This window comes from Macaca nemestrina, chromosome 12 (genome assembly GCF_043159975.1).
Source record: "Macaca nemestrina isolate mMacNem1 chromosome 12, mMacNem.hap1, whole genome shotgun sequence".
Lineage (NCBI taxonomy): Eukaryota > Metazoa > Chordata > Mammalia > Primates > Cercopithecidae > Macaca > Macaca nemestrina.
In genome coordinates, this window is record NC_092136.1 from 105,991,066 (window position 1) to 106,135,244 (window position 144,179).

The following is a 144,179-nucleotide window of genomic DNA, read 5'->3' on the forward strand; positions in this document are numbered from 1 at the left end:
GGATAGAGGTGACAAAGCATGAAGAAGTAGAAAAATGAACAGAGAAGCAGCAAAGTAATATAAAATGGACAAATTAGGCAGAAAATGAAAGAAGTGAAGCAGAAATTCCCTTCAATTACAAAGACTAAAGTGTTTAATTTAGAAGAAAAAGCCTGAGAGAACACTATATATTTCTTTTCTGCAAATTTATGGTCCCTTCCTTCTCCTAAACCAGCCATTTCTACAAAATAGATGGGAAGGTGCTCCTTACAATAAGGATGCCCATATAATTCAAAGTCCTTATCAGGGCACTTTTGTCTAGAACTAACCAGATAGAATATCAGAACCAGGCAAACCAGAGTGAAGATGTGGTAGACTGATTGCAAAAATGGCCACAATTCCTCAGCCCTCCCTGTATCCCTTTTTTTTTTCTTTTTTTTTTTTTTTTGAGACAGAGTCTCACTCTGTCGCCCAGGCTGGAGTGCAGTGACGCAATCTTGGCTCACTGCAAGCTCTGCCTCCCAGGTTCATGCCATTCTCCTACCTCAGCCTCCAGAGTAGCTGGGACTACACACACACACCACCACACCCGGCAATTTTTTTTTTTTTTTTTGTATTTCTAGTAGAGATGGGGTTTCACCATGTTAACCAGGATGGTCTCCAACTCCTGACCTCATGATCTGCCCACCTCAGCCTCCCAAAGTGCTGGGATTACAGGCGTGAGCCACCGTGCCCAGCCCCTGTATCCCATTTTTACCCAATTTCACAGCTCCTCTTATCAGTAGGTGGATTCCATTTCCCACCCCTTGACTTTGGTCTGGCTCTGTGATTAGTTCTGGCCAATCTGGTGTGGCAGAAGCATAACGAAGTGCTAGTTCCGAGACTTGGCCTTGCCACCTTGAACACCTCTGCTTTCTCTCCTCTACACTTGCCATCTCCATTAGAACAAGCCCAAGCTACCATGGCTATAGGATCAAATACCATAGGGAGAGCTTAGCTCCACCATTTACCACCCCTGCCCTTCTGTTATTTAGCTAACCCCAGAAGTTGAACCTCATAGCCAACCTGTAGCTGACACTGAGAACCCAGCCAAGAGCAAAACCACTCAGTTAAGCTGCGCCTCATTTCCTCTAAAATTTTGAGCAAAATAAATGGTTGGGGTTTCCAGCCATCAAATTTTTGATCAGTTACACCGCAGTAGCTAACAGATGCACTCACTATGAGTGTGCCTGACACCTCAGAAGTACAGCAACAGTGTTTCCTACTGGAATGAACCAATCCAACCCATCTGCACCTAAAGCAGGATTAAGAAATCCAAAGCTCTTCAACCAAAGCCCTAGAAGATATGCTTCTTTTTAGTTTCTTACTTCCAGGCATTTAAGAGTGCTGTATCCAAAAATAATTATTAGCTATTTTCATGCTTTGCCTAAGAAATTAAAAGCTGACCAGACATGGTGGCTCACACCTGTTATCCCAGAAGTTTGGGAGGCAGAGGCGGGTGAATCACTTGAGGTCAGGAGTTCAAGACCAGCCTGGTCAAAACAGTGAAATCCCATCTCTACAAAAAATACAAAAATTCACCTGGCATGGTGGTGGTGGTGATGCTTGCCTGTAGTCCCAGCTACTCAGGAGGCTGAGCCAGGAGAATTGCTTGAATTTGGGAGTTGGAGGGGCAGTGAGCCAAGACTGCTCCACTGCACTCTAGCCTTGGTGACAAAGTGAAATTCTGTCTCAAAAAATCTTGGATCTCAAATCCAACATTAATACCATCTTTCACTTAGGTAGTATTTTATGGTTTATATATTTAACAGATACCATTTTCTTTAAAAAACAAAACAAAACAAAAACAAAAACAAAAATCTATGTAGCACAGGCAGAGTACGTATCATGCCCAGGTTACAGAAGAAACCAAAGTGAAGAGCAAGTTAAATGACTTTTGCAAATAGCAAATGGCAAAGCTACAATACTTATAACTATACCTACAAACTTTCACTACTTTTCCTTAGAGCTCTTATGCTAAAATCTTGGGTCAATATTGGTATGTAATTTTTAAGAAAGATGGTTAATTAAATCAATGAGGCTTTTTGTTGTTGTTGCTGTTATACGAGTGGAAATAACATGATGTATTAGTCTGCTTTCATGCTGCTGATAAAGGTATACCCAAGACTGGGTAATTTATAAAGAAAAAGATTTAATGGACTCACAGTTCCACGCGGCTGGGGTGGCCTCATAACCACGGCAGAAGGTGAAAGGCATGTCTTACATGGAAGCAGGCAAGAGAGAAAATGAGAACCAAGAGAAAGGGGTTTCCTCTCATAAAACCATCAGATCTTGTGAGACTTACTTATTCACTACCATGAGAACAGTATGGGGGAACTGCTCCCATGATTCAATTATCTTCCACTAGGTCCCTCCCACAACACATGGGAATTATGGGAGCTACAATTCAAGACGAGATTTGGGTGGGGACACAGCTAAACCGTATCACATGAGTTAGATCTCAAGGGTTCTTTTGAGGAGCAAATAACGTATGCAGCATACATGACTCAATGTCCAGCCAAAATGTTAGGCCTCTGTCCTCATTGACCACGATAGGGCTCTCTTCTAAGTTTGATAACCTCTACCCTTAGAGCCCTAAGTATCATTTGCAATTACAAATTCTCAGATGGTATAGGCAAATTTATTTCTACGGTAGAAGCATTTATTTCAGATATAGAAAAATAACACTATTTCAAAGTCAGAGTAAGTAAACAGAAGTATATTTTTTCCTTGCATACCCATCCTCAAATGTCAACATACAGTTTCCAGCCATTCTTACAAGGAACAAATGCAGAAGCAAGGTAGTAACTGTCAACAGAAGAGCTGTGTTAAAGCTACGTATCAACCTTGAAAATCAGAAAACACAAAGTGATCTAGTGCAGAGATTCTCAACTTTAGTGTGCATCAGAATCACTTGGATTGTGGAAAACGCACCTTCAGAGAGCTGAAGGAAAATCATCAGGTCAAGCAAGCCCTTGGTCTCAGAATAAATATCCAAGAGACTAAAGATACATACTTTGTTCCTCAGGGAAGGGGGAAGGACAGAATACACTACAATATAAAAGATCAGCCATTTACTCTGTGTGACTTCTCTGGGCTTCAGATTCAGGAATAACGACAGATACAACTCTCAAGAATTGTTCTACATACTGGGTTAGATAGTGTAATAAGTGCTTCTCCAATCCATAATACATAGCTACTATCATTACTTCAACATCATCATAATTATTTGATACAGAGTACATCTTCCCCCACCCGCCGCCCACTCCCAAATGGCTGCTATTACTTATTTTAAAAGTCAAACAATCAGTTATTGGGTTCAAGCTCATGGACTACAAATACCATTTTTATACTGGTATCATTTTTACTAGCTTCAACTATTCACTTATAAGATCTCAGTACATTACTGAAATGACAATTTTCGTACCCAAACTAAGACAATGACTGAAAGAAAAGGAACTAAAGCTTTAAAATTGTGTCTTGCTTCTAAAGGATTAATAGTGAGATAAAGAATTCTTTTCAGAGTGACCCACTTTAGATAATCTCTGATGTTCCCTGTATTGTTTTCTGAATCTGAGAAGGCTATTTATAGATGGAAACATGGGAATAAAATACCTATAATCTTTATCACTTCCTATATTCAATATACTACACAGTAACATTTCATAGTTAAAGTTTTTGGCCATTTAAGTACCTACCCACATAAATATCTGAGGTTTTAATATTCTAAAACTATAAAACATAGCTATAGAGGTACACAGGCTAGGACAGGGTTTCTCAACCTCAGGACTAATGATATTTTGGGTCGGAAAATTCTTTACTGAGTGTGTGTAGGGGTTGAGGAGGTATGCACTGCACAGTAGCAACCTTCTCCCCACCCCAGTTTTGACAACCAAACATGTCTCCGGACATCACCAAATTGGTCTTCTGAAGGCCAAAATCTACCCCAATTGAGAACTTCTGGGCTAGAATTTTATATAGACATAATTGTAAACTCTGGGTACACAGACAATACAAGACTCTATGTAATATTATAAGGTAAAGAATCCAGCACAGTACATTTCTGCTATACTGTTTAGGCTAGGGCACAGTTTTTATATACTACTTAGGCATACAGTTATCTACATATAACTTTTTCCTACTGAACACTGATATTAGACGAGAAAAGAAACCACAGCTAATCCAGCAACCATCATTATATCACCTGATATGAGAAAAATCTACAATTTTCAAACATTTGCTAAATGGAAGCCTGGAAAAATCACTGCAAGTGTCCTTCTTTCTGAATTCGAAGTCTGTCTTTCTCTACTTGTAAGCGTTCCTTTTCAATCTGCAGTTTCTCAGATTCAAATTTCAAAAACTGCAGTCTATCCTTTTCTAGTTGCAAGCGTTCTCGCTCAAGTTTTAACTTCTCTGTTTCTATGTCCTGTGGTTGAAGCATGGATTTTTCTCCTTGACCAAGTTCATTTTCCAAGGATGGTTTCTCTGAATTGACTATCTGTAACCTCAACTTCTCTCTTTCAATCTGCAGCCGCTCCTTCTCCAGCTGAAGTCGCTCATGCTCCATGTCTAAATGCCGCAGCCTCTCTTTCTCAATTTGTAGGCGTTCCTTTTCTACCTGCAGTCTTTCAGCCTCAATATCCAGTCGTCGTTTTTCTAACTCTAGTTTCTGTTTCTCAATATTTACAAGCAAATGAGGCTCATCATATGCAGATCTAGATGGTGTTGAGTTAAGGGTAAAAAACTCATCAATGTGGGGGAAATCGGGAAGTTCATTTTCTCTCCTGGAATCTGGTATGACGGATGACAACATTTCTTCCTCCTCCTCAATTTCAAACTAAGAGCAAAGAGAAAAGCAATTTTCAGTATTGACTGCTACTTTGTGGCAATTTATCTAAATATTTCTTAAAAGCTTTCTGCATTGTTTGGGGAAAATAATTTGAATTTTGAATACCATTTACACTGAATTACTTGATGTTTGTAATACACATAACTTAGGTAATTATATTTGGGTGGGAAGAAAAGTATTAATGATGTAAAGAGAAAAGCAGAATGACTTGTTATGTACTATTTTTAAATAAGCTTGAAAATCTGGGAAGGACTTAAAAGTTCCTGAACAATAATCTCCCACATCAGAATTGAAAAGATTAAAAGAGGGTACAGAGGCTAATACTTACTTCAGGACTCTGCGGATCCCTTTCTTCCTCTTCCACCTTGACCTCGGTTAAGGATCCACCTGCGTCCCTGAAATCTGCCACATTTTGCCAGTCAAAATTTGCATCATTTCGGAATCCAATCTTTTCATCTATCTCTTCAGTGAGAGAGTCATCTAAATCAGAGGAGGGAAGGGGAAATCCCGAACCGACCAGCTTAATGTTGGCCTTCATCCTCTTTCTCTTCATAAGTGCTCGCCAGTCAAGGTACCTTCTTTTCACCTCTGTCCCTGTCCTCTGTTCTCCTTCTCCTACAGCATTCACACACTGTGCAATCTCTTCCCAAGCCATTCGCTTCATCACGTTAATTGTTGTATTGAGCTGTTTGGAAAAAATGACTTCTTTCCTTTTTGTAATTTCTTTCAAAAGGGTCTGAGTTTCTTGAACACTAAAATTGCTTTTCCTTTTTCTTTTCAACTGCTTCATTTTTAACTTCAATGCAGTTTTTATAATAAGAGAAGATGTGAAAACAATTTGAGGAATGCTGCAAAGCACAAAAACCAAGGATAATTCTTTGCTGGCACTTAATTCAAATCATTGTCTTTCATTCATCTAGTGGCAGAGGCAGTCTGGATAACTCCTAAAAGGAAAAAAGTACAAGCAATCAATCAATCTGCAACTTCTACAACATACTTCAAACTAATGAACTATATAATTTTTAAGAGAAACAAAAAACAACCCTCTAAATACAGCTTAAAATTGTGTACTTTATCTTTGCCAGTACCAACATAGTCCAAATTGCCACCTTCTCCCCACTGGAGTGCTGCAAAGGTTCCTAACCAGTTGCCAGTATTCACTCCCGACTCCCCTCCTACTGCTTCAGCTCCTTCTCCCACAAATTCTCCCTCTCTCCTCCAATTGCACTGGCCATCTTTCAACCACCTATTCCTGTCAAGCTCTTTCTTGGTTCAGGGCCTTTGTCCACACTGTTCCTACTGCCTAGAAAATGGATTGCTCCCTTCTTGGTCTACTTAATTCGTCCTCATCCTTTAGCTTGCAGATTAAGTATTCATTTCTCAGGGAAGCCTTTCCTGACAAATCAAATTACTTCAGCATAAAATTTGCAGTACTTTTCCTAGACTGAATTTTATACTTGTGCTAACATACAGCTCAGAGTCTGTCCCTTTCCCCAGTTCACTGCAAAGTTTCACAAGGGCAGGGATGTTTCCACTGGCCATCACCTCCCCAGAGACTAGCAGAGATTCTGGCACATGGCAAGCACACCATGAATATGTTTTGAATGAATGAAAGAGTCAATTTGCCAAAATAATCATTAGCTCAAGATATCTAAAAGAAAAAGTACACTTTGCAGAATAATTTTAGAGGAAATTGAAAGGCTGAGCTGCAAAATCAATAAAACTCAGACACCAATTTGAGACAATGTAATCTGATCAAATAAATGCCAACTACCTACATTTTACTACTTCACAAATTCAAACTCATTTTAAGGTTAATAAACCAACATAGAAACCCTAAATTCAGAATATAATTTACTGAAACAATGAAAGTATTGTAAGAATATGACAAAATTAAAGGGGTAACCAAAAAATGGCAAGGATTTTACCCAGCCATCCCACCTAATTAATCATGTAAGTAAAAAATCACCAAAAAAGATCAACAAAAGAAAATGATCGCCCAAAAATAAAAAGGAAAAAATCACCAAAAAATTTTTTTAGATTCCTAAACCTTTCAATGACTGGTGCACATTGCATGATTTGCCCTTGTAATTCCGTTCCTCACCCCATCCTCCCCTCCCTTAAACCACCTAAACAAAAGCCCCTGACGTCAAACAAAACCAGGCCTGGACTATATTTTTGTTTCTAATTAAGGCTCTTAATTATGTGCCTTTCTTTGGAGAATTTCTCAGCAGTACTTTGTACTTTTCTGGGCCACTTTAATTGTAGAGTTGAAGATCACAATATAGGAAAGTATCTATACTTGGAGTCTCTATTAAATAAATTTTAAAATATCCATGTGGCAATATCTGTATACAGATTTTGAGTGGAAAAGATCTTCTCTTGTAAGCGCTTCTTCTAGAAACGAGACCGTGTTTCTCCAATTTCCAGACTCTCAGGTTGTCAGACTGTCAAAGAAGGTATACCTGAAACTTGTCAGACGTGTAAACTTTTTTAGGCTCCTCTCCAGACCGGGAACTCTGGAAGTGGGAACTAGCAATCTGTGTTTCAATAAACCCTCCAGATAACTCTAACTCAAAGATAACTCTTTGAAACCCTCTGTGCTACCCACACTAGTAGAACAGATGCTTCACATGCCTGACTCTCTTACCTACCTTGAATTCAGGCCTTACATAAGTGCATATGGTGGAATCTAAAGCATATCCACAATCCTCACCGCAATGGGTTGGGGAAGTGTAGTTTTTTGTGCTAGCTAGCCTTTGCATTACTGGAAAGCATACTAGGAGGCTGGAACAGATGCTGAGTGAGTCAGGGACTCGATTTTCTCATAGCGACAGAAAATGAGGTCATCTACCAAAAAGGTCCCAGTGTCTCACACAGTATAGTACATATTGCTTTATTAATATTGATTTAACTGAGGAGAAGTGGGATAGATGTCAAAAAAGCATTTTTACTTGGAAAAGAGATTTTAAAAGATGTAAGGGGAAACAGGGCTCAGAAAGAGTAAAGGGTACCTTACACAGACCATGCTGTCTGACTTCAAATTCACTCACTGATAACTGCTACAGAGCTGACTTTTCCTCCCTTATAAAATGTGAAATGGGATGACATTACCAAGATTCCTTCCAGCCCTATCACTGTTTGACCTTAAACTTTTCCTGTCAATATGAAAAAAAGTATCAAAATATCCATGAAGTTCCAAGTCCTGTCATTTAAATCCCACCATGTCATTATATGGGAGATACCAGCCTTTCTATTTATAAAACAAGACCCAGAGAGGTTAATTTGCCCTCAACACAGCTAGTTAAATGGCAAGACTTATTACAACCAGGTTCCCTCATGTCACGTCTATTTCGACTTTATTAGCAGCTTGTGGTAGCTAAGCCTTAAAAATGTGTTGCTGGCCAGGTGCAGTGGCTCATGCCTGTAATACTAGCACTTTGGGAGGCCGAGGCGGGCGGACTGCCTGAGCTCTCAGAAGTTCAAGACCAGCCTGGGCAACATGGTGAAACCCCGTCTCTACTAAATATACAAAAAATTAGCTGGGCATTGTGGTGCACACCTATAATCCCAGCTACTCGGGAGGCTGAGGCACGAGAATCACTTGAACCCAGGAGGCAGAGGCTGCAGTGAGCCGAGATCGTGCCACTGCACTCCAGCCTGGGCGAAAGAGCAAGACTTTGTTTCAAAAAACAACAACAAAGTGTTGCTAAGGTAAGTTTTGAGATGTCATTTAGTAAAAGATTTTCAAAAGGAGATTCTTATCTATGTGGAAGGTCCAGATAAAATTCTTTATATTGGCAGAAAAGTTCCTCAAAGCTTCAATCGGTTATATTTCCTCTACCTCCTGTTAAAGTAAATTAGAACAGAGACCTGGCCTGAAGAATACCTGAGCAGACAAAACCAGTTAGGCCTCATAAGTGACTTTAATTTTGCTTGATTTGCAAACATATGCAACACTTAACTTGGGCTACGTTTTTGGTAAATTCCTATATTTTTTTAAAAAAGAAACTTAAGACTAAGCAATCAGAAACCATCAACTAACTTATGTAACTAGGGGCCTTCCAGCAGGATAGATCAAATTAGACAACCTTATAACTGTAACCAATCAACTATTTTCTTTGCTTTACTTCTGTCAGTCCTATAAAGATTTCCTGCCTTGCATTTCCACTGCAGAGCTCCCAGACCACTTCTGGTTTGGAGCTGCCTGATTCAAGAATCACTATTTGCTCAAATAAACTTGTTAAAAGTTGTCATGTCTCAGTTTACCTTTTAATACATGGTTTCTTTTCTCTTACTCTGTCTGCCAATTTAAACTTTCCATTAGTGTGAAAAATAGTTCTACTGTAATTCACAATACAAACAGCATCTTCTACTGAAGCAAAAATATAGCAATTAAGCACGGCTAAATTGAATAAGAAAACGCACATCTTTTCTATCATCTTTTCTCTTTTAGACTGAAAAGTGGATGCTAATACCTTATTTTTAAACTTTAATAACAACATATTTCTTATCATCATTGCATTAAACCTTTATGCATTTTTCTTTTTCAAGCTCTCGGTATTCTTTGTTCAGCTGACTTTGTACGTGTCTAGTAATATCACCAAAAATATGCCCATCACCACATTTTTGTTTCCAATCACTCATGTGGAATAACCATCTCCTGAACTGCCACTTGCTGCTGAAATAGAGGTCAGAGAACTAAAAATTCAAAACAGCTGAAACGAACTCTCAAGAAATCGCTGTCAATTTCATATACCCATATAAAATGGCAAAGTATGCAAAAACAAAAAAAAAGAAGACTGCAAGCCAACTATTTCTAAAGTAGACTTATAGACTTTCAAAATTTCTCAAGAGAATTTTAATGATAAAATTGAAATCCACAAAACTGGAATGTATAATCAACAGCAGCACTCTTGATACTGCCCTAGAGACATACTCCCCCCCTTACAGTCAAATGTAAACCTTTTATCCTCTAGAATATAAGCAAATAATATAAGCAAAGGTTATCTATAAATGGACACATCAAAAGAGGTAGTGTGTGTAGTAGTTATGAGCACAGATTCTGGAGTCAGACCACCCGGGTTAGAGTCCTGGCTCTGGCAATTCCTCGCTGTGTGGCCTCAGTTACTTAACTTCCCTATGCGTAATTTTATTTGTAAAATGACAATAACATTACTTCATAGAAATACTATAAGGATTAAAGGACTTAGTCAAATAAAGAGAACAGTTCCTGGTGCACATTAAGCACTATTACGTATTTGCCACATCAAAGGCAAAACATTTAAATAACTTTGACAAAAGGAAACAGAAAGGTCACAATAATATTGTAATTGTTCTAGTTCCTAAGTTGAGGGATAGGTCCATGGGTCTTTATTATTATGCTTCATAACATATACACTTACATTAAGAGTGTGGTGGAGCCTACCCATGAGAGCTTTCAAGAATCAACCGGGGACATCACTTTCCGCCTCCACATTCAGCCATGTCATGTTAGGAGCTAAAAATTGGCCAAGACAGCACTTACTAATACTACAGAATTGTCAAATTAGAACTTTTTTTTTGAGTGGGCAGGGAGCTTTTCATTAGAACACTCCAGCTATATTATTTTTGCGTGTATCAAATACTATCTAATAAATAAAAGAAAGTGAAATGTTTTAACATCTGATCCCAAGTCAAATTAGAACTTTTTTTTTGAGTGGGCAGGGAGCTTTTCATTAGAACACTCCAGCTATATTATTTTTGCGTGTATCAAATACTATCTAATAAATAAAAGAAAGTGAAATGTTTTAACATCTGATCCCAAGGCAATTTAGTGAACACTGTAGAATGCTTATACTTTTATTTTTAGAGATAGGGTCTCACTCTGTTCCCCAGACTGGAGTACAGTGGCTCAATCATAATTCACTGTATCCTCAAACTCCTGAGACCCAGTGATCTTCCCGCCTCAGCTTCCTGAGTAGCAAGGCAGGTGCACCACCATGTACAACTAATTTTTAAAATTTTTATATAGACAAGGTCTTGCTATGTTGTCCAGGCTGGTCTTGAACTCTTTGACTCAGGTGATCCTCCTGCCTTAGCCTCCTAAAGTGCTAGGATTACAGGTGTGAGCCACCATGCTCAGCCTAGAACGCTTATAATTTTAGAAGATCACATTTAATTAATACTCTGGCCTAACATTCCTATGTAATTCAAATTATCCAATAGGGTGGGCAAGCATTTAGCTTTCCTCTAGAGGTGACGGAAAATATTCATGAGGTACCATGTTTATAAGCCACAATATAAAAAACTGAAGCAAACTGATTTATACACATCATTAAACCAGCCCCAATATGCTGCTTCTTAGTAGCCTATGTTGCAGGACAAGTGAAAGAATTATTGGTCAAAACTTGGCTGTTTCCTTCTACAATTTGCCCCACCTCTAAGGACCTAGGAGATAGTAGCCCATCTGCTCTAAAAACAGTATCTTCAATACCTGGCACTGTGCATAACAAATAGGAGGAGGTAAAAATATGAACCCAAAACAAGAAAATGATAAAGGGATGGGAAAGGGTATAGAAAGAGAAACAGAAACTAATTCAAGGAAAGTAAGCCAGGAAAACTGAAGTTTCCGTAGGCACACAAAACATATGCTTGTAAGAAAACAGAAGCAAGTCAACATAGGCAAGAAGTAGTTAGCTTGTAAGTGAAGAACAGATGTCCACCCTGTAACTACACTAAAGAAGGAAACAGTTAACAGGTTATTCAAAATTCTGAAGAAAAATCTTCAGTTAACAGGCTGTACTGCTAGTCAGGCATATTGACCAACCGTAAAAAGGTTATCAAGGACATTTAAAAAAATAACATCAGCACATTTGATGTCCTCAAAAACAGAACAGAGAGCCAAAGATAAATTCCACCAAATCAAATGCCTACATGTGATAAAGATACAAACTACACAGAATGTTTCAGGGCATTTACATAGCCTTTTGAGTAATTTAAAAATCACTATCACATTTTTAAGGTAAAAGCATGGTAAAAATAGAAATGTTTATCAAAAGGGGACTGAATGAATCAACCATTAAGTCACATAATGGAATATATGCAATAAATGTCATATAGAGTATGGATGTCTTAGCCCATAAACCCCATGTAGATGCTATAGTTGACACAAGCCAACAAAATTGGCAAAGGAAATGCATCTGTCTGTGCGTGTGCATACATGTTCACAGATCAACTTAGGAACATTCGCAGACACAGAACATCCTATGCTCTACAACAGGTTCATTAACTCTGTCTACCACCAATCTGGGGATCATGTGCACGGTCATTTCTGTCTCAGCCATATGGCTGTTTCTTAGCCCACAGCACATTTATTTTATTTTACTTTGAGGTCGTCAACATTATATTAAAAATCTGCTTATGAGAAATTTTTATTATAGAGAACTATATTATTTAAAGTCCCATATTTTTTTTTTTTTTTTTGAGACAGAGTCTCGCTCTGTCGCCCAGGCTGGAGTGCAGTGGCCAGATCTCAGCTCACTGCAAGCTCCGCCTCCCGGGTTTACACCATTCTCCTGCCTCAGCCTCCGAGTAGTAGCTGGGATTACAGGCGCCCGCCACCTCGCCCGGCTAGTTTTTTGTATTTTTTAGTAGAGACGGGGTTTCACTGTGTTAGCCAGGATGGTCTCGATCTCCTGACCTTGTGATCCACCCGTCTCGGCCTCCCAAAGTGCTGGGATTACAGGCTTGAGCCACCGCGCCCGGCCTAAAGTCCCATATTTTTTTAAAACAGCAAAATATACACACAAAAAATCTAAATAAGAATGTAAATTCACAATGAAGTGAAAAATTTCTACCACCAATGTAACTACTATCAGCAATTTCTTGAAATTCGTTCCAGAAAAATCATGTTTATAATAGCATGTAAACATTTATGGACAAATTATATTTATTACATGAATATATACTAATTCCATCACATATGTTAAAAAGCTATATCTGTTGAAAATGTTAAGTGATAAAAAAAATTAAAGAGAATTTATTGAAAAGAGAGAAATGACCTGCATATGAATGATTCTAAAGGACAAATGAAGAGCCAAAGTTGGAATCCACAGTGAAAAATAATAAGAAACGAAGAAAAATTATACAATTGAAAAAAATTATTTAGATGTTGCTAGAGCTGTGTCTCTCAAACTATACCATGTATATGAATCACCTGGGAACTCTGTTAAAATGCAGATTTTGATTCAGGTCTGCAGTGGGGCCTGGGAGTCTACATTTTTGACAAATGATGTCCTCAGACCGCATCTTGAGTAGCAACAGCCTAGGCTGGAGCGGCACTGTTCAGTAAAAATACAATGTAATCTACACATGTGATTTAAAATTTTCTATGATCCCAGTTAAGTAAATATGAAATGAAATGGTGATTAATATTAACAGCTTTTATTTCACTCCATATGCTGTATAGTCAATATATTATTTCAATATGCAATAATATAAAAATAATCAATGAGAAATTTTCCATTGTTTTCTTTTGCTGTCATTAGAATACAATGTGTACTTTACAGTTACATCTCCTTTTGTATTAGCCACACTTCAAGAACTCAATAGAACACGTATTCAGTAGCTAATCTACTGAAAAGTGTAGGTCTATAGCACATCAAAATAACCTAAAGAGCTTTTAAAAATACCTATAACCAGTTTCCATCTCTGACCAATTAAAACAATCTTTGGAATAGGGCCAAGAATTCAGAGTTTAAAAGCTCTCCAAGTGCTTCTCATTTGCAGCCGGGATTGAGAACCACCCAACTACAGAATCAATGTTAAGAGTTTACTTGCTCCAATATGTACAGAAAGGCAAGACAGAGAGCAAATGGTGTAGCTGCTAAGAAATTTCCTTTCAGAGATTATTAAGAAAAGACCTCATCTGCCACAAAAGACTTATAATACAGACGAAGCTGGTTTATTTATGAAAAAATATGCCTAAGAGAATGTTATGTCAAATGCAAGAAGAATATGCTAGTTGTAAGGACCAATTCACACTTCTATTTGTTGGAAACACATCAAAGGAATGAATACAAGCTTAGGTGATTTAGACTTAAGAAGAAAAGGATGGCTGTCTTGAGAACCAAATTTTCTTCTAAGTAGAATGTCTTTAGACACCTATCCGTAACTTCATTAGGAAAAAGTATGACTGAATTAGGAGTATAAATCAGGAACATGCATTATTAGATGAAACAATTAGGATACTATCTCATTTAACAGATATATACTGAGTGTTTAAAACCTTTCAAGGCTTTCCATTGCACTTAAGAGGTAAGTTTACTCCCCTTGCTCTTCCTCTCTTCCTATTGTAAACCCTATCTGAACCCTACCTTTACACTTTCCTATCTACCTTTTCTGGTCTTTTTTTTTTTTTTTTTTTTTTTTTTTTTGAGACGGAGTCTCGCTGTGTCGCCCAGGCTGGAGTGCAGTGGCCGGATCTCAGCTCACTGCAAGCTCTGCCTCCCGGGTTTTTACGCCATTCTCCTGCCTCAGCCTCCCGAGTAGCCGGGACTACAGGCGCCCGCCACCTCGCCCGGCTAGTTTTTTGTATTTTTTAGTAGAGACGGGGTTTCACCGTGTTAGCCAGGATGGTCTCGAACTCCTGACCTCGTGATCCGCCCGTCTCGGCCTCCCAAAGTGCTGGGATTACAGGCTTGAGCCACCGCGCCCGGCCCTACCTTTTCTGGTCTTATCCATCACCTCCAATACTGACTCCCAACCTACTTTCCCAATCCACCTTCCCCATCAAACGTATACTCACAAGTAGGTGGCACACAAACATAATACCGGTCATTTTGAAATCCCTCTAAATTCTACATCAGTGCAGTCCAAAAGAAATATAAGAGCCCTACATGTAATTTTAAATCCCCAAGTAGCCACATTAAAGCAGTAAAAAGAAACAGGTAAAACTGAGTATTTTATTTAACCAAATATATCCAAAATGTTATTTTGAAACGTAATCAATATAAACAATTATTGAGATATTTTACATTCAGTAATGTAAGGCTACTGGCTACCATACTGGACAGCACAGCTCAAGCCATCATGGTCCCTGACCTTGGACTATCACACATATATTTCCCCAGGTCATCTTCCCAAATTCCATGGTGCCTGCCTTTTCGTCAGGCCAATGCCTACTTATCCTTCAGCACTCGGTTTAAATGTCTTCTGTTCCAGGATCTCTTCACTGTTCCCATTCATCTAAGTCTGATGTCCTCCCTATGTGCTTCCACTATCAGCTTTATTACACCACTGATTTACATTAGGAACAATAAGGGATCAGATACGAATATATTATTCCTGCTATCAAATAATTTACAACTTAGTAAAACCTGTAAAATATAGATGCATAAAAAGTACATAAACAAATTGTAATGAAGTCTGTAACCTGAAGGTTGTAAATAGACTACCTAAGGTTGTATGCCAATTCCACCACTTAACTAGCTCTGTGATCTCCAGCAAATTACTTAACCTCTTAAACTTGTTTCTTCATCTATAAATGGGAAAAATAATAGACTAATACTAGTGATGCTTTGAAGATTAAAAGAGATAATCCGATTAAGAAGCTTATGATGCCTACGATATAGTAAGCCCACAAATGTCAGCTATTATCCATTGCCCAGTACAGTATCTGAACGTAATTAACAAATATTTCTTCACTGGATGAATAATGCAAATATACAAAAACTACAATAAAGAAATACTAACAAAATACTCTGGATATTCATAAGAAAGACAAATCTTTGACGGGATCAAGGAAGGTTTTGAGTCGGAATCAGCACTTGATTTGGGTCTTATAAAACAGACTAATGAAGGATAGAAATAAAAGAAAGAAGTATCAGGAATTAAAACGAGAAAATTAGGATGGTGCGAGAGAGAAATCGTACTAAGCAAATTCTGGCTTAGTAAGACCTATTCTTTGCTAAAAAATGAACTGAAAGAGACAAATATACCTGTGAAATTTTTTTTGAAATTCAAGCAGGCTACCATTAATATGGAACAACTGTCACTGTAGTAACATATAAATATATAACCAATATAAGTATATAATAAAAACGACTGAAGTTGTCAAGAGAATCCAAATTTATGCAGATATCCACCATAAGATTTTGCTCTTAGAATCTGAGATCAATTTAGAAATTGCATTGTTGTAAATGTATTGGTACACGGTAGAAATAGCAGTCCTTTTGAAGTACCACTGAGTCAATATATTTTTAAAATTTGGCAGCAGCTGTTGCTATTGGCAGGGCCTATTTTTTACCAACAGTTCCTAACTCCATACCTCTAACTTACAAAGTGGTATCCTGTTGTCCCTAACTGACCTATTCTGAACTGATGAACTATTTCATTTAATAAAATGGGCTTTAATACCTTTTTAACCTGACTGAAATTGATATTGGGATGCACCTTAGATATCCAGTTTTGGCTTAATTGTGTGAAAATCTTCTTCTAAAACCTTGATATTTTCTGATTAAGTGCAAGAAAGTGCCAGCACTGATGCATCTGGAGTTGCTGAAGTTCTCTAGATATGCTTACCTGGATAAAAGCCATTTCTAGAAATGTTTGTCTATCTGTCCTCTCCTTTATATGTTGGTATCCAAGTAACAGAAGCTTGGGGTTTCTACCATCCATTCATTCCCCAGTAATTTCCTCAAAAAATACTTATTGAGCTCCTACTGCGTGGCAGGCACTATTTTTGGTGCTGGGGATATAACACCTCAAAAAATGTGAAAATATGTCATTTTAGATGTCAAACACTATCCCTTTTGTATTGGCTGTCATCACTCTCATAGCAGAAAGGATTCAACAGCTGCAGTCTCTAAAACTTACAAACCTTCCATGCCCAATCACAGAGAACAGCCATTTTCTAAAATCCCATTTCACAATCGTTCTTTACTGGTTGGAAATAGGAATGAGATGTAAGTTCACTTAACCCGTAATCTTTGTGAAGATGACGTACCGCCAATGGCGTAATATAACCAGGCAACTTTTTACAAGCACTAAAACTTGAGAATGAAGTTCCTAGATACTTCATGATAAGACAGAATTAAGAAGTCTGAGAAAAACCAGACGGTAAGTTACGGATCAAAAAAAATTGAGGGTAAATTAGCTAAGCAGTTCAAGAAGAAAAGCATCACAAATCTACATATCAACCCTACCCCAATTCTCTTTAAAGTGTGACTTTCCCCTCCCCTATATTCTTATAGGGGATTCACTCCTCTGCCAAAAAAGATGTTCTTCTCTAAAACTCGTGGTAGGTACATAACAAGTTTACTCCAGGGTCGACGGTTATCAAAGTATCTTTCACCTCCTTCCCGCTGCCTCCTTTGGGACCGTCCAAAAACAGCCTCTGGGAAGAATCGAGTTAGACTGGGCTCCCGGAAAGCCACCCAGGGGAGCAGGGGCGCGCACCTGCCTCGGCCACAACGATGCGGTTGCTGCTGGTAGGAGTCCGGGTAGGAGTCGGGGCAACCTGGAAGATTTCCTCTCTGGATATTAAATGAGAGTCCCGACTGAGTGCCCAGAAACTTCTGTAATCTTGTTTCCGTGGCCTGGGCCCTCCCTAGCCTCCCCGGTCAGGCGACAGACGCGCGTGGCACTTCTCCCGAGCGTGCAGTCCCGCTACGCCGCAGCCCTCGGACCAAACCCGGCAGCAAGCGTTGCGGCCACTTGCCGCTGACCCCTCCGGGCCCCTCCCCACTGCTAGGGCACCCACTGGTCAAGGAGCCACCGCTTCCCTGGCCCCCTCCTCAGGCACAGATCCGCTCACCTGCGACCCCGGCGGCACCTCCCCACCGTCGCCCCAAGGGGGGGTTGGAAAAAAGATGCTTCATTGATACCCCGCCCACTGACTGCGCCCGCCCATCTCCTGCCACCCATTGGCTGATTTGGCTGCCGCTCATTTGGTAAGGCTCATCCATTGGCTAGAAGAATGTTGCCATTCTGGCTGAGAGCCCGCCCCAGGCCTGGCCTCACAATGGGAATCAAGTCCCAAACCGGTTCCGGGTTAGTGCCCTGGAATTCCGCCCCCTCGTGATTCACCTCCCTCTCTGCGCTCCGTCTGTGGTGCGCGGCTCTGTCAGTCAAGTGGACTCTAGGAAGGGATTGGCTCCTAGTGATCCGCTTGCTGCGCTGTTCCAACTGATTGGGGCACTGGCCGCTGCATCTGCAACTAGTCTCTTGTCCTTGACCCTCACCTGTTAAAAGGGCAAAGAAGAAGTGGGAACCGCGTGCTGCTCCAGTCGGGTTCCTAGACCAGCATCACCTCCTCGACCAGGCTGCGACCTAATTGGCCTCAGCCATTCCTCTAAGACTGCCCGTGCCAAAGGTCTCTGATGACTTCCATATGGCTAAATCTAGGAGTCACTTCTCAGTCCTTATCATGCTATACTTCTCAGAAGACATTTGATTTATTTTTCTTTTTTTTCTTTTTTTCTTTTTTTTTTTTTTTTTTACCATTCTTCACTGTTTCCCCAAATACGTGCTTCTGCTTTCGTCTCTCCCAGTCCTCCTCTATATTCAAGTTTGCAGTTGCTTATTTTCTGCCGTCTCACGTTCAGGTGTTCGTGACTAGTGCACCTTTCTTTCCGCTGACTCTGTCCAGGCCTCTGTGGACTCACCTGAATTCCATCAATAGCCTCCTAACTGGTCTCGCAACATCTTGTCTGCCGGACTGTAGTTCATTCTTCACCTTGTAGCCAAAATGAGCTGCTTAAAGTTTTTTAGTGGAATCTCACCACTGGTGATACAGTACAAACTCCTTATCGAACCTGAAAAATAAGGCACTTACTTTTCCCTCAAGCTTCATCTCTCAACATCATACCCACTTTTCTTCTTCCTTACCCCATTCCCTTTGCTTCTTTCAGTTCCTAAACTCTACAGTGGCCTAGGAAGGCAGTTGGCATTATTGTGTTTTCTCCCTGTTTCTCCGCTATGCCTAGCATTCATTTTAGAAATTCCTTTCTAAAGGAAGGCTTCCAGAATTATCTCCATTCATCCTCCCTCCACTTCCAAGCTTTCCCTTCCATGTAGGTTTGCCAGATAAAAATAGGACGCTCAGTTAAATTTGAAGTTCAGATTAAAAGCAAATAATTTTTAATCTGTCCAGTGGAATATTTGGTATCCATATGTTTATTTGCTAAATTTTTAAAAATAAAAATTTTTATTTACTAAATCTGCAAGCCTACTTCAGCGAGCTCTCATCACGGCCTTTTCTCTGACAGCTCTTATCACATATTTTATGTGGGTGGGGCTTTTCTTGTTCACCGTTATGAATAACGCAGTGCCTAGAATGTAACAGACACTCAAAAAAAAGATTTGGTAAATAAATGGTGGAATATTGTGGACGAATGGTGAATCCTTGCTGGATATTCTTGGAGGAACTCTCTCATAAAATAGGAAGTAATTATGAAATATGCTCTTTAAAATGTAATGATCGGTTTAACCTTACAGATTATTACTTACGACTTTGTCAGTAAGCATAGACATGCTTGTCAAAGAAGCATGTCTATAGTTTTGCCTATGTAGATCAAAAGAAACTTTTGTAATTTTGGGAAAAATACAAGTTGTATTTTATAATTTTGGATTTTGTTTGTGGTGGGTGGTTTTTGTTTTTTTTGTTTGTTTGTTTGTTTTTGATGGGTACAGTGAAAAAGTAAGAGAACTAGCTATCCCCATCTTAACCAGACACTTATCAGTTCTGTTCAGAGCCTGTCCACCACTTGAATCTGTTTATTTACCTCAGTAACGGGGACAAGAATGGTAAATCAGTATTAACAAACTTTTGCTTTCATATCATGAACTCTAAGCTTTCCCCAATTAACTTCAGTCTCTTTGCTAATTGAAATATCTTTTTCAAATACCCTCACTATTTCCTCTGAGCTACATCTTGTCTGAGTGGATATGGACCAACAAGGAAGAGTTTGAAAGTAATCCATAATGTTTACTATTAGTACTACATGACCAACCTGTTTGCTGATTTAATTTTTCTTAATATTAAGTCCAGGCTAGAGATTTGACCCAGAGGTACTTACACACTTATTTTACAACTATGCTGTCCAACCGTGATAGCCAGATGAGTCATTAGAATGTGACTAGTACAACCAAAAAACTGAATTTTAATTGTGTTAATTTTAATTAACTTTAATTTAAAAACTGATATTTGATTCAAGTTACTAGATACTTCTAAGTGTATTTGGAAAATATGGGTTATGTGTATACTTTTTCAATTGTAAACTTTTTGAAATCTAAATATAGATCAAGTATTTCTGATTTAAAAATAGTGTCTGAATTGGGATGTGCTATAAGTGTAAAATATATGCAGGATTCCAAGATTTAGTATGAAAAAAATTAATATTTCACTAATAATTTTTGTGTTGACTATAAGTTGAAATTACAATATTTTGCATAATTGCATTAAGAAAAATATATTATTAAAATTAATTTTACCTGTTTTTAAATTGTTTCCAGCTTTATTGAGGTATGATTGACAAAAATTATATATATTAATGATTATTTGATATACATATACATTGTTAAATGATTACCACAATCAATACATCCACCACCACACATAGTTGCCATTGTGTGGGCGGGGAGCGGGGTGGGGGCTGAGAGCACTCAAGATATACTTTCTTACAAAATTTCAAGTAAACAATATAATATTAACTGTAGTCACCATGCCGTATGGCAGATTCCCAGAACTTACTCATTTTAAAACTGGAGGTTTCTTCCCAACCCCCAGCCCTGGCAATACCATTCTGCTCTCTACTTCTTTGAGTTCTAATTTTTTTTCTTTTCTTTTAGAGACAGAGTCTTACTCTATTGACTCTGTTGTCTAGGCTGAAGTGCAATGGAATGTTCACAGCTCACTGCAGCTTAGAACTCCTTGGCAAATGTGATTTTCCCACCTTGCCTAGGACCCCAGGCATCGCTGTCACATCTGGCAATTTTTTTTTTTATTAAAACAGGGTCTTGCTGTGTTGCCCAGGCAGACTAGAACTTCCAGCCTCAAGCAGTCCTTCCACCTCGGCCTCGCAAAGTGCTTACAGGTGTGAGCCACCGCATCTGCGTAGAATTCAAGTTTTTGTGATTCCACATATAGGTGAGATCATACAGTATTTGTCTTTCTGTATGTGGCTTATTTCACTTAGTATAACGTCCTCTTGATGCAAATGGCAGAATTTCCTTCATTTTTATGGCTGAGTAATATTCTATTATGTATATGTATATGTATGTGTATATGTATATGTATACACATATACACACCACAGGTTCTTTATGAACTCATCCATAGATGGACACTTAGGTTATTTCCATATCTTGGCTATTATGAATAATACTGCAATAAAATGGAAATGTAGATATGTCTTTGACATACTAATTTCATTTCCTTATTAATATATACCCAGTAGTGGGGTTGCTGAATTGCTGAATTGTATGGTTACTGTATTTTTAATTTTTTGAGGAACCTCCATGCTGGTTTTCATAGTAGTTGAAAACCACTATGGGAGGTGATTGAAGTATGGGGGTGGGTCTTTCTTGTGCTGTACTCGTGATAGTGAATGTAACAGGCACTCAAAAAAGATGTGGTAAATAAATGATGGAATATTCTGAATGAATAGTAAATCCTTGCTGGATATTCTTGGAGGTACTCTCCCATAAAGTAGTAGTTGTACCAATTTCCATTCCCATCAACAGTGTACAAGGGTTCTCCTTTCGCCACGTCCTCACCAACACTTGTTGTCTTTTTAAAAACTAATAGTCATTCTAACAGCTATGAGGTGACATGTCATGGTGGGTTTGATTTGTATTTCCTTGATGGTTAACGATGTTGATCATCTTTTCATGTACTTATGGGCCATTTGTATGTCTATTTTGTAGAAATGTCTATTTAGATTTTTTTGTCCATTTTTCAATCAGGTTGTTTTTTTGCTATTGAGTTATATGAATTCCTTATATATTTTGCATATTGATCTCTCATCAGATGTATGGTTTACAAGTATTTTTATTCCATAGGTTTCTTTTCCATTTTGTTTTCCACTTTGTTTCCTTTGCTGTACAGAAGTCTTTAAGTTTGATGTAGTACCACTTATTTTTGCTTTCCTTTGTGCTTCAGTGTCTTATCCAAAAAATCATTGCCAAGACCAATGCCAAGGAGATTTTCCTGTATGGTTTCATTTAGGAGTTTTAGAGTGTCAAGCCTTACATTTACATCTTTAATCCATTTCAAGTTAATTATTGTATGTGTTGTAAGATGAGGGTCCAATTTTATTATTTTTCTATATGGATATCCAACATAACAAAAGTTTTCCAACACCATTTATTGAAGAGACTATCCTTTTCACATTGCATATTGTATGTATTCATTGACACCCATATCAAAGATTAGTTGACTGTATGCGAGTGGATTTATTTCTGGCTTCTCCATTCTGTTCCATTGGTATGTGTGTATGGTTTTATGCTAGTACCATACATTTTGATACTGTATCATTGTAATACAGTTTGAAATGAGGAAGTGTGGTGCCTCCAACTTATTTCTTTAGCTAATTGTGGTTTTTTTATTTTTTTAAATGTGGCTAATAGAAAATTTGAACTTATATGTTGATGTGGTTTGTCTGTGTCCCCACCCACATCTCATCTTGAATTGTAATTCTCACAATTCCCACATGTTGTGGGAGGAACCCAGTGGGAGGTGATTGAAGTATGGGGGTGGGTCTTTCTTGTGCTGTACTCGTGATAGTGAATGTAACAGACACTCAAAAAAGATGTGGTAAATAAATGATGGAATATTCTGAATGAATGGTAAATCCTTGCTGGATATTCTTGGAGGTACTCTCCCATAAAATAGGAAGTAATTATGAAATATATGCTTTAAAATGTAATGATCGGTTTAATCTTACAGATTGTTACTTATGGCTTTGTCAGTGAGTGGAGACATGCTTGTCTATGCTTACTCATGAGAGTCTCATGAGATCTAATGGTTTTAAAAATGGGAGTTTCCCTGCACAAGCTCTCTCTTCTCTTGTCTGCCACCATGTGAGACATGCCTTTCACCATCTGCCGTGATTGTGAGGCCTCCCAAGCCACATGGAACCATAAGTCCATTAAGCCTCTTTCTTTTGGAAATTGCCCAGTCTCAGGTATATCTTTATCAGCAGTATGAAAATGGGCTAATACATATGTCTTTCATTTTATTTCTATCAAATGCTGTTCTAAACTGCCTGGCCACAGGCAGGCAGGAATATAATTAACTAAAATATTCTTATTTCATTGCTTATTATGTAACAAAAGAGAAGGGAAAATATCACTTTACTTCTGCTGTCTCCAAATGCAGTTTACTTAAGAAAAAAAAATAACTCAGTGAATATATTATAACCCCTGTTGTACAATAACTATGCTTATCGGGTTTTGCTATTGACTTTTTTCATTTTTGCCTTTGCAAATGCTGTTTTGTCTTCCTGCAATGCCCTGCTCCCTCCTTTTCTTGTCCTTATGACATATTCTTATTTTCTTCAAAACTCACTCTTCCTTGACAATCTTAGAACAGATCAAATTTTCAATTTTCATAACAGTTTTAGACATATATATATTCTATTTAGATATCATACTGTACTTCTAACCGTTTTGTTTTTTTTTTTTTTTTTGAGATGGTGTCTTGCCTTGTCACCCAGGCTGGAGTACAATGGCGTGATCTCAGTTCACTGCAACCTCTGCCTTCCGGGTTCAAGCAATTCTCCTGCCTCAGCCTCCCAAGTAGTTGAGATTAAAGGCATGTGCCACCATGCCTGGCTAATGTTTGTATTTTTAGTAAATACGGGGTTTCACTATGTTGGCCAGGCTGGTCTCAAGCTCCTGACCTTATGATCTGCCTGCTTCATATTCCCAAAGTTCTGGGATTACAGGCATGAGCCACTGCACTTGGTCCTTTTTACCGTTTTATTGCCAGCACCTAGCATATTACCTGGCACCTAGTCTGACAAATATATATTTGCTGAATTTAACAGAATACTAGACAAAGTAAAACTCACTCTGTTTTGTTTTCTGTAGTGTTCCATCAAAGCGCTTACAATTTTTGTTACCCATCAGGTAAATTACAGTGGTTTGTAAATAACATTGAAAGCTTTCAACAGCAAATTGTGTGTTTCTAAAAAATTTATGTTGAGTGGAAAACCAGTATGGTACCTCTAGAAATTGTTGCAATTATTTTCCTTTAGGTTTTTTGCCCCATATAAATGGTAAAAATAGGAAATGTTGGGACACTAGTTATGTTTGTATGGTAATCATTATAGCAAGAAGTAGGGATGACAGATTGAAGTTTCAAAGACCAATCTGCTATCTTGAGAAGTCAAATGGGTCCTGACACTCCAACTAGCATAAAGTGTAGTTAGGTTGCCATTTTTGTTTATAGTGGGAGATTGGCCAAACTTTGGTTTCTACTGGAACAGCCTATGTAATGAGATGGGCCAGTCATGATTAGGAGAATTATTAACAATTCTTTTTAGAAAATCATGTTATCTTCATTATGGTGTACGTATACAGGCAATGTCCTATGGAAGAAACAAATCAAGTACAAACCTGTGCTTGCAATTTAGAACCTGTGTCTTAGTGACTTTCTATTTGGAGCTCATTTTGAAAAATCACTTTTTGTATATCTCTCCTGTTTGGTAGTCAAAAAGGCTTCTTTGTAGAACAGTAATTTTAGTATTTCTGTAGTATGATCACCTGTTTCTTTGAGTCTCCTAAGGAATGAATTTTATTTATGCAAAATAGCCTATGTTTTACATCACCCCATGCCAAATGCACTCTGAATATTTAGTGAAAGTGGATCCAGCTGTTTTTGTACGATGATGTATCAACAGAAAAACAGATGCACACATTGTTAGTAGTAAAGACTATGCATGTTGTTGTCTCTATTTGAGAAATTACTGTCTTTTTGTAACTTTGTTTGTGTTTATTTGCATGTATTCTTGATTTCCTTTTTATAAGAATTTCACAGATTTTTTTAATTGGAAGCTTTTCATTCACTGGCCATATCTCTTAACTCATTTAATAAATATTGAATATTATTCTGTGACAAGCACTGATATATGGCCTTCTTATGTATTAATCTATTTAACTATTATAACAGTCCTATGTGGGAAGACTACTAGCATTCTTCACATTTTTTTCCATGAGGAAACTGAGTCTAAGAGATATTAAGTATCTTTCCAATGTTGCACAGTTAGTAAGTGGCAGAGCTGGAGTTTAAACCCCAATGGTCTGTGCACTTAAAACCTTATACTGTACCATCACTTAAAATGGATGTGATTGATACCCTCAAGAAGATTACATTAGAGGTGACCAAAAGGCATGAAAGGTTTTAGTGGAGTAAGAGGACAACAGAACTCCCTTCACAATCCACAATCTTTTTTCTAAAATTTGTTGACTGTGTTGTAAGCTGTCAAAGGAAGGGATCTTGTTGTTAATCTTTGTTTTATCTCCAGCACCTAGCATTGACCTTGCATTTACTATCTATTACAAAAAAATAGAATTCAGGTTATGGAATGGATAATGATTATATAATTACTTAGAATAGTAGCCTCACTCGGTTAATCCATCATTGTTTAGCAGCTGACTGAGAGCTCTTTCATCCCACATTGTTCATTGCTTTTAGTTCACTTCTTTATCAATTTTCATGGAACACCTAGCCCTAAATACCAAAGACTGTGTTGTCTATAAGCAATGTTCTTGATTTTTCTATTTAGTTGATTTGTGGAGAGTAAAAGAGTCTGTGATCAATACACAATAACAGCAATGAAATGTAAATGGAATCCTAAGATTGCTAAGAAAAGTTGCCTTTCATTTAACTTATGTTGAACTCATTTAAATTTTTTAAATGCAAGAGCTATGATTCCTGGCAAGGCTTTTTGGGTTGTTCAGCAATAGAAACAATATGTATAAATGTTTTGCTGAAGAGGAAAAGGCAAAAGAAACAACAATCCCAATGCCTTGTGAGGCTGAGGCGGGAGGATCATTTGAGGCCAGGAATTTGAGACCAACCTGGGCAACATAGTAAAACCTCCTCTCTACAAAACATTTCAAAAGTAGCTGGGTGTGATGGCATGTACCTGTAGTCCTAACTATTCAGGAGACTGAGGTGAGGGCAAGGGGGTAGGATCACTTAAGCCCAGGAATTTGAAGCTACAGTGAGTTATGATCAAGTCATTGTACTCCAGCCTGAATGACAGGGCAAGACCCTGTCTCTTAAAAAATAAAAGTAATATAATAATATTCTGGTTCCTGATTATAAGTTTAAAAGTAGGTGAGAATATAATGTATTTAATGTAATATATGAAAGCCTCTCAAAACCCCAAGAGATATTTTTACTCCTTTTGGTGGCCCTTAATTGCCAATTATTCTACTATATTTTGTTCTAAAAAGAAACAAAAAAGATTCTGCTCTTCCTTCTGCAATAATATTGGATGTTAAATTTTAACAGGTCATAAATGAAAGCTGTTTTTATATGTATTTAAGATAAAAGCCTGATTTTTAATAACAAAAATAACTTTTGTTCTACTTTGTGTATTTTTCCTCTTTATTTTTCTACTTTTTAGGCATGTTTTCCAGTTTAAAATGCAGCAAAGTGTGTCTCATGTCATCTGTGTCTTAGTGCTAGAGACGTTCTAATATATTTTACATATTGATAGTACTGGCTCTCCCTCCTTCCTGGGGGATGAACAGGGCTTTATTTTAATACAATTTGGAAATGGTGTCAGAATTCAAGGTTTTATTACTATAGCAACAGAGAATAATGGAAAGACTAACTGTCAAACGTTCAATGTTGCCATAGTGACAATCAGTTGCTTTACAGATATGTTTACTATTCCATTATGGTCAGTTTTTCAAATATGCTCATCTATATGAATGCTCAAAAAGGAGAGAAAAAGTTCAGAATCATTTAAGAAAGAAGGAAGCTCCTCAAGAGATGAAAGTAATTTGTTTCACTGCCCATTATTTAATAAGAAACTCACAGAATCCACAAAAAAGGATATAAAAGAAATAGAAATTCACATTTCTGTCCTAATAAGTATTCTTCCTATTTGCAATCAGGGAAATTGAAGCATGGAGTTTAAGGCATGTCTGTATTGTCACTTCATGCTATTTCAAATCATTTTCTCAAAGCTTCTGAAAATAAGGGATTCTGCCATATTGAAATGGAAAAAAATTTCCCTTCTTAAGCAATACCATTGAGGGCACATGCCTGCCAAACAATTGTACTGACCCTAGAGAAAATCCTTAAAGCAAGCAATAGTTTATTCTTGTCTATCTGATTGTCTTCCTTTTCCTTTCAGAAGCCTCCTTCCCTTGCTGACAAAACATTCTCATTATAGTAACTCATCAAGACTGTTAGTGCTATACAACTTCCTAGTGACCTTGTTTCATACCTGTCTCTTCCTCTTCCCATAATTATTTTCACTAGACTAAACCCAGGGAGGACATGGGTGATGCTCATTTTCACCATTGAAAATGTAGTTTTTAGCACAATGCCCACCACATTATTATGTAGGACATAATAAATATTAGTTGAATGAATAAACTTCCATTAAAGGATATCCTTTGTTTCAGTCTCTCTAAGGCTCTACCAGATGACCAAAACACTAAACTCAAGGTGTTGTGTAAATAAGCGGCAATGGCCTAATGAGTCACTTTTTTCAAAGTACAAACTACTTTAGAAATGACTGGTGTTTTCTGATTCATCTGGGAGGTGGTTGTTGAGAAGTCAAGATGCACTTATTCTGTGGATGTAATTTGCTAAATGGTAGTTAAGTTTCTGGATTGACCAGCCAAACTATATGTAATGCAAACTGTGCCTGGGCTATAAATACAATAGTACCACTTTAATAATTTCTAATTCCTTTCATAAAATTATTTCAGTTCTTCAAAATGAACTGCCATCTCCAATTCAGGATTTCAGGAGCTTATCTCTACCAGCCAAGAATGGTATTTCTGGCAACAGGAAACATTCCCAGGTGCCACTAGTTTGTGGCTAATTATACTTCTGTGGTAGGAAGGATAACACCCCCTGAAAGGTGTCTAAGTCTCAATTCCCAAAACACGTAAATATGTTACCTTACATGGCATAATGGACTTTTCACATGTGATTAAGGATCACATGATGGACAAATTATCCTAGATTATGTTGTTGGGCCAATTTAATTGCAAGGTTCTTGTAGGTAAAAGAAGGAGGAGGAAAGTGAGTGTCAGAGCAATGGCTGTGTGAGAAGACTCCACCAACCAGTGCTGGTACGGAAAAGGCAGTAAGGGGCCCATGAGCCAAGAATAGGGGGAAGCCTTTCGAAGCTGAAAAAGTAAGGAAGTTGATTTTAACCCAGTGGCTCCAAGTTTGGACTTCTGACCTCCAGAACTGTAAGATGATACATTTGTGTTGTTTTAAGCCACTATGTTTGTGTTGTTTGTTACAGCAGCAATAAGAAACTAATACAACTTACAGATCTATTTAAGGGAAATGAGTTTTCAAAGAGCAAAATTCTGAGATGCTTTGGATTTAGCCTACTTAACACTCAGTTACAAACCCCTAGCTCACCCACTACAGCTATCTTTATTTTCTAGTGGGCAAAAGAACTCCAATCATATCGAGGAGGAAAAAACTAAAAATAATAATGAGAAACAGCAATAATAAAAAGACAAAAAAAAAAGTAAAAATTTCACAAATACATTAATTAATAAGAATCAAAAACCCCAACTAGGTTAAATCAACACAGATGATTCAGTAATAATTATTTTTTCTCTGGAAAATTTTGGGGATTCTAATGATCTGCATATCCATGAACACAGAGGGACTTTGACGTGTTGTCAAGCATTTTATGCAGTCTGATTCTAAGTGAACTTATGATGTGTTAGTTTTAGTTTATGAGCATCAAATTTTATTATTCCTTAAAGGACTCCCTTGGAAGGTAACTCAGAATTAGCCCTCATCCATACAAAAAATTAAAGTCTTTGAAATGAACTTGCAAGAACTAAAAAAATAGCCCTTGGTTTGGAACACCTCCAGTGCAAACAGTAGGAAACCAAACTTTGAGAAACTGTGTAATCATTCTTCCTGCAAGTCTTGTATAATGAGTTGGAGACAAAATCCCATTGTGGCATAAGATAAAGAGTGGTTGAAGGGAGGTAGAAAAAAAAGTGTTTAACATGTTTATTCTCAAGAGATGATCACACTCATTAGGTAGATCACTGTAAAATGATTCTTTTTCTTGGGACACTTGAGTTTGAGCTTTTATTTTTTATTTCATCTGTAATGTTTCCAAGTGTATATAAGATAAGGAATACTATACCATTATTGCACCTTACACAAATGACAATTGTTACAATTGAATCTAGGTATTAGTTACCTTACCAGATAAATATGTGGCTGTGATGTGCTTACATGCCATTTTTTCCAAAAGCTTTATAGATAACTGACAACAGATATTCCAAAGATTAAGATGGGAATCACTGGACACACAGGAGTAGAAGCGTCTTCATAGGTGATCTAGTTCAAATAGCTGAATATTCAAATCCCATTACGCCAGCAGCACTAAACTTTTCTAGCAAAATTTATTTGGATCCTTTAATTAATTCTCATAAGATTTCAAGCCTGTTTACACTTTGGTCCTTTAGAATACTTCTAGTGTTCTACATCTTTTCAAATGTAATACACAGTATTCTAGACATAAAAGCTGTATTCTAAATGGAAACTCCTGTGGCAGAGTAATCAAGTGATCATTTTTCTTATTCTGGATATTAGACTTCTATTAATGAAACCTAAGATTACATCAGTCTCTTGATTATCTCTTTTGATTGTCACATTTATTTATTCAACAAAAATGTATTGGAGGCCTACTGTGTAAACAAACAAAAATCCCTGTTCTTACAGAGTTTACTCTCTATGACCTATATCATTGACTTATAAATGTATAAATTCTAAATTTGCTCTGAACTTATTTTGAAATGTACTTCTAAGGTTCTGCCAGCTTCACTCCTGCTATAAGTCACTGCTTTTCCAAATGGTGTCTACTTCTGCTCTGTTCTGAAAACAGTTTTGAAGATTTTATAGCTTACCATGTGTAAGAGTCACCATTTTTTCATGATCAACAGATCTCTAAATAGAAATATTTATACACTTTTTATACTTGCCATTTAACTAAAAATTATTTATGAAAACCATAACAATTGAAAATGAGCAGGACTACAGTGAAAAACCCAGAAAACAAGGCAACAATAACAAGAAACTAAATGATACAACTTCAGCACTTTTAGAAGAATATGCACAAATACAGGAAGCCAAGCATTGCCTTGTAGTTAATTGCTAAAATGAGAGCAGTGCACTACTGAGGACAATTATTAAGAAGCACATCACTTGGCATTTTCTGTGTTGGCCATTTGATTATACTTGTTTCCATTCGTGCATGTGGACTTTGGACATTTTTAAAAATTATGCTGCAAAGAAAGCCAAGCATGTTTTTCTGTTTTATGTGGTGAACAAAATTGTTTTGCAGCATCACTGACTAAAGTAATAACTGTTATTTCAAGACACTTGTCAAAAGCATGAGGCACTACTTTTGCTGGCAAGCAAAGGTACCTAAGGTCATTTGACAGACTGATCCATAGGGAATTTCTCACTGCCAACAAAAGAAAGGGTCTGTTCAACATTCTAATACGACTGGTTGTGTTCTCCCTCACCCCTAACTCTAAGCAGTTTTTAAAACTTTCCTTCAGTGCTTTTAAAAACTGCTCTATCCTATCTCCCCTGTGCTCAGGTGCTCAACATCTTTTGCCTGTATAAAGGAATGATCCCCCAAATGAATCTCCACTCCAATCTATCCCCATTTGCTCTTCTCCAGATTCTCATATTAAAGCATAGATCCCATCTTGTTTCCCTCTTCCTCAAGAATCTCTTATCCTGCTTCCTGATGTTCTTTTCCATACTAACACCTCAACTTCTGAGTCTTTTTTTTTTTTTTTTAAATTTATTTATTATTATTATACTTTAAGTTGTAGGGTACATGTGCATAACGTGCAGGTTTGTTACATATGTATACTTGTGCCATGTTGGTGTGCTGCACCCATCAACTTGTCATTTACATCAGGTATAACTCCCAATGCAATCCCTCCCCCCTCCCCCCTCCCCATGACAGGCCCCTGTGTGTGATGTTCCCCTTCCTGAGTCCAAGTGATCTCATTGTTCAGTTCCCACCTATGAGTGAGAACATGCGGTGTTTGGTTTTCTGTTCTTGTGATAGTTTGCTAAGAATGATGGTTTCCAGCTGCATCCATGTCCCTACAAAGGACACAAACTCATCCTTTTTGATGGCTGCATAGTATTCCATGGTGTATATGTGCCACATTTTCTTAATCCAATCTGTCACTGATGGACATTTGGGTTGATTCCAAGTCTTTGCTATTGTGAATAGTGCTGCAATAAACATACGAGTGCATGTGTCTTTATAGCAGCATAATTTATAATCCTTTGGGTATATACCCAGTAATGGGATGGCTGGGTCATATGGTACATCTAGTTCTAGATCCTTGAGGAATCGCCATACTGTTTTCCATAATGGTTGAACTAGTTTACAATCCCACCAACAGTGTAAAAGTGTTCCTTTTTCTCCACATCCTCTCCAGCACCTGTTGTTTCCTGACTTTTTAATGATCGCCATTCTAATTGGTGTGAGATGGTATCTCATTGTGGTTTTGATTTGCATTTCTCTGATGGCCAGTGATGATGAGCATTTTTTCATGTGTCTGTTGGCTGTCTGAATGTCTTCTTTTGAGAAATGTCTGTTCATATCCTTTGCCCACTTTTTGATGGGGTTGTTTGTTTTTTTCTTGTAAATTGGTTTGAGTTCTTTGTAGGTTCTGGATATTAGCCCTTTGTCAGATGAGTAGATTGCAAAAATTTTCTCCCATTCTGTAGGTTGCCTGTTCACTCTGATGGTAGTTTCTTTTGCTGTGCAGAAGCTCTTTAGTTTAATGAGATCCCATTTGTCAATTTTGGCTTTTGCTGCCGTTGCTTTTGGTGTTTTAGACATGAAGTCTTTGCCCATGCCTATGTCCTGAATGGTACTACCTAGGTTTTCCTCTAGGATTTTTATGGTATTAGGTCTAACATTTAAGTCTCTAATCCATCTTGAATTAATTTTCGTATAAGGAGTAAGGAAAGGATCCAGTTTCAGCTTTCTACTTATGGCTAGCCAATTTTCCCAGCACCATTTATTAAATAGGGAATCCTTTCCCCATTTCTTGTTTCTCTCAGGTTTGTCAAAGATCAGATGGCTGTAGATGTGTGGTATTATTTCTGAGGACTCTGTTCTGTTCCATTGGTCTATATCTCTGTTTTGGTACCAGTACCATGCTGTTTTGGTTACTGTAGCCTTGTAGTATAGTTTGAAGTCAGGTAGCGTGATGCCTCCAGCTTTGTTCTTTTGACTTAGGATTGTCTTGGAGATGCGGGCTCTTTTTTGGTTCCATATGAACTTTAAAGCAGTTTTTTCCAATTCTGTGAAGAAACTCATTGGTAGCTTGATGGGGATGGCATTGAATCTATAAATTACCTTGGGCAGTATGGCCATTTTCACGATATTGATTCTTCCTATCCATGAGCATGGTATGTTCTTCCATTTGTTTGTGTCCTCTTTGATTTCACTGAGCAGTGGTTTGTAGTTCTCCTTGAAGAGGTCCTTTACATCCCTTGTAAGTTGGATTCCTAGGTATTTTATTCTCTTTGAAGCAATTGTGAATGGAAGTTCATTCCTGATTTGGCTCTCTGTTTGTTTGTTACTGGTGTATAAGAATGCTTGTGATTTTTGCACATTAATTTTGTATCCTATACATTCTTCTCAGCACCACATCGTACTTACTCCAAAATCGACCACGTAATTGGAAGTAAAGCACTCCTCAGCAAATGTACAAGAACAGAAATTATAACAAACTGTCTCTCAGACCACAGTGCAATCAAACTAGAACTCAGGACTAAGAAACTCAATCAAAACCGCTCAACTACATGGAAACTGAACAACCTGCTCCTGAATGACTACTGGGTACATAACGAAATGAAGGCAGAAATAAAGATGTTCTTTGAAACCAATGAGAACAAAGATACAACATACCAGAATCTCTGGGACACATTTAAAGCAGTGTGTAGAGGGAAATTTATAGCACTAAATGCCCACAAGAGAAAGCAGGAAAGATCTAAAATTGACACTCTAACATCGCAATTAAAAGAACTAGAGAAGCAAGAGCAAACACATTCGAAAGCTAGCAGAAGGCTAGAAATAACTAAGATCAGAGCAGAACTGAAGGAGATAGAGACACAAAAAACTCTCCAAAAAATCAATGAATCCAGGAGTTGGTTTTTTGAAAAGATCAACAAAATTGACAGACCAGTAGCAAGACTAATAAAGAAGAAAAGAGAGAAGAATCAAATCGACGCAATTAAAAATGATAAAGGGGATATCACCACCGACCCCACAGAAATACAAACTACAATCAGAGAATAGTATAAACACCTCTACGCAAATAAACTGGAAAATCTAGAAGAAATGGATAATTTCCTGGGCACTTACACTCTTCCAAGACTAAACCAGGAAGAAGTTGAATCCCTGAATAGACCAATAGCAGGCTCTGAAATTGAGGCAATAATTAATAGCCTACCAACCAAAAAAAGTCCAGGACCAGATGGATTCACAGCTGAATTCTACCAGAGGTACAAGGAGGAGTTGGTACCATTCCTTCTGAAACTATTCCAATCAACAGAAAAAGAGGGAATCCTCCCTAACTCATTTTATGAGGCCAACATCATCCTGATACCAAAGCCTGGCAGAGACACAACAAAAAAAGAGAATTTTAGACCAATATCCCTGATGAACATCGATGCAAAAATCCTCAATAAAATACTGGCAAACCGGATTCAGCAACACATCAAAAAGCTTATCCACCATGATCAAGTGGGCTTCATCCCTGGGATGCAAGGCTGGTTCAACATTCGCAAATCAATAAACATAATCCAGCATATAAACAGAACCAAAGACAAGAACCACATGATTATCTCAATAGATGCAGAAAAGGCTTTTGACAAAATTCAACAGCCCTTCATGCTAAAAACGCTCAATAAATTCGGTATTGATGGAACGTACCTCAAAATAATAACAGCTATTTATGACAAACCCACAGCCAATATCATACTGAATGGGCAAAAACTGGAAAAATTCCCTTTGAAAACTGGCACAAGACAGGGATGCCCTCTCTCACCACTCCTATTCAACATAGTGTTGGAAGTTCTGGCTAGGGCAATTAGGCAAGAGAAAGAAATCAAGGGTATTCAGTTAGGAAAAGAAGAAGTCAAACTGTCCCTGTTTGCAGATGACATGATTGTATATTTAGAAAACCCCATTGTCTCAGCCCAAAATCTCCTTAAGCTGATAAGCAACTTCTGAGTCTTTACAAGGTAATTTCCATTTTTATTTCTTGCCACCAACAGGCAGGGATTCTCTATTCTCTACCTGTACCTTTTATTTGGGATTTTGTTCACATAGAGATTTTTGTCTGGTTTTATTGTGTGCTTAGAGGGAAGTTGGGGAGCAGAATGGTGGGGTTTATATGCTAGGCTGCAATATATGCCTATAAGTGGGTGAGTTTCTGTGTCTTTGGCAGGAAAGGGGGTTATTGTATCTTGGATAAGCATTGAAAGTTGGCAAAAAGAATAGACAGGACAGTGGAGACTGGCTGACAAACAAACAAACAAACAAAACTTCAAAGACAGCACAGGAGGAGGGGTTTATGTGGGCACTGGTGAAGGAAGAGGCAGACAGTTGAAGATCTGGTTGGGTAGCAAGCTGGGCCTAGTTATACAAACAGGTGTCAGGTTCACAGCAACACAAGGACTTATAGTAGAGGCTATATAAAAGGTGAGTTTTGACCATTTCTCTATGCATAATTAAGTGAGCTTTGTTAGTAAGAGCAGTATAAGATATTGCCTATTCATGGCTGAATTAGAAGTTTAATCAGATAGAAATATTTTAGCCATTAATATACATGTTTTAAATCGCATGCATTGATTGATGAGTCGTTGTTCTTCTTCCTATCAAGCAGTTTTGTGTAGTGGAGGCATCACTGGATGTCGATTCAAAGAGGTTTGAGTTCGTGGAAGATGATATATTGCAAAAATGGCTGCAATATCTCCCATGCCCCTCAATGTTCTCCTGCAAAGTGGCTTTGCCATTCCCCGATCAAGAGAAGGAGTCTAGTTCTCTTTCTTGAATCTGCATGGGTCCTGTGACTATCTTGACCAAAACAAAAAGGAAAACAAACAAACCCAACAGCAAAAAACCAGCAGAAGTAATGCTATGCCAGTTCAGACATAGCCCTTAGCTGGCTTGGCAGTCTCCACTTTGCCCTCTTACGAAGTAGCCACCATATCAGAAGTTTGGCCACACTGATACTACCAAGCTGTGAGAATCTCAGGCATTGTGGATAGGTCCTAGGGGAAAGATGTCACATGGTGAAGAAAAGATGCCAAGAAGCACTGAGACAGCAGACAGATAAGTGAAGAAACCACCTTGGAAGTTGAATCCTCACCATCCGCCCCTGATGCTTCATAGAACATAAACTACGAAGCCAAATCTTTTTGGAATTCCTGATCCACAAAATGGGGAGGGAGGGAGATACAACGGTGGTTCTAAACCACTAAATTTTGGGGTGTTTTGTTAAACAGCAATGGATAAGCAAATAGGATTCTTGTTTCATTTCTGTCATTTAGTAATCCAGTAACTGAAGTTTTTCATCCACATCTATAAAATGTAGACATTGATCCTGGTCTGTCTACCTCATGTACTTGCTGTGATTTTCAAAGAAGATAAATAGATGAAAGTATAGTGAAGGCAACATATTATTATTGCAGTTTGAAAAATCTCTATGTCTATAACACTGATTTGTATGTGTCTATCATATATGTTTTCATTATCTCATGATGGTTCTTTCCAATTATAAGCATGGATATTTGAGATTAGGTCACTGTATTTCATTTGCAGACTTTGAAATAGGTTTCAATTTAGGCGGAATGTCTTTTTATTATATATAGAATTTACCCTATTATGTTGTTCTGATAATATTTTAAGCAATTGCTAGCATTTTCCCTTCAAATATATTTTACATTACAGTTGAATATGATTAGAAAGCATCCCTACATTTTTTAAATGATCAAAATGATTTTCCAATCATTTGAACAAATCACAAAGCCTTGCAGGAATTCTATGGCTCATTGTTTCTTGACTAAAGTAATTTGAAACAGGAAATAAAAATCGATTCTGCTTCTCTAAATAATAGAAAAGCTAAGGAGAAATTTTTTAAAAAGCAGTAAAATAATATTGGCTGTTTGTTTTTATTTCTATAGAGCCAGCATATTTTAATTTACAGTCAGCAGAGAGACTCTTAATCTGCAAAATTGGTCGATAATGTAGTTCAGTCACTCTCAAACTTGGAGGCATTCTGGTTAATGAAGGAAGGGCTCACTTTTCAATTATAATTCCCGGCGATAATAACCTTATAATGTTGAACAAAGGCTAAATGTGTCTTTCTTCTAGTAATAAAATAGAAAATATTGACCAAATAAAGCTTCAAAACTGTGCTACTTCCAGGCATCATATCTTGGAATTGAGTGTTCTAGTCAATTTAATAATCTAGTTAATAAAAATTTTAATAGAGAGACAATGGAGTTTCGAGAAAATAGTTTAGGTTCTATTCTAAGCCCATCTTCTTACTAGTTGTGTGGGCAAGACATACAACCACCTAAGCCTCAGTTTACATTATCTGCTGCCACATAAAATGGAGATTATCTATATGATTAGGGTTATGATGGTTAAGTAAGAAATAAATGTAAAGTACTTATCATTATGCTTTATGTTACAGAGCTTTAATTGGAATTTGTTGCTGTGATATGTATCCTGTGGGCAGGACTGGCCCCATTGCTGGATGTGTTGCTAATAGCCTTGACACTTCTATAACCACTGTTATCAGCCCTACTCCTATTACTTCTTACTGCACCTGCTGGGTCAGACGCAGAACCTCTCTTCACCAGAGGCTCCTGAAAAGATATTTTAGGTTTTCTTATAATCCGTTTTTCTAGATAAGCTTTCCTTGTGCTTGGTTAGTGGAAACTTGAATCCTGCCTTCAGTCCATTTCTCCACCTGCCCACTGTCAAAGAGCCATGAGATGTCCTAGTCCTGGGCCAGCTACTGCTGCTTCCTCTGCGCCACCTGATATGGTTTGGATATTTGTCCCCACCCAAATCTCTTGTTGAATTATAATCCCCAGTGTTGGAGGGGGCCCTGGTGGGAGATGTTTGGATTATGGGATTGGATCCCTCATGAATGGCTTGGGTCATCCCCTTGATGATAAGTGAGTTCTTGCTCTGAGGTCATATGACATATGGTAGTCTAAAAGTGTGTGGCACCCCCCACCCCACACACACACTTGCCCCTGTTCTTCCTATATGATATGCCTGTTCCCCCTTTGCTTTCCACAATGATTGGAAGCCTCATAAGGCCTCCCCAGAAGCAGATGCTGCTGTGCTTCCTATGAAACCTGAAGAACCATGAGCCAATTAACCTTTTTTTAATAAATTGCCCAGTCTCTGGTATTTATTTGCATCAGTGCAAGAACAGCCTAACACACTACCCAATAGACACACATAACACTTCTTCGAGACTCATAATTCTAATGTCTCTTGTTTAACAGCCCCGAAATCTGTAGATGCATGTGACCAGGACTTCTAGTGACCTACTCCTCCTCATGCTAGACTTTCCAGCAGGTGCAGTCTCTTTACTAAAGCCTTTGGGCTATTGCACCTAAAGGTTTGGATTGCCTGTAGAAGATTTTCTATGTGAAATCGTTCTTTTGGTACCTGCTGGTCTTGCTGAAGTCACCTACTGCATCAAGTCAGAGGTCAGATCTGTGGCTGGGCTTGCCTTGAGAATATCATATGGCTAATGCGAACTCAGCCTAGGTATATAATGCTGCTTCTTTGATTTACATCTCTAACATGGTAAAAGAAACCAGGACAAAATGAGAAAAGAAAGAAGAGTGCCTTGAATTTTATTCCATTTAAGAAAAAACATTTCAGCAAGTAGGCCACATATATTTGCATCTTTAAAAAATTAAATCAATACAGTAATCAAACAAAAATCCATTAAGCTATGAAACAGCAGAGCTACAAATCTACATTCTTTTTAATGAATGCATTTAATCGTTAAGGGATAAAATGTTCAGAGGAAAAACTCAATGTGTCCTTGGCTTTAAATAGATTTAACCTTGCAAATACTATTTGTATATTCAGCCTCTACCGCTAAAAGGAAATTATTGTCAAAAATGCAATTTACTTTACCAAAAAAGAACAACAAAACATTAAATACTGTTTGTGAAAATGCTGAAATACTAAACATTCACTGGACATCCAGAGGATGAACTGTACTCTATTAGGTACTTTTGGACCACTGTAATTTTAGTTAGAGCAGTTCTTGTCCTCAGAAGGCTTAGAATGAAATAAGGAAAGAGGTGGGTAAACATTAGATATAGTAAAAATATGTTGATTTAGTTAATATTAAGTATAAAATTTGTTAGATCATAAATTGACTACTATTTAAAAATTCTTACTCTATACTGTTCTCTATACCTTTAAGTATGCATCCTAAGTTAAAAAGCCATATAATTTTATTTGAAAATAAATATAAAGTATCAAAATTAGAAAGAGAAGCAGTCTTCAAAACTAATCCTTATATGATGCTATTCTGGGCCTGATACTATCTAAAGGGTTCTATACATATTAACACACTGAATTCTCATGATGATACTATAATGAAAACACCACTACTATTCCTATTTCTCAGAGGAAGAAACTGACCAGTAAGATAATAAACAACCCGCTGGGTCCTTGTACCAAATTCAAGTAAAAGAGGAATGACTTGTTCAAATCAAAATAATTTCACGTTGCAAAATCGATTTTTAAAACTTTCAAATATTCACAAATACAGGACAAACAAAAGTGTAGGACAAAACAAAACAAAACAAAAAAAAAGCCAGTAGTTTAGAGAAGAGTTTTGAACTGAATTTTGAAAATGAAATTTTTGTTATAGGCATTTTCCTGATTAAGTACCTACTTTAAGCCATTAGAGATTAATATATTAGCAGGAATTAGTTATATCAGAAAAATAAGATAAGGAGAGAAGGCCAGCTGGGCATGGTGGTGCACGCCTGTAGTCCCAGCTACTTGGGAGGTGAGGCAGGAGAATTGCTTGAACCTGGGGGGCACAGGTTGCCGTAAGCCAAGATTGTACCACTGCAATGCCAGGGTGACAGAGTGAGACTCCATCTCAAAATAATAATAATAATAATAACAACAACAATAATAATAATAAAATAAAAAGATTTCATGAAAAAGACACCAAAAGCAATTTCAACAAAAGCAAAAATTGACAAGTGGGATCTAATTAAAGAGCTTCTGCACAAATGAATAAACTATCATCAGAGTGAACAGACAACCTACAGAATGGGAGAAAATTTTTGCAAACTATGCATCTGACAAAGGTCTAATATTCAGCATCTATTAGGAACTTAAATTTACAAGAAGAAAAAGTATTAAAAAGTGGTCAAAGGACATGAACAGACACTTCTCAAAATAAGATATACATGCAGGCTGGGCGCGGTGGCTCACGCCTGTAATCCCACAACTTCGGGAGGCTGAGATGGGTGGATCACGAAGTCAAGAGATCGAGACCATCCTGGCTAACAGGGTGAAACCCTGTCTCTACTAAAAATACAAAAAATTAGCAGGGCGTGGTGGCGGGCGCTTGTAGTCCCAGCTACTGGGGAGGCTGAGACGGGAGAATGGCGTGAACCCGGGAGGCGGAGCTGGCACTGAGCCGAGATCCTGCCACTGCACTCCAGCCTGGGCGACAAAGCAAGACTCCATCTCAAAAAAAAAAAAAAGAAGAAGAAGAAGATACACATGCAGCCACCAATCATAGGACAAAAAGCTCAACCTCACTGATCATTAGAGAAATGCAAATCAAAACCACAGTGAGACACCATCTCACACCAGTCAGGATGGCTATTATTAAAAAGTCGAAAAAGAACAGATGCTGGTCAAGTTGTGGAGAAAAAGGAACACTAATACACTGTTGGTGGGAGTGTAAATTAGTTCAGCCATTGTGGAAGACAGTGTGGTTATTCCGCAAAGACCTAACAACAGAAATACCGTTCGACCCAGCAATTCCATTACTTGGGTATATACCCAAAGGAATATAAGTTGTTCTATTATAAAGGCACATGCATGTGTATGTTTATCGCAGTGCTATTCACAATAGTAAAGACCTGGAATCAACCTAAATGTTCATCAATGATAGACTGGATAAAGAAAATGTCATACATATACACCATGGAATACTATAAAACCATAAAAAAGAACGAGATCATGTCCTTTGCAGGGACATGGATAGAGCTGGAGGCTGTTATCCTTAGCAAATTGAATCAGGACCAGAAAATGAAATACAGCATGTTCTCACTTATAAGTGGGAGCTAAATGATGAGAACACATGGACACATACAGGGGAACAACACACACTGGGGCCTATTGGAGGGTATAGGAGGAGGGAGAGGATCAGGAAAAATAATGAATGGGTACTTGGCTTAATACCTGGGTGATAAAATAATCTGTACAACAAACCCTCATGACACACATTTACCTATTAACAAGTCAGCATATCTTGCACATATACCCCTGAACTTAAAAGTTTAAAAAAAGAAATATGCAAAGAGAAAAAACAATGTTATATGAGTCTAACAGTTCCATAAGAAATGTATAAAACCAATGAAGTTTAAAAATGGCAGCCAGTGAATTATGTCTCTCTTGTTTCTTCGCCTTTTACAATATGTCTTTACTGTTTGCTATGTAGTCTGTTGAAATCTGTGCTGTTTTGTGAATTGCTTGGACCAATAGAATGCAATAGTAGTAGTATCTGGTACTTCCAGGGCCAGGCCTTGAGTCCCTGTAGCTCTGTTTTCAGTTAGAGGGAAGCCAACCACCATGGAAAGAAGTCCAGGCCATCCTGCTGAGGAGAGGGGCCCTAGAACAGTGCTTTCCAATAGATTCCTGTTATAATGAAAGTACTCTACATTGTCCAATGTGGTAGCTGCTAGCCACATGTAGCTATTGAGCACTCCAAACATAACTTGTAACTGAGAAACTGAATTTTAAACTTTATTTAATTTTGATTAATGTAATTTTCTATATAAAAGACATATGTGGCTAGTGCTTACCAAATGGGTAAATGCACCCCAAAGGAAAGAGGTCACATGAGGAAAGAGGCCACAAGAAGAACTAATGTGTCCAAAATGACTGCCAGCAACAAGGCACCAGATGTGAGAGGCCTCCAACCCTAGTTAAATCTCCTAGCTGACACCAAATGGAACAAAGACAAGCTGTCCCTGCTGAGCCCTGCCCAAATCCCTGACCTACAGAATCATGAGCAATAAGATTGTTTTCAGCCATTGAATTTGAGGTGTTTTGTAATTCAGCAATAGGTGACTGATACAGACATGGTGACTGCAACAAGGTCTTGCCATCCTAATGAGGACCTGTCTGGTGGAGCCAACTGCCCTTTTCCAGGTGAGATCTGATGCTGTTATTCCACAGAAATGTTGACTGCACATAGGCACCAGCTCAAGAAATTAAGGTGCTTGAAATAAAAGGTGCAAGAAATCAAACCCATTTTCTCTTATTAAGCATCAGGACCTTCATATGCAGATTTCAAAGACAGGTCATTATCATGGGAATGGAAATTTATAACAACAAAGTCTGGGCTCCAGCCACTGGATTTCAGTGTTTCTTCTTTGTTCTCAACAGAACCTGAAAGTCTGGATCCCTCCTGCTCTCCATAAGATAGCCTTCGACCTTTTTCTTCTCAAAGACACAGATTGTCATAACTCTGGGCATATGTAAGTGTAGCATATGTAAGGCCAGAGATGTTAGCTGAGCAGATCAGGGCTGAGGAGTGACAGTTTACAGCAACTATTGATATGACTCCTCTTGTAGAATCACTAATTTCTTTCCTTCAGCCGTCACCTTTTTTACTGAATTCCTGACTCTGCGTTGTATAAACGTCCTCAATATTCCTGGTCACATGGCATTTTTACTACTTGACTCCTTGCCTCTGCTTTCTTTTACGCTCCTGGTGCTACATCAATTACATTTTCAGGATCAAGGAGAAATATTATATTATTAATGAGAGGGATCTTTGTATACAACTAGACTTTTTAATGATTGACTATCCTTGTTTTATAAACATTAATGAGCTGATCTCTGCATGCTTTCAAGTCTGATATTATTTTGGTGAGGATATATGATGGTGAAACAAATGAGAAACGGTATTCTCATTTAGCTTATTAGGTGAAAAAATATTAAAGTAATACCCTGTATGATATATGACTGCTTGCCAACATAACACTTTATATATGGCTGGTTGCATGTACCACGGTAGGAGATTATTGAGAAAAAAACTTTTGGATTTTGCTCATTCAAAAATATATACATCTTCTGCATTGCACTTTGTGAAAATAAGTTATTTAATATATTAAAAATTCCTTGTAGGCTGCTAAGATCTCTCACCCATTTAATGACCACTCTAGGCTCTGTAAACTGATTTTCTGACTCCTCTACTCATGGGTGAGCTGGAGAGCTAGCTTCATGCTTTGGCTGTCGTCAGTCACAGGAGCCCCTGTTGATCTTGAAAGCTGTGAGTCAAGGAGCAAAGGGGAATGTTCATCTGGGCAGAATGGATGTGGAGGCTAAGGAACTTTTGGAGGCTTATGGTTCTGGGAAAGCATGGAAAACAAAAATGGGGCCAAATTGAAAGTGTTAGCAATAGAAGCCAGTCAAAATCAAGAGATTCACAGAAACAGCAGGATGCTCAGTGAGTCAAAAATAGGAAACACACTGGTTTTCTTGCCACAAAAATTCCAAGCCTAGTATAGTGACAAACACAGTAAAAGCACAGGAAATGGTTGTTGAATGAATTAATTAATATAATTATTAATATAAGTGAGAAACTCACGGTTGAGTCTAAGAGGGAATGTTTAGAACCAAGTCAAAACTAAACTGTGCATTAGGCAATGTTTTACTTTGTCACACCAATTTCTTTACCAAGGCAGACTTGAGTGCTTTTCAGGTTTAAAATTTCATCCCTAATTGAAGAGTGAAAGACTGTGGTAGCATTTGGGACAGTTAGGGGAAGATGGCTTCTGTTGACATCAGGGAAAAAGAGACAAGGAAGACAAAACATTTGTTGAACAATTTCTATTTGCTAAGCGTGTCACATGCATTATTTTATTTAATTCTCACAACATCCTTTTGTGAGTGCTTCATTTCTCTTACCCAGTTTTATTGATAAAGAAACTAGGGCACAGGATGTTTAAGTAACTTACTCCAACTTACGCAGCTTGTAAAACAACCTCTATGGTGGAACTGAGATTCAAATCCAGGCTTGTCTGATTCAGAGCTAGTTTCTCAACCTTTAGCCCAGTGTGTTGTTCAACTTGCCCACCAAAAAGAATTATTTGCAGTGCTTATTAAAAATTTGTATTCCCAGGACCCAAGTCTAGAACTTACTAAATCAAAATCTCCAAGACTGAGGTCCTGCATTTGGTACTTTTAGCAGGCACACCCCAAATGATTGACTGATTGATTGATTGACTTAAAATGTTTGTAGAGAAGGGTGTCTCACTGTGATGCCCAGGCTGATCTCAAATTCTTGGGCTCAAACTATCCTCCCACCTCAGCCACCCAAAGTGCTGAGATTACAGGTGAAAGCCACCCACTGCACTGGGCCATTATTTTAATTTTAATTGTGAGACTTGGTCTCACTGTGTCACCCTGGCTGGAGTGCAGTGGCACAATCATAGCTCTCTATAACCTTGAACTCCTGGGCTCAAGTGATCCTCCTGCCTCAGCCTCCTGAGTAGGTAGTACTACAGGTGTGAACCACAATGCCCAGCTAATTTTTTTTTAACATTTTGTTTCTATAGAAATGGGATCTTGTTATGTTGCCCAGGCTAGTCTCAAATGCCTGGCCTCAAGCAATCATCCTACGTTGGCCTCCCAAAGGATTGGGATTACAGGAGTGAGCCACCGTGCCTGTCCTAGATGATTTATTTTTGAAGCAAGTCTGAGGACCACTGCCTAACACAGTGCATGCATGGTAGACATTCACAGAAGTATTGGTTGGAGCTTCAATATTTCATTTATCAATGAAAGAAATGTAGATGCTTTATTTTAAACTATTGAATAGTTTTCTTTATAAAAATTCTTAGAAACAAGGGTGCATATTAATTTGTTCTTGTAAAAGAAATAAAATGGAAGAATACTGTGGTAATATTTTACTCCTTCAGGAATACTGAATTCAAAGGTGAATACTGTCTGTAAAAGAAACACAAAATTTACTGATTTGTTAAAAGGTTGTTTTAAAAGGAGCTATAAATAGTTTGAATTCCAATTAATGTTTCATAACATAAAAGGGTGGTTAATCTCTAAAAGGAAAAACATTAAGGCTAATTGGATTTTTAAATCTGAAAAGCCCACAGGGAAAGGCTTTTCTTGATTAAAAAATTTAAACTCATTTTACAGCACACATTTTGGTCAGGGTTAGGAAAGGGTAATTAACTTCCCATGGAAGATTCACTAATTACCATCAGAGCAAAATCAAGTTAAGCAAGCCCTAAACTTAGAAGAAATGCAAAAATATTTATTATCAGGTGCAGCAAAATCTAACACTGTGAATACTAGGATAGTATTTAATATTTATGCCTAAATTATATTTTAAGATAGCTCCCACAAATTTCTTGTGTTTCATGAATATTATTAAGTTGGCTATCTTAGGTTTAGGCTCATTAAGCTTTATAAAAGTCTTTAAGATTGTAAAATTTAATAAGCACAGTCACTATAGCATGGGTTTTATAAAAAGCAGTAATAAAATCTTCAGTTTTAAATAATTAATGTTCATTATGCAGACTGGTCTAGTGCCACATTGCCTCAAAATTCAATATGCTGAATTAGTTTCAAAAACCTCAAAACACTTTATAAACATTTTGAAGCTTTTTACATCCATAATGGAAAGAATATTACATTTTTAGAGTTATTTTCACTGGAAAATATATGTAGAAATCAGTTAAAATCTGTATATTAGCTAAATAATTACAAATAGTTTTCAACAAAACTTATTTTGTTACTTACATTCTAAATAGATAAGAGCCTGTAGCCCAATATTACCTAACTCTTGTTGACTGGAAAGGGGACAAACTGCTATTTTAAATGCTTTTCACAATTTTTTGTAAGAATGGAGACTGAGATTTGTCACTGAGGGGCTTCTGTCCTTTTCTCTACTGAGTGGGAGGAAAAGGACTAATTCAGATGGGTTCAGAATTTTGGGAAAGCACTTCAAATGCCAATGCGTCGGACTGCAATGATTAACCATTCTGTTTAATGACTTAAAAGGAAAGCTTCAATCAGGGCCTGTGAGTATTAACATGTTAACTCAGAGAGGAGACCTTGATTTGAGGAGAACATCTCCAACAACGTGGCAGGCCAATTCCCTATTATATTCTTAAGTTTTAAAATAAACTCTGTTAATGGCTTCTGTCTGGGGGATTGAAAAGAAGGAATGGGTCTATGTTTGAAAGCAAAGTGACCTGCAGAAAGTTGGAGGCACATTGAAGATTGGAGGTATTAAGAAGTCTGGAGTGATACGATTGGAACAAGGACTAACAAGTAAGCATCAGAGCTCTTCGGAAATTTGGAGAAGGCAAGTGGCCTTATGCAGTCATGTGAGATGGGGACAGAGTTCACTTTTCAAGTGTTGGGTTCCCAAGGGGGAAATCTGTTGCAACCTGTGCCATAGTCTGTAGGAAGGACTTGGGAGTCAATATCACTTAGAAATCACAGCTCATTGCAGAGGAAAACCAGACACATGATAGAAAATGGCCCTGTCCAGAAATGAGAAAAAATTACAGGAACTGGAATTAAAAGAGCATCTGTCCAATGCAAACACATTAAAAGCCCTTTTGTGGTACTACTTAGTCTCTCAAACTTTGGCTCCTTCACTAGCTCCTCCCGTGAGTATCTGGGCATATGAAGTAGATAGGTTCATGGTATGCCTAGTGTCCAGTGAGGCAGGGTTGGGAAGTTCCTGGCCCTGCAGATTTGACTAACTTCTGCTACTGTCATCTGCAGCCCATGGACATTTGGCCCATTCTTCTTAGCTGTCAGGACCTGGAGATCTCTCTCCATCTATGACTCACCTGAAGACTGGTTGTCACTATATTCATTTCAGACCTAGTTTTCCACCTTGAAATCTATGTTGCTGGACATACCCCAGCTACAGAAGCCCCTTTTGATAATCCTCCACCTTCACCACCACACTTTTAGTACTCCTGAGACCATTAAAGCCACCCAGAAACCCAGAACACCTGGGAAAGGAGCAGCAAGAAAATGAGAATCCTGGCATTCACCTTTCTCCACTTCTTTTATTTGTAATAATAAATACAGACTATATATATTTTTCTGAGATACATTTTAATAAATTATTTTATAGAATTGAAATGTTTTACTACATGTTAATATGGTTAACATGGACCTCAAAAATGCTAATTTTAGTTCTCATAGCATATGCAAAAGCCCACATTCCACTAACAGAGAAATGAAGTAAGTTGTGTGTGCAATGTAAATAGCTTTGGGCACTACTCCCCTGCCTGAGTGGGAAAAAGGTCGTTGACACTATTATGCTCTGTAGGAGAAATGGGAAATTTGCAATCATTGTTTTATCCATTATTGCCTTTGAAAAGAAACAGAGAATTAAATATTATAATGAAAATTCACTGAAAACGAATACTCCCCAAGCATTAAGAAATTAAGTGGATAAATGACTTTGAATCTATAATTTCACTTTCAAGACCCAACAATACATACATAACTATACAGTCAATTATAATATATACATGCTCTCCAAAGATTGGCAACGCACTTGTATAATGCAATTTCACTCTAAAAAAATGCTTTTGATTAACTTTTCCAGTTATTGTACTACAACAACTAAAGTTGCATAAACTACCTAAACCAATTTTCTCAGAGACTTTGAACATAAGCAAGATTAATATTACAAAAAAATTAACATGTACATTAAGAAAGTACAATGTGGTAGCATTCTAAAATGTGAAATTCTAACATAAATCAAAATAATTTCCTTTTCATATGAAAATAAGTAAAAAAAAATACAGATATACCAAACTGATTCAGAAACAACTAAAATATATCTTGCTTCACATATTGGGTCAATATACTATCAGCTTATTGGATGCTTTATTATATGACAGGCACTCTGCCAACTGCTGGGCCCAGAAATGCTGAAGATGTGTCCTTATCCCTAAGAGTTTCTAGTTAAATGAGGAAGACAGACATATAAAGAAATATTTATACTACAATATGATACTCATTAATGGAGGACTGTACTCTGAGTTATTTCAGCAATCTTGTTACCCTTGAGACCATCAGCACAATTTGTTGAGCTAGTTAGACTTTTATGGTTGGGAATGTCAAAGTTAGTGAGATGAACAAAACTATCTGACTCATAGACTTATTTAATTATAGTCTTGTTTTATGAAAATATCATGCTCTATCCAAATAGACTAGCTGCACAAATCTCCAAATTTAGATTGTTATTGTCATAAGGCTGGTCAGTATTGATTTGTGAGCCTATTGTCCTCTCATTCACCACCAAGGGTGTGACTGCTTTGGTTTCTATTTTTTGTATAGTTTCTGGAGTTTTCTTTAGTGTTTTTAAAAGTCTTCAAACCATATCTAATGACAAATTGTTTGACTTAATAACATTTGGCTTCATAATTCCTCTCCCAGAAAATATGGTTGTGATTATGTTGATGGGCATGAGTAGGAGAAGGGAGACACAGCAGGACTCCAGTCCAAATGGGATATATAAGATTTAAAGAGCTAAATGAGGGAATGACATGTCTGAATTATCAAGCACACTGAGAACAGACAGGGAGGCAAGGTCCATACAAGAAACAGATTCTGCAACACTGGTCAGGCGCAATCCACCATAAAATCAATAGAGCTAGGTAGGATAGATTGTCTGAGGTAATTGTACAAGAAGATACATAACATCAGCTATTGTGGGAGATGTTAAAGTGCCAAGCATTTGAACAAGAATAAAAATGAGGTCTTGATTTTGGAGGAATGGAAGACATGGTATTGGTTCAAACACTTAAATGACTGGCATGTGAAGACAGCGACCTAGGACCAAGGCCTGGAAGTTATTACAGGGAGGCAGACTTGTTTTCAGTGTTAGGAAGAATTTTCTATTAGAACTGTTCAAACGTGGAGATAGTGATTCTTAACCACTGAAAACACCAATTTAGAAATTGAAAAAACAAAAACTGCATGTCAGGGTGTTTTACAATTTAAAGGAAATTTCTATAGCAGGCTTGGAAGCTGCATTAGCTTCCAAGGTTATTTTCAAATTTGAATGAGTCTATGAGTTAGAAGAGTTATCTTTTGGTAAATGTATAATAGTATTTCCCTGTGATTGAATTCCCCATTTTGACATTAAATTTGATCAAGCATCAGTCATTGAATATATTTTATAAACACTTCTAGATGTTTAAGACATATTCTTTCACATTATATAATATTTAAGTAAAATTACTACCTTTGCCAGTATAAATACTATGCAGAAAAATAATAATTTAGGAGAAAATTGTAGGTACTGATCTTTCAGTTTCTACTCATTATAAAATGAACATACCTCTATGGCAAATCAAAGGAAAAATCCCAACTAGCAGCTCACTGTAAATGTCAGCACCATTTACAAATTTTCCTAATTAAAAAATTTATCTTGAATAAATATATAGTTCCAAAAATGGTGTAGTTTTAAGACTCAGTTTCTATTGAAAAATCGTGAGTATCAAGAACCACTGAATCAAGTTATTCACAATGCCTAAAATGCTAAATAAGTTGGAGGAGAAAACATATATCAGAAATGATGGAGATTGAGATGTGTAATAGAATGTAGAAATCTTTGGTCATGCTCTTTCATATAGGAAATTATTGAGCTAATGATCTTCCATATGCCACAGTTTTGGGTAACTGGTTTCATTCTAAAGTATGACTATAAAGTTGTTTCTTACACTGGACAGAAATACGCTCCCTATAATTTTCAGCCTTTGTGTTTAGGTTGCCATTCAGAGCTGCCCCCCTCAGAGAACATTTTTGAGATTTATACTTTCAATTCTTTTTTTTTGTTTGTTTGTTTTTTGTTTTTGAGACGGGGTCTCGCTCTGTCGCCCAGGCTGGAGTGCAGTGGCCGGATCTCAGCTCACTGCAAGCTCCGCCTCCCAGGTTCACGCCATTCTCCTGCCTCAGCCTCCCGAGTAGCTGGGACTACAGGCGCCCGCCACCCCGCCCGGCTAGTTTTTTTTTTGTATTTTTTAGTAGAGACGGGGTTTCACCGTGTTAGCCAGGATAGTCTCCATCTCCTGACCTCGTGATCCACCCGTCTCGGCCTCCCAAAGTGCTGGGATTACAGGCTTGAGCCACCGCGCCCGGCCTATACTTTCAATTCTAAATAAGAGTTTCCACAACACTAGATCCAATTAAACTGAGCATGATGATCTTAAAGTTACATTATATATTCAACTAATCATGACATTATAATATTTATTACATTCAAATCTCAAAATGTAAACAGATGTATCCTTAAAGTTACATTATATATTCAACTAATCATGACATTATAATATTTATTACATTCAAATCTCAAAATGTAAACAGATGTATCCCTCTGCGCTTAATTCTGATTTTCAAATGGTATACCTTGAGCTAATAAGCACACTGAACATATATTCAATTGCTCTTCTTGGTATCTGAGAAATATGGAATCATATTGCAGCATGTGGTCGCTCTTGAATACTAATCCAGCTTTCAAGGGTAGCATGTAATGAATATTGCTGTGATAACGACCTCCTTCACTCCCCAGACCAGAGTTGATTATGGGAAAATAGTTAGCTTTGATTATGTAAATATTCCTCATACTACTTAGTTTCAAAGGGTGTAGATGAACAAAAGGTTCTCCACATTTTAGGAATGTCCATTAACTTTGAATGGATCTCATGTGTTAAATATACTCTATTTTGTATTTAATAATGCCATATACCTACTTTTCAATTTTAGAAGACATTACAATATTAAAATATTTTTGGCATGCATAATGCAAATGTAGTGGAGCAAGACAAATGGTAATGGATTTAGAAATGTTAAATAGAATTTTTCCACAGGAATGATAGCAATCCGGATAATGAGCATAATTATTTTGTCTCTTACACTGTAGCACTGGCTGAAGGATATAATGAAAGGAAAACAGACTTTAAAAAAGACTAAGAGCCCATAAAAGGATGTTATTTTCTCTTACCTAACCTCACAGACAGAAAAAACAGCTCCTTCTGGAGGTACTGAGAATAGACTGGATGGATCACTGAGATTTGCAGGTCAGAAATCCAGAAAGGAAGGTGAAGTCAGAATAATATATATGGTTCTTAGACAGTGAAGCCACAGTCATTAACAAGACCAGAGGATATAACCAGAGTGTAGTCATTGCTCCTGTGTGGTCGAGTTCCTTGAGGACTTTGAAGACACAAAACCGTTCTCCAGTAAGGCAGACAGATCAAATGAAAGTGCTTTATAAGGAGAGGCAAAATATGAAAGGAGAGGAGTTAGTGGAGTGGAGTCTAGCACAGATTGCTATGGTGACCAGGAAAAAAAACAGTATGCAAAGAGTTGGAGGTTTTTTGATTAGACAGAGTATTTTCCTTGCAGTGATAATTGGTGGAGAGAACAAAGGTACAGATGTAAAGGGATGGCAATCAGTGAAAATGATTAAAAAGTAACCCACAGTAATTATTAAAAAAAAAAAAAACTAGGGCAGAAAACCTTCTGCATCAGAAAATGTATTAAATCAAATGCAGAGGGAGCCACCTAGGCTTTGATAACAAGAATGTTTCTGGAAACATTAGCATAAAGCAAAGGCCAATCAGAACAGTAGTGGAAATCAAGAAGATGATAGAACAATGAAGCAATATCAAAAAGGGATTTGATTTTGGGTTTCTCCTTTCTGAAATAGATGAACAATTCCTAAAGTCAGTGATGAAAACAATATTTATTTTAAACATACTCTATTAATATATATGCTTAAATTAACAGTTCAGTAAATCCACATATAGTTTATTCACTGTGTTATGGTCTTTCTCAAATAATTTGTTTTCAAAGCCACACACACACAAACAAAAGCCTCCACTGAATTTTCCATTTTTTTTAAACACGCAAAGTACAGAGCCAACTACTCATGTGCTTAGATAGGAAGGCCACCAATTTTACAGAACACTCCTTATAAATATGTCATCTAATCAGGAACATTCCTTGATTTTTAAACTTCATGAAAATGTACTCTAGTATTCCATTCCATTTTGAAAAATACATTTGGAACTTATGGTTGCATAAATTTATATGATAAAATAAGAGAATCTTCATTTAAGTATATTTCTACTTAGGAACACACTTTTAAAGAATGTGGACATTTGAGAAAGATTAACATTTACAACTGAGTGTAGAAAACTACATTTGGTTCCAGAGAAATACAATCTACACATTACCTGAGATGTAAAGCAGGGGTCTTAAAACCCAAAATGCCTTTTATCTTTTAAACTGATTAAAGAAACATATATTCTTGGAAGGCAGAATCACCTACCTGAGAACAATGACAACAGTACTCTTACACTGTTTGGGTTAAAGATCAAACATCTTAACAGATGCAGGTCGTGAATACTATTATCAGTACCAATAGCCAAGTCATTTTTTTTTTAATTTAGAAAGTAATTCACTGAGAATAATTTACTGAAGTAGTAAACCAACAAGGTGCTTTATAGTTGGTGTACATCATCACAGAAAATTGATATGGTACTAATTTAAATCCTGAAATGTTTTATGTAGCTCAAATTTAGACAAAGCTTAAGAAATGCAATAATAATGATCCACTTAATTAGAGGTCAATTTTCTATGTCCTCAATTAGGCTGGAATCTAGCAGTGATACATAAAAAGTATTTTAGTACTAACATCCCAGAATCCAAAAATTTCCCATTGAGGGTTACATGCTAACATAAACTCAGGCCAGGTGTAACTTAGAACTACTAATTAAATCCAGAATGTTAATTTACTAAGATTGAACCAGAAAATGAGAGAGAGAGAGAGAGAGAGAGAGAGAGAGCGCACAAGCTAGAAATTGAAACCAACTGACACTGAAAACTAATAGAATCAGCAATTTTTAAAGCATTTAAGTAACTGCTAATGGCATTATAACATGGTACATTATGGTCTTAATGAAAAAATGAGTCATTAAAAAAAATTAAACTATTTTTAGTGTACTGTTTATAAAGCTGGGAAAATTATTTCTGAACTAAAAAAGGGTAAAAAGGGTACCTAAAAGAAGTTAACCAATCATCACAAATGATAGGAATTCAACAACTCATACCCACAGTAACAAGATTCTCACCGCTAATGTATTTTTTACTTCATATAAGATGCAGTGTAATTCATTTTTACTCTCTCAAGAGGTTTCTCCCATCTAAATAGTACAAATCTTTTATGGACGGAGTACTTTAAAAATTAAAGTGTCGGAGTCTGTGATTTGTAGTTTCATGTGAAAATACTAAGTACTCTGGATTCCCCAAGGTTAAATTATATTCAATATAATTTTTGGTAAAATATATTTTGTATTTTAAGTTTTGGGAAACTGTTTATTTATATATGGTGTACATACATAATAACTAAAAGCAGGAACGTTTTATTCCATTAAGATGTATAGACCTTTTTACCTATCATTTTGGTTAACAAGTTTACGTTACTAGAACTGGACTCGTTTTAGAATGTTCAAGCACATAGATTAGAAAACCATGGGTCTCTGTATTTATTAAACTGAATCACCTGGCAGTAAAATTCTGTTAAGGCTCTAGGCATTGGTGAAACTTCTTCCCACTCAGACCTGTTGCTGTGGTAGACCTGCACTTCATCCGTGATTTCATCTGGTGCATAATCACCACCTAATATATAAATTTTATCTTCAATTCCAATTGCACCTGCATTAAAGCCTGCACACTCAAAAGATCCTTCGCCTTTCCAAACACAAGTGTCTGGACAAAAACTATAAACCTTATAGGTGGAAAGGTCACATATATACAGTGTACAGTTTACTGGTACAGCTTTAATTAATGTTGCATGAAAAAATTGTCCAAACTCTGCTACTAGTTCAGACCACTGATCAGTTGTAGCATTATATTTAAAAAAGCAATCAAGTGATGGGTTAAAAGCATCTGTAATCTCTACCTCTGATCCAAGAACATAAATTACATTTTGGCATGCACTTGCTTCTGGATAGTATATGCCTCTGGGTAATGGGCTAACAGATATCCATTCTTTGGAAAGCGGATTGTAAGATTCAACATCTAAAAGACTTTTAATGTCCCGGGATCCTCTAGTTTTTCCACCTATGACAAATAATCTATCGAGAGCCATAACTGATGTATGCATGGTTCTTGGTGTTTTCATAGTTGATACCAAGAAGAAATCGTTTTTGACTGGACAGTAGCACCAGGTTTGATCAGTGGCATCATGATATGACTCAGCAATATGCAGTCGAACCGTTCTACAACATTTCCCTTTGCAACCACCTGTCAAGAATATTTTCTCTCCGTAACTCGAAAGACTAGATCCTGGCAAATCAATCAGGTGTGATTGCGGCAGTATTTTCCATGAATCAGTTTTAATATTATAGCAAAATGTATATTGATTTTCTCCATTTTCCTCAGTTTTGTGAATGAATATATATTTCTCAGTTGTGGATGGTCGAGCATCAGGGAAGAGTCCACCAGAACCTTGCACACACTTAATTGCATCCATGATTATGTCAAAACAGTCTGTGCTTTTGAGTAAACTCTCTTCGTTGAACAGACAGTCCTGAAGTGTCTCCTCAGATAACTGATGCAATCTTACTTTTTCAATCAAATGAGGCAGATACTTTTGCCTTGATTCTAAGTTATGTTTAGTCCAACTAAGGACAACTTTCAGTACCATTTCTTCTTCAGGAACATTTAATTCATCTGATTCCAGACATTTTTGTAGTACTCCAAAATTCATCTCTAAGAAATCACTGGATTTAAATAATAAAGAAAAGTGATGTTGTACAAAGTGTAATGCATGATCAAACAAACTGGTGGAGCCATAGCTATCTGATATAGATAATAACTGTAAACAATTGACAAGATTAATACTTTTTATTAAAAAGTCACTGCAAGCTTTGGATAGGAAGGAAACTTGAAGAAATGATGACAACTGGAAGAACATTTCCACATTATCATCTGTTATTTTTGTTTTTCCAGTATAGGCATAATCGAGAAATGCTTTTACTGCTTTGGAGGACAAATTAGTAATGGTAACACTTCCATCATCTCTTTCTTTCATGTTTACTTCAAACATAGCCCTGCAAAAATAAAGAACACAGAAAAAAACAGGAATATTTTATTCCATAATTATTTTCAATATTACCTTAAGGAGGTTTCCTTACTCTTGACTTAAAATATATTTATAAAATCATGTTTTAATTGCATCCTAATATCTAGAATTATATACCATATTTATCTGCCAATAAACATTACAAAATGCCTATATTACAAAATATGTACATTACAGCTGAGCTATAACAACTAATTAAAAAAGACTATAAAAAGATTCAAATTTTGTATACTGATTTGATTCTTCTTTATTATTAACACTATTGGGGCAAAATCTTGCTGATGGCCAAATTTCTTTATTTATGGATTAATTAGTAACAACTGTGCTGGTGATAAGTAAAATTACTTAAAATATAATTATTTAGCGCTTAGAATTTAAAAGTCTCTTTCAAATTCATCTTTGATTTCACATTAATGAAATAGAAAAGAGTACAGTGAGATACCTGATGTCTCCAATGACTCTATTGTGCGGGCGAAATTCACCAAATAAGATACATGTCTAAAAAGATATTTTATAAAGTTCTTTAGAAGAAGGGGAATGTGATCTCCTAAAACTAAACAGCAACAGTGAACCACATCAAGCAAAAAGGTGGAAAAAAAAAAAAGAATTTAATAGGCACTGAGAGATGGAGATAGGTCCCCAAATTTGAGTAATTAGACTAGCTTGAAAGTTTTTCATAATAAGTTTTGTTTTATTGCTACATGGTAAAGTTGACAGAATCTAAGGAACTGGGAATTTCTTTGGCTCAGTTTAGGTAAAAACATAAATTATTTGGAAATGTATTGTTATGGAGCAAAACGTATTTTACTATTGGTTCTGGTTTAATAATGATTTTTATTTGTGCCAGTATTGTCCAGGACGTCTTTCTGAGCAGTGTTCCTAGTTGCCCAAAGTATTCTAGGGGAAAGCCAATTTACTTATCAGAGTCTACTCCAGAAGGTAATGAAATCTATTTAAAAAGTACAACATCCAACTGAAAAATACAAGGGAACTTGCAAAATGTTACACATTATGCAGGGTTTTTTAATAATGAATATCAATAGAAATATTAGCCTGTGATAATAATTATATAGATTATTAAGACATCTACAGCAGTTTAGGATAACATTAAGAGTCCATATAGCCCAGCTGGCTATATGGTCCATCGGGCCCACCTGCCAGTGTATGTAGCCTCTGCCACTTATTAGCTGAGTGGCCTTGGGGAGGTGACTTAACTTTATTGTGCTTCGAATTCTTCATCTGAAAATGGAGGTACTGGTAGTATCTATGTCATTGGGTGCTCAGAGGAATAAATGGGTTAATTAATGCAAAGTATTAGCTTTTATTGCTATCATTATTTTAAGAAATGTTTTCTATCAGATTTGATGTATTTATAATTTACTCTCAGCTTCCACATTTTCTTTGAAAAGACACATGTAAGATTATATTTCTATACTTCATCCTATTCATCTTAAAGTATCCAGTTAATATCTATCTCCAATTTACCATCTTATCATAAAGTATGTATAAAATGTGTGCGATTCCTTTTCAATTTCTTGTCTCCAATGAGACCTTCCGTCTCAATAATAATTTTCACTTTCCAAAAACACTGTAAGAGGGATATTTTCATGCATTGTGCACTTTTCTGACATTTTTATTTTACACTTTCAGTACTCCATTAAGTGAGTTTGATCATATTATGAATTAGCGGCATTATAGGGGAGTGTAAACTGTCAAATGTCTATTACATATGTACATATTTTAATGTGAACTATGTACTCATTTAATAAAGTACTATAAGTAATAAAGGATCTGATACTTTTGTTATTTATACCAGGTAGAAAACTTTAAAAATACATTGTTCTGATAGTAATTTTAAAAAGTAAAAGCGGACCTATAAAAAACAGTAAGCTGAACAAAGAACTATGTGCAAAAATTATGTATAAATTGAATAAAAAACAACATCAAGAAGAGTGCAGGTCTAGACATTGAAATGCCTACACAGAGTATTTTATTAGCATGAAAACATTACAGGGAAATCAAGCTGTGTGTTCACACCAGATTATTTATATTTTTGCTAGGTTTAGAAATAATAATCATAGCAGCTAATATTAACTGAATGTAGTAGGTACGGTGCTAATTATTACTTATACATTATTTCATTTAAGCAATGTGATAATTCTATGAGTTAAGTCCTATTTTTATAATCCTACTTTTTTTACAAATGAGGAAACTGAGGCCTGAAGGGGTTAAGTAACTTGACTAATAAAACATGTCTAGTAAATGGCAGAGCTTGGATTTAGATTTAGGGCATATGTATTAAGAGGCCAACTACTTAACCACTGTACTACATAGTGATGAAGAGGGGACCTGAAGGATAAGGGGAAAGAAAAGAGTTACATGGAAGAAAAGAGAGGAGGGAAGACACTGGTGGAAATAAGAGTGACAGAGTATAAGACAGTAAGGGCCCCAGTGAAGTTCAAAGAACAACTTTGATTACCTGAGAGAAGAAATACAAAGAATAGATGAAGGCATATAGTCAAATTAGGCAAACAGCTAGTTCAAGACTGTTGTAGGCTCCTGGCCCCAGTAAACTGTGCTGCAGTACTAAGCCATTGCTCCCAATTTCAAAGCAAGAGCCCCTACAGGAACAGGTGTTTAGCAGGAAGTATATTTCAGTAAATTTATGTTTAAAAAAGTATATATCCGTAAATGTTTGTTGAATGAAATCTAGCTTGTAAGATTTACTCTAAAGGCAATAAGGGTGAGATCTAGTAAGATGGTGGTAAAAAAATAAGGGTTAAAATGAAGATTCAAAATAGTATAAATTAACTTGCATATAAAATATGCATCTTAGTATTTCTATATCTTAAACTTTATTTTTTTAATCGAGTTTATTGGAGATTTAAACCCTGCTTAATTCAAATTAAAATTGCTTTCATGAATGAACATAATGCAAAATATTGCTATTAGGATTTAAGTTTATTGTAATATAACCAGGAAGGCTGAAGATCAGGGTTTCACCAAAAGGGGCTTGTCTATTGACCAAGAAGCCTCACAGGATAGTACTACCTTGATACAATTAACACAGTAATTGCAAGGTCATGTGTCTGGCCCTTAACCTTGCAGAATCGGAAACCTGCTGTCATCATAGTGATTAGTGCAGTGTTAGGAATAGGACATTCTCTTTAGGGTGATCTACATGGGAAACCAAATTATATTCAGAAGGTTGCTTAGAATTAGAACAAGCTGAGTGCTTTTAAGAAATGCCTTATAGCTAAGAAGTACTTTTCCCTAATAAAAAGATATCTTTGCTAAGGAGAGGATAAATTTTAAATCGGTTAGAGCCTCCTCTCCCCATAATACAAGAATACAACATAGGACTGAAATTTGCTTTTCTTTCAGAGTTATTTTCTTCAAATTTTGCTTCCATTTTTGTTCAACCTGTCATCTTCTTTTTCTAAAATAATACAATACAGGGATTCCCCAAACAAAGCTGACACCATAATAAATTTTTTTTTTTGTCCCAGAGTATTTCAAGGGATTAATGTTCCAGAGAACTTTGGTAAATGCTGACCTGGGAAGACCTGTACTTTAAAAAAAGGTAGTCTTAAAGTCTCTCCTACTAAAAAATCATGGCTGGGCGCGGTGGCTCATGCCTGTAATCCTAACACTTCCGGAAGCTGAGGCAGGTGGATCACGAGGTCAGGAGATCAAGACCATCCTGGTAAACACAGTGAAACTCTGTCTCTACTAAAAACACAAAAAATTAGCTGGGCGAGGTGGCGGGCGCCTGTAGTCCCAGCTACTCAGGAGGCTGAGGCAGGAGAAGGGCGCGAACCTGGGAAGCGGAGCTTGCAGTGAGTTGAGATCGCGCCACTGCACTCTAGCCTGGGTGACAGAGCGAGACTCCGTCTAAAAAAAAAAAAATCATTAGGTAATCTTGGTTCTAATTAGGTTTTTTGTTTTTTATTTTGTTTCTTTGAGATGGAGTCTCGCTCTGTCGCCCAGGCTGGAGTGCAGTGGTGCGATCTCAGCTCACCCCAACCGCAGCCTCCTGGGTTCAAGCAATTCTTGTGCCTCAGGCTCCTGTGTAGCTGGGATTACAGGCACAGCCATTGCACCCAGCTAATTTTTGCATTTTTAATAGAGACAGAGTTTCACCATGTTGGTCAGGCCGGACTTGAAGTCCTGACTTCAGGTGATCTGCCTGCCTTGGCTTCTCAGAGTGCTGGGATTACAGGCGTGAGCCACCGTGCCCAGCCTAATTAGTTGTTTTGTGTTTTTTTTTTTTTAAGAATTAAAAATTACTGTTGCATGTTCCTGTGGGGGAAAACTTGAGTCCAGTATAAAATAGAACCTAATTATCCAAATCATAAAATGTGAGGCATAGACAAGGTAAAGTACCTGAAAAAGTCACTGCATGCTGCTAACACACAACGATGACATGGGATTATTTCATCTTTCATAATTATTTTGAAATCATAAAAGACATTTTGTTCTCTAAAATTCTGTAGTACACTTAAGATTTTTTGTCCATGATCTTCTGACACAAGAAAGTTGTTTTTCTTCTCAGACGGAATTCCATTACAGGTGCTTCGTTGATTGAAAGCATATGAATTATCCATAGCCAATTCCATATGTCCTTAGAACTAGAACAAAAAAAAAATCACTGATGTAGTAGAGACCTAATATAAGTTTCAGACTCCAAAATTTGCCCTCTTGATGTGAAATACATAAAAATAGCCACTAAGAAACATAATAAGACAGTAAAATTTGTTTTAAACATTTGTTTTCCTGACATTTAATATTAAATTCCTTTTGAATTTTCATAAATGTTGAGCTCATTGGAATAAAAGTATATTTTTCATAAGGGCTAACATTCAAGCCTATGTAACTGTGTTAAATAGCCAAATGTACAAGTTGTATAAATAGCTTATATAGGATTTCACTACATAATTAATATTATTATTATACATAAGAAGTGTTATTTCTAACATAATTATTGAGTATATGCCCAACACAATCCCCCTCTTTTCCGATCCATTCTCTTCTGGTAGCAAAGTAGCTGTTAAAATGCTGATCTTGGAGCATAAACTATATGCCTCCTGAGGTTAGACTTTTACAAGATAATTGGTTGAAAAAGATCAGTGTTAGATTGCATTAATTATTTATGGCTTTAGTAAAGAAGAAAAAGGCAAGCACTTTTCTAAGTTGGGCTATTTAAAAGTAGAAAGGAAAACCGCATATATCTTAATTAAGAAAGATTTTTTAAACATGAGGTCAGAAATCCAAGACAGGTAAAGATCAGATAATTGTGAGTATCTGGGAACTGCAAATTCAGCTCTAAACATAAAAGTTGCATTATCCAAAGCAAGGAAGTGGGAAACAGAAAGGAAAAGAGGATTGGGAACTTGGGGAGCCGGACAAATAGAAAACCTTGATTCTACATTTCTGTTCCAGTTATCACCCTAAAACGTAGTGGCTTAAGACAACAATTTATAATCTCTCATGCTCCTGTGAGTTGAGGTGATGCTTCTTGCTTGGGAGTTTTCATATAACTACAGGCAAATGGCAGCTGTGACTGAAGCCATCTGAAGGTCTGACTAGGTTACATGTCCAGTATGGTTTCCTCATTCACATTTCTTATGATTCAGCTGGGATGGCTAGAAGAGATGGGGATCTTTCTTCTTTTTTTTGTTTTTTTCTGAGAACACTTCAATATTTATTGATTCATTTAAAAATAAGAAAAAAATTTATATAACTATATTCAATATATCTATTTAATATACATATTCATATATATCCATTTTATATACATGCCTTTGTATACAACTATATATAACTACAAAAATATATAAATGGATAACTAAAATAACTATTTTCCAAAACAAAAAAAAATGTTTCTTGAGAAGGGTTACATTCTTTTATATTTTTGCAAATCTCTTTAACATCTGGCTTAATGGAAGACAACTAGATTCTCATTCCTGCTTCTTTATTCAATCTTTTGTGAAATCATATACCATGTGGGCACACATCTACAGCCATCTTATCTTCGACAAACCCGACAAAAACAAGCAATGGGGAAAGGATTCCCTATTTAATAAATGGTGTTGGGAAAACTGGCTAGCCATATGCAGAAAACTGAAACTGGACCCCTTCCTTACACCTTATACAAAAATTAACTCAAGATGGATTAGAGACTTAAATATAAAACCCAAAACCATAAAAACCCTAGAAGAAAACCTAGGCAATACCATTCAGGACATAGGCATGGGCAAAAATTTCATGACTAAAACACCAAAAGCAATTGCAACAAAAGCTAAAATTGACAAATGGGATCTAATTAAACTAAAGAGCTTCTGCATAGCAAAAGAAACTAGCATCAGAGTGAACAGGCAACCTACAGAATAGGAGAAAATTTTTGTAATCTACCCGTCTGAAAAAGGTCTAATATCCAGAATCTACAAGGAACTTAAACAGATTTGCCAGAAAAAAACAAAAAACCCCATCAAAAAGTGGGCAAAGGATACGAACAGACAACTCTCAAAAGAAGACAGTTATGTGGCCAACAAACATATGGAAAAAAGCTCATCCTCACTGATCATTAGGGTTCTCTCTTTCTTAACACACCCTCTCCAAGTGGCTAGCTGGCGCTTCTTCACAGCATGACAGTCTCAGAGTGACTGGGCTTTTTGCATGAAGCTTGGTTCTCCCAGAGCAGGTGTTCCAAGAGGCCTAGGTGGAAGCTAGATACTGGAGAAGTAGTCTAAATTGTCCTACAGCATCAATTAAAGCTCCATTCCAGGACCAAGACAATTGACCGTTGCGCTATGCAATACAGTAACCATGAGCCATGTGTAGCTATTTAAATTACTTGTAAGTAAATACAACTAAAAATTCAGATCCATCATTGCTCTAGCCACATTTAAGTGGTCAGTCATATGTGGTGTGATGAGTGACAACTTGTTTGGGACAGAGTGCCCACATTTTTGGTTAAACATTACTTCTGGGTATGTCTGTGAGGGTGTTCCAGATGAGATTAAACACTTGAATTGGTAGACTGACTAAAGCAGATTGTCCTCCCCACTGTAGCTGTGCCTCATCCTGTCTGTTGAAGGTCTGAATAGAACAAAAGGCTGAATAAGAAATAACTCTTTCTTTCTGCCTGACTTCAAGCTGGAACTCAAACAGGAATTATACCACTAGCTCTCCTAAGTCTCCCGCTTGCTGACTGCAAATCTTGAGTCTTCTCAGCTTCCATAATCACATGAGCTAATTCCTTACAGTTTTTCTGTCTCTCTCCATATATATATATATATATATATATATATATATATATATATATAAAACAAACACATATACATATATATAGTAAAAATACCTATACATATGTATAGTACAAATACATATACATATGTGTGTGTGTGTATCTATATATATCCCTTTGGTTCTGTTTTTCTGAATAAGTCAGATTAATACATCTGCCTAGTGACTACTATATTAAACAAAGCAAATATAAAACATTCTCATCATCACAGAAAAGTTCCACTGGATAGCCATTATACTGTGTGGAAAAATAGTGTGCCTGTGTGAATGTGTGTGTGACTGTGGAGGTGTGTATGTGCCTGTGTGTGCAGGAGAAACTAATAGGTTGTAATTGGCAGTACTGCTGGAAATCTAAGTGACTTGTAGAAATAATTTTGTGTGTAGCGTTCTGAGTAACTGGGAATAGGGAGACATATTAAAAATGAGAGTGGGTATCATGGAGGAAGAGAGATAATGAAGGCTTGGAGGTTAATTCTGAGGAAAAGGAACTAGAGAAAACAAAACCAATACCGATGGGTGAAGATGAGGGCAGAGAAAGAGAGCAAGAGAGACAGACAGTGCCAGATTGATTTATTATAAGCTCACATGATAATAGAGGCTAAGAAGTCCCAAGATCTATAACTAGTTAGCTGGATACCCAGGAGAGCTGACAGTACAGTTTCAGTACAAGTCCAAAGGCCTAAGAACCACAACAGCCAATGGTTTAAGTTTCAGTCCAAAAGTTGACAAGCTTAAGACCCAAGAGGAGTCAATTTTTCAACTTGAGTCCAATGGCAGGAAAAGACTGATGTATGTCCCAACTCAAATAGGCAGGATAAATTTCCTATTACTCAGTCTTTTATTCTATTCAATTCTTCATTTGATTGGATAAGGCCTACCACACAGGAAAATCTGATTTACTTGGTCTCCTGATTCACATGTTAATCTCATCCAGAAATATCCTTACAGACACGTTCAGAATATCTGACCAAATGTCTGGTCACCAGATGGCCCAGTCAAGCTTATAAATGAAATCAACTATCACGACAGTTCAAGTCTTGACTTAACAATGTTGATAACATATGACCTAGGATGGAAAAAGAGTATTTCAAATTAGAGTGAGGCATAAAGACAATTATACATGGCTAATGTCCCAGGACTAATTCTTTACCTCACAAGGCATCTTCATAAGTCACTTATAAGACTGGTTTTAAAACTACGCATGTTTTATCTCCTTTTCTAATATTTATAAAATACACAGATGTGACATATTAGCTTGTATAAAAATCATATATCTTCCCAAGAGTATGATATAATGTTGTTAAATAAGATGGCTATTAGCCTGAGATTACCTCCATAACAAGGCCTCTTATGTAAGAGAACTGAAGCTTAACTTGGAAACATTTATTGTAACTGACTTAAAAACCAAAAACAAGCCTTAGCCAATCACAGTCAACCAACCTACTGGTTGCAAATAGAGAATTTCCATCAGACAATATCCAAATAAGGCAAATGCCTAGCTGTAGTCAATCAGGTAATTTCTCTACTTTGTTTCCATGTTCAACCTATAAAAGCTTGCTGGTCACACTGCTGGAGTAGAGCTCTCTGAACCTCTTTCAGTTTTGAATGCTACCTGATTCATGAATTGCTCTTTGCTCAAACTCTGTTAAATTGTATTTGTCTAAAGCTTTTCTTTTAACAAAGTGAAATGAAAGAAAAAGGAGGGCATTAGAATCAGGCTTGAGTTCTAACGCTGGTTCAGCATTTAGTTGTGATACATTTGAGGCAAATAACTTCTAATTTTTTATTATTATTTTCATCATCTGTAAAATGCAGATAAACTGTATCTATCTGGTTGTGTTGTTGAGAATATTTTTAAAAAAACACATAATTGGCTGGGCGCAGTGGCTCACACCTGTAATCCCAGCACTTTGGGAGGCCAAGGTGGGTGGACCACGTGGTCAAGAGATTGAGACCATCCTGGCCAACACGGGGAAACCCCATCTCTGATAAAAATGCAAAAGTTAGCTGGGCATGGCGGCACACACCTGTAGTCCCAGCTACCCGAGAGGCTAAGGCAGGAGAATCGCTTGAACCCGGAACATAAAGGTAAAGGTTGCAGTGGGCCGAGATCGCACCACTGCACTCCAGCCTGGTGACAGAGATTCTGTCTCAAAAACAAAAACAAAACAAAACAACAACAACAAAAGTAATTTAGCATATAATGTGTGTAAAATAAGTGGAAGTTAAGGCTTATTTTCTAAGAAATTTAACAGAAAAGAAAAGAAAATCATTTAATTGACAATAAGTTTACACTTATAAAATGGTGGAGGAAGGGACAAGAGAAGCAGCTGGGTGTGGTGGTGGGCACCTGGGGTGGTGGGCTCCCAGCTACTTGGGAGGCTGAGGCAGGAGAATCACTTGAACCCAGGAGGCAGAGGTTGCAGTGAGCTGAGATCGCACCACTTTACTACAGCCTGGGCGCCAAGAGCAAAACTCCGTCTAAAACAAAAAAGCTGTTCAAAGAGATAACATTTATAAATTATTATAGCTAAATCAAAATTAAATTCTAAAAAAAGTTCAAGTAAGCCACAGGAGATAGAAAAAAAAAAAAACAGAAATAAAAACAGAATAAACAGAAAACAGAAAATAAATTACAGACTTCAATACTGACATAATAATAATTGCACAAAATGTAAGTGGTCTACATATACTAATTAAAAGACAGATTACCAGAGCAGATTAAAAAGTGACCCAACTTTATGCTTCCTACAAGTAAACTGACTTCAAATATAATAAGTAGGTTAAAAGTAAAAGGATAGGAAAAGATATACTATGCAAGCATTAATTAAAATAAAGCAGGCATGGCAATACAATTACAAGATAAAGCAGACTTGAGCAGGGAAAGGAATGTTATGTAATGTCCATCCACCACCAAGAATACTAGCAATCAAAAATCTATATGCACCCAATGATACAGCTGTAAAATATGTGAAGTAAAAACTGATAAAACTGAAAAAAAAAAAAAGACAAATCCACTATTATAGCTGGAGACTTCAACACTCTTCTCTCTAAAAGTAATAGAACTAGACAAGAAGTCAGTAAGCATATAGAGCTCAACAACACCATCAATCAACAGAATCTAATCAACATTTATAGAAAACTCCACCTAACAACAGCAGAATACATATTCTTTCCCAGTGCTCATGGAACATATATCTAGATTGACCATATCCTGTCCCATAAAACAAACTTCAAATTATTTAAAAGAATTGGAATCACACAGATTATATTCTTTCACCACAATGAAATCAAACCAGAAATCAGTAACAAAAAGATAACATAAACATCTCCACGCACTTGGAAACATAATAACACACTTCTAAATAATCCATGCATCAAAGAGAAAGTTTCAAGTGTAATTTAAAGATACATTGAACTGAATAAAAACTAAAATACAATATATCAAAATGTGTATGATACGGCTAAAATAGTGCTCAGAGGAAAATTTTTAGCGTTAAGTGCTTACTTTACTACAACTCACCCAATATGAAACATATAATTTGAACAGCCCTGTAACCATTAAGGAAATTAAATTTACCAAAAGTTTAAAGAAGAATACCAGTTCTACACAACTTCTTCAAGAAAACAGAAGCAGAGGGAAGATTCCCAACTAATTTTATGAAGTGAGTATTATTGTAGTACTCCAGACAAAGACAGTACCCCAAACAAACAAACAAAAACCAAAACCCCATACTATGGACCAATATACTTCACAAATATAGATGCAAAAATCATTTAAAAATATTAGCAAAAAAATTCAGCAATATATAAAAGGCATTATACACTATGGCTAAGTAAGTTTATTCAAGGATGTAAGGCTGAAAAGTATTTGAATACCAATTAGTGTAATTTATCCTATTAGGCAGCTAAAGAAGAAAAACCACAAGACCATATCAATTGATGCATAAAAACTGTTTGAAAAAATACAACACCCAGTTATGGGAAAAACTCTTAGCAAAAGAGAAAGAGAGGGGAAAAGTTCCCCCTTCTCAACTTAGTAGAGAAAATCTACAAAAAAACCTATAGATAACACTATGCTAAATTATGGAATGCCTTCCCCCTAATATGAGGAAAACAGCAAGGATGTCCACCCTTACCACTGCTATTCATCAAAGTTCACACTTATTTCGAAATGTATTATTCAGTTTCCAAGGGAATGTAAGCTCTACCAAGCACACTAAAACAAGAAAATTCAATAAAAGGCATATACATTGGAAAGGAAGAAACAAAACTGCCTCTATTTGCAAATTCCAAGATAGCCTATATAGAAAATCCAAAGGAATCTACGAGAAAAAAACCTCATAGAACTAATCAGCAAGTTCAGCAATGCCACAGGACACAAGAGCATCACAAAAAAATCAATCATATTTCTATATACCAGCAAAAAACACATAGAAACAAAAATTAAAACAAAAACAAAAATTAAAAGTATAACAGTTCAAAAAAAATAAGTGAAAGAAATACTTACGTATAAATCTAACAAAACATGCACAGGACTTGTATGCTGAAAAATATAAAATGCTAAAAAAATCAAAGAAGACTAAAATGGAAAGACATGCCATGTCTGCAAATTGGAAAAGTCAACTTAATAAAGATGTCCCCTTAATTCCCCCTAAACTGATATAAAGGTTTAACACATTTTTTATCAAAATCCTGGCACAATTTTTTGTATATACAGATGAGATTACTGTAAAATTTACATGGAATGATAAAGAAAATAGAATATCTAACACAACTAAAAAGAATAAGAATGAGGGAAGTATCAGTCTACCCGATTTCAAGACTTACTATAGTTATGATAATCAATACTGTGTAATATTAGTGAAAGGAGAGACACATAGATCAGTGGAATGCAATACACAATAGAGAAATAGCCCCACACAGTATAGCCAAGTGACTTTTGACAAAGGTGTGAATGCAATTCAATGGAAGAAAAAGAATCTTTTTTAACAAAAAATGCTGAAGAAAATGGATATCCACAGACAACTTTACTTTATGTAAAAATTAAAACAGTTGATAGATTTAAACGTAAAATATAAACTTTTTAGAGGCAAATACAGAAGAAAATCTTTGTAACCAGGGTCTCATTTAATGAGCTCTTAGACATCAAAAGCACAACACATAAATGAAAAAAATTACTAGATTGGACTTTATATCAAAATTATATTTTTCCTCTGTGAAAGTCCCTTTATTTAAGAGGATGAAAAAACAAGCTATGAGCCAGGAAAAAAAAATTGCAAACTGAATCTGATAAAGAAATAATATATAAAGAAATCTGAAAACTTACCAGTAAAAACACCAAATAATTCAATTTAAAAAATACGCAAAAGGCACAAAGAGATATTTCACCAAAGAGAATATACAGATGGCAAATAAGCACATGAAAAGATGTTCAACATCATTAGTCATTATGAAAATGGAAATTAAGACTGCAATGAAATATCCCTACCCATCTATCAAAATAGCTAAAATAAAATATAATGACAACACCAAATATTTGAGGGCTTGCAGAGACACTGAATCACCCATACACTGCTGGCAGAAATAGTCTGGCAGCTTCTTAAAAAAACTAAACATACACATACCATATTACCCAACAATCATGCTGCTGACCATTAGAAAGAAAAGCTTATGTGTACACAATAGCCTCTACATGTTTCATAATGCTTCATTTGTATAGCCAAAAGCTGAGGGCAACCAAAATGTTGCACAATAGATGAAAGAGTAAACAAATCATGGTACATCCATACCATGGAATACTACTCACCATTAAAAAGGACAAAGTTTGATATACACAATTTAGATAGGTTACAGCAATCTGCACATGTGAGAAAATTACAAGAAACTACACACAAACATTGTACCAATGTCAAATTCCTAGTTTTGATCTTTTACTATTATTATATATGTACCCATTTGGGGAAACTGGGTGAAGGGTACATGGAAATTTTATCTTTACAACTTGTTGTGTAATTATTTTAAGATATTAAAAGATAACAAAAGATCAATCAATTCAGAAACTATTTTGATGTTCCAGCTTTCTTCTTGCTCAAAACATAGAAAATGCAAATAAAACATAATTTTTTAATTGGTATAAAATCATTCCTCTGTATTTTAAAATAAGTAGGAAATAAAATAGGAAAAAGGTAACTAAATGGGATACTTCCAAAAGAATAAAAACTATATTTCTGCATAGTGGCGTAGGTCCTGAGAATATCAATTTTTAAGACTCTAACCACAAACACTTTTTAATTAACTTTATTGTCATGAAAATCACGTATGTAATTTAGATCCTATGTTGGATTAAGTCTATTGAGCCTCATGGTTCATGAATAAGTGGACCACATGATGTAAACACAAAGTTATTTTTATTCCTATAAATAGTAACAAAAACAAGTTTTACTAGAAAATTTCAAGTATCCTAAAATAATATATAAGAATCACACAAACCTATTCACTTTCGTAACACCGTTTTAAAAAGTCTGCTGGCCAGGCGTGGTGGCTTACGCCTGTAATCCCAGCACTTTGGGAGGCCGAGGCAGGTGGATCACAAGGTCAGGAGATCGAGACCATCCTGGCTAACATGGTGAAACCCCATCTCTACTAAAGAAATACAAAAAATTAGCTGGGCATGGTGGTGGGCGCCTGTAGTCCCAGCTACCTGGGAGGCTGAGGCAGGAGAATGGCATGAACCTGGGAGGTGGAGCTTGCAGTGAGCCAAGATCGCGCCACTGCCCTCCAGCCTGGGCGACAGAGCGAGACTCCATCTCAAAAAGAAGAGAAAAAAAAAAAAAAGTCTGCCATGTACATTCTATACAGAATGATAAATCCAAGGAGCTGAATATTTCCATTTCTTAAATTTCATTTGAGTAAATCCTACTTGTATAAGTGTATTTTGCAAATAACAAAGAATATGGCATTTGGAACTAGAGAAATAGTCCTAAATGGTTCATTACTTACTAGTGATTCCTACTTAGTAGTGATTCCTACTTAGGCTCTCTGAGGCTTTGACTTCCTCATCTGCAAAGTGGACACATCTATGACACTGGACTGTTGTGAGACTTAAATGATACAATGAATATTAAGTTAATACTGTCAAATTATATGTAAATAATAATTAAAATCAATAACATTATTAACTGTTAAACAACTCTCAATTCTTGGCAAAAGATTTATAAGGCAATTATTTTTCTTCAAATATTCTTCAAAATTAATTACGTTATTTCGTTGCTTTTAAGACACAAAGTTTTTCACACTTATCTGAAACTGACAGGCATCTTATAATCACTCTGGTTGGGTAGTAGTCATGACATATTTGTCATTACATGCGTACTAAATTTGAAGAATGGATATCAGTATGTTGGAAGAAAACCTTGGATATAATAATGGACATTGGTTTAAGAAATGATATATCACTAATGCTCTAAACAGAGAATGATATTGTAAAAATAAAACATGGACACAGAGACTCTGAGTTGAAAATCAATGAAAAGACACTTTGAATGTTAAGAAGTTTTAGGAGTGCCTCAGCCAATTAATTTTGCTTATATTGTTCTTTGTATGTAGGTGCAAGGGTATTATATGATTTTTTAAAAAGAGGGCTCTTTGCATAAGTAGAAAAAATTCTTGGTGATAAAGAGTTGTGTCATAGCTGGCATTTTTCTTAGTAGTATATAAAATAATAGTGTACTTTATAAGATTGCACCCCAGCTTCAATGAAACACCTTCCTGCCCAAAACGCTGACTCAATTTTTAAAATGATTCTGTTATCCTTTTTTTAAAAGGCTTCCACTAAAATTTGATTTAAATAATTGAATAAAGGTACAAGAGTCAAGCCTAAGAATGAAGCCTTTGATAAAAAGTAATGACAAAAATCATGTGCCACTTAATAAAAGTAGAACATTAAACTAAAGCTGTGCTCTGCCTGATCTGAGCTTTGACTGGGTCCTGCAGTGATCTTAGTTTGGTCACTGATATTTCAATATACGGCATGATTTCTGGCCTAGTCTAGTAAATATTTATTATAGATGCTAACTATATGACAAGCACCGAATTAGGCACTAGAGTTAAAGAGAGAATAAAAGACAGACATGGTCCCTGCTTTTTTGCTGTCCAGTATCTGGTGAAGACGACATAATAAATAAGGTACACAAATAAATAATTATAAATTTTTATAAGTATCGTGAAGCCACAAGTAGGAAGTGGAAATGAACAATGGGGGCATTCAATTTCAGACAATAACAAAAGGGGTAACAGGGAACATTTATATAGTGCTTATTATGTGCCATGCTTTGTACTATGTTTTTTGTTTGTTTGTTTTTTGAGACAGGGCCTTGCTGTGTTACCTAGGATGGAGGGCAGTGGCAGCATCACAGCTCACTGAAGCTTCAGCCTCCTGGGCTCAAGCAGTCCTCCCACTTCATCCTCCTGAGTAGCTGGGATTACAGTTGTGCATTAGCACACCCAGTTTTTTTTTTATTTGTTTGTTTGTTTTTTGGTTTTTGGTGTTTTTTAGAGATGGGATCTCACTATATTACCCAGGTTGGTTTCAAACTCCTGGCCTTAAGTGATCCTCATGCTTCAGCCTCCCAAAATGCTGTTGACTACAGGCATGAGCCACCATGCCTGGCCCCATGCTATATGTTTTACACATATTCTTTTAATCTTCGAAAAAACTGGATAAAGTAGATACTTATCTTCACTTTACAAACAGAGAAAATGGACTTTGATAATTTAAGTAATTTGGCTAAGATCATATAGCAAGTAAGCAGGGAGGTGGTATGTGAACTCAGTTTGGCTCGAGAGCCCTTGCTTTCAGCCACTACAATACTAGGGAAAGCCTTTCTGAAGTGTCATTTGAGAACTGAATGACAAGAAGGTAAGGGATTAGTGGCGGAAATCACATATAAAGCCCTACAGAGGGAAAGGAGTCCTTCAGTTTTAGGAAATTAAAGGTGGCCATTGTGGCTGGAGTAGCTAATGAAAGCAAGAGGGTCAGGAGATAGGGCTGCAGAAGGCAGTTGCTACCTCAGTCAGGATCCAATGGGTCACAGGAGCTGGGCTTTATTCTAAGTGAAATAGGAATGACTGATCACTTTAAATTGGACAGTGACATGACATCATTTTTTTAAAAAATATTTTTCTAGCTAATATGTCAAGAATGAATTGAAAGGAAGAGAAGTAGGGTCTAAGTCATTCATTTATTCAACAAATATTGGATAGCTTATGGAGTAACAAATATTGTGGCAGGCACTATTCTAGATACTAGAAATACAGCTAAAAACAACAGAGACAAGGGCCTCTACAATAGAGTCTACTTTAGAATGGTGAACACCTGCCCCCCCGCACACACACAACGCCCCCTTCCTTCTTATACATTAAGAGTTTCTCCCACCCTACTGGACATTTTCCATTAGCATGCAAATTCTAGTATCTTCCATCTTTAAACAAACATCAAACAAAAATCTATCCTTTGACCTTTTATTCCTCCAGCTACCATTCCATGTTTCTACTTCCTAAATCCAGAAAAACTTTAAAGGGCACTCTGTGGTAGCGTCACCTCCAGTTATCATCTCAACTCACTACGATAAAATTCCTTTTACTCCATTAAAACTGCCCTTGTCAATGTCACCACACTACCATCTTGAAGCTGAATTCTCACTTCTCTCTCCTCATCTTTTCACTTCTTAGGAATATTCACACCGTTAACTAGTCCTTGAAACACTCGTCTTTTAGTTTCTATGCCACAACATTCTTCAGGTTTCCTACCTTGCTGGCTTCTCCTTCTCAGTCTAATTAGAGGGCAATATAACATGAGAATTAAGGGCATGGATTTCTAGATTTAGCTCTGAAAGCAGGTTGTGCTTATGGCATGGAAGACATTGGAAGAGAGTGCTCCCCTTTCTCAGGCAGGCTAGAAAACTGATTAGTATTTCAGATGAAAAATGATGGTGGGTTATACTAGATTGTTAACAGTGGGAATAAAGAGAAACAAATTGATTTAGCTGTATTAGAAGTAAAACCAAAAACACTTGGAGATGGATTGGATATAGGGAATCAAAGAAAAGCAGCATCATGGTTTCTTCCTTGAGAAACTGGTAGAATTATAGAGCTATTCAAATAAGTCTTGGGTGAAAAAAAAAAGTGTTTCAGGTAGAATAAAGTTTGTGACCCAATAAAAAGTTAGTGAATACATCTAAAAAACACCTAGACTTAGAGATGATTTATATAATGCCTTTCTATTGATATTAATACCTGGAAGAGGTTATGTCACACATAGGATCCTGTGTGACCAAAGTCACACGGACAATTGGTAGTAGAGCTGGAAATAGAATACGAATCCCTCAGAATCCTGCTAAGAAGCCACAGATCGGCACCAAGCAAGATGATCATTCTAGACTGAGTGAGCCCCTATTACTTTAGTCCTCTTCTTCCCCTGACCAATGCAATAAAAAATATTTTAATAAAATTGTTGGGTTCGTTTAATACAGTTAAGCAAGTTATAAACTGCATATTTACATTTCCTTAATAAAAGTGAGGGAAGTAAAGGCAGATAGAATATAAAAAGCAGTAATCTATTGTGGAGTCATTAATAATATTTACTCATGTACACTATTTGTAAAAGGTATACATGACATTCCCTCTCAAGTACTGTACATTCTGTTTTGCAAGATAACACACATGCAAATAATTCAGGACAATAGGAGAGATGTCATAAGGCAATACTAGAATAACTGCCAAATGAATTATATAAACAATACTGTTTTGGAAAAAGGTACTCTGAAGTAGGCCCTAAGAGAAGGTTTAAGCTAAGTTCTGGAGAATTTTTAAAAGCACACAGGGAAGAGGATGCAACAAACCTACAAAATATGTTCACGCGGGTAATAGGTTTGGGGCTGAGGTTTGGAAGTGGGAAGAGTGAGCTATTTTACACTGGGTGAACGAAGACATTCTGTTTGGTATGACATTTGGGCCTGAATGATACAGAGGAAACAAGGAATGTGATAATGGGAGAAGGGGAGAATATTCTACATTCTAGACCAAGTACAAATAATCCCTAAATTACTGTCTGTGTATTAGGCTCCATAGATGTAATACACAGAGCTCTTGTTCGATGGTAAAATAATGGGATATGAATTCCTAAATTTAAACAAATTCTCTTTCTGAGCTCATTGTCTCCATCAGTAATAACTAGTACACAGAACATGCGCAATAACGTACACAGAAGTGTTTGGAAACAGAAACTTAATGTACCAAACTTACAAAAATCAGTTTAAAATGACAGGAAGGAAAAGTTATATGATTCTTAGTTAAAAATGGAGAAGTGAGTTATGATCATTGCTGATATGGGTATTAGTATTATTTACATATCTTTACACTGTCTCTTATTGTACTTTTTATGCATATGATTTATTTGCTTTACCAGACTGTAAGCTCCCTGCAGCTGGTAACCAGATTTTCAATATGGCAGCTGACACAGGCTTTTGGTTAGCTAAGATGATATATTAAGCCAACAATTCATTTTACTGTCCTTTGGGGATCTGAATTTGTGTGTGTGTGTGCTCAGAATCCCATCTACTTTCGAGGGATTTGGGGGGCTTATGATATCACGAAAAGTTAATGAAGACAAGTATAGATAAAAACATAATAGAACCCATCTTAAATAGGACAGAAATCATAGGCAGGTAATTGTGTTAATTAGTACCGCTGGCCTTTGGCTGATATTTCCGGGCAGTCAGAGGAAGAAGGAAATCGGCTGAATCCCGCAGTACTGCACTTTAATCGACCTCCAGGTAGTCATTTACAGTCATCTGCAGAGACCAACTTTTCCCTGGACCAAAACCTGCAGGGCACTTGGATCGCGTGGGCTTTCATACGAGAGTCAACAACAGCCTACACGGAACAACTAAGGAAACAGACATACATCAATATGACCCTTCGCAAAGTCTGAGAAAATAACTGAGTAAAGTTATTTACTTGTTTCTGCGGCTAGAGCAAGGACCTCTTGTCATGATGGAAACACTGATGCCTCAACAATGGAATCCTGTTTTCTCGCTAGGGCTGTAGCCCAGGCTTGGCAATAGCAAAACAGCACCTGGGTCGCTTCATCGCCCCAAATAAAAAGCCAGCATTAGCCCAGCTGCTCGCTGGCAGCCTCTGATTCAGGCGGGGTCGGAGTCCCGCACTGGGGGTAGTGCCTCGGCTCGGCCTTCGGAGGGAGGGTTTCAGGTTGCCTGCTGCTAAGGGTCGGGAACATACTGTGTGAGGGTGGGTGTTAGGCCGATGGGGATGGGGGTAGGGAAAGAAGCAACTCAGGGCTGCCGCGTTGCACAACTCCAGGGGGCATCACTGCAGACCCCCTCCTAGAGGTGGAAATCTCTCGTGCCCCGTACACGAAGCAGCTGAAGCCAAGGACATTCTCTTCTCTGTGGGCCACAGGGGCCAACCCAGACCCCGAGAATAAGGGCTACGATCCCACTCCTCCCTCAGACCCCGGAGCTCACCCACCTGCAACTGCAGTCTCCGAAGTCTCCACCCCAGTCTCCCTGCCTCCAGAGGACTGGTTGCGATTGGCCTGCACCGCTGTCCCGTCAACTCTTCCGCAAGTGTGAGTGGCGTAACTGCCGGGCTCTTGGCCTTGGTCCCGCCCTTTGCTCGCCTCCGAAGCCACGCCTACGTGACGTCATACAATGCCGCAAAGCGCAGAGCTGATCTCCGTCTCCGCCCCCAGCTGCTTTCTCCGAGAGGAGGTGGCTGAGCTGGGGGCGGGCTGGGAGGGCTGTCGGTGGGCCACGTGCCCATCTGCGTAGCGACGTCCCGTCCCCTGCGCACGGACGCCGGGAAGAAGGGGGTGGGGCCACGTTTGCGACCGCGCCATCAGGCCCGAGGTAACGGCGAGGTCTGCTTGCAGTGTATGGTTTTCCCTGCCAAACGGTTCTGCTTGGTGCCATCCATGGAGGGCGTGCGCTGGGCCTTTTCCTGCGGCACTTGGCTGCCTAGTCGAGCCGAATGGCTGCTGGCAGTGCGATCGATTCAGCCCGAGGAGAAGGAGCGCATTGGCCAGTTCGTCTTTGCCCGGGACGCTAAGGCAGCCATGGTACTACAGGTCTTTTTTGGTATTTACAGCCTAGGAAGCAGATGTTGGGGGAGGCGGGCCGGGCTGTGGAGACCCCACACTCCCGCGCTGGCGGCGACCTTCTCGCTGTGGAGCCCGTGGCCGGTCCGGGCGACAGCAGCCGGCGCTGCGGAGTTGCGGGCGACGCACGGCCTGGTTTCCACGGCCTTTGTAACCGCCTCGGAGGCCGCGATGGCTGTAAAAATTCTTTCTTTTCCCCTGTTATTTCAAATGGAGACCCTCCTAAACTGTGAAATAAGTGTAAGGAAGGCCGACAAAATTGTGTTTTTCTGTAATGAATGTTTTTATGTCTTTATCTTTAAATGTTATTTTTTTTCTTTGCGTGGGTTCATAACCCATGCTTATTCTGCCTGTTAAATATCCCACCATTCTCCGAGGACTCCCTGCACGTGGTAGGCCCTAGAAGTTATTGACAGTATGATATAGTTCGTAGCCCTGCGCTTCACGGGATTGAAGCCAATGAACCTGAAGCCGGAGAGGATACCTTCCTCACTAGATGCCATGGGAAACAGTATTTTACGTAGATTTATTTTAGCTATTATTTTGAAGCAACAAATGGAAAACGGGATTTCCAAACAAATAATCTCTACAATATGGTGCAATTTGAAACAACCGTGAATTACCATCATTTAAAAGACAGTCCTTTCTTAAAAATGTCCCATATTGAAACACCTTTCTGTTTGAAATGTTGACTAGTTGATAATTATAAGGCACATTGGTGAAAATTTTTTACACTTATAATTTGTAAGGAATTGTGAAATGAACTACTTTTAAAAGCCTGCAGTTTTTAAAAGTCAGTGTTAGAATTGAAGAAGAAAAAAACCTGAAAGATATTTTTAAAAATACATACTTTGTCATCTTATATTCTTGCTTTTTGTGTGTGTATGTGTTTAGTAATTATTTAAAAAATAATATTTGGAGGTGGGAGAGAGCAGAACAAGATAGGTCATGCCTTGCTAATCGTTGAAGCTGGGTGATCAATATATGGGATCTGGAAATACATATGCGCAGATGTAGATACAGGACGGCTGTCACTGCAGAGTTGTTTATGACAGCAAGTCTAGAGCGAGCCTAAAATGTCCAATAAAGGGGAAATAATATTATGAAATATGCTACAGTTAAAACTGCATGGACCAGACGGATGTGTACAGACATAAAATAATTCCCAATACTTATAAATTTAAAAGCTTATATGTGGCAGAATACTACATAAGTGTAATCTCATGTTTGTGTTTATATGTAGAGTTAGCAAAAACATGTAAATGCACATATATTTAAATCCAGAAGAGACTGACAGGATGCCAGCTGTTAACTTTGGTCGCTAGCAAAGGAGAGGGAATTGTTAAGGCGGGCTTTAACTTGTTATCTACTTAAGCATTGGTTAAGTTTAAATTAACGTGTGTTTAATCCTTAAGTATTTTGAAAAGTTTTAAAAATGAAAATTTTAGAAACCAAAAAAAAAATACTTTTACACGTAGTGTGGTTGTATCTTTGGCAGACATCATTACATACCAAATGTTTTATGTACTTAACAGGCTGGTCGTCTGATGATAAGGAAATTGGTTGCAGAGAAATTGAATATCCCTTGGAATCACATTCGTTTGCAAAGAACTGCAAAAGGAAAGCCAGTTCTTGCAAAGGACTCATCGAATCCTTACCCGAATTTCAACTTTAACATCTCTCATCAAGGGGACTATGCGGTGCTTGCTGCTGAGCCTGAGCTGCAAGTTGGGATTGATATAATGAAGACTAGTTTTCCAGGTAACATTTCATTTTTGTAGTACAGCAGTTAAATGTCTTGATGCCTCAGTTCTTACCTATTGAGTAATCTCAGGCCAGGAAATGTATTAGAGATATTTAAGTTTAGAGAAAATGTGCTTAGTACACAAAGGTAATGGAGAGCATAAATCTGAAAAGGGTATATTTCCATGACTATTTACAGACTTACAAATAAATAATAGATTATCCGTTACTGGTGATCCATATAATACTTTGCCTAGAGGTAAAGTGAAATTCTTTTTGAATTGTACTTCAACTTATTTCACTTAAACATTAACCACAATTTTTCAGTCAAATTGTTAGTTTGTTTTTTAAAAAAGAATCTCAATCGTAAAGTGCATTGTAGTCCTTATGTAGAGATAACATATGCAGTTGACCCGTGAACAACACAAGTTTGAACTGCATGGGTCTACTCCTGGGAATATTTTTCAGTAGTTGGCCCTCTGTACCCGCAGATTCTGCATCCACAAACAAATGCATGTCAAGATTCAGTATTTGCGGAATATGAAACCTGAGGATATAGAGGGCTGACTTCATATATGCGGATTCCACAGGGCCGCATGCGCAGATTTTGGTATCTGAGGAGGGTCCTGGAACCCATCCCCAGTGGATACCAACGGGCGACTCTTTGTTCTGTATCTAAATACAGCTCTTTTTAGCCCATTTATGCAAGTAAAAATGAGGAGCAAACATTATTAAAATAGTTAAGTTGCTTATATATTGCCTTAGAAATTTGTTACTGGTGGCTTTAAGGACCACTAACATTTGTGGTGAGGTTGAATGTACACCCAGGCAATTTAATACATACTAAATACAGGTTCTCTTAATTATTGTATACTTGTCATCATCACATTTAATGAACACTTAACCATGTGCCGTGGCATTTTACATAGAGCTTTAGATATATTCTGTGATTTAATTCTCTCAACTGCCCTATGATGCATATACTGCTATTTTTACAGAAGATAAGTAACAGGCTAAGAAGAAACCTTTTAATAAAAGAAGCCACATCTTCCTAATTTCATAGTAAAACTGTCTAATCTCCATACTGCCTGCACCATATGTGGTTTGAATATGTGGCTCTCTCAGTCTGTAAGGCTTGTATTAATCTTCTCTCACTCCCATTTCTGCATAGATAACTCCTATTTGCTTGTTAGATTTCACCTTTACTTTAGGGAAGCTTTGTGAGCCTTCAATCTAAGCTAGGTTCTTTTGTTGTAGGCTCTCATAAAATGTATTTTCCTTATTCCAGTAATGTGTCTCAATTGGTTATTCATCAGGATGGTTGATTATCTTTTCCTGGTACTTAAAAGCTGTGTGAGAGCAAGAACCATGTTAGCTACATCAGAGTTTAATCACTATCACATCTCTTAGTACCTTGCCTAGTATATAATAGTAAAATATTTGTCAAATGAATGAAAAAACACTGTGCTGTTGTAGGCTTCAGTGTAGCTATGAATCTCTTCTCCCTTTTATTGTCCTTACCTTGCATTTTCCTACTAGCTACTCTTTCTCTTACGTACTCATAAACCTTTCCAGTATAACTCTATTCTCAGGTTTGCTCAGAACAAGGCCCTACTAGTGATTTTGGAAACCTTGTGACAGATTGTTGATCTGATTCCCTGGATAAGGTTCAAGGAATTTTGTTTAACCTCCTGAAATTGTTGGCTACATTTTGTATGATGTGTACATGTGCATTTTTCTTAGGAAAGGATCTGGTATTCAACAGGGGTATAGGTGGCTTACTCTAAAAAAATTGCTGCCGTAGAAGATTCTTAGCATGGGAATTAGCCCATATATTCTTATAGCTTTCTACTGTCATTATAGGAACTTTTTCTGAAATCAGAAATGGAAAGACCATTGTTTTTTACAATGCAGTCAGCACAACTACACGGTAAATAAATTGGCCCAGTGGGTTGGTATCTGCTTGGAAATGATACCTCTGAGAAACAGATTTTATTACCAGTTAACTTGATGGGTAGTGTTGGCTATGGTCAGTGCTGGATAAACAAGTAATTAATAACAGAAGCTTTTAATAAATGATGGAAAGACAGTTGAGCAAAAATTTCAGATTTAGTTTTCCTGTTAATTATGTTTTATTAGACCTCCCTCTCAGTTGATCTTATTTGACTAATCACAATATCTAGGCCTTTTCTTTTTCTTTATTTTGTTGTGAAAAAGCTATTGCTATCTCCAGTAATACAGAAAAGAAGAGAGATTTTCCAGTTGTCACTAGTATTTTACCATGCCACTGATTTCTGAAGCATGAATGGACACAGCATGATTTCTTAATGAGGATGGGAAGTAGACACTGATCTGCTTCATTGAAGATTCTTTGAATTGCTATACTTATTGTAGTAAGTGAGGAGATTGAGCAAGGGATTTTTCCTAAGAGTCTTGCTAAATGATGGTAGTCAAAACTTAGGATAGCAGCAAGGAAAGTACTGTGTTTCGTACTAAGCATCATTACTAGATTGTCAACTCTAAAGACAGAGTTGGCTTTGGAGGTTATCATTAGTGCATTGAAAGAGTCAATTCCATTACTCTGTCTTGTTCTGTAGGTAAGAATCCTGTAGGAACTTAGAGAATCTTTTTCTTTCATGGTGCATTAACCATTTCTACTGAGTGCAGCTCATTTCCCTCCCTCTACCTGTTCTCCCACTGTTGGCTGCGGCCACGCAGAAGAGAACATATCTAGTATATAGCCTACTGTAAATGCCAGGGCGGTACATTCTTGCTCTTAGGAAGAATAGTGTTTTCCTGGTCTTCATCTTAATTTAAATGAAGGTTTTCCCTTCGTTTTCTAATTTTTTCTACCATTAAAGGTGTTTGAAGTGCTGAGCATAAAGGGTAACTTTTGAATTGTTTAGTTTTGTGACCATGTTTACAAAGTAAGGCAAAATAAGAGAGACCAAATACATAAAAATTATGACTGAAATTTGGGAAAGGGCCAGAATTTTCCCCCTGTGGTTTTACATGTTCATCTTTACATTTTTAAAATAAACTTTGCTGAATTTTTTTTTTAAATGCACTTGGGATTTAAAACCTTTAAGTGGTTTTAGAAAGTCACACGTCACTTTGTACTCTGAATTCCTTACTGGAAAACCAAGTCTCCACCCTCAAGGAGTTTTCCCCCTTCCCAGTTACAGGTGGGTCTTTTTCCATTGTCAGTACGACTTGATTGTGTAACTAGTATTTATTGAGCAATTCCTACAAGTGTGTGACACTATGTTAGATGCCTAATAGGTATTATTTCATCTTCATAAGACTAGTGTGTAAGTACTACTGTTATTTTGTATAAAAGGTTAAGACATTTGTCCAAACTGCTCTCTACAGTATATGACCTCAGTATGAGATTTTATTGATTCCTATTAAAAGAATTTGCAGATACCAAAATTTGAAAAATTTTGTGAAACTGGGTTACATACATTTAAAGTTGTTATGGAAGAACTGATGACTAGGAATATGAAAAATATGGTAAGGATCCTGCCTTACCAGTTTCAGAAACTTGTGTTAGGCATTGTAAACTAAAAAGAGTATAGTACTAGTGAAAGAATAGACAACTAGAAGAGTTAATCTTAGAGCCCAGGATATATACATATTTCAATTCAGTGAATAAAAGATTATTTATTAAATGGTGCTGGTAGAATTGGTTAGTCATGTGGATGTAAAACATACTATATACACCAATTTGGAGGAATTAGAAGTTTAAAAGTAAAAAAAAAATTATAATTTTAGGACAAAATAGGTCAAGTTGCAATAAATCTTTTTCTGAATTCTTTTCAAACAAGACAGAGTTCAGAATTTATCAAAGAAAGAATCGATATTTAAATTTTAAAAAATTATATTCCAAAAATATAACCAAATACAAAAGATGAATAATAGAATAAGGAAAATTCTTATAACAAATTTGGTAAAGTGTCAATATCCATAATATATAAAGAGCTTCTATGAAGTGATTAGAAAATATTAATAGGCACCTTACAGAAGAACAAATTCAAGTAGTCAGTAAGCTATTACTTTAATGATGAGTAATGCAAATTAAAGTAACAAAAGGATGCCCATCAGATTTGCAGAAAATTGGAAAAAAACACTTGGAGCTTGTGAAAATGTCGGAAAAGAACATTCATATAGATGGAAGCACTAGAAATTGCTACAGGCTTTTTGGAAAATAATGTTAAAATTGAAAATACACATAGTCTTTGATTTAGCGTTCTTGTTTATGGTACTGTATCCAAAATATTTATAAATAACAACAAAACCTGAAGCTACTAATAGAAATTGGTTAAATAAATTAATGGTGGATGCATTCTACAGATAATTATTAGCTGTAATAAAATAATTAGTTAGGTCTATATGAACCTGAAGGGACTTAGAATGTATATGTATATATATATTTAATATCATAATAGAGACAGGGTTTCTCCATGTTGCCTAGGCTGGTCTTGAACTCCTGGGCTCAAGTGATCTGCCTTCCTCAGCCTCCTAAGTGTTAAGATTACAGGCATGAGCCATTGTGCCCGGCCAATATCACATCACAGAAAAATATATGTAGCAGAATCTTTTTTTTTTTTGAGACGGAGTCTGGCTCTGTCGCCCAGGCTGGAGTTCAGTGGCGCTCGGCTCACTGCAAGCTCTGCCTTTCGGGTTCATGCCACTCTCCTGCCTCAGCCTCCCAAGCAGCTGGGAGTACAGGTGCCCGCCACCACGCCCAGCTAATTTTTTGTATTTTCAGTAGAGACGAGGTTTCACCGTGTTAGCCAGGATGGTCTCGATCTCCTGACCTCGTGGTCCGCCTGCCTCGGCCTCCCAAAGTGCTGGGATTACAGGCGTGAGCCACCGCGCCCTGCCAGAATCTTATTTTTTTAAAACAAATATCTCTCAATCCCTTTAAAAACAAACCAGCTATGTAAAATGATTTTTTAAAACTTATAAAGTTATGAGAAAATTTCAAAAGCTAAAAGACTTAGAAGAAATGTTTTTCTCTGAGATAAAAATTCTCCATGAACCTTTTTAATTTTAATTTTAAGAGAAAATTGTCCTTATTTCTAAATTCAAGTTAAAAACATACAACTCTGTCCCCTGCAAAACCCTTAATCCTCCTTTCTCGCAAACGTCAGTACTGAAAGAATCTGTATAGGAACCTGTAAATAGACTAGCTTTTACAGAAAATTGAATTGATGATATATAGGATAAATCTGAGAAACACTTCCAGAATGAAAGGGAATGAATAAGGAGATAAAGAGGACTGAACATAGAGATTTGGTTTATAAAAATATATATTATTGAAGAAGATGACAGATTAAATGGATAAGAAACAAACAAGATTTGGGATTAGACAGATTTAATTCCAGTTTAAAAAAGAATAAAAAATTCTGGAGACAGGTAGTAGTGATGATTGTACGACAGTATGAATGTACTGTATACTACTGGACTGTATACTTAAAAATGGGTGAAATTATATATATTGTACTACAGTAGAGAGGAAATCATACATAGAATATCAGAATTAAATTTTCTGGAAAATGCTACAGTCCTGCTAGTATCCAAATAATAAAAAAATTTATCTTGAAACTAGAGTCCGTTTAGTCTTAGACTTCTTTTCTATCATAGTAATAGGACCATAGCATGTTATTTTAAAATTTTGATCAGGATATCAAAATCAGCTAGGGTAGTCATTAAAAATACAGATTCCTTGAAATCACTGCAGACCTGTGGGAGCCAGAATTTCTGAGAGTACAATAGGGTTTCTATTTTTTTTTTTTGAGACGGAGTTTCACTCTTTGTTATCCGGGCTGGAGTGCAGTGGTGCAATCTCGGCTCACCACAACCTCCGCCTCCTGGGTTCGAGTGATTCTCTTGCCTCAGCTTCCCGAGTAGCTGGGATTATAGGTACCTGCCACCATGCCTGGCTAATTTTTGTATTTTTAGTAGAGACAAGGTTTCAGCACGTTGTCCAGGCTAGTCTTGAACTCCTGACCTCAGGTGATCTGCCCACTTCAGCCTCCCAAAGTGCTGGGATTACAGGCGTGAGCCATCGTGGCCGGCCGGGTTTCTATATTTAAACAATATTCCCAGTTGATTGTTAGGCATATTAATGTTTGGGAAACTCTGTATTGGATGTAATTTACAGAACTAACAAAAAGAAAAATTATAGCCCATTTACCATTTTTTATGAGTGATATCAGAAAGTCTTTGCCACAACTCTAACAAAATTAAAGTTTTATTAACACTTACTAGAACACAGTGTAATTGTATATTTGAGCAAACTTCTGAAAAGATGGCTTTTGAAGCTTAAAATGATAAAAGGAAACCACAAAGTCAACAGATATGATTTCATATTAAATCATCTTTCACAAACCAGAGAATATATTTGTGGCAAATTTGACAGACAAAGGTTAATGTTGTTAAGATGTGAAATGCCCCTCTAAACATCAACGGGAAAACCACTTAAGCCCTACTTGGTGAATATAGGAAGGACTTCATAAAAACAGTTGACTAAAGAAGATACACATTTAACAATGACTTTCACAGCAGCCTCAGAGCTAATATTTATTAGGTATTTGATAGTTCCAGGCGTTTTACATGTTTATTCTTAATCTGCCCAATTCTTTGTCCCTATTTTACAATTTGAGAAACAGCCATAGAGATGTTAAGTAAATGTTAAATAAATAACCTACAGGTTGAGTATATCCATAGTGGGAAATCCACAGTGTTCCCCTGAGTTTTTCCTTTGAGTATAATTTTGATGCTCAAAAAGCTTTGAGTTTTATAGCATTTTGGATTTCAGATTTTCAGATTAGGGATACTCAATCTGTAGCTAAGAAGTGATGAACCAGCATGTGAAAATTTTACTCCAGGGACATAAAATTAAAGCTCCTAAGGGTACGTGAATGTGTGTGCTTATGTATAATTTAAATTGTATCTATGTGTATATTAGTTTCTTCAGGCTGCCTAACAAAGTACCTCAAACATGGTGTCTTCAAGTGACAGAAGGCTCTTTAAGTTCTGGAAGGCTGGAAGTTAAGGTGTCAGCAGGGTCGTGGTCTCTCTAAAGGTTCCAAGAAAGAATCTTTCCTTGCTTCTTCCTAGTTTCTGCTCATTCCTAGCAGTCCCTGGCTTGCAGTTACATCACTCCAATTTTTGCCTTCACCTTCAAATGACTTATTCTGTCTCCTCTCTGTGTCTGTCTCTTTTTGTGAGGACACCAGGCATTGGATTCAGGGCTCACTTTAATTAGGTATGACCTGATCTTAACTTGATTACATCTATAAAGACTCTATTTCCAAATAAGGTCACATTCTAAGGTTCTGGGTGGACATGAATTTCAGGAGACACCCTTCAACCCAGTAGAATCCATTCTCTGGCCCCCTGCAAAATTTATATCCATCTAACATACAAAGTAAATTCACCCCATCCCAGCATCAGCAATTCTCAGCCCATTCCAGCATTAGCTCTAAATTTCATGTAAGTGTTAATATCATCAACCCAAAAAGTGGCAAAGTCTCATTATCTCAGTCATCTAAATCAGCTATGTGTGAAACTGGAGTATGATCCTTCTTGGGGCAAAATTCCTCTCCATGGGTGGACTTGTGAAAGCGGAAAACAAGTCTTCTAAAATACAATGGTAGGAGAGGCATAGGATAGACATTCCCATTCCAAAAAGAAGTTTGAAGTAAAAAGGATCATGGTTCTCAAACATGTTCCAAACCCAGCAGAGTAAATTCATTAGGTTTCAAAGCCCAAAAATAAAAGGCTTCTTGCTCTGTCCTGTTGGTCGTCGTCTTCATCCTCTGGAGTTCTTCCTAAAAGGATAACATTCACAGCCCAGTAGTTCTAGCTCTATCAGCCTGTTTCTTGCCTCTGTGTGTTAATACCTATATGTGTTGGTAAACAGTGTAAGAGCAACTGAAGTTTAGGACTGCCTAAATGGTGAGTCTCAAACCTGGATTGTCGTATTTCAGTCTAGTGCTTTTTCTGCTGTACTTTACGAATTGAGGGCTTAAATATAAGTACATCCTTTGATAGTAACATGCAAGAGGCTTTGTGCATGTAGTTTGTGAAACCTATATTGGCAGCTCAGATATTTTTGTGTTATTCTAGGTTTGTGTCTGGATAAGTTCCTGGACAAATGAGCTGATAAGTCAAGCATTACAGCGTATACATACTAACTCATATCTTAGAAGACTGTCACTTCTCATAGAAACAAAATTATATATAATTCTATTATATACAGTTCAGTACTTAGAAAGTGAAACTATTGGAATTTATAATATGATTTGTTATCTGAGGCTAAATTTTGGTACTTTGAAGCAAGCACATAGTTGGGCATTGCTTAACTCCCTTCCACGTGCCTCAAAAATGGCCAGCCCATTTACCTAAAGGCTGAAGTACTGTTATATATACATATTTATGTATACATATTGGCAACCTTGTTTTGGTGAGGGATTAATGTGGGTAGGCCCTGAGGTTCTGGTACTACTAGAATTTTTTTTCATAGGCCAGCGATAGTTGCTCAAGGCATTAGATCTAAATGATTTTGTTGTATGTTACTACTGTGTTTAAAATAAAACATTAGTTTCTGTGTGGTCTTAATTAGTTAATCGTTGCACAATACAATATCTAACACTGCTCTCCTTAATGGTCAAACTATAAGATGGAGGATCAGGTTTTTCTCAGCTTGACTGATGATTCTCTGTGTATGTAATGGTAGTATTAGAACTTGCCAACATGTATGTCCAGTAATTGTGCTGTCTTCAAATAGCTTAAGGGACAAATTCACTGTTCTTCCTACCAATTTTTCTTTATTCCAGTTTCTGAGGTAAACTGTATTTAACACTTAACAGAGTATATGCCCACTGTATATCCACCATAATGCCACAGTGTGGCGCTGCTGTGCTTTGGCCGAATATTTACAAAATCACCTTTTCCTATTGCTGTCAAATTTTTATTTTGTGGTCTAAATAAGATGCTCTAAAGTATATGAAAATGCACTCATATCGGTATTTCTTGACTGAACATAATGAGTTATGTGATTGCTTTCTAGTGATTGTGCCAGATTGATTGCCTTTTATGTTAATCAGTTTTTTAATAGCATGCTTATTTAAATTTTTTTCCTTGATTGCCCCATCTTATTTAGTTAAAAATCAGAAGGCTTCTTGGAGGTTATAAAAATAAAATTTGAAGAAAGCAGCAAGCAAAATGACACTATAGATGACAAAATGCGTATCTTTTTAAATGCAGATTTTTTGGACATTAATCTGTTACAACTACAGTTTCACTCAAAATACATAATGCAGTCTTCCAAACCAAAGATAGTTTGTTCCTCCCATTATTGTTACATATGCAGTTTGTGCCAAAATCCATTCAACAGGAAACAGTTTATGATTTTTGTAGATATAGTGTCCCCAATGTTTAAAATTTCCAGATTTACGTTAGTTACTTCAGAAGCTTTCTGTCTTTACTTTCTTTAAGGTGTTCTTTAAGATGTTATTTATCAAGCCAGTATGTACTATTGATGCATTGAACAAAACAGTTTTTATTGAGGGGCTTCTATTAATGTTAGTCTCAGGAAGGTGTTGAGGAGTAAACACCAAACAATCAAAGGGATCCATGGCCGCAAAAGGGGTAAGAATTTCTTGCCATTGAACTCTTAAGATCACAATTTAATATCTCAGTGCCTGAAAATGAATGAGGATCCTTATTTTGATCCATAGTACCACATATCAGCAACAAGATCAGCAGAAATACTTCCTGATGAACTAAGAGGCGACTATTTTGACTCTTGAAGCGGAGGTACTGGGAGAATCATAAATATTTCGTGAGAGAACCAATTTTTAATATATTCTACCCTTGAGATGAATGCGGGAAAGGTATTTGGTTACTGCAGGAGAAACTGTAAACTCTCTATGAAGATAAGGACCATGTCTATTTTGCTCATCATGTAGTTCGTGGTACCTAGCACTTGTATGCTTTTAGTGGAATTCTAATTGTTGAATTATCATAGAGAGAATTAGTGATTAAATGCCAGTGAAGTATTAAGAAGGGGACATTCAACATCTTCAACATCTTTTTTCTCCACATATTTATTTACATAAGAAATGCCCATAGAGAGTGTTGTATCAGCTATCTCTTTAAGAATTGTGTTAATCATTTCAGAATGTCAAATTTTGGAGTTGGTTATTTTAGAAGTGAGAATTTGAGTAAGCCCATATTAACAGAATCCTCAAAGGAATTACCTTCAAAAGGTTTTCTGGAAAATAATGTAATAATGAACTAAGGATACAGGGCAGTTGAATATTTAGGAAGTAATTTACCATATAATAGTTAACATTCATGTATACACTTAGTAAATGTTTGTGGTTCACCTACCTCTGATAGGCCCATTAGGCTGTAAGTATAAAAGGCAAGAACAGTGATCAATTTGTTTTTAATATTAGTTGAATACATATTTGTGTAAATATTTATACATATTATGCATATTTATATAAAATGAATGATGGTAGAAAGTTTGTGCTTGGTGGTAAAGACACACAAACACATAATTTTAATGTTTGGGAAAATTCAATACTAGAGACCTACCATGAATTTTAACATGTATTTTACCCCTTAGTTCTGGGAATGAGATCCTTTGGGTTGTATCTTTTGTCATTTATTTTTCGAATGCTATGTAATATTTTGTTATCTATGAAATAGTGGCACTAAAGATATGTTTCAAGTTTTTTTAAATGAGCTTATTTTGCAACTGCAACCATGAAAGAATAATGAAAATCTTTTATTTGAAGAAGTCATATTAGAAAACAAGTTGGAGGCCGGGCGCGGTGGCTCAAGCCTGTAATCCCAGCACTTTGGGAGGCCGAGACGGGCGGATCATGAGGTCAGGAGTTCGAGACCATCCTGGCTAACACGGTGAAACCCCGTCTCTACTAAAAAATACAAAAAACTAGCCGGGCGAGGTGGCGGGCGCCTGTAGTCCCGGCTACTCGGGAGGCTGAGGCAGGAGAATGGCGTAAAAACCTGGGAGGCAAAGCTTGCAGTGAGCTGAGATCCGGCCACTGCACTCCAGCCTGGGCGACATAGCGAGACTCTGTCTCAAAAAAAAAAAAAAAAAGAAAGAAAACAAGTTGGAAAACATTTAAAGAAGGTAAGTATTAATTTTTTAGCCGTGGCAATAATGTAGAATAAAAGAACAGTTTTCAGCTTTCTGCTAATTTTCCAAAACTTGTGGTAAAATAATTATTCCCTTTTTTTCTCTGTTACGTAACAAAATAAAACTTTAGAATAATATGGTTCTACTTTAGGAGTATTTTAATTGGGCTTCTGATAAATACCCTTTTATATAAGAAATTTCCTGTTATTTAAGATTTATAACAGCTTTGGCTGCCAAATTGTATCAAAACTTTTTGGGGCATATATTGATGCAACCATATGGTTTTCCTGCTTAAGTAATAATTTATAGAATATCACCAATTCCTGTTAAACTACTCATATTTCTGGGCTAACTACTGCTTGTCATAGTGTGTTTACTATTTTAATTTTCAAGTTGTTTTGACTTGCTGAGATTTTGTTTAGGATTATTTTAAATGTATTCAAAAGAATGGTTGCCCTTTAGATCTTTGGGGGGTGCTGTCTTTAACAGTTTTAGTAATAGAGCAACTTTTTATTTTTTAATAGAACTGCTATTTAATTTCTTATTTCCTTAACTGACAGGTCGTGGTTCAATTCCAGAATTCTTTCATATTATGAAACGAAAGTTTACCAACAAAGAATGGGAAACAATCAGAAGCTTTAAGGATGAATGGACTCAGCTGGATATGTTTTATAGGAATTGGGTATAATTCTTTCTAATTTTTAAAGCAAAAGTCTATAATGATTCCATTATCTTCATTTAAAATCAGAGTCCTTGGTTACCCAGTAGTGTCGAAACAGTAGATTGCTTGAGAATGTTATGGTTTTTATGCATATATTACATTATAATGACATTTCATTTTAAGAAAATTTAACCTATATGTAATGCTCAGTTAGAAAGTACCTAAAGCTAAAACAAAACATTATGATTTATAAATAATGTTTTCTGTCATAAAGGAACTAATACACATGAAGTCTTATGTAACAAACACTGATATATATACTACTACATGCCAGAAGACATTACTTCAAGCTCTTTATAAGTTAGTTAGTTTAATATACATAACATCCCTATGAGGAAGGTATTGTTATCATGATCGCAGGTTACGTACAAGGGGATACAGGCACAGAGAGCTTAAATGATTTGCCCTAAGATCATGTGGATGGTTTGTTTTCATGCTGTAAGGGTTTTTTTTAAAAAAAGCTTAGAGCCATATAGCTGTAAGGTAGCATAGCATTGAAACTCCCTATTTGTTGGGCCTGTAGATTCTATGAAAAATTTTTGTACACTGAATTCTAAGAGAAAATGTCTTTCTGTATCTTAGGCACTTAAAGAAAGCTTCATAAAAGCCATTGGTGTTGGACTAGGATTTGAATTGCAGCGGCTTGAATTTGATCTATCTCCATTAAACTTGGATATAGGCCAAGTTTATAAAGAAACACGTTTGTTCCTGGATGGAGAGGAAGAAAAAGAATGGGCATTTGAGGTAAGAAATTTATTAGAATTGTTATAACTAAGAATTTCTATTTTTTATGCGTGTATGTATGATTGATTTGGGTAGGCTAGTCACTGAATGTGGACGCAACTGAATCCAGTCCTGCTGCTCTGAAAGTGAAATCAGGGCTACTATGAGAGCATGTAACATTTATGCTAATACTTGAAAGATGTTGAAAGATGAGTCGTTGTGAGTTCAGAATGGAAAAAGAAAAGAGGCTCTGAAAAGGAGCTTTGCATGTATGAACAGCCAAAAGCAGCCACTTTGGCTGGGCCATAATGAGGGTATTTAAGAGAGATTCCAGATCAGGCTGGTAGATCCTGCAAGGTATTGATCAAGTTAAGTATTTTGGTCTCTTACTGTATTTTGTTTCTGTCACTAGCAGTTCCTGGTTGCTAGTGAGAGAAGCCAACACACACTAATTTAAGCCAAAAAACCCCCCAAAACAGTATTATAGGTTACTAGAGTTATTCAGCAGCTGTCCCCAGTATTAGCTAGAATTAGGGGACAAAATATTCAGAGCTCTTTTTGTCTCCTACTTTTGCCTTTCTCTACATTTTGGCTTCAATTTTCTCCCACCCATGTTTCTCATTCTATACACCAGCTTTCTCAGCCTCTCTGGTCTACATGACAGAAAACATGACTCTTGCATGTAACATACTGTTGTTGCATGTAACAATTTACGGTTTACAACAATTTACAGTTTAAAACCCCAAACAAACTGGTAAACTCACTTTCTGTTCCAAGTCCAAAAATCCTAGAGAAGGGACTCCCTGACGTAGCTTGGGCTAGTTGTTTATTTCCAGACCGGTCATTATACTGTGATTGGTCCTGCTTGTGTCCAGCAAATGGGCTGTAGAGCAGTTCTCTGACTTAGAAGATAATCTATTGTGATGCAGAATACTAGAAAATAAATGAGATGTTAAGTTTGAGATACCAAACATCTAAGTGAAGATGTCAGATAGGTGAATGGAATGGAGGGCTGGGCTAGAGGAAAAATATTATAATGGTTATAAGTATAACCATTATGTCAATGGTAGTTGAAACCATGGATTTGAAATTGGAACTATGAGATTACCTAAGGAGCAACTATATATTGAATCTGTGAAGAGAGAAGTGCAAATTGAAGCCACAAGAAGTTAGAAGTATGGCCGAGAATAGAGCCCTGAGAATATAGATGGTCCCCAATTTATGATGGTTCAACTTTTTTTGACTTTATGACAGTATGAAAGTGATAATGCATTCAGTAGAATTCATATTTGCAGAACCCACACAACCGTTCCTTTTCTCATTTTCAGTACAGTATTCAATAAATTACATGAGATATTCAACATTTTATTATAAATGAGGCTTTGTGTTAGATGATTTCGCCCACTGTAGGCTGATGTAAGTATTCTGAGCACATTTAAGGTAGGCTATGCTATGCTATGATGTTTGGTGGGCTAGGTGTATTAAATGCATTTTCCATGTAACCATATTTTCTTACAGTGGGTTTATTGGGATATAACATCATTGTGAGTTGAGGAGCATCTATACTAATATTCAAAGGCTGTTTTGTGGAGGAGACTGATAAAGAATGACCAAAATGGTGTAACAGAGTAGTGTTGGTATCCAAGGACAGAAAGCATTTTGAAAAAGAGAGCTGGGTCAAAAACTGCTAGGGACTAGATGTGGTGGCTCATGCTTGTCATCCCAACACTTTGGGAGGCTGAGACACTGTCTCTACAAAAAATTTAAAAAATGAAATGTTCAAAACAGTACATCCATTAGTTAACATTCTTTAGTGTCCAACTATCAATTGTTAGTGTACATACACCTCTAATTATACATTAAGCATGATTCTTATTTACTGAAATATTCTATACATGTAAGAACTATATCTTACATGCTAGATTTCTGAAAAATTATTTTGGATATTTTTAAATTTGTACATTCCGGTTACTTTTTTCTTGTTTGTTTAAAGAGAAAACAGAAAAGGGCTACATAGCAGACTTACTTTGTGATAATTTTGACATAGTAAATCTTCTGACACTTAGTCTTATATTTTTCCTCTTTAAACATATCTTAAATTTATCCTTACTGAATTTCACTTTTTGCTGATTTGGGTACCTGAAGGTATGAAGATAGGAAGAAGAAGATAAAAAATGAAAGCTCCCTAAGTACTATTTCTAATTCTAGTTTCTTCTGACGTTTTATGGAAGAATGCTTTAGTAAAGTGGTTTTTCAGTGAAAAGTTTGTTCAGCTTTTAAGTGTTCATAATTTTTTCTGGTGAGTGTCTCAATATATATTACATTTTAAAGCCTCCTTCCCCTTTGTCTCATATGTAGGGGAAAATAGAAAATTGCATATTGGTTATGTTTTATCTATAAATTTCCACCATGATTTTTCATACATGATAGTATGTAGTTAACTAAATGCTTACATACCAATGTTGCAACCTGATTTTTTTTTTTTTTTTAACCTTGTACTTTATTATACATAGTAACATCACCAGGGAAGGACAGATAGCTATCAAGTACCTCTAGATAGGGCACATCACCTATGTAGTATTCTGGTTGAGAATGCATAACCTAAATCCACTCATTAAGAAACATCAAACAAGCCCCAAATGAGCAAAATTTTATTAAGAAAAAGCAGATATGGGGGAATTTGTACTTTAAAATGTTAATGTCATAAAAAACGAAAGGCTGACAAGACATGACAACTGAATGCGATACTTGTCCCTACTTGCCCATTACTGGGCTCCTGTTCTGAAGGAGGGATATGCCACAAAGGACATTTTTGGATTAATTCACAGAATTTGGAATATAGCTAATAAAGTATAGTTTCAATGTTAAACTTACTGAAGTTATTAACTGATGTGGTTATGTAAGAGAATGTGCCTACTAGGAAATACATGTTGAAGTATTTAAGAGTAAAGGCCCGCATGTATGTAACTTCTAAAGTGGTTTAGCGGAGATGGGGAAATATATATATGCATGTGTGTGAGCGTACATATATATAGAGAGAGAGAGAGAATGAGATTTAGAAAATGTAAATAAAACTACATCTAGGTTTGCATATTTTATAATCTATATTTATTTACCTTTTATCTTTCAGGAAAGCAAAATAGATGAGCACCATTTTGTTGCAGTAGCTCTTAGGAAACCCGATGGATCTAGACATCAGGATGTAAGATTTTCGGATTTCTCTTTTTCTTAAATAGCATGAATCAATGTTAAGTTTGCTCTTTATTGATGGAAATCGTCATTTGCCTTATATCAGTTTAGAGAGTTTTGAGATTATAGATATAGTAATACTTTTTATTGGCAAATATTAAGATCACTAGGGATTTTGTAGAAACATTTTTAAAAAGCATTTGGGCGCAGTGGCTCACACCTGTAATCCCAGCACCTTGAGAGGCTGAGGCAGGTGGATCACCTGAGGTCAGGCGTTCCAGACTAGCCTGACCAACATGGAGAAACCCCATCTCTACTAAAAATACAAAATTAGCCAGGCATGGTGGCGGGTACCTGTAATCCCAGCTACTCAGGAGGCTGAGGCGGGAGAATCGCTTGAACCTGGGAGACAGGTTGCGGTGCACTGAGATTGCACCATTGCACTCCAGCCTGGGAAACAAGCGAAACTCTGTCTCAAAAAAAAAATAAAAATGTTACCCACTTCTTCACATTCATATATGCTGAAGCATTACAACAACAAACGTAATAAAAAATGTGGTAATACTGTCATACTACTCATATTTCCAATAGACATTCAAGATTATCTTAGTCATCTTAATTCTTGGTGAATTGGGGTTGTGTTGAATGTAAGAGTACCATGTTGAAGGTTGATGCATAATGGAATTACCTTGGGAATTGAATCCACTCCTCCTTTTAAAGTAATATCCTAAGTTATTCCCAAAGTTACAGTGTCAAACATATAAGAGCCCTTGTGTCATATTGTGGCATAGTATCAGTTTCAGTTCTTCAGCCACAATGTTTTTATACTTTCTCATCCGATTACCTGGTAAGCAAGCGGGGGAAAAACTTAGGGTCAAAGACGCTTAGTTTGCATATAATTGTGATTCTGCGGAAGTATTTATTTAAGGAAAACAGGTATGTTTTAATGAAAACTACATGCATACCATTATTTTTAGTAAATCAACATGAAAGAATGTAGCATGATCAATATGTATGCATTGTTACTTCCACAAAAGTAGCTCAGGCAACACACCGTACCTTTGATAGATTAATCAAAGGATTAAGAATTCTCCATAGATTATCTTCCTTATAAAGGGATGGCACGTTAAAATTGACACCTGTTATCGGAAGATGTTCTAACCCAGGTTACTGGTCCTTCTGTTTTTAAATCTCAGCTTCATACTCCCTGCAAAAATACCTTTTGTTTTCGTAGAGCTTTATAATTGTTGAAACGTGCACATTCAGTACTTACTTTTTATTTCCCTGAATAGAGCCTATTTAGGCAACAGTGGCATATTGGGAAGACTAGAGTACAGTTCACAAACTTGGGTTCCAGGCCCACATCTACCATTTAACCTGTGTTTTGAGCTTGGACAAATTGTTTGAATTGTTTGCTCTTCCTGAGCCTCAGATTCCCCATCCATAAAACTGAGATAACCATATCACAACATAGCTATGAGACCAGTCATATAAAGTAAGTACTGGACCTTGTTAAAAGCGCTGTACAAAACCCAAGTACTGTTCATACTAGAATGTGTGGAATATTAAAGAGGGTCTACACTGGGTTCAGTTGTGAACAAGGACTCTATCTCAGAGAGTAAGATACAGTTTAAATTTAGTATTGAATAAATAATTTCCTGAAGAAGTATGTATCTCTGTATAGTTATGGCAGTTTTATCCGACCCACCTTTTAGAGTAGTATTTCACAAAAGTTCACTTTCTCACTCACCTCTATGAAAACATCCTGACTGCTTGTTAAAATTACAGATTTTGGGATCCCTTCTAACTTATATGTACGGAATCACACTTTTTGAATGTGGGACCCAGTAAATCTACATGTTAAATGCTACAGGTTTTTGTTATATAAAAAAGTTCAAGAATCAGATTTTCTGTTTCATATTTTTTTGATTTGTTGTATTGGCAACACTAATATAAGGAATAAATACAGTGTTCTAGGAATCCTACTATGTTGTCATTTAATACTACTAAATTGTAAATTGGTCTTACTTATTTTCGTTATTATGAAATTGATCATAAGATTAACATGCAATATAACAATAAGGTAATCTGCTTTTCCCTTTTAGATTCCATCTCAGGATGATTCCAAACCAACCCAGAGGCAATTTACTATTCTCAACTTTAATGATTTAATATCATCTGCTGTTCCCATGACACCCGAAGATCCTTCATTTTGGGACTGTTTTTGCTTCACAGAAGAAATTCCAATACGAAATGGTACAAAGTCATGATGATTCCCTGAGGAACAAAGGGAAATGAAAACTGTTTGTAATCTTCCGTATTTGCTGAAAAATGAATGCTTGTTTAGTATCAAATTTTACTTCACAAAAGTTTTTTTTAAAGAACAGAAACTTTTCCAATTAAAAAAAAAAAGTAGACTTCCGGTTCAAGATAGCTCACTGAAATACATGTTTACCTCTTTCTCTCCTAAATTGCATTGAATTGATAGGATGGTGGAATCTTAAAGTGATACATGCTAACTGTAGAAAGATAGAAAACGCACATAAGCAAAAGGAAACATTGAAATGCTATCATTCAAAGATAACTACTCTTAAAACCTTGAGTATCTTTTCAGACCTTTTTCTTGGCAAATGAATCCATATTAACATATTTGATTTTTAAAAACATGGGAACATACTGTTTTGTATATTTTTTTTAACTGCGCATCTACTGTTCATAAGTATACATCTAACATAACTTTTTGTGGTTCTAACATACTCTGTTGTATAGCTAATACAAGTTAGGATGCTTTTGGCCAGAGGTAACAGTGTCCAAATGTAATTGGCCTAAGTAACCTAGGACATTGTTTAACATAACACAGGGTTCAGTGGTGTCATTAAAGACACACTTTTTTTTGCCTTGACCTCAGTTGGTTTGTTTTGCCTTAGGCTAATCCACCTCTCAATCACAAGAGCTGCTGCTATTACTTCACTTTTACATCTTCGTAAAATTGTATCTCAAAGGCAGAAAAGGCCATTCTCTCATTTGTTTTATCCATGAAGAAGACTTTTAACAAAAACCTCCGGAAGATTTCCCCTCAGTTTCCATTGACTTAGATCAGATTACAGAGAAAGGCAATGTCTGACATTTTTAGTCTGTTAGAAGTGGACTCTGTTGAAAAGAAAGAAGCTAAGCTAGGTGTGGAGAATGGAATTGGAAGCCCACTGCCTTCCCATAAGAAAAGTTTGCCATAATTTACTCATTTTTTTCTGTTAGACATTTTGATTATCTGCAGTTTATTACTACAAGCAGTGGCAGAGTGAATGTCCTTGTACATTTTGAGGTACATGCTTAATTATGTTCTTGAGATAGTTTCTAAAAGTGGAATGATTGATTTGACTGGTTCACAGGGCTTTAATTGTACAATTTCTCTCTCTAATTAGTACTATATGTGTGTGACCTCCCTCCCCTGCCAGAATACTCCTTGGTCAATTGTAGGTATTCTTTTTTATTTAATTGTTGCCAATATAAAAAGTGGTATGTCACTTTTAAAATTTGTATTTCTTTCATTACAAATAAGGTTGATATGTCAGCGTTGTTATTGGCTTTTCGTATTCCTCTTAACGTGAACCGTCTGTTCATTGTCTTTACCTGTTTTTGTTTTTAGCAAGTAGTACTTAATTTAAAGTGTGAACATAATATATAAGATGCCAAGACCATCATATTGATGACAAAAATATATTATGTGGTTGTAGTGCATGTCTTGGAGTTAAACTCTTAAGTATCAAGAAATAAAATAATTTCATTGTTTCTGTTACTAACATTAAAAGTGTGCAAATTGTATAAAATTAGGTACTTTGATTAGTAAAAAAAAAAAAAAAGAAATTGAATGTTTTATATATTTTTTTTTTATTTTGTTAAGCATGCCCAGTTATGCCAAGCATAGTAAAAATAAAGGTCAAGTAGCATTTATAATAGAAGTACTGTTACCCCTAGCATGAGTGTAATGGTGATATGAAAAACTTTGTCTTGTCATTAAAATAATAAAAAAGATGAACGTTTATTATGGAATTTCTATGAGCCTGACGCTGTATTGGATTTGTATTTTTTAATTTTTAGGTTTTCTATTACTTTTAATCAAAGTTTCATGTGTATACAGCTTTAAAAAATCGAATAGATCTATAAGATTTTTTTTTCCTAAGGAAAAAGGCCACTACTTTGACTTCTTCCATTTTCTGTCTCCAGGGCAAGCCCTTTCAACTCTTTTAGCTATTTGTTTTTTGTTGTTGTTGTTATTTATTACCATATCTCCAAATGACAGGCTTATATTGCTTTTACTTGATTTTTAAATTTTAGGCATTGTTTCTTTGATTCTCAAAGCGTCCCTCTTCTGCTTCCCAGCATTGCATATTCCCTTCTTATCCCCTTTTCTCCTCCCAGCATAATTATATCATAATTCAGTATTTACATTGTTGACTGTGATTACACTAAGAATATGTGTACATTATTGAGATTATGTAACTGCTGTGTACAGCTGATTGATGTATTAGCCTTACCATATACTAATTTTTATTTCCTTTAGTTAATTGACTTTGCATAGATTTCTACCACATGTTTGAATGTCTTCTCTAACGTTCAGACATAACGATTATTCCATCAGTTTCATTCATCTTTTAAAAAATCACTCCTAGAGCAATCTGCTTTGTCCAGTTGGACTTTCTGCCTTCTATGGCTGGTGTACAGCTGTAATCCTGAGATCTCCTTTGCTATGATCCTGGGGATTGTTTGTCTCCCCTGTGTTGGATTCCCTGTTTCCCCATTTGCTATCTCTCACTTCTTAGATTTACTCCATTCATGTGGAATAGCTTTTTGAGAACAAAGTGGGCATAGGAGTTATATTTTTTGAGACTTATAAGAGGAAGGGACAATCCTCCTATGCAGAGTGGTATGGGGATCTAGTTTCTTAAACCTATTATCCTATCCCCCTCCACATGAAGCCATTTGTTAGCTCTGTATTCATACTTACTTTTTCCAAGTATTTGATGCTGCATTTTGCTGAGTTTTGTGCTGGGCTGGCACGTGCTGCTTCATATTCATGTCTGCTGGGTCGAATTATAACATACTGACCAATGTATGGCTTTATTGGTCTCTGTTAGTACGTTTCCTGCACAGGAACTCTCATAAACTGATTTTTAAAATGAATCTGTATATTTGTGTCTCTTCCATTTCAGACTCAGAAATTTAAAAGACTTGGATAAATTTTCAATTAAATTTTTCACTATCAAAATTAGAATTGTTACCTATTCAGTATCTGAAACTCAAAATCCAGTTAGGATTGAGTAACTCAACAGCTCCTCACTAGTGGAACTATTACCATCTGAACTTGAGGACCAGATAGATTTATAAATACACATATGCAAATATATCTTTGGTCAAAAATATTCCTGAAAACTCCAAGTATCAGTACTTTTAAAGAGGATGTGAAGAGAGCTCATGATGATGGATTTTATTTTTATGGGGTAAATAAATACACCTTCATAGTGTTGTGAATTTGGGATTGGCAAAGGTCTTTGGATGTATTTCCAGTTTATCAGTTAATGTCGGGTAACTGCTGCATATGTCTTACGGTATTTATATTAGAAGCTATTTTGCATCTTAAGCACTCGTGTATCAGGCTATTTAATTCTCATAACTCTTTGGAGTTTTATTTATAGGGAAAGTAAGTTACTAAGTTCTTGAACAACTTACTAAAGGGTATATATTCATTGAATAGTGAAGCTCGTTATTTGGTCAGAGTTAGGTTCAGATCTTTAGATCCAGAACCTAAGTCAACCACTATACTTAGTGGTGTGCTGCTGGTAAATATTTAACAACCAGCAATCCTGGGGCAGGGAAGGAGAGGCCTTTATATGTAACTTTTGCTTATTCCATGAAATATGACGTGTAACCAACACCTAGGTTTAACACATGTTGGCATTTTGCCATATTTGCTTCAGATCTTCTCTCAGGAATGAAGCAAATGCAGCTGAAGACTTCCTACCTCCCAGTTACCACCCCTTCATCTTTCCCTTTCCAGGGATAATCTCCAATATTTGTAATTTTATGCTCTTATGCACTTACTATTTGTGTATGTATAGTGTTTTGTGATTAAATCTTACATTTCCCTATGAGGATTGAAACATTAGGATGGAATCTCTTTGTGTGCTACTTAGAAGTAGCAACAGTGTCAGAATAATTGGGCTCACTTAAGCCACACTTCTCAAGGAGTATACATACTTAGGAGTAGGCACTGGTGTGTTGGTAGTAACTCATCAAAAGATAGCAGTTGGTCATTTAGAGGCATTCATTTTACCTGAAGTTTTAGAAAGAATCTTTTCATAATAAAAGTGTTACAGATATTGTAAGTAGCATGCAAATTTGCCCATATTTTAAGTAAAAAGGTGTGGGGCTTCAGAGGAATTTTCCTGCCCATGAGTACATAGTCGCTGTTCTTTACTTTTAGGGTCATTTTTGAATGAAAGAAAATTGGAAAGGAGCCAACATTAGAGAGGAAAAAAAGTAACATTTGTTGAGTACTTAAGCAGTAGAGCCGAAATCTTGGTGTGATATACACCTTTGCAGGTCACCTTTAGGGGACTGACCATGTTGCAGGTATAAGACCACTTTTTTACTATCCTAGAAGCCTTCAGCAATAGGCAAGTGAAATCCCATAAATTTGGTGGTCCTGATAGTTCCATGAGTATTTTCTGTTGTTACTTAGCAGCCTTGAAAACTCTTTTTATGCTTTTCCCAGTGTTGTGTGAGCAAGAAGCCTGCTAAACTAGTTGTTCTTTTCCCCTCTAAATCCACTGTCTTTCACCCTTCACTACGCCAGGTAGCTGACTTCTGTGTACCTTATTGGCCAGGCTGTCTTTTCCTTGATCGGGTTTTGCAAATAGAAGAGGGTATTAGCGGAAGACCAGGTAGAAAGGGAAATAGGATGATTATCCACTTGCCTTCCTGCCCTGCAGTGGCTTGGATATAACTCTGTTCCTCAGCATCACAGCTTCTGACATAGCCTTCTCCATATATAGAGCTCATGGGTTCAGGAACCACTTTTCCCTGCCTTTTCATTTTAGGAGTAGAAAGATCTTGCTCTTGCTTAGCCTAAGCTGCTGCACTATCTCTCGCAGATTTGTGTTATTCTTGCCTACACCCTCGTTGATGATTACTTTTGGTTGCGCCATCTGTTTCCTGCTACAACCCTGAATAATACAGTAATTTGTACCATGAGTAGTCCTGGGAAAGTGGAATTCTGGAATTGGATCGCTCACATACTTGATTTATATACAAATAACTTCCTTGTCAGGGGAAATGGATGCTTATCATTGGTAACAAGTGGTGATGTCACAATTGCTCACATCATCACTAGTAGTGGCATGGAGTCATGGAATACAAGTGGAGTAGTGTTGGAAGATCAAGTGGCTGTGGCACATAGTCACTATGGTCATAGTAGGGATTACAGAGATTGTTAGGAGGGCTGGCTCTTTTGAATGTCTAGAGCATATACACAGGGAAAAGGATAAATTGAAAGCAAAGGGAAAAATTGGGGAAAAAAACACTAAGTATCACAAAATCTATGGCAACTCTAGGGGAATATCTTATATTTTGTAGATAAAGCTAAGAATCAAGCCTAGAGCTTTTATTGTAAGGGCTGCTGAGTTGTAATACCAATTACTGGCCAGTACTGAGTCTCTCATGCTAAGGGCATTGGTATGGAAGAAGTGGGACCTTCAGAAATGAGATGGGGACATTTGGGTTGCCACAGACAAGGCTGAGAACCTTGAACATTTTACATTTCCCTGAACCTTCCCTACTGGCAGAGGCAGCCCCATTTGTCTGAAGGGACAATCTTATCTCCTGATATAGTTTTGAGATGTCAGGTTGAATTCTGCCCCCCTGTGTTGGAAGTGGGGCCTGGTGGGAGGTGATTGGATCATGGGGGCAGGTTTCTAATGAATGGTTTATCACCATTGTCTTGGTGCTGTCCTTGTGATAGTGAGTTCTCGTGAAACCTGGTTGTTGTAAAGCAGGTGGCACCTCCCCCTCAGTCTCTCACTTGCTTCTGCTTTCTGCCTACTCCCTGTGTAAGCTTCTTGAGGCCTCCCTAGAAGCTGAGCAGATGTGGGCATCATGCTCCCTGTGAAGCCTGCAGAACCATGAGCCAATTAAACTTTTTTCTTTACAAATTACTCAGGCTCAAGTGTTTCTTTGTGGCAACACAAGAATAGCCCAGTATGCATCTCCACTTGCCCTGCAAAGGAAAGACAGTGTATCAATGAATTCACTTGAGATGGTTTTCTCATAAGCAGGTGTCAGTTATCCTCAGGATTTATATCCACTATCCATCTTTACTTTTTGGAAAATAACAAATACCCTAAACAGAGAAGTATAAGATCAGGTCCAGGAGGAAGGGCCTATTCAGAAGAGTTGCAGAATATTACCACTTTGCATTGTAGGGGTTTGGAGGACAGAATGGGAATAGATTCTAAGGGCATTTGACTGAAAAGGGTTACATCAGATAAGGCAGGCATACTAATGGGGATATACTCACACAGAAAATGTGAGTTAATGTGTTGGCCTGAGAATCTGGGAATGGCGATAAATCTGTCACATTGTTTGACTAAAACCTAAACTCAGTGGTAACCTACAATCAATGATGTTGAAATGTTAGAACTTTCCTGACGGAAAGAGTCCAGAGCCTTAGGAAGATAGGAATGGGGATCTGTTCTTTGCTAATCTGCACATTCATCCTCTGAGGGACTGGGCTTGGAAGACAGTCACTTTGCCAAGGATGTTTTTTTAAATCCATTAGTAAATGAGTACCTTGAAAAGCCTTATGGTTTCATCTCTGTAGATCAAAGATGCTGCAGTGAATTTAGGTTACTTGTTTTCAATGGGAATAATATGATTCCAGAACGGTTGAAATCATGAGATGGTACTTCAGAGTAGTCATCAAAGAGTCTTGTGCCACAGGGGTTTCTGGTGATGGTTCATTGATCACAGGATCTCTAGGGGTAGATTAAATGGGCAGCCTGCAAAGATCTGTTTGACACATTAACAGAAAAGTTCTAGGTCTGATGAACAGATACTTGACTGAAATCACTGTGGTGGTGATCCACACTTTACTAATTTTTTTTTTTTTTTTTTTTTTTTTTTTTGAGACAGAGTCTCTCTCTGTCGCCCAGGCTGGAGTGCAGTGGCCGGATCTCAGCTCACTGCAAGCTCCGCCTCCCGGGTTTATGCCATTCTCCCGCCTCAGCCTCCCAAGTAGCTGGGACTACAGGCGCCGCCACCTCGCCCAGCTAGTTTTTTGTAGTTTTAGTAGAGACGGGGTTTCACTGTGTTCGCCAGGATGGTCTCGATCTCCTGACCTCGTGATCCACCCGTCTCAGCCTCCCAAAGTGCTGGGATTACAGGCTTGAGCCACCACGCCCAGCCTCACTTTACTAATTTTTTTAAAAACTTAGCCATTTTATACACTTAGGATCTCTTAATCAAGGGGATAGCTAGAGCCCTTTGACAAAGAATCCTGCAATGCAGTCACAAGTATACAAGAGAAATGCTCTCCCAATCCTTTCTAGGCACACCTGTGTCTATTTACCATGGTAATTTTTCAATGGGGAAAGAGAAATACTAAGAACTTCTGGGGCCTGTTAGATACTGGTTCTGAGTTGATAATAGTGAGCCCAAACTGAGTCTGTGTTGCCTTGTCAAAGTGGAAGCTATGGACATTTGGGAAAATGCAGTCTTGGCCTGAGTCCATCTCATAATGTGGTTATCTTCCCAGTTCCAGTTGAATAGTGGAATAAATACACGGTTGTCTCTCAGTATCTGTAGGGGTTGGTTCCAGGACCCCCCTCAGATACCAAAATCCATGGATGCTTAAGACACTTATATAAAATGGCAGAGTATTTGCACATCCTAAGCAGATCCTCTCACCTACTTGAAATCCTCTCTAGATCACTTATAATACATAATTATTGTTGTACTCTATTGTTTTCCTAATTTATAATATTTTTATTCTTGTATTGTGTTTTAAATTTTGAACAGTTGTTGGCTGAATCCACAGTTGCGACCCCTACAGATACAGAGGGCCAGCTGTACTTACTAATTTGCAGGTGTCACACATTGGTTCCTTTCCCTGTGAGGTGAAAGTTGTGGTGGCAAGGACCAAGTGGAAGCCCCTAGAACTGCTCATCCCTGCCTCTGGCTAAGGCAGTAAACCAAGTAATACTGCATCCCTAAAGGAACTGCAGAGATCAGTGCCACAATCAGAGACTTGAAAGACGTAGAGGGGTGATGTGACTGTTTTCACTCCCACCTTCCTAATTTTCTCTGGCCTGGGTGTGGTATGGGTGCTGTTCTTGTTCCTTAGGTACACCGTCAGACAATTCTCCTTCCTTCCTCACATCATCAGTCTGTGCCACCCACCATCTCTTAATGCAGTCACCTCTTCATCCAGTGGTATTTGCCCACATCCCCATTGAGCTTACCTGTTTGGCTAAGGCAAAATATTAGTCTTGGAAAATGACTGTAGATTATTGAAATTTAATCAGATAGGGATGTCAATTTTGGGTGGTGTTGCCAGAACAAGTCAACACAACCCATGGGACCTCAAATGAAATTGTTCACTTAGCAAATGTTTTCTTTGTAATTCCTATCAGCAAAGAAACTCAGAAGCAGTATATCTTCATATGACAGAGACAGCAGTCACTGTTTTATAGCTCTTGGGTTCTCTGTTACAATGTAGTCAGAAGGGTCCTTGATCCATTACACTGATAGCATTCTGTTTTCTGGTGACCTTGGTGGTAAGACACATGCATGCCAGAAGATAGGAGATAAATGCTGTAAAAGTTCAGAGACTTGACATAGGGAATAAATTAATATTCCCTCTAAAATGAAAGAAGGGTTGCATTGTTTTGCACCAAACACAATAAATAGAGCAGCATAATGCTTGATGAGCTTCTATGAATTCTTGAAGGCAAAATAACTATGTCTGATCTGTTGCTATAATTCACTTACTAGGTAGCTCCTAAGCCTGCCTGTTTGGAGGGGAGCCATGTATCTGTGAAAATTCTGTCAGGAAAATGGAGGCACTACAAATGTAACAGGTAATTTTACCTCTGACTGCTGCTTATCTTTATGTTAGTTCTTCCTCATCCTCTCAAATTATTGAGCATCCCAAATCTTGGTCCTCATAGCTCATCACTTTTTTCTTAATACTTATTCCCTTGGTGATCTCATTCATTCTCAGGCTTCAGATACTATCCATATGCTGATGCCTCCCAAATATTTAATGTCTGTCCACACCTTTCAAGACCTCTTACCTGTCTCCAGACTCAGATTTCCAGATGCCTACACATGTCCACTTGATATCCACTGGTAGCTTGCACATAATATGTTTGAAACTAAGTTCTTAATAGGCATTCCCCACCTCTTCTCACCCAAACCTATACCATCCCTGGGATCATTTGTCCCTCTGTCCTTCTATCTTCCTCCGTCTCAGTATATGAGATCTTCATCCTTCCAGCCACTTGGATTCAAATCCATGGGATCATCCTCTTTTCTCTCCTACTCCACACATACGTTTCTTTCTTATACACAGTACTTGAGTACTTCTTTCAACAAACAGTACTTGAGCAAAACTGTCAGTTCAACCTTCAAACCACACCCAGAGTTGGACCACTCTTCACCATCTCCGCTGCTCCTCACCTGATCCAGGCCACTACTGCCTCACCTGGGTGATTGCCACGATCTCTGCAATGGACTGCCTACTTCCAGTCTTTCCCCCTTCAGTCTATTCTCCACATTGCAGCCATCTCCCTCACAGTAAAAGCCAGAGTCTTTCTAACAAGCATAGTAGCCTACATGGTCTAGCCTCTGTTGCTCCCTACCGTTCTATTCTGTTTCTCATTCTCATTTCCTACTCGTATTCTCACTTATTATTATGTTGGTGCAAAAGCAATTGCAGTTTCAGACCGTGAATTTTAAATCATTATAACTAAGCTGAGACACATCGTTATTAATCAAAATAGGAACCATTACAATCAACCCAGTTTTGCCGATGAGAAATAAGTTTATTCCTGTAGCATAAAAATCCATGCTTTGGGATTTGACGAACTCTTGGAAAGAATTTTCTGCATCCTGCTGGTTGTGGGAGCGTTTTCCCTGCAAAAAGTGGTGGTTGGTTGGCAAGAGCTCAGGTGAATATGGCAGATGAGGCAAAATTTCGTAGTTCAATTTGTTCAACTTTTGACGCATTGGTTGTGTGATGTGCAGTCGGGTGTCGTTGTGAAGAATTGAGCCTTTTCTGTGGACCAATGCTGGCTGTAGGCGTTGCAGTTTTCGATGCGTCTCATCGATTTGCTGGGCATACTTCTCAAATGTAATGGTTCTGCAGGATTCAGAAAGCTGGATCAGACCGGCAGTAGGCCACCAAACAGTGACCAGGACCTTTTTGTTTTGCAGCGTTGGTTTTGGGAAGTGCTGTGGAGCTTCTTGTTGGTCCAGCCACTGAGCTGGTCATCGCCAATTATCATATAAAATCCACTTTTCATCTCACATCACAATCCGATCAAGAAATGGTTTGTTGTTGTTGCATAAAATAAGAGAAGACACTTTTATTTTCAGTTAGCTCATGAGGCACCCACTTACTGAGCTTTTTCACCTTTCCAGTTTTCTTCAAATGCTGACTGACTGTAGCATGGTCGGCACTGAGTTCTTTGGCAACTTCTTGTGGAGTTTAAGAGGGTTTGATGGTTGCTCTGAATTGGTCATTGTCAACTTCCGGTGGTCGGCTGGTACACTCCTCATCTTCAAGGCTCTCGTCTCGTTTTTGCAAAACTTCTTGAACCACCACTGCACTGTACATTCATTAGCAGTTCCTGGGCCAAATGTGTTGTTGATGTTGCAAGTTGTCTCTACTGTCTTACAACCCATTTTGAACTTGAGTCAGAAAACACTCGAATTTGCTCTTTGTCTAACATCATTTCCACAGTCTAAAATAAACATAAATAAACAGCAAGTAATAAGTCATTAGCAAAAAAAAAAAAAAAAAAAGCAAGAAATGCCCCTTAAAATGATATATAACGTAACTACATTTATTTAAGAATGTATTCCAATATCAACAGTGCAAAAACCACAATTACTTTTGCACTCAACTAATACTATTCTCTCTATGTTCACTTTACTGCAACCACACTGGGCTTCTCTGTTCCTTGAATATACCAGGCACTGTCCTGCTTCAGGTCTTTACACTTACTGTCCCTTTGTCTGGAATGTTCTCCTTCCAGATACTCGCATGGTTCACCCCTTACTTCCATCAGATCTTTACTTGACAGTCATCTCCTTAGTGACTTCCCCTGGACACTCCAAAATTGTACATCATTCTGTTTCCCATTCCCAACACTCCAGATCTCGATTCTCTGCTTTATTTTCCCTGTGGGGCTTAACCACCATCAAACACACCATACATTTTAGTGTCTTCATTATTGTCTGTCTCAACTCCAGTCCTTGCCAGACTATAAGATTCAAGGAGGACAGGGATTTAAACTAGTTTTGTTTACTCCTATTTCCCCATGGTCTTATAACAGTGCCTACCTCATATAAAGGCTCAACAACTATTCGCTGAATGAATGCATGCTGTGGTTTTGTTTTAGTTGTCTAGGGCTGCCATAACAAAGTACCACAGACTTTGTAGCTTAAATAGAAATTTATCTCCTCACAGTCCTGAAAGGCTAGAAGTCTGAGATTAGGGTGTCAGTAGGGTCAGTTTCTTCTGAAGCTTCTCTCCTTGGTTTGTAGATGACCCTCTTCTCCCTGTGTTTCTGCATGGTCTTTATGTTTATCTGTGTCTTCATCTCTTCTTACGAGGATACCAGTCAGATTAGTGCCTACCCTAAAGACATCATTTAACCCTAATTACCCCTTAATTATCTTATGTCCAAATACTGGCACATTCTGAGATACTAGGGGTTAGGACTTCGACATATGAATTTGGGGTGACAAAATTCATCCCACAACATGTCTCTGCCCCTATGACATATTCACTTTCTCAGATGGATTATTTATCTCCCCATCCTCTCTATTTGCTCACATAATGCTAATCCCTTTCCTTCTTTGCCAGTATTCCAATTTTCAACTACAGTCATGCGTTGCTTAATGACAGGGATATATTACGAGAAATGTGTCCATTAGGTGATTTCGTGATTGTGTGAACATTATAGAATATACTTATACAAACCTAGATGGTACAACCTACTACACACCTAGGCAATATGGTAGAGCCTATTGCTCCCAGGCTACAAACCTGTATAACATGTTACAGTACTGAATACTGTAGGCAATTATAACATAATGATAAGTATTTATGTATCTAAACATATCTATACATAGAAAAAGTACAGTAAAAATATGGTATAAAAGACTAAACATGGTACACCATTTTTAATGGTACACATTGTATAGGGCAGTCACCATGAATAGAGATTACAGGGTTGGAAGTTGCCCTGGGTGCATCAGTGAGAGAGTAGAGAGTCAATGTGGAGCCCTAGGACCTTACTGTCCACTACTGCAGATGTTATCAACACTATACACCTCAGCTACACTAATATTATAAGAAATATTTTTCCTTCTTCAATACTAAATTAACTTTAGCTTACTATAGCTTTTAAACTTTATAAACTTTTTTATGTTTTAAACATTTTTACCGTTTTGTAACAACACTTAAAACACACGCATTGTATGCTGTACAAAAATATTTTCTGTCTTTATATCCTTATTCTATAAACTTTTCTCTATTTTTGAAATTTTGAATTTTGTTTACTTTCTAAACTTTTTTGTTAAAATCTAAGTCGCAGTACACACACATTAGCTTGGGCCTGTACAGATTCAGGATCATCAATGTCACTGTCTTCAACCTCCACATGTTGTCCCAATGGAAGGTCTTCAGGGGCAACATGCAAGGATTTGCCATCTCCTGATAACAACGCCTTCTGGAATATCTCCTAAAGGGCCTGCCTGAGGCTGTTTTACAGAAGCAGAAGGAGTAAATTTTAAAATAAATATTAAATGTGTAACATAGTAAATACACAAACCAGTAACAGTCATTTATTATTATTATCAAGTATTCTGTACTGATCATAATTCTGAACATAATTGTATGCACTAGACTTTTATACAACTGACAGTGTTGCAGGTTTGTTTACACCAGCATCACCACAAACACACGAATAATGCATGGCGCTGTGAAGTTACAGCAGCTATTATGCCACTAGGCAATAGGAATATTTCAGCCCCATTATAATCTTATGAGACCACTATTGTATATGTGGTCTATCATTGACTGAAATGTCATGATTTGCCATATGACTGTATACATTTCTATATTTATTTGTATAAAATCTCTCTCTTCCTTCCACCTTTGGACTCTTAAGTTTCAGGCATTCTGTTAACACTTGACTAATATTCTTAATTTAAGCATCATAGCCACACTACAAAGTAAGCACGGTTCCTCATATTTCAAGAATGTAAAATCTGAGGCCCAAGGGAATTAGACCTTTTTTTGGAGGTCATGTTAACTCATAAATGATGTCATTCTGATTTTAATTTAATTTCCACAGACTCAAAAGCACATTCTTTTATTTCTATACCACATTGTCATCAAGATGAATGGTGGAAAAGCATACTTCTGCCTTATATGTTGTGAGTGAAGCTGCCCTTGAAGGAAGTCTCCTGTTTTAGGAAATAAGATTAAGTTTAGATTCTGAATAATTATCCCCATAAATTGAATTTGGATGTTATATTTATATATTTTACTACTGCAATTTGTATTGTCCTTGATGATGATTTAAATTTATTCTACACAATTTAACAATTTAAAAATATTAAAAGTTGTTTCCTTACGAAAGTGTCAGAATTACACAATGAATTAATAATGTTGAAACAATGGCTATAATTTTATCCTAAAATGCAAAGGAAAATGTCCTTGCTTTTGTTTTGTTTTGTTGTTGTTTTGTGTTTGTTTGTTTTCATTGCTTTTGTTAAAACAGTGTAACATATGTTCTTGATAAAAATGCCAGGGCTTTATTGGTGAAAACCATAGTAGGCTTTGAAAGCCAGTTACTTATAATTAAGTGAATATCATTATCTCTTTGGGTATAGATGATTGTTTAAAATAGAAATTTTTTTATTGATTTTATGTTTTAGAAAGAGCTTTGCTTTAAAATATATATCATGTTGGCATTGAAAAACTTAATTCCAGTGGATACCAGTTGTGAAATCATTAAGTTGATAAAAAATAGCTGTCCATAATTTTGATACATACATAGAAATGCTATAGGTCACAGTGCAACTACTTATAACTATTGAACTCTGATTTTTATTTTGCATTTCCAAACAAACTGTTGCTCTGAGTTTGTGGATGATGATCTAGTGGCCATTTAATGGTAGTTTTTAAATTGGTGTCAAGAGGTGAAAGGGCAGAGATGGTGCTTTCATTGACTCTTAGGCTGTGTAAAAGGAAAATGTTTACTTCTTTTTTATTTCTGTGTATATACAGCTCCTAAAAATAAAAGGTTAGAGCATTTAATCCAAATAAATATCTTTTCAGAGCATATGAACACTCTGAAGGAGCTAAAGATTTAGATAATAATCAATACCTGTGAAATCTGATATTAATTTAGGGACTTAAAATAGACCTGTAGACAGCGAAACATTTGCAGTGAATGATAATTAAAACAAAGAAATACTCTGAATTTTCAAGTATAAATTCCTGTTGTTTTCCTAGGAACCCCTCGTATATAAATGAGTGCAGTTGGTCATCAGGTTGACTGAAAACATTAATCTTTTAGTAACATGGAAGAGGTAAGCATAATCTGGTGAAATCCAGTTTGTATCATTGTTGGAGACCTATTTTATTTAACAATCAAATAATTAATTTGAGCCAAGCTCAGTGGTGCACATCTGTAGTCCCAGCTACTCTGGAGACTGAGGTGGGAGAATCACTTGAGCCCAGGAGTTAGAGGCCAATCTGGGCAATATAGCAAGACACTCTCAGAAAAAAAAAATTAATTTGAGGTATTTTTCTTTTATTTGAATATTCAAGATAAAGCTGGGCATCTTGAAGCACATGAATTAAAGCCATTTTATAGCTGAGCTAGGCTAGAAAAGCCTTATCCTGAATCTTTTTTTTTTTTTTTTTTTTTTTTTTTTTGTTGTTGTTGTTGTTGAGACAAAGTCTGGCTCTGTCGCCCAGGCTGGAGTGCAGTGGCGCGATCTCGGCTCACTGCAACCTCCGCCTCCCAGGTTCACACCATTCTCCTGCCTCAGCCTCTTGAGTAGCTAGGACTACAGGTGCCCGCCACCACGCCCGGCTAATTTTTTGTATTTTTAGTAGAAACGGGGTTTCACCGTGTTCGCCAGGATGGTCTCAATCTCCTGACCTTGTGATCCACCTGCCTCGGCCTCCCAAAGTGCTGAGATTACAGGCATGAGCCACCGTGCCCGGCGTATCCTGGAATCTTAATAAAGATTAAATAAATCTTAATAAAGATAAAATAATCTTAATCTTAAATTTAAGAAAGTGAAGATGAATAAATACAGTCCCTTGAGGGCAATCTTCACGTGGAAAAGAATTTCCAGATTTGTAAAAAAGAATGGCATGTAATTTTGAGTTAAGGATGCAGCATTTCTGCATTTGTATTTGCAGAAATCAGGGTTCAGATATCAAATGCATCATTTGTCAAAACTGCCTTTTGCAAAACTGACATCCTTTCAACTTTGGACATGGTTAATTTACTAAGGGAAAAAATGTTTACTTCTTCCTGGACTTTAACCACATTTGTATTTAGAATTACCATGAAAAATGATATTTCTCAAAAAAAGTTGACATATCGAGATAGATATACTCATGAAGCTATCAAATAGAAAATTGTTCCCAAAAAAATTAATTTTATAGAAAAATGACACTTTTATGTCCTAGTTTGCTTATGTTATGTTTTATCCCAGTCACTTGTATGTCATACTACTTTTAGGGTGTGTGTGAAAATGTGCAATATTTGATCACTTAAAAACCTAATTTAGGAGGTGTCAGCCAGGAACAAGTGCAATATATTATGTCCAAAGTAATTGTGCAGATTTTTCATCATGCGAAATGGTTACTTTATTTCAAATAGATTTTCTTTCCTCTTTTCTCTATTTCTTACGTGCGAAATTATAAGATAATATTTTCTTTCTGCTGACCTTGAGGCAGGGAAGAACAAACTTTTCTTTCAGAGCACAAGAGTTCATTTATGTGAGGTTCCTAGGAAAATTAAGAACGCCAGTTAGATAAGCTTAATGGGAACTCATGATGGGTTCAGATGTTTCAGCATTTCTTTAGGAAACTTTTTATTTGCCAGTTTAGTTTTACAGAGTGAACTATACGTCGTGGTTCTAAGGAGACATTATAGGTACTACATCATCCATGCATCCACTGATACAACTTTCAGTCTGTCCTGTTCATGATTTCCAGAATTGTCTTTCTTGCAAACCAAGTTAAATTGTGCCATTGTCTTCCCTGAAAAACAGGGTTTTAGCTCTCTCTTATCCTGTAGGTTCAAGTGTAAAGTCCTTAATATGGCTTACAACACTCCAGTTACAAACCTCCTCCAAATCTTCACTTCTCGACTTTATTTCACTATGCCACTCTTTAGCTATACTTGCTCTTCATTGACTTTCAGACCCCTAAATCCATTTACCTTCTGCCTTTTCTGTACTTGTCCTTCCCAGCTGATTGCCCTCATTTCAATTCATGACCCTAATATTAAATGGGTTGTAGTGCTGCCCCACAGTCATGCATTCCGGGTCCACTCACCCAGATAACTTTTCCATACTTTCCCTTCTCTTCTCCAACTTCTAATACATTCTCCAGCTTTGCTCTTTGCTGATTACCTTGCTTCCTATTCCACTGAAAAAGCAGATGTTTCAGAAGAGAATTTCCCCCAAGCTTCCTCCGTCACAGCCACCCACCTTGCTGGGTCTGTGCCCATGCAGTGTGCCTCCCCTGCTGCCACTAGAGAGCAATGTCCACACTCGTGTCTAAGCCCAGCCCCTTGATTTGGACACTAGATTCATTCCCTCTACTCTGGATGGTACTTTGGAAAATCTCACCTCTTTGACACATCAATTTCTTGTCAATTACAGCATCATTCCCAGAAACATAAACATGTGTTACTTATCTCATCTTAAAAAGAAATCCTCTCCTTTTTCACCAAATTGATGCTTTTTTAAAAAAGAGAGAGAAAGAGAGAAAAGAAGGAAAGAAAGAGAAAAAGAAAGAAAAGAAAGAAAAGAGAGAGAAAGGGAGAAAGAAGAAAGAGAAAGAAAAAGGGAAAGAGAGAGAAAGAAAAAGAAAGAGTAAGAAAGAAAGAAAAGAAAGAAAGAGAAAGAAAAAGAAAGAACCCTCTTTTCACTCCATCCTTCCCTCTTGGATACTGTACCATATTTCAGTTTCCCTTTTCTGCAAGAACTGGAGATGACTTCATTATCTACAGTTCTTCTCATCTATTATAATAATTCTAGAACCAACTCAAATCAGGATTTTGCCTCACTGACCACTGGTACTTCTTTTTTTCAAAGTCACCAAAGACTTCCGTGTTCCTAAGTCCTTTGGGCAGTTCTCAGTCCTCATCCTACTTGGCCTATCAGCAGCATTTATCTCCCTGTAAATGCTTTCTTTTTTGATACGGCATCTTCACTTTCAGGATACCAATCAAGTTTTTTTGTTTTGGTTTTGGTTTTGGTTTGTTTTTGTTTTTGTTTTTTCTCATTGGTCAGTTTTTCTCAGTCTCCTTTGCTAATTCCTTTTATCTCCCCAAACCCTAAATGTTGGCAAGTCCTAGATCCAGTCCTCAGATCTCTACTCTTTCTATACTCATTCTCTTTAAATACATTTATACATTGGTTATCACCAAATCTATGTGTCTGGCCCAAACCTCTCCCATAAACTCTAGGCTCATATATCTCTCTATTTGACATCTTCACTTGGATGTCTAAAAAGTATCTCAAATACATTATATCCAAAACTGAAATCTTCATTTCCTTAAAATCTGTTAATTCCACAGTTATGTCTCCCTGGTAAAAATAAATTCTATTTTTTTGGATGCTTGAGTTAAAAATCTTGTAGTTTCCTTTACTCTTCCCTTTCTCGCATACTCCACCCTCACATCCAATCTCTCAGTAAGTAGTGTTGGCCTTTTATTTGAAATATATCTAAATCAAACTCCTTTTCATCACCTCAACAATTACCACTGTGGTCCAAGCCACCATCATCTTTCATCTAGAATATTGCAACAGCCTTGTCACTTGTTTCCTTATTTCTGCCTCAATAACTCACTATTTTATTTTTTAACGCAGAAACCAGAATGGGTTTTTTTTCTTCTTCTTCTTCTTCTTTTTTAACTTAGGTCTGATTATGTGACTCCTCCACTTAAAATTCTCCATGGTCTTCCAACTCTCTTATATTAAAAACCAAGATCATGCCCTTGCTCATCAGAAGAAAAAGTCCCCAAATCAAGGTCATTACCATGAGCCTAGTGTGCCTAATTGGATTTTGGAGGCAACACATTACTCATTTGGGTGTGTTACTCCAGCCCATTTATCTAGTGACCCCAAAAGCTGCCAGTTTTGAGTAATGGCTAGGACAGGAGAAGTCTCTGCCACAAGCCCAGGCTGCTGTGCAAGCTGCTCTGCCACTTGGGCCATATGACGCAGCAGATCCAATGGTGGTTGAGTTATCAGTGGCAGATAGGGATGCTGTTTGTAGCCTTTGGCAGGTCCCCATAGGTGAATCACAGCAGAGATCTCTAGGAGTTTGGAGCAAGGCCCTGCCATCATCTTCTGCAGATAACTACTCTCCTTTTGAGAGACAGCTCTTGGCCTGTTACTGGGCTTTGGTGGAAACTGAATGTTTGACTGTGGGTCATCAAGTCACCATGCAACCTGAATGCCTCTCATGAACTGGGTGCTTTCTGACCCATCTAGTCATAAAGCGGGATGTGCACAGCAGCATTCCATCATCAAATGAAAGTGGCATGTATGTGACTGGGCTTGAGCAGGTCCTGAGGGCACAAGTAAGTTACATGAGGAAGTGGCTCAAATGCTCATGGTCCCCACTCCTGCCACCCTGCCTTCTCTCCGCTAGCCTCATGGGGAGTTCCCTATGATGAGTTGACAGAGGAAGAGAAGACTAGGGCCTGGTTCACAGATGGTTCTGTGGGATATGCAAGCACCCAAAACTGGACAGCTGCAGCACTACAGACCCTTTCTAGGACATCCCTGAAGGACAGTGGTGAAGGGAAATCTTCCCAGTGGGCGGAACTTTGAGCAGCGCACCTCATTGTGCACTTTGCGTGGAAGGAGAAATGGCCAGATGTGTGATGATATACTGATTCAAGGACTGTAGCCAATGGTTTGGCTGGATGGTCAGGGACTTGGAAGAAGCATGATTGGAAAATTGGTGACGAAGAAATTTGGGGAAGAGTTATGTGGATGGACCTCTCTAAGTGGTCAAAAACTGTGAACATATTTGTGTCTCATGTGGGTGCTCAACAAAGAGTGACCTCAGCAGCGGGGGATTTTAATAAAGTGGAGAGAATGACTCGTTCTATGAACACCACTCAGCCTCTTTCCCCATCCACCCCTGTAAACACCCAATGGGCCCATGAAAAAGTGGCCTTGGTGGCAGGGGTGGAGTTACACATTGGGCGCAGCAACATAGACTTCCACTCACCAAAGCTACAGCCACTGCTGAGTGGCCAATTTGCCAGCAGCAGAGACCAACATTGAGTCCTCAGTGTGGCACCGTTCCTCAGGGTGATCAGCCAGCTACTTGGTGGCAGGTTGATTATACTGGACCTCTTCTATCATGGAAAGAACAGTGGTTTGTCCTAACTGGAATAGACAGTTACTCTAGATATAGGTTTGCCTATCCTGCATTCAATGCTTCTGCCAAGACTACCATTCATGGACTCACGGAATGCTCTATCCACCGTCGTGGTGTTTCACATGGCATTGCCTCTCACCAAGGCACTCACTTTATGGCTAAAGAGTTGCAGCAGTGAGCTCATGCTCGTGGAATTCACTGGTCTTACTCCATTCTCCATCATTCTGAAGCAGGATGATAGAATGGTGCAATGGCCTTTTGAAGTTACAGTTACAACACCAACTAGGTGACAATATTTTGCAGGGCTGGCACAAAGTTCTCCAGAAGGCTTTGTATGCTGTGAATCAGTGTCCAATATATAGTACTGTTTCTCCTATAGCCAGGATTCACAGGTCCAGGGATCAAGGGGTGGAAGTGGAAGTGGCACCACTCACCATCACTTCTAGTGACCCACTAGCAAAATTTTTGCTTCCTGTTCCCACGACATCACATTCTGCTGGCCTACAGGTCTTAGTTCCATTGGGAGGAATGCTGCCACCAGGAGACACAACACTGATTCCATTAAGCTAGAAGTTAAAATTTCCACCTGGCCACTTTGGGCTCCTTCTACCTCTATCAATAGGCTAAGAAGTGAGTTATGGTGTTGGCTGAGGTGATTGACTTAAACTATCAAAATGAAACCAGTCTACTACTCCACAGTGGAGGTGAAGAAGAGTATGCGTGGAATACAGGAGATCCCTTAGGGTGCCTCTTAGAATTACCATGCCCTGTGATTAAGGTCAATGGGAAACAACAACAACCCAATCCAGGCAGGACTACAAATGGCCCTAGACCCTTCAGGAATGAAGATCTGGGTCACTCCACCAGGTAAAAAGCCATGACCTGCTGAGGTGCTTGCGAAAGGCAGAGGGAATACAGAATGGGTAGTAGAAGGAGGTAGGCATCAATACCAGCTACAATCACATGACCAGTTGCAGAAACGAGAACAGTAATTGTCATGAATATTTCCTCCTTCTTTTGTTAAGAACATGTTTGTGCATGTATACACTTAAACTAAAAATATCTCCATTTTGTTTGCTTTCTTTCTCCTTTATCATGTGACATAAGATTTATTGACTTCATATCAGCATTTAAGTGTTGTTAACTTTATGTAATAGTATTTGGGTTGGGGATTGGTGCACTTTTGGTTATACAAAGAATAACTGTATTATGTCAGGTGTAATTATGACCTTATTATTGTCTTAGTTGAAGATTATTGTGATTTCAGGAGATGGTATGAGTTCAAATTGACAAGGGGTGGACTTGTGATAGTTAATATTGTCAACTTGATTGGATGGAAGGATGCAAAGTATTGTTCCTGGATACGTCTGTGAAGGTGTTGCCAAAGGAGATTAACAGTTGAGTAGGTGAACTGGCAGAGGCAGATCCTCAATCTGGGTGGGCACCATCTAGTCAGCTGCCAGCAGCGGCTAGGACAAAAGCAGGCAGAGGAACGTGGAGGGACTAGAATGGCTGAGTCTTCTGGCCTCCATCTTTCTCCAGTGCTGGATGCTTCCTGCCCTTGAACATCAGACTCCAAGTTCTTCAGCTTTTGGACTCGGACCTGTACCAGTGGTTTGCCAGGGACTCTCGGGCCTTCAGCCACAGACTGAAGGTTGCACTGTCGGCTTCCCTACTTTTGAGGTTTTGGGACTGGCTTCCTTGCTCCTCAGCTTGGAGATGGCCTGTTGTGGGACTTAACCTTGTAATCATATGAGTCAGTACTCCTTAATAAACTCCCATTCATGTATGCATCCATCTTATTAGTCCTGTGCCTCTAGAGAACCCTGACTAATACAGAAAGCATACATTATCTGGCTCCCTGCTACCTCTTTGACATTATCTTCTATCAATCCTTCCCTCCCTTACTCTGCCCAACTGTACTGGCCTTCTTGCTGTTATTCACACACACCATGCGAGTTTCCACTTGTGAAACTTTACAAAAAACTTGGAGAATCTTCCCCTGGTTTGCCAGTGGATTGACTCCTTACCTCCTTCTGGCCCGTGTGAAAATACTAGCATGTCAATAAAGCCTTCCCTGACCACCCTAACTAAAATTGCACCTTTTTTTCTAATTTCTATCCCCCATTCCATTTATTTTTTTCTCAGAGTCATCATCATGATCTATTAGTCATTTTACCTAAATATCTTGTGTATTTATCTGTCCTTCTACCCCTATTAAGTATTAACTCTGTGGGGGCAGAGATTATGGTCTCATGGCTGTATTCCTTTTGTTTTGAATAGGGCCTCAGTAAATATTTGTTGAAAGATTGAAAACCTTCATACTTTTATGTTTTCTTTTGAGATGTCTTGAATGTTTGTTTTAAAATTTCTTTTTTTTTTTTTTTTTTTTTTGAGACAGAGTCTCTGTCACCCAGGCTGGAGTGGAGTGGCACGCTTTTGGCTCACTGCAACCTCCACCTCCCAGGTTCAAGCAATTCTCCCATGTCAGCCTCCCGAGTAGCTGAGACTACAGGCACATGCCACCATGCCCGGCTAATTTTTTGTATTTTTAGTAGAGACAGGGTTTCACCATATTGGTTAGGCTGGTCTCAAGCTCCTGACCTCAGGTGATCCACCCACCTCGGCCTCCCAAAGTGCTGGGATTACAGGGGTGATCCACTGCACCCATCTTGCTTAACAATTTCTCTTTTTTTTTTTTTGAGACGGAGTCTCGCTCTGCTGCCCAAGCTGGAGTGCAGTGGTGCGATCTGGGCTCACTGCAAGCTCCACCTCCCTGGTTCACGGCATTCTCCTGCCTCAGCCTCCCGAGTAGCTGGGACTACAGGCGCCCACCACCACGCCCAGCTAATTTTTTGTATTTTTTTAGTAGAGACGGGGTTTCACCGTGTTAGCCAGGATGGTCTGGATCTCCTGACCTCGTGATCTGCCTGCCTTGGCCTCCCAAAGTGGTGCAATTACAGGCGTGAGCCACCGCGCCCAGCCAACAATTTCTTATTCTTCCTTCTGTAGTAAAGCATTCTACCACAGAGATCTTTGTTTCTTATGAAAGCAGCTTCCAGCTGCTTTTAGTAAAATAATAGCACTCAGTAACATTTATATTGTGCTTGCTTACTTTGATCTAAATGCTATCTGTTTTAATTATAGGTAGTATAGCAACCCATGAAGTAGGGGTTATTACAATGTGTATTTTACAAATGAGTTGACACAGAAAGTTTAAAATTACACAGATAGTAAGTGGTAGAGCAAGGATATCTCAAATGCAAGGAATCTACCTCTAAAGTCTTCACTTTAGAGTGAAGTGCTATACTGCTTAGAGATAGAAGTTCATTGTTAAGTAGGTCTGAAGGACCCCTCCCTTCTGTGGATGAGGTATATAGACATTTTCTTTTGATTTATGGAAGCCAGCCTCTCTTAGTGTTGCAGTCAGAGTGTTCTTGAAAACAACTGGATAAATAAGGAGCATATGGACATTCCAGGAAGAAGAAACTGAGTTGGGATTTGGTTTTCTGGTGGACTAGGATGTTCCTTACCAAAGCTTAGTGACAGAGAAAGGTGACAATTCTTATTGCAATTGTGAAAGTCAGGACTGAAGTAGTTTTGAGTTGTGGGAAGGAGCAAAGAGTCGGATTCTGCTACCATGATGCAGCAAACCCTAGAACTAGTTCTGACCCAGCCACTTTGCTCTCCAGGAAGCAACTGGACAGGTGAACTGAAAAAAAGCTCAGGAAAGTCTCAAACACTTTGGGTGGGAAGTCTTCTCAATCGAACACTATACCTTCCTCAAATAGCCTGTAGAGACAGCTTCCTCCACAGAAGTGCCACTGTCCGCACTTCCCTCTTCAGGTCTTGCCATTGCTCCTGAAAGGCTTTGCCTCACAGCTGGCCACGCAGTCACCATCCTCTGAAATGACAGGCGCTCTGCAGCCTGAGCAGCCTCACCACTCTGGGCAGTTCTGTGCTCTGTGAATGTAAATAGGTGAAAGGATGACAGAGCACCGATCTTCAAGGACCATTTGCATTTGGTTACACTACTAATGATGCTTTCTACTGTTTTATACATTCAAGTTCATTGATTTAACATATACAAATTAGATGCCTACTTTGTATATAGTAGGTCTCTTCTCAGAGCATAATGCTGGGGAGTGGGTTCTTCCACCCTCGAAGAGTCTTTACAACTGTGATAAGACGCTGCCTTATTCCCTTGGAGTAACCACCGAACCCCAGCTACCATGCTTCCAACACTGCCTGCCGAAGTCAGTTTTAAAGGTTCAGTTGCCATGAATTAGTTAGCAAACTAGGTTAGGGCAAAACTGAAACCTCCTCCTCCTTTGATGTGTAAAAGAGGAGAAAATGAGAGTGGTGAAGTGAGTCTGAATTTCTTATACCTGATAGATGGTAACTCCAAGCATGACACTGCCAGGGACCCATTAATTGCAGTCAAACATTCAAAAGAGGTGGTCAGGTAATACTTGAAAACCCATCACAAATGTTACCATGTTGACTTCCTCATGCTGTATTTTAAGCCACTATTCCAGCATTTCTTGCCTGGATCAAAATTTGTATGTTTTTATTTATTGATTGATATATCTGTCTCTCCCCACTCAACCATAAATTCCTCAAGGGCAGAAACCCTTTCTTGCTATCTACATAGCCTTAGACCTAGCTGTGCTAGGGACATGATGGGACCCTCAATAAATGCTTGATAATTGAGTAGATGAATGAGCAAATACATGAATGGACATATAAGAATTTTTTGTCAGATTAATGTTATTAATATGGTTATACATTTAGTTTAAACAAAAACTTTATAAAGAAATGGTGTCTCATATTAAAAGAGATTTGTGGCAGATGTTTTGGGGTAATCGCTTTTTTTAATATTTTTTGAAACAGAGCCTCACTCTGTCACCTAGGTTGGAGTACAGTGGCACGATCATGGCTCACTGCAACCTCCGTCTCATGGGTTCAAGTGATCCTCCCACCTCAGCCTCTTGAGTAGCTGGGACTATCAACATGTACCACCATGCCTGGCTAATTTTCATATTTGTTGTAGACATAGGGCTTTGTCATGTTGCCCAGTCTGTGCTGGAACTCCTGGTCTCAAGCAATCCGCTTGTCTCAGCCTCCCAAAGTGCTGAGATTACAGTCATGAGCCACCATGCCCCAGTAATCACTTTTTAAAAAAATTTAAAAAAAAATATTTTGTAGACATGGGGTTTTCTTTGTGGCCCAGACTGGTCTCAAACTCGTGGCCTCAAGTGATTCTTCTGCCTGGGCCTCCCTACAGTGCTGGAATTACAGGCATAAAACACCACGTCCTACCTAAAGAAAACCTGATGTGTTTAAAAAGATGTTTCCTTTGTACAAAGTGGGTATGTAATTTGCATATGTTAAATCAATTAAGTTGAATTTATAAAACAGGAGAAAGCGTCATTAGTCATGTAACCAAATGCAAGTCCAGTTACTGGCCATTTGCAGTGTCCAATTAACAAGAGCGAGGTCTGGGAGACACAAAGTGACCTTATTCCAGAGCTAGCTGAGGGGAGGTAGTACAGGCACCTGCCTTGAGGGCACCACTTCAGCTTTCAGGGCAGAAAGCAGGGGCTTGAAAGGGGAACTTAGCGTGAATAGCATGCAGAGGAGTGAGCAAGGAGGTGCCAGGTCTACATGACTTGTTCAGTGTCTTATTCATTGGGTGGCCTGCGTGGTGCCATCATGGGCAAAGCCAGACTGTAAATTAGCACTTGTCTGGAGGCAATCTCGCAGTGGGCAGATAGTTCTGGAAGTTTGTCTCAAGGTTCTGTACCTGGAACTTCAGAGTAAACACATAGATAAACTTGCAGTGCAGTAAGTGCCTAGTGGAGTGGAGGTAAAGATTTTAATTGCGTTCCTGAAGAGCTAAGTAAAAGGTGAACAAACAGGGACAAGGAAAAGAGGTTGAAGATAATTTTTAGGAAAAGGGGTATTTGGTTACCGTAGAAAGAGTAGAGCTGATTGTAGTCCCATTTTTGCCACTGACCTTACCTTGAACAAGGAAGTTAACCTCAAAAGTCCCACTGGCTCATATATTCTACAGTTTTATGAATTTATAAGTGGAAGCAAACTATGTATCTACTCTTCAATGAAATCAGTGAAAAGGCAAATAAAAACATGCAACCACCTCAAGGCACAGCCCATTTTTCTAAGAAGAGAAGAATTTGAAGAATGATCACCATTAGACTTCCTTGGAAATGGTTTATTTTGCAATTGTGGCCCTAACCTCAGAAAAAAGCTATTGTTTGAACATTTGACTCATTACTCAAAAACTCATATACTCTCTATTATTCAAACAGATCAAATTCTACTTCATAGATAAGTTGAAAAGTTCATGAGCTCAACAATGAAATAATAACACAACTGTGGCCTGACCTGGAGAGCTTTCAGGATCCAGAGCTGAAAGAATAAAATAGTATCCTGGTAAATTAGACATGTAAGAGGACAATTAAATCTTACTACATCTGTGTAAATTTGCTGAAAATACCATAATAATGTAACTTTAGCTGATAGGAAATATTTTATAGCATATTTCTAACATGCACTGCATATAATTTACCCCCATAAAATCTTATATTAATTCACCTACTGGCATTAATTATGTAATTATATTAATTAACATGTTCTGAAACTAATGTTGTGATTGATCAGATTCAAGCCCATAGACCTGTGCCCTATAGCAAATTGGATGCGACTAGTGCAGAAAGCAGAGCACAGGTGTGGTGTGCCCAGCAGGGCTTACAGTTTTAATTAGATATATCAGAGAACTCTGGATTATCTGTCACTTTGAAGTGCTTTTCAAAGCAAACCTCAAAAAATGTGCCTTGCAATAATACAATTTGGGGGTCAGAAAGTCATGTATAATTGGGCTGCTAGTTTTGCATTAGAGAAGAAAAATACAAAGCTCCAGTTCTAAGAACTGTCAGGAAATGGGGAGAAACAATCACAGCCCTCCGCAGTACCTGGGATTTTTGGCATAAACTGATACTCATCAATGTCTACCAGCTGTATGGAGAGAAGTGGTTATCAAACTTTAGGAAACGTTTGGGAAGCTTGCAAAAAATGCAGCCACACAGTCCGCATCCTCAGAGATTCAGATTCATTCAGTGGGGCTGGGATGGGGTCAAGGAATCTGTATTTTAAACAGGCATACCCTTAAATGGCAAATTAAAAAAAATATAAGGTTCTTATTTCTCTGTAAAACAACAGTCATTTGTGTGAACAGTGGTTTTCCCAGAAGAGTAACAAACTCTTTGTTGTGTTCATCACCTCAGACTTTAAGGGCATTAGGTTTGTAGCCATAATGACCTGAACGTGTTATTTCAGACCACTTGTTCTCAATAGAAAAAACCCTTCGCTTTTAAGTCATGTCTTGTTGTCTGCTCAGATAGAACTTTTAAAGGATGATTAAGAAATTTGGGCTAACTTTCCCAGCTCAACTTTCCTTCCCATTTTCAATTTTAGTGTAGAAGCAAAGTTTATTTATTTATGTGTTTGTTTATTCCCTCACCATTTATTATCTAATGTATGTGAGCTATGTTTTAATCAGTAAGAGTATAAAGATAAATAAAATGGTCTCTGTATTCAAGGAGTTCAAAATCTCTTAATAGGTGATAGACATATAAGTAAATAAGTGTTACTGATGTTATTATAAGAACATATGCAGAGTATGGTTGAAAACAAAGAAGCAGGTCAACTCTCGCTGGGTAGGAATAGAGTCCTAAGGGGGATACATGAAGGAGTTTATACTTAATCTGAAAGTGTTATTTGATGGGCTAAGAGGAGGGAGAAGTGATTCTAGGCAGAGGGAAGCAGCAGCAAAGGCCCGGAGGTAGGAAATAGCATGGAACATTGGCTCTCTGTGTTGGCTGTGGGTGGATCAGGCAGAAGAATTAGCTTCTAAGGTTCATGAGTTATCTGCAAGGAGGGCTACAGTGAGATGTGAGTGGTAGGTAAGGTGGTGGTCATCAACAATTTATTAGGCTAAGGGATTTGAATTTTATTCTACAGGCGATGGGAAGCCATTGGGAGGATTTACAGTAATGGATTACTCTGATGATTAATAAAGCTGTTGTTATTACTCTAAAGTCTTTCTTGGGCTTTCCTGAATTTCATGAGTCAAAAAAGGGAGATGTAGTGGAACTATTAGTACAGATGCTTCATCCTTCTTATGTACTTGTTATCTGCAGATAAGTAAGGTATATTTAAAAACCTGACATTTCGACAAAAAGATGAGCTTATTTATTGATAGTCAATCCTCTCATTGAAAGAATCACACAGAAGTGAGCAAGTCACCTGTTTATCATTTTCCTCAAACATGAGATTGGATGTTTTAAAGAACAACTTTGTGGTTCCATAAAAACTTTTAGAATTATTTGCAAAGCCCATAAATCTTAATGAGGCTTGCTTTGGAGATGAGAAAAATTCACATAAATTGTTTAAAAATAAAAAGCCATCTGCCTGCCTAAAGATTAATTCTAACCCAGACAATACATCCAGCTCAGTTTTATGCCTTCTGTACTTGAATGAAGAAAGATACTGGTAATACATTAGTACTCAAACTTCAGGCTATTTATTTATTTAGCCTTGAGCATTGAAAACTCAATACAAACTATTAAGATCCTGTAAATTACATACAGCCAGGTGTATTGTTATTTCATCAGACATGTATTAAACTCATTTAGTTGGTTGATTTTTATACAACATTATTGTAAAGCTAGACTAGCGTTCGCCATCTCTAAACTCCTGTTCCACATTCTTTGCTTACAATGCCAGCATAGCTGAAACTACTTAACTTAAATTGCATAATTTAAAAAGAAATTCTGTGTGTACGATGTGCAGCCTCGGGATAAAAAGATAAAGATAAACCTGAAGAGTCTAAATGACGACTCTCCTACTAAGTCCTGCTGCAGAGAAGACGTGCTGAGAATGCTCCCAGGGCTGAAGACTTGAGCCCATTTTATGGCTGGGGAGGGAAGGACTGGGGAAGTAAAAGTACAGTTTTGGCTTCAGGGTGGTAAGATGTTTAAGAGACAAAGCTCTTATTGAATGAAATATTTATTTGTCAATGCAAAGTAGACATTGGCATGATTAACAACCCTTTTTCTGGTGGCAATTCTATCTGACACATTAATCTAAAACTTTGCCCAAATATTTGACTGATGGTTAAGTGAGTAAATAAATAACCTGAAATGGAAGAACAAATGCAGATTATATGCCAAGTTCAAGTTTATTAGCTTATCAACAGGTTCACTTCAAGTGAGACACTAGCAATACCAGTATAGAGAGGAAGTTCGACATCTAAACTATACCGTCTGAACTAAAAAGCTGATTGTTGGAATTTACCTGTGCTTTTGAGTAAACATTTGAGATTTTGTTTAGAGAATTTACTCTAGAAATATGCTTTTGTCAAGCTTTCTGTACATTCTTCCTTTTAACAAAATGTTTTGTATGTATTTGAAAGAGATTATTAATAAGTTACAAGACTTTGTGTGGAGTTTGATTTGTTGGCCGCCAGAGATGCTCCTGTGCTCCCTACTATTCACCAGAGTTGAACTCAACTGGTTGGCACGTATATTAAGACTCAGTTGCAAGTGTTAGAAATGTAACTCTATCTAGTTTGTGCAAAAAGGAGAAAAATAAGCTCATATATATCTGGGAAGATGATAGGAACTAACATTTTATTTCCTGTTTTTGCCTACAATGTGTCAGGCAAGAGCCTATACTCTAGAATCTGACTGCCTGGGTTCCAATCCTGAATTTGTACTACTTAGCTATGTGAGTTAAGGCAAATTATTAATACTTTCCCCTCATTGTGCCTCAGTTTCCTTATCTGTGAAAAGGGTATTCTAATAGTACATACTTCATGACATTGTTGAAAGAATTTAATGAAGTAATATTTGAAAATACTTAGAATCATGGTAGTATCATTTCATTAATCTTGGCAACATCCCTGATGAGGAAAGAATCATTAGTCCCATTTTACAAAAGAAGAAACAGGCTAAGAAAAGGTAGTAAGTGATTTGCAAAGGGTCATATAGCTTGTTGGGATGCAGCTGTCTTTCCACTCTCTATGTTGGCTTCTGATCCATGAAAATTGTGTTTTGAAAAGATTAATTTGGGGATGAACTGTCAAATGAATTAGAAAGGAGGAATATACTGTGGGAGGCCATAGCAATGATCCATCTAAGAACTCACGAAGGTCTGAATTTGAATAGTAAAAGCCGGACTCCATAAGACAGAATGAATTTGAAAGATATTACCAAGATAGAGTTATTAGAATTTAGCAATAGATGGACTAATAAAAAAAAAATGAGTTACGGGTGCCTGCAGCAGGAATGTGTACCCAGAGGCTACCTCAGTTTGTGGAGCATAACAGGTGTTCAGTTAGGGCTTTCTTTCAATGAATGAATAAATAACAATTAGACTTTGAGTAGGAATGTTGGGAGCATTGCGTTATAGGGAAATTCAGAAGAAAAAGCAGGTTTGGAAAAGTAGGCTGGTAAGCTTCATTTTGGATGCATTCATTTGGAGAAGCCTGAAAAAATATCAGAAGATTCCTGGCAGACATTTGAAAATATGAAGCTGGAGCTTAGGTGAGATTTTGGAACTAGAGATAGAGATGTAGGAGTTAGCTGGGTGGATGTGGATTTTGAAGCCATATGATGAATTAAGATTTCTGGTGGAGAAAAAAATCCAGAAGAGAGATAAGGGCAAGAGGGAGGAGGAGGAAGAAGAGCTTGAGGTGCAGGCTGCACATGAGCAGTTGGAGAGGGTGGGGGGAGCCCGACACAACCTGGAGACAAAGAAGCAGGAGTGCCCAGGGGCCACCACAGAGAGCCAGGCAGCACAAGGTAGAGGGTGTACAGATGGGAAGTGAAAAGGTCATTTCCCAGAGTTGTTTCTATAAAGCAATGGGAATGGAAGCAAGATTCCACTGGGTAGAGGCATTAATAGGCTTTCCTGCTGTTGGGAACCTCTCCTTCCAACTATGCCAGATGTGAAGAGTGGCCTGACTTTTGCCAGGTTACATTTGCTCAGAAAAACACAGAGTGCTGCTGCAGCCAAATGCACATTTTGTTTTTGTGGGGGTCTTGGCTTGAATTTTTACTTCCTTTCACAGGTTGGGGCTTAAACTGGCTCAAGTTGGTCCTCTGTGCCCACCCTGGCTCCTCTCAAACCCTGAAGGAAACCTCCCTCCCAGATAATCATCTTATGCCTCATCTTACTATCTGAAATGGACCAGAGAGAGATGAGAAGCCTAAAAGGTAGGCAGACACTTGTTGCCCATCCCTTCACCCTTTCCATCTAAGGCTCATTTTACCGTTTTTGTCCTTGTCCAAATGCTGTCCTCTCTCGAACAGTGAGGCAGGAAGGAAAGTTGTGGTTAAACATGTGTGAGACAAGAGGCAAAAGTAATTTGATGAAGAGACTCAGAGTTGATCAGAGAAACAGTGTTGAAGAATGTTTCCTAGGATGGGGAAAATTTTAACATATCCCTGAACTGTGTGGAAAAAAAACAAAAATAAAAGATGGTCAGTTCATGCTGGATCGTGAGCATTTTGAGTTTCTGAAAGATACCCCTGTGTGTTAAGTCCATCAGAGTATTAAAGTGAAGGGCTGTGGTTCAGGAGAGAGGACAGGCAGTAATACTTTCTTTTTTTTTTTTTTTTTTTTTTTTTTTTGAGAGATGGAGTCTCTCTCTGTTGCCCAGATTGAAGTGCAGTGGTGCGATCTTGGCTCACTGCAACCTCCACCTCCCAGGTTCAAGTGATTCTGCTATCTCGGCTTCCCAAGTAGCTGGGACTACAGGCATGTGCCACCACACCCAGCTAATTTTTGTATTTTTAGTAGAGACAGGGTTTCACTATATATTGGCCAGGCTGGTCTCGAGCTCCTGACCTCAGGTGCTCTGCCTGCCTCGGCCTCCCAAAGTGCTGGGATTACAGGCGTGAACCACCATGCCGGCCCAGGCAGTAATACCCTTTTGACTGCAAATGCCGCATTCCTTTTTCCATCATCAGTACCTGCTGACCACGTCCCCATCTCCCTTTGCAGATGCTGTGACCCCATTTCAGGCCCTTGTTACTCTCATTGAGACTAACAGTTATTTACTCCCCTTTCTCCCAGTTACTCTTTCTCATTTGCCCTTTTACACACAGTTCCAAGATTAACCTTTTGGAAATTCAGCTCCAATCCCATCACTCCCCAGATCAGTGGCTGTGGAGTACACTTGTAAGATTGGAAAAGGCCACATACCTCACACACAAAAATATTCTTCTAATTTCCTGGAGCTGTTTTTTCCCCCCATCACCTGCTAAACATTTATATAATGACAAACACCTATTTTCCATCTTCCCCCAACCAATCCTGCAATCCACAATAGTTGAAGTGGTGGGGGAGGCAAAGAAGCATTTCTTTTCTCTTTAGTTCTGGTGAAACCAATATTTTTTCTTTATACATAAAACAATTCATTGTTATACATGAGGGCATTTTACTCAGTAGAATGTTGTTGAGGTTGTACGTAATGTATATTCATTTTTGTGGCAATGCATTCATTTCTATGCATTGCAGTTCAATGGAGCAGCACCAGAAAGAAAGGAAAAAAAAAAAACAACTCACCATCGTTAATGCTGTTTTAACAAAATGCTTTAAATTATGTTTCTTCCAGTTAATGGTTTGAAAAGAAAAATGAGGAAAGTACATACATTTTACTAGAATGAGCCATCAGAGATCTAAATAAATGGACCAAATGAGTTTGAATGTTCCCATTCACATAGGATTGTACATTCAAATAAAACTGTGTACATTTATTTGAATATGTAATCAAGGAGCTAAGCGTAAGTGGCACTTATTTCTAAGTGTAGCATTCCTGGTTTACACATGTGAGTACCTCAATGTGTTGTTAAATAGCAGAAAATAGTTCTTTCTATATGCATTTTACGCAAATTTCAAAGCTATTGTTATTGTTTATCAGCTTCATTGCTCCTCAGGCACAAAGACAATTGCACATATTACCAGCAATGCTGCTGCCAAATGGAAGGCTATATTCAAGTTTCTCAAGTTGTTTGAGACTTTGGGAAAGTTGGTTCATTCATTCCTTCATTTTTCATTTGACAAGTCACTATGCTAGGTGCTGAGTTACAAAGGTATTTGAATCATCTAGGCATTTTAAAGTGCCTATCCATACTGGTTTCTGTACTATTCATTAGGCTAAACCTGTCCTGGTTCATGACCCAAATCCTTTTAGGCCTCTGATCTTTCAGGCCACCCTTGGTTCTTAAGGAATGGTGAATGTAGAGCATGATCCAGGCAAATGCTCATGTTAACATGATGTGGCACATGAGTACAAATGGGGACTTACAACGTAAATATTAAAAGAGTTATTAACTAAACTAACAGAGTGCTATGTAAATTACATTCTGTCCTCCTACCTCGTTCCTAGCTTCACAATGGCTGGAAGGCCAAGTTCGAATTTAAGAATCCTTAGTTCCTCTGGGTTCTATGTTGGAATGTGGCAGCACTAGGTGTATGGCCCCTACCCGCTGGCTGAGGCCTGCAGCCTGCTCCATTCTTTGCATACTGTGGGCTCTGTCAGGTATCACAAAGGGCTTTACATTCACGTGGATGGATGCCATTGTCAGCACATCCAAGCTCTGTCCATGTTATATAAATAGTTGCTCCGGACCTAGTGAAGACCAATGAAGTGAGCAGACTGGAAGCAGTTCTGGGCTGGTTGGGAAGGGAATTTTGCAGTCCCACATGCCTGGAAGGTGGTTTACAACAGGGAACTTGTGAGATCTGTCCCCTTGGTCTTACCCGTGGAGGAAGGCAAGAGCCTTCTTCCTATGTTACCAAGTGATCTCTAGACTGAGGGCACTTGGCTGGACAACTTGTGGACAATTAAAAAGGACTCCCCTCCTTCTTAATTATTAAAGGTTTAACACTTAAGGAGTGTTCACACCTTTCCTACAGGTGCCTTTCTAGTCCTGCTTGGCCTTTTTAGCACAAACATAACTTAAACTGGGAGCAAGAGAAAAGAGAAAATTGTATAGAGGAAGAAGGCGCTAACCTTTCTTTCTTCCACCCAACTCCACCCCAATGGTGGTGACACAGACCTAGCATGAATGAATAATGTCTGGAGAAAAGATTTGTGTTGGCTTGAGTCAGTCAGTGTGTTTGTGGTCCTCAGCAATCACCATGCAGTAGGACACAGCTCTCAGGACCCAGGGATCCTGAGGACTGCTGCCTAATCTGTTCTGTTATTTCTGAACAAAATGTGGGAAAGGAAGGTGGAAGGGTGGAGGGGAAGCAACAGATGGAAAGATGCTGCTAGAGAATTACAGCTACTGAGAGATTTTCAGGATTAAAAAAGAAGTAGTTTAATTTGAATATTGTTTAAAAATAATCTGAGTTGTCAAGAAAGAAAACACAGTTGACTAAACATTGATATTGAATATCCGAATGATAATAAGAAACGCATATACAGAGCTATGTAAAGCAATGCAAATATATCAACATGACAAAAATTTGTGTGAGTAGGTGATGTGAATCAGCAAGATGATGATGATAATGATGATGACTGTCATTTACTGGGTGCTTACTTTGTGCCAGACACTGTTGTAAGAGACTGATATATAGTAACTCATTTAATCTTCATAAATCCCTTGAGGCAGACACAATTAGTGACCCAATTTTGCAGATGAAAAACTGGGTGTAGAGCTGTATAGTAATTTGGACAAGGAATACAGGTCGTAAGTGACTGAGCCAGGATCTAACTCTGGAGCCTGCACTTCTAACCACTACACATAGAGACAGAACTGTCATCATCACTGAATTAGACTACAGTGTGCATTTTTGTTTTGTTTCGGTATGTTTTAATTTTTTTCCTGTTACACAAATAACAGAATGGTGACATATTTATCAAATAATTGATTTTTTTTTCTAGCATATCTCTAACAGTAAATTGTTTCTTTGGGAAGTTTGGGTATGCTGTGTTGCTAATTTTGTCCCCACTGAATGTCCTTGAAGTCTCTATTTTGACCTTGGCCCTTGTTAGATCTTGGGCTGAAATGAGTGACTGAGATCCCTGAGCTCTCTCTAGTGTTTAAAGTGCATAATCAGACTAATTACTGGAAAAAGCAGTTTGAACAAAGACAATGTCTTTTTGAGATAAGATTAAAATCCAGGACTGAAATATTGACACAATGGGAAGAAAATCGGTTAATGAAAAACCATGACACTACTTATTTAGTACAACATATAAAGTAACTGCCTGGCAGACAATAGTTGTGATATTTCTTCCTCTCTAAAGAGCAGATTATGAAGATTTTAAGGGCATATAGTTTTCCCTAATCCAGATTAATATTCCTGAAATAAAGCTTCTGGTATGTCATTCTCTAGCTCCAAGTGCTTCAAGCAGCCCCTCATGCTTATGGAATTAATTCTATAATTTGCAACTCTTGGCAAAATATTCCTTAAGCTTATTTTGTTATGGGAAGTTTTTCTATCTGCCTTCATTACTTTATACTTAAACCAAATGAAACTTTCTTCTTACTCATCTCTGTTGCCATTATTTCCTCATCTTAAAATACCTCTCATAAGCCCACTCTTGGCTTTACGTGTTCCAATCTTACCCACTTACAAGGTCCAGCCGAAGTGCTGACATTTCCATTAAAATGTTCCTAATTTCTCAGATGGAAATAATGTCTTCCTCCTCTAAATTCTCAGGACATATGTTTGTTTCTTTTATTACAAATGTCATTTTCAGCCTTGCATGATACGTCATTGTCATCTACATTTTGTTCTCTTGAGAACTGAACATATATCCAAATCATCCTTATATTTCTCATGGTAGTCTGCATAGCACCTTGTGTACAGTGGATATTCAGGTATGTGCCCCACTGAAGTGAGCCCCTTCCCAGGAGCTACCTCACCCAAGGCTATGATCCTTCACTGCGGACAGCCGGCATTCAATGACTGGTTAAGGTGGGGCCCAAAGGACCTGCTCTCCTGCCTACATTTGAGACATCTCTAAAGAGTCTTCCAACTTTGAAGCTCCCCATGGGATTTACTGAATTCTCAATTGCAACTGAATTCACAGTTCATTTTCTTCTTATGTCCAGTCCTTATGGAGGTGGTTCCTGGTAGAATTTGCCAGTTAAGTTTCTTCTATTAAATCTCCAACTTCTGTCTCAGAATTTTCCTGGAGAACTAAATCTAAAAGACATATTTATCTTCACCGGATTATTTTCTAGAATACTTTGGCCTCATTCAAAAGTGACTTGGAACAGGTTTGAATCCTGCCTTTATTGTTTACTAGGTCTGTGAACTTGGAATGTTAGTTATGTTCTTCTACCAGTTACAATTAGGTTTAGTGGCATATAATGAAAACCCTAAATCAATGCTGGCTAAATTATATTAAGAACGTCTTTCTCTCTCATACAGGAGAAGACAAGAAGTGTGGTACAGAATCCTTATGATTGGGCATAAACCAGCTCTGATCCTCTAAGCTGTGGTCTTTGCCTTAAAGATCCCAAATACTTGCTGGAGTTCCAGCCTCACACACACTAGCAGAATGGAGAAAGCAAAGAATGGCATGATCCCACCTTTAAAGAACACTTCCCAGAATTTTCTAAAAATCCTTCTTTATATTATCATTGACTAGAACATAGTCACATGTCAACACTTAACTGTGTCTGAAAAATGTAGTCTTTCAGTCACATCCATGGCAAAAGTTTTGTTCTTTATAAAATGGTTTGCTATAAAGAGTTAAAATAACGTATATGCATTGCTTGGCATAGGTGGTGGCAAATAAATGGTCCTGAATCCCTTCTTTTATATCACAATCCTTTATTCTAATATACGCTTAGTATTTTCATAAGGGAGAATTATAGCCAAGTAAGAAGCACTAGAAGTTCAATATCAGTGAGTAAGTACTGTTTGTCAAAACCTAGTAAAAGTTATGTGACTTTCAGATCTTTGAGCCTTCTTTTCTTCTCCTGTTGTAATAGAATTGTGATATGATTAATAAAAAGATGCCAATAAATACTGGTAAATAAAACAACTCCTTTTAATGTAGGTCAAGGATATAACTAAGAACATACAGATGCTATACAGACCAGTAGAGACAACCACAATTCTAGCCACAGGGGCAGCTGTCAATGGTCTTCAGGGCCCCACCAAGGTACTGCCAATGATACTGTCAGTTGGGACAGGAATTTTGCATGAGTAGTATCCTCTACCTTTCTCTCAGACCTTTTGCTTTTTAAATCCTGCCTCTCTTGACTATTCTGTAGATTCCCAGCTCCTCTTCTGCTTGCCAACAAGATGTATATAACTAGTAACAACCCCAGCATATTCCTGATTGCTTATCCAGAGGGCAAATCAAAGGTAACTTTCCAAGGACCAATTTTCCAGGTTACCTGTCCCCAGCATTTCCTTTCTCTAGCTCTCTAGATTGACTCTGCCAGTTTTGTCAAGCTGATCTGGGAAGGTTCTATACAAGGGTTCCTGGAACTCTTCCATAGATTTTCACTCTGACTTTCTCATCTTGGCTGTCATCTGTCCCCATTTAACATTAAGGTGAGGAAAATCACATCCCTTACATCTCTGCACTGGACAGAGGTTGAAGTTCATAATAATAAATAGTAATCAGTACATAGCTGCTTTTCTGTAAACTATAATGGATTTTATGGCTGTTTATGAAAAGCTACATCTGTCTTTCACTTACTGAAATCAGTGTATCTCAGAATGCTCTTGATGACACTGGATTTGTGGATCTTTCTATCTGTGAATTCTGATTTGCTTTACTATATTTGAGACCACTGGGATCAGATTTAGTGTTTTCTCTGTTGTCTTTTAAATTATTCTTTCCATGAGGTCTAGTTGCATCTGAGGTTCTTTATAATTATTCTAAGTCAAAACATAGACACCTGTATTTAAGGTAATCAGGAGCACTGACACCTACTCAGGGCAAAATGACCCCACTACAAAGTCAGATCTCGATGGCACATCTTGATGGAAACCAATGAAGTTGGTTTGGTTCTCATACAGAGTCAGTGTGGAGTATGCAAACACCACTTGGCTTTGTCATTGAAAAGACCTGGTTCTGAACCAATCCTTTGCCGCTTTTTAGCTCTATGATTTTAGGGAAATAGATTAATCTCTCTAAGAGTACTCCTTAGTATCACAGCATTGCCATAGGATTAAGTGAGATATATGATGCCCAGTGCATAGTGTTGGACATAGTAACCACTTGACAAAGATTAACTTTTATAATTTTATTTATTACCTACAAAAAGAATTTCTTCCATTTATAGCTTTCTTTTAAAATATAATGTTATAAACACATGGTAAGCCCAACCAACTCTTATTTTGTGTGGCATCAAAATAAGAGTCTTCATCTATTGACATGAGGAATTACTCTAATATTTTTGAGGTGACTCATTCTTACATTCCTTGGACAAGCCCTCTTCAGCTCAATATTACTATTTTTTGAGGGCACTTTTGTATTGAAATAAGCTAACATTATATTTAGGTATATTTTATGTACATTTATAAATGAAACAAAACTATCATTTTCTTTTTTTCTAGTGTCCTTATCTGACATTGAAATTAAGATTACTCTAGCCTAATAAAAAGACCTAGGCAGATCCCAGAAATAAGACTGCACACCTACAATATCCAATCTTCGACAAAGCTGACAAAAATAAGCAATGGGGAATGGACCCCCTATTCAATAAATGGTGCTGGTATAACTGGTTAGTCATATGCAGAAGATTAAAACTGGACCTCTTTCTTATACCATATACAAAAATCAACTCAAGATAGACTAAGATTTAAATGTAAAACCCAAAACTATAAAAGCCCTGAAAGACAACCTAGGCAATACCATTCAGGACATAGAGCTGGCAAAGATTTCATGACAAAGATGCCGAAAGCAACTGCAATAAAAGCAAAACTTGACAAATGGGGTCTAATTAAACTAAAGAGCTTCTGCACAGCAAAAGAAACTATCAGCAGAGTAAAAAGACAACCTACAGAATAGGACAAAATATTTGCAAACTATGCATCTGACAAAAGGTCTAATATCCGCATCTGTAAGGAACTTAAAAAAATGTACCAGAAAAATAAACAAACAACCCCATAAAAAAGTGAGCAAAGGTTATGAACAGACACTTTTCAAAAGGAGGCATACATGCAGCCAACAAGCACATGAAAAAAAGCTCAACACTGATGATTAGAGAAATGCAAAACAAAATCACAATGAGATTCCATCTCATACCAGTCAGAGTAGTTGCTATTAAAAAGTTAAAAATAACAGGTGATGGTGAGGTTGCAGAGAAAAGGGAATCCTTATACTCTGTTGGTGGGAGTGTCAATTGTTCAACCATTGTGGAAAGCAGTGGTGATTTTTCAAAGAGCTAAAAGCAGAGCTACCATTCAACGTAACAATCTCATTACTGGATATACCCAAAGGAATATAAATCATTTTACCCTAATGACACATGCATGCGTATGTTCACTGCGGCATTATTCACAATAGCAAAGACATGGAATCAATCTAAATGTCCATCAATGACAGATTGGATAAAGAAAATGTGGTACATATACACCATGGAATACTATGCAGCCATTAAAAAGAATGAGATCATGTCCTTTGCAGGAACATGGATGGAGCTGGAGGCCATTATCCTTAGCAAACAAACACACCAACAGAAAATCAAATACTGCATGTTCTCACTCAGAAGTGGGAGAATAGGTGGACACGAAGAGGAGAACAATAGACTCTGGGGCCTACTTGAGGGTGGAAGATGGGAAAAGGGAGAGAATCAGAAAAAAATAACTACTGTCTACTAGGCTTAGTACCTGGGTGACAAAAGAATCTATACGCCAATCCCCTGTGACACAAGTTTACTTATATAACAAACCTGCCCATGTACCCTTGAACTTAAAATAAAAGTTAAAAAAAAAAAAAAGTAAAGTATAAAGGAAAGAACATGGCCTTTGTCTTAATTAGACAGGTTCATATGACAGTTCCATCACTTACTATCCATGTGTCTGTAGACAAATCACATAAACTATCTAAACCTCAATTTCTTTTTCTTTTTTTTTCTTTTTTTTGAGACACTCACTCTGTCCCCCAGGCTACAGTGCAGTGGCGCGATCTCCGCTCACCGCAAGCTCCGCCTCCCGGGTTTACGCCATTCTCCTGCCTCAGCCTCCTGAGTAGCTGAGACTACAGGCGCCCGCCACAATGCCCGGCTAATTTTTTGTACTTTTTTTTAGTAGAGACGGGGTTTCACCGTGTTAGCCAGGATGGTCTCGATCTCCTGACCTTGTGATCCGCCCGCTTCGCCCTCCCAAAGTGCTGGAATTACAGGAGTGAGCCACCGCACCCCCGTCACCTCAATTTATTCATATGCAAAATAAACTAATACAAGCTTACTTGTGAAGTTATTGTAAGCATTAAATACTAGGTTGGTGCCAAAGTAATTGCACCTTTTGCCATTGCGTTAAAAAAACCGCAATTACTTTTGCACCAACCTAATAAAATAATGTTTAAAAAGACGGTAAATAATTTTTTCTTGAAAATTTTATAGAATGTATCTGTAAAGCTAAGATACCCTGCGTTTTTTTGGAAGGATCAGTCTTTGATTACCATTTCCATTCCTTTACGACTGCCCTATTACAGTTATCTTTTTCTTGCACCAATTTTGCATTTTACACAATTTTAAAAATGTTTCTATTTCACTTATATTTTCAAATTTATTAGTGCATAGTTATATATAATTGCTCCTTATTTTTAAATCTCTGCTCTCTCATTTCCTTTTCTCATACTTAGTTTAGCTTATGCTTTTCTCCTTTTTCTCTTAATGTTACTATGTGAATACTTATCTTATTATGTTAATCTTTTTAAACAACCAGCATTTGGGTTTGCTATTATTCTGCCCTCACCTTTATTATTTTCTTCATTCTTATTTATTTATATTTGCTCTATTTTTCTTTGTTCAACTTCTTGAGATGAATGCTTAGTCATTAAAAACCCTGTTATAATGGAAATTTTTAAGTGTATATATAGGAAAGAGAACAAAATAGAGAATCTCCATCTACCCTGCATCCAATGTTAACAATTAGTCCTGGACAATATGGTCTCCTCAGTACCCTGTCCCACTTCTCTCCTTCCCACACAGTGTAATGTTTGATTCACAAATATTTATATGTGAATCTCCAAAAAATAGGGATTCTTTTTTGAAATATAACCACAATCTCATTATTGTGCTTACAATATTAATAACTGAGTGATATTACTAGTAATTTTCCCTAGTCATCTCAAAAATTTATTATAGGTCATTTGTTGGTATCAGTATTGAAAAATGTTCTATACATTGCAATTTGTTGTATCTTTGAAGTGTCTTTTGATCTATGTATTCCTTCTCATTTTTTTCTTACATTTGTTGAAAAATTAAATTTTTCCTACAGTTTGTCTTATATTTTCATTGTTTTATTTTGATTTTACATTTGGAAAATTAGTTTTTTATTTAATTTTAGTTATAATTATTAAAACTAATAGTTGCAAAGCCAGTTTTACAAAATGAGATATACTAAAATAAGTTTGGTTTCTATCACTGTCTATTCCACCTTATTAGTTGTATTTCCTTATAGGTAAATGTTTAAAAAAATATTCTTGTTTTATCCTTCCATTAAAAAAAAAACAACATATAAGTACTCTCTGGTCTTGGTGATTGCATCCCTGTGGTGATGCTTAATTTGTCTCTCTGTGCCCCGCAATTCCTGTAAATTAGGAGATAGATCTAGGATATGCATTCTCAACAGGGGTGGTATCACCCTTCAAAAGTGAAAATTGGTTCTTTGAGGGTAAAAAAATTCTTACTCTTTTTAGCTATATTCCCCTAATTTTAACATATATTGTTTTCATAATCACCAACATCAAAACATTAAATTTCCTATGTGATTTTCCTTTTTAGAAATACGCCATTTAGTTTTTTCTAATGTGTAATTTTCAAGCCCTATTTTGTTTTTATTTTCGAATTAAATATTTCGAATTAAATAAATTAAATAAAATTATGTTTTCTAATTTTTTTTCTTTTTTTTCTTTTTTTCTGAAATGGAGTCTCTCTCTGTCACCCAGACTGGAGTGCAGTGGTGCAATCTCGGCTCACTGCCACCTCTGCCTCCTGGGTTCAAGTGATTCTCCTGCCTCAATCGCCCAAGTTCCTGGGACTACAGGAGCACACCACCACTATGCCTGGCTAATATGTGCTTGTGTGTATTTTTGTAGAGACAGGGTTTCACCATGTTGGCCAGGCTGGTCTTGAACTCCTGACCTCAAGTGATCCCCCCACCTCAGCCTCCCAAAGTGCTGGGATTACAGGTGTGAGCCACTGTGCACCGCCTAAATTGTAATATTATTTTATAGCATTGTGGTCAGTATATATAGTCTGCATAATATTAACGTTTTTGCTTTTATTATAGCTTCCTTTTTGTCTCAACATATGGTCTACTCTTGTAAATATTTCCTGAGTGCCTTATTTTTTAGTATAGATTTCTTTTTCTCCTTTTCTCCTTTTCTGTGTGTGTGTGTATTAGCACTCATATATTTAAAATAATGTTCAAATTCTTAATATCTGTTTATTTTTATTTATTTATTTATTTATTTATTTATTTTGAGACAGAGTCTAGTTCTGTCACCCAGGCTGGAGTGCAGTGGCGCGATCTCGGCTCACTGCAAGCTCCACCTCCCGGGTTCACGCCATTCTCCTGGCTCAGCCTCCCGTGTAGCTGGGACTACAGGCGCCCACCACCGCGCCCGGCTAATTTTTTGTATTTTTAGTAGAGACGGGATTTCACTGTGATCTCGATCTCCTGACCTCGTGATCTGCCCGCCTCGGCCTCCCAAAGTGCTGGGATTACAGGCGTGAGCCACTGTGCCCGGCTAATATCTGTTTATTTTTGTCTCTTTCATCTACCAGTTTCGGAGACAGATGTGTTAAAATCTCCAATTACTATTTTTTATTTCTTTTTTTTTTTCTGTATTTATGTCAATTGCTGCTTCAAATACTTTGAATCACCCTTCTTAGGTACAATGATGTTAATGGGGCCTACCGTCTTATTCTATTGTTTATTTTACCAGTATATAATATTCCTTTGTGCATTTTTTTGCCTTCCTTATATTTTGTGAGACATTAATATTGATTTCTTCTGTTTCCCAATCTAGTTTCTTCTTACTTTTCTGACCTCACCTTCTACACCTTTCAACTTGTCCACCAAACTCCTGCCTTACTGGTTATTCCTCAAATGCATTAGACATCTAGCATCAGGGTCTTTGCACTTGCTCTTATCTCTGGCTGGAGTATTCCTCCATTGGACTCCACATGTGGGTTTGATTAAGTGTTACCTTTTCAGTAAATTTTCTTTGATCATTTTATTTAAAATTGCAACATTTTCTAGATGGCATACACTATCTTTTTTTTTTCCCTGTTGTTTTTTCTCCATTGTGTAGCTCACCACTGGACATACTGATGATTTGTTACATCTCTTCTATTGAGTTCTGATTAGTTAAGTAAGTAACAATGAGGAAGGGGCCTCAGGTCAGGTAGGGCTCCAGGTCGGGAAGAACAATGAACAATTTTTCTGAGAGATGGCTAATCACAAACAACCTACAGGCACAATGACCTCATTCCACACGTAGTCCCAGCAGCAACGCCTTGTTTCATACCTTGCCTGTTCCAGCACGACCCTATAAAACTTCCGTCCAGCCCCTGCCTCTTTGCACACAGCCCCCTCTCTGCTGTGCTGCCTGTTGCAACCTTGCAACATATTTTCATACTTTCTCTAATGAATCTGCCTTTCTTTACCCATGACTGTCTTGGTAAATTTCTTTACCACCCATGACACTGGTCCCAGTTAGTTGCACCTGAGACATTTTGGTGGCCCATACAGTGACTATATGAAGACCTCGCTCCCTATGTGGGACTCTGCCTTCTCCCTTTCTGTTTTCCAACTCGAGACCCTTGGAGGACAGAGTCTAAGCATGGAGACAACATAAGGTCTCTGGCCAGGGCTGCACTCTGGTGGAAATGAAAGGTGTCCATGTGGAAATCTCTGACTGCCACCACCTCTTTGGGTGAGGGACCTAAGTTTATTTTCCCTTTTCAACCTTTCAGCAACCAGCCTGTAATATCCCTTTGGCAACTGATGGTAACTGGCCAGGTCTGCTCTCTTGTGTTGCCTGAAAGCCAAAGGGTGAAGAGGTTTGACTGCCTTGCCTGGAAGGGAGGAAGACTCTGCAAATGAAGCGGGGTCGTTGTCTGGAGTAAATACCTGGGATTTGTCATCTCACACCAAGAGAATCAAGGATGCAGATGCAAGAAGTAGGTTTAGGAGTGGAGGTTTAATAAGTAAAAGAAAGACACAGCTCTCTCCCTTGCAAGAGAGAGGGGTGCTCAAGTGGGACTTCCGGCCCACAGTGCAGTGAACTGGGTTTTATAGACAGGCTTTAGGAGGCAGTATCTGGTTTACACAGTGCTCACAGATTGGTTTGACCAGGTGTGACATTTACATAGCATGCAGGGAAGCTGGCCACCCCACCCTAATCTTCTTCTTATGCAAATGGGCTTTCTGCTTGACTGGCACCATGTTGTCTGCTCCTTATTGTAAACGTGGCTGGCAAAGAGAAGGGAAGATGAAGCCACCACTTAGATCATGCATAGTTCCAGAGAGCTTTATCCTATTGGCACAACTGCCAGCATTCACCCATGCAAGCTTCCAGCTTGCTTGTCTGCAGCTCGATTTTACAGGCTGCTCTTTGTTAGAAAAGAAAATAATTTGGGGACTTCTTTTCATTAAAAGGAGAACCTTACCAAGGACTTTCTTACCTTTACTATCTGCCTAAGTAATTTCTTTAAAACTCCTATATTACTCTCTTTTCTGATTTAAACCCCCTAACTCCTTTGTATGATGTGACTGGCAGCAGTAGCTCATTCAGAGTGAATTCACACAAGTTTTAGATGACTCAGACCCTGTTTCTTACTCTAAATTTTCCAGTGAAGACAGCCAGACCTCCCGCTCTGGCTGCTCCTTCCCAAATCAGGTGATCTTAAGCAGCCAAAGAATGGCGAGTCTCCCATTTCTCGTCCCCTCTCCTGGGTTGGGATCAGGCTGAGTTTTTCCTTTACCCTTTTTCCTCATATCTGGGCTGATCACCTAGAATAACCATGTACCTGGACTGGCTATCTAGCATAAGGCCCCAGCACCAAGAGGTCCTTTCAAATAGGTGGGATACCCCTTTAGAAAGTGCATCTGAGGTTGGGCGCAGTGGCTCACACCTGTAATCCCAGCACTTTGGGAGGCCAAGGCAGGTGAATGATGAGGTCAGGAGATCAAGACCATCCTGGCCAATATGGTGAAACCCCATCTCTACTAAAAATACAAAAATTAGCTGGGCGTGGTGGTGCACACCTGTATTCCCAGCTACTTGGGAGGCTGAAGCAGGAGAATCACTTGAACCTGGGAGATGGAGGTTGCAGTGAGCCGAGATTGCAGTACTACACTCCAGCCTGGTGACAGAGCAAGACTCCATCTCACAAAAAAAAAAAAGAAAGAAAGAAAGAAAAGAAAGAAAGTGCATCTGAGTCCCTTAGTGAACATGAGTAGAACTGTTTTCCTTGATGGGACATCCCAAGAAAAAGTGTGGTTTTTGTCTCAGTGGTCATTAGCCCCCAGAAGCTCATTATTTTTCAGTCGTACCATAAGAAAAACCTTGTCTCTTCCTTCAGACTCATCTCTGGGTTGCATACTAAAACATTGGGATAAATTTGACCTTCTGACTCTCAAAAAGAAACATATAATTTTCACGTATAATACAGCATGGCCCCTACGCATAAAATCCTCAAATTAGCCTCCTCAATCTTTTATAACTGAGAGGATAATAAGGAGAACAAGTCTAAGAAGAAAGGAGAATGCAGGGACAGCTCAACTGTTGGCTGCTTTACAATTCCCAGCCCCTTCCAATTTGCCCTAAGGACACTCCTCCAGGTAACTGCCACCAGTACAGAAGTCAGGCCACTGGAAAGCAAACTGCCCCAATGAAATAAATGGGGAAAAGTCCCACATGGCTTGCCCCCGTAACACAAGCTGAGCCACTGGAAACAGGGCTGCTCTGAAGGCCGAAGGGCCCCTGGGATAGAATCTCAACCACTGATGGCCTTGAGCTGAAGGGGCTTTCTGCTCTAGCTGGCTTCCAAATCAGACATCATTATCAGCAAGACAAAGCTAAGGGCAACTCTGGAGGTGGCAAATAAAATTATAAATTTCTCTTTTGGGTTAAAGAGCTGCCTATTTGATCCTAATCTTCTCTGAGCAACTTTCCACCAAATCCTGTCAGGTACTGGGGGCAAGTTGTATCCCCTCCCTCAAAAAGAAAAAATTTTCACCCCTTTGTATTACTTAAGGGACCAATTACCATTCTCCCACCAGTCCCTGGTAATGTCTAATTATGCCACACCCCTTTGGGGCAAACATATACTTTCCAAGATGTGTACCTGCTTAATATTTACCTAACCTTTGAATTCATGTTTCCCTCTAATAGCCCTATTTCTCCTGTGAAAGCTACCTAAATCTTTAACCAACCACCTATGTAGTCCTATCTCAGGGGTTTCAACATAGCCCACAGTTATTCAAACAAGTCCTAGCAAAAAATCTGAGCAATCTCTTGAGGGGGGGTGACTTCTACAGTACAAAGATAACCTCCTCATTTGCTCCCCCTTCACAGAGCTCACAAAGCATGCAGTACAAACCTTAACTTCCTAACAAAAGGGAAATAATTTTTGTCTAATTTAAAGGTTACTTAAAGGCTATATATAAAACAAGTTAAAGGGAATCAGGAAATAAGAGAGACATAAAAATGTATAAAGGTATATATACCTTATAAAGGTAAAGTGATATTGCTGATAAAAAAAAGGTTATAAATAAGATATTTTTATATGAGAAAGGATCTTCTAGAGTAAATTCTTGTCCTAAAGTAGAATGACTGGTTGTTTAAAAAGGAGGATGTTGGCTGGACGTGGTGGCTGACACCTGTAATCCCAACACTTTGGGAGGCCAAGGTGGACAGATCACCTGAGGTGGGGAGTTCAAGACCAGTCTGACCAACATGGAGAAACCCTGTGTCTACTAAAAATGCAAAATTAGCAGGGTGTGGTGGTGCATGACTGTAATCCCAGCTACTCAGGAGGCTGAGGCAAGAATCGCTGGAACCCAGGAGGAGAGGCTGCAGTGAGCCAAGATTGCACCATTGCCCTCCATCCTGGGCAACAAGAGCAAAATTCTGTCTTAAAAAACAAACAAACAAACAAAAAACAATGGTTGTTTAGGACAAATCAGAAAGTCCAAACATGCCATAGATGGTCTGTGTATGTTGTGAGAAGCTTCATGAAAGGGGAATTTATGAGAGAAATTTTACATGTGATTAAGTTGGTTACAATTGAAAGGAGATTATTTGGGACAGTCTTTATAATGTTGGTCCCTTATGTTAAAGCAAGGTTTTCTTAAGGTATTAATCTGCTCTTAATAAAATTGTAAGAACTTTTACTTTTATAAGTGTTTCTTTAAGAAACTTCTAGTATCATATCTCAGAAGTTCAACTTTTGCTGTGTTCTGCTACTTTCAGCTTGTTCTCCCCTGGATAAGACCTAAGATAATAAATCTCTCCAGTTTTTGTCAGCTCCTGTAACTTTTTCCTCTAATTCTGTTATTATGGCCTAAGGCTAAAATGTTCCATCTTGAAGGTCAAAAAAAATAAGCAATTTTTTTCCTCTAACATAATTTAATTCTGTACCATGGCTTTTCTTGATATTTCTAAGTTCTCAATGTAATAAAAAATAAACTTCTCATGTTGTTCCTAAGAGTCATGTCTTCCCCTGCTATACTCATAACCCTGAACACATTCTTTCTGTGTCTAATGAAATTGAAACATTTTTTAATCAAGTTTAACTTCCAGGTTATCTAAATGGGCTTCCAATAAGGAAAAACAGCCACACTGCAAAAGATTTTTTTGCCTTTTCAGTAACTGGCCTAAGAAACAAACTTTTATCTTCTATAATTCAGCAGTTTCACCTTCAGATGATGCTGCAAACAGAGTATCAGTCTCCCACAGTGATGCCTGCTACTTTTACAAATCTCCCCTAGATTCAGCTGTACACCAGTTTTGCCGTGATGTGCTCCCCCTCTCTGATGAGTCCCTTCTTCAAGCAAGATCCAATATCCTAGATCCCACAATCTGGGGCAATAACACACAAGGTCTCCTGACAGACCACTGACCATAGGTAGGGTCAACTCTATGCCCCAGGCCAGCAGGAAACAGTTGGAAGGTGAGACATCCACCCCAATACCAAAGATTTGTCATTGTTGTTCTGTCAGGGGAAGAATGTAGAGTCCTGATAAGATAAATAAGCAACAACAAGGAAGGTGCCCCATGTTGGGAAGGGCCCCAGGTGGGGAAGAACAATGAACAATTGTTCTGAGAGGTGGCTAATTACAAACAACCCGCGGGCACAATGACCTCCTTCCACACATAGCCCCAACACCACCACCCCTCTAGCAAGACCCTGGAAAAATTTCCCTCCAGCCCCTGCCTCTTTGCAGATAGCCCCTTCTCTACTGTGCTGCCTGTTGAAAACCTTGAAACATATTTTTATACTTTTTGTAATAAATCTGCCTTTCTTACCCATGACTGTCTTGGTAAATTCCTTTATTGCCAATGACATTGGCCCTAGCTAGTCACACCTGTGACATCTTTTCCCACTAGAAAGTTTTTCTCCATGCAAGCAGGGACTTTGTTTTGTTGACGGCTGCCTCTCCAGAGACTAACACAATGCCTATAATATTGAAGGCACCCAGTAAATATATTTTGAACAAATAAGTAAATAGTTTCAGAAGCTGCACATGCTAGCATATTAAGGTCTTGAGCTGGGAAGACTGAGAAATGGAGGACAAGTGATACAATATCTGGGGTCAAGAGCCAGACCTAAGAGTAAATCTGAGTTTGGGCACCAAGCATGCCTTGTGAGCCTAGGGTGATTTGTAGTATCCATTGTCTTATATTGCAAGATGTGTTGCCCTTTTTTTCTTGCTGTAACAGAATTTTGAAAACTAAGTTTTCTGAACATAATTGTGTGGCAAATTATAATTACCCTAAAGGTGTGTTCTTGATTACAAGAGAGGAGCAAGACCAATGTGAAGAAAACAAGATTAAATCAATTTGCAGTTCACTTTCAGGAGAGCTGATTAGGACGTGAGTTAATTAGGTCTATCTTAAATGGAAGGGAAATCTTGTTCAGTCATGTTATAAAAGCACCAGCTTAGGTTTGTTTTTGAAAGTATATGTGATGGTTAATTTTATGTGTCAATTTGACTGAGCCATGAGGTGCCCAGACATTTGACCAAACATCATTGTGGGTATGTCTGTGAGGGTGTTTCTGGATAGGACTAACATTTGAATCGGTAGACTAAGCAAAGCAGATTATCCTCACCAAT

General features: G+C 37.6%; 3 protein-coding genes and 2 long non-coding RNA genes across 12 annotated transcripts; 2 read left to right on the plus strand and 3 right to left on the minus strand.

Moving 5' to 3' along the window:
- Positions 1-2,658: 2,658 nt before the first annotated feature.
- On the minus strand, positions 2,659-17,795 carry LOC105493679 (Myb/SANT DNA binding domain containing 4 with coiled-coils). 3 transcript variants are annotated; one of them, XM_011761521.2, is made up of 3 exons: positions 17,664-17,795; positions 5,196-5,811; positions 2,659-4,855 (listed from the first exon to the last, which is right to left on the minus strand). In XM_011761521.2, the coding sequence occupies exons 2-3, from the start codon at positions 5,655-5,657 to the stop codon at positions 4,280-4,282; spliced, it is 1,038 nt and encodes a 345-aa protein (XP_011759823.1). In that variant the 5' UTR covers positions 5,658-5,811; positions 17,664-17,795; the 3' UTR covers positions 2,659-4,279. The 3 variants fall into 3 exon arrangements, with proteins under 3 accessions (XP_011759823.1, XP_011759825.1, XP_011759824.1); XM_011761523.3 differs by having other exon boundaries at positions 17,310-17,758; XM_011761522.3 differs by having other exon boundaries at positions 17,306-17,758.
- Positions 17,796-17,914: 119 nt separating this feature from the next.
- On the plus strand, positions 17,915-42,453 carry LOC139357582 (uncharacterized). Its single transcript, XR_011611034.1, has 4 exons — positions 17,915-18,221; positions 20,863-20,996; positions 41,502-41,592; positions 41,830-42,453. It is a non-coding gene; the product is annotated as an uncharacterized lncRNA (long non-coding RNA).
- A 6,754-nt stretch (positions 42,454-49,207) lies between these two features.
- LOC105493676 (kelch repeat and BTB domain containing 3) lies at positions 49,208-74,665 on the minus strand. Of its 5 annotated transcripts, XM_011761516.3 has the most exons (5): positions 74,459-74,665; positions 73,656-73,856; positions 68,912-69,012; positions 58,988-59,232; positions 49,208-54,569 (listed from the first exon to the last, which is right to left on the minus strand). In XM_011761516.3, exons 4-5 carry the CDS (start codon positions 59,218-59,220, stop codon positions 52,964-52,966), a joined length of 1,839 nt encoding a protein of 612 aa, XP_011759818.2. In that variant the 5' UTR covers positions 59,221-59,232; positions 68,912-69,012; positions 73,656-73,856; positions 74,459-74,665; the 3' UTR covers positions 49,208-52,963. The 5 variants fall into 5 exon arrangements, with proteins under 5 accessions (XP_011759818.2, XP_011759817.2, XP_011759819.2 ...); XM_011761515.3 differs by lacking the exon at positions 68,912-69,012; XM_011761517.2 differs by lacking the exons at positions 68,912-69,012; positions 73,656-73,856.
- A 112-nt stretch (positions 74,666-74,777) lies between these two features.
- LOC105493677 (aminoadipate-semialdehyde dehydrogenase-phosphopantetheinyl transferase) lies at positions 74,778-96,701 on the plus strand. Of its 2 annotated transcripts, XM_011761520.2 has the most exons (6): positions 74,781-75,047; positions 76,622-76,847; positions 88,575-88,696; positions 89,318-89,479; positions 92,589-92,660; positions 94,753-96,701. In XM_011761520.2, exons 1-6 carry the CDS (start codon positions 74,865-74,867, stop codon positions 94,915-94,917), a joined length of 930 nt encoding a protein of 309 aa, XP_011759822.1. In that variant the 5' UTR covers positions 74,781-74,864; the 3' UTR covers positions 94,918-96,701. The 2 variants fall into 2 exon arrangements, with proteins under 2 accessions (XP_070931627.1, XP_011759822.1); XM_071075526.1 differs by lacking the exons at positions 92,589-92,660; positions 94,753-96,701 and adding an exon at positions 90,787-92,549 and having other exon boundaries at positions 74,778-75,047.
- Positions 94,788-99,760, minus strand: LOC105493678 (uncharacterized). Its single transcript, XR_003020910.2, has 3 exons — positions 99,622-99,760; positions 97,653-97,725; positions 94,788-94,924 (listed from the first exon to the last, which is right to left on the minus strand). It is a non-coding gene; the product is annotated as an uncharacterized lncRNA (long non-coding RNA).
- Positions 99,761-144,179: the final 44,419 nt, after the last annotated feature.

Excerpts from the sequence above, each read along its gene's own strand:
- LOC105493679 (XM_011761521.2), bottom strand. The coding sequence starts at position 5,657 with ATGAAGCAGTTGAAAAGAAAAAGGAAAAGCAATTTTAGTGTTCAAGAA. Across the intron at positions 4,856-5,195 it reads GGGATCCGCAGAGTCCTGAA|TTTGAAATTGAGGAGGAGGA; the intron begins GTAAGTATTAGC and ends CTTTGCTCTTAG.
- LOC105493676 (XM_011761517.2), bottom strand. The coding sequence starts at position 59,220 with ATGGAATTGGCTATGGATAATTCATATGCTTTCAATCAACGAAGCACC. Across the intron at positions 54,570-58,987 it reads GCATGCAGTGACTTTTTCAG|GGCTATGTTTGAAGTAAACA; the intron begins GTACTTTACCTT and ends TTATTTTTGCAG.
- LOC105493677 (XM_011761520.2), top strand. The coding sequence starts at position 74,865 with ATGGTTTTCCCTGCCAAACGGTTCTGCTTGGTGCCATCCATGGAGGGC. Across the intron at positions 76,848-88,574 it reads AATGAAGACTAGTTTTCCAG|GTCGTGGTTCAATTCCAGAA; the intron begins GTAACATTTCAT and ends CTTAACTGACAG. Across the intron at positions 89,480-92,588 it reads AAAAAGAATGGGCATTTGAG|GAAAGCAAAATAGATGAGCA; the intron begins GTAAGAAATTTA and ends TTTATCTTTCAG.